Source organism: Pipistrellus hanaki (genome assembly GCF_964339955.1).
Source record: "Pipistrellus hanaki genome assembly, chromosome: 1".
Taxonomy (NCBI): Eukaryota; Metazoa; Chordata; class Mammalia; order Chiroptera; family Vespertilionidae; genus Pipistrellus; species Pipistrellus hanaki.
Genome location: NC_140503.1, coordinates 72,788,022 through 72,927,965, shown reverse-complemented (window position 1 = coordinate 72,927,965; position 139,944 = coordinate 72,788,022). Strand labels below are relative to the sequence as shown.

Below are 139,944 nucleotides of genomic sequence, written 5' to 3'. Positions count from 1 at the left end.
GACAATGGGGGATGGGGAAAGGACAGAGGGTGGGGTGAGAATCTGGTGGAGGGGAGCAATTGAGGGGGTGGGGAGAGGAACACATATGTAATAATCTGAACAATAAAGATTTATTTTAAAAAAAAGACTTAAATGTAAAAAATGCAATCATAAAAACTACAATAATTCTTTTTATTTCTACATGGGGAAAGAAAACTACCTAAGCAAAGTTTAAAGAAAAGTACAATATATATAAAGTTATAAAATAGATAAAACTAATATATAAAAAGTCAGCTACCGAACACAGTAATGACAGGAACAATCAGTCGCTATGATGCCTACCTCGACCAGCAAATGGGCTGGAACCAGGGGTGTCGCCCTCAATGGGCCCCCACCACCCTGATCGGCCTGAGGCCCCTCCCCCTAGCCAGCTCCACCCCCGATTGGCCCCCTACCCCAGTAAGGGGTAGGGTTGGGCGGGGGTCGGGGAGGGCTTTAGGAAGTTGGCCTGCCTGCTCCACCCCCAATGGGCCCCCACCACCCTGATTGGCCTACAACCCTCCCTCTAGCCAGCTCTGCCCCTGATCAGCCCCTCACTCCAATCAGGGGCAGGGCGAGCTGGCCCTCCGCCACAGTCCCTCCCCATAGCCGGCCCTATCCCCAACCAGCCCCCACCACTCCCATCAGCCTGCAGCTCCTCCCCCAGCCTGCTCCGCCCCTATCACCCCCCTCCCCACACCCACCAATTGGAGGTAAGGCTGGCCGGCCCACAGCTCACAGCTTTACCGCATCTCCTCCAATTCCCCCCCACACATACACATCCCATCAGGGGCAGGGCCCGCCTGCAGCCCCTCCCCGCAGCCACCAGGCCCTGATCAGGCCCTCCAGCCAACATCCCTCTGTCTCCTCCTGACAGGCGCAGCCCTGATTTGGGCCCAGCCGGACCCCACCCATGCACGATTGGTGCACTGGGCCCCAAGTATAGTGATAAAGATCAGCTCAATGGTTGTAGATACATACATTTGTCAAAATTCCAGGAACTGTACACTTAAATTGTATGCATTTGATTGTATCTACAGTGTACTTCAATAGAGTTTATTTTAAAAAGAAAAGGACAAACTGAGGGCAAATACCAGTAGGTCTGATAAGAAAATACATAAGATTTCTCCAGGAGAATGGATAGCCCTGGACCTGACCTAGACCCAACCCCTTTCCCCCAAGTTGTGAGCCTTCCCAACCTCTCCTGGGCACAGATGTTTCGAAGCTGACTTTTTGCAGAATGAAAGACCATCTTCTCAGAGTTGCGGTTCACAGGAAGCACAGCATCTCTTTGCTTTGGCCTCCATAGCAGGTTGAAGCCTCCTCCAATCTTTATTTCTGGGGTGGTACTATAAACTGAAAGTTTGTATTCACCTGAAATTCATGTAATAGAAACCTAATCCCCAAAGTGATGGTATTTGGAGGTGGGGCCTTGGGAGGGGATTAGGTCCTGAGAGTGGGTGGGACCCTCCCAGATGGGATTCGTGCTTTTATAAAAGAGACTCCAGAGAGGTGTCTTTGCCCTCTGCCCCTGTGAAAACATGGCAAGAAAACGGCAGCCTGAGAACCAGGAAGCTGGCCCTCACCTGACATCCAGTCTGCCGGCGCCTTGTACACACTTCACAGCCTCCAGAACTGTGAGAAACACACGTTTGTTGTTTAAGCCACCAAGGCTATGGCAGCGTGGTGCCACTGCCTGAGCAGACCGTGACAGGCGGTTGAGTCAGTTGCTGTAGTACTTTGGTTGATTGGTTTGGAAGGTTGGCTGGTTCACAGATTGGGGAAATGAAAAGAGCGAGAGAGATTTCTAGGGAAAAATCTGAAAGACAGAGGAAAAGAAGGGGAAACCCTAAAGATTTGTACATTTGAAGAAGATATTGGCCATAGTGAAACTTAAGACATAAAGTGGGGAAAAGAAGAAATGAGGAAGTGGTGTAGATACATTCCCCTGAGGGGGAAGAAAAGAGATGATGGGGAAGAAAGTTCTGGCAATGGCCTTTCACCTTCTCAAAGAAGGTCCTTAGCATCCATGGCCTTTGTCCCCTCAGGGTAATGTAGTAGAAAGGCAGAGACTGCCTAGAGTCAGAACTACAGGAAATGGTCCCAGCCACATGGTGGCTTACAGGAGAGTTGTGCAAGCCTAACTCCAAAGACTGCATTTTGTGGAAGCCTTATCTATGTGTTTTAAAACAAACACAGAAATCCCCCTTGCAACATTTTATAACCTCCCTCCAGTTCACTTCCTGCTTAGTCCTTTCACCACAACGTCTCACCACCTTGACAAGCTGCAGAGACGTCTATCAGGAGAAAAGCCAGCTTGCCAATATGACTTTGCCCCCAATATCTGTGTATCCTGAATTGTTTGTTTTTTATTTGCTAAGTTTGAATTTCAGATAAATGACAAACAATTTTTTTAGTATAAGTATGTCCCAAATATTGCATGGAACATACTTATACTAAAAAAAGTATTCCTGGTTTATTTGAAATTCAAACTTATCTGGGCATCATGTATTTTATCTAGCAGCCATATCCTTTTACCCTAGTGGTGATGATTCTCCATAGAACACTGACAACTGCAGCTTATTAATCATTCTGAAAAATATCAGAATTGTATAAATTTTGCACATCACCCAGGAGAAAGATGAAGACAAGCTATTTATTTTAATGACACCAGCAATTCATGTATACAACCTCCTTGTGATCATTTCAAATACAGATAAAGCAAACATTCTCCATTATTACATAAAACAACCAACTCCCCTTCCTAAAATTAACCACAATTCTTCTAGAATTCTCTATGTGTTTGCATGCATATAGGTAAGTATAAAATATGTAAATTTGTTTAGTGTGTTCATATTGTATTGCAAACACTATCCCATTGTTCTGCATCTTGTTATGTAGCAGTGTATATAGATCCACCTCATTGTTTTTAAAAGCTGCAGAATATTCCACAGAATACACATTACCCTAGTTTAGCAGTTCTCAAAGTGCAGTCTGGGAACCCTTAGCAGACAATTTCAATGGGTCTCTGAGGTCAAAATTATTGTACTTTCATAATAATAATTAAAACATTATTGCTTTACACCCTCACTCTCTCACAAATGTACAGTGGAGTTTTTCAGAGGCTCCATCTGTGATGATGTCATTGCTCTGACAGCTAATGAAATGTGTACCTATATTTCTTATGTTTTCCAAAATGTTCTAGAGGAGCACATTTAGAGTATAAATATGTGCATTTTCAAGAGATTAACTCTGTTCTTGGATTCCTACTGTGTTCTTTCTGTCTTACGTTATACTTACTATAATTTCAGTATTATCCTACCTAATAAAAGAGTAATATGCAAATTAACCATCACTGCTACACCCACCAGCCATGGCCACACCCACCAGCCAATCAGATCAAGTATGCAAATAAACCCAACCAAGATGGCTACCAGGAGGGAGGCTTGGGTTTCCCTGGCAATGGGGGAAGCCAAGCTTTCCACACACCCTGGGGAGCCCAAGCCTCCACTAAAGGATACAAAGTTTCAATTGTAGAAAGTAAATAAATTCCAGATACCAGGGCCTCTGCTTGGGTCACCAGGGGGCGTGGCTGGACTGCAAACCACCACAGGTCCCTCTCCCAGGCCACCCCACACCCCAAGGGAACCCCACCCTGATCCTGGACACCCTTCAGGGCAAACCAGCTGGCCCCCATCAGTGCACCAGGCCTCTATCCTATCTAATAAATGAGTGATATGCAGATTGACCATCACTCCAACACACAATATGGCTGTCCCCATATAGTCAAAGATCCTACCCCCATGTGGACACAAGATGGCCCCTACAAGATGACCAGCAGGGGAGGGCAGTTGGGAGGGACCAGGCCTACAAGGAAAGGCAGTTGGAGGCGATCAACCCTACAGGAGAGGGCAGTTAGGGGTGGCCAGGCCAGCAGAGGAGGAAAGTTGGGGGCAAATAGGCTGGCAGGGGAGCAGTTAAACATCAATCAGGCTGGCATGGGAGTGGTTAGGGTGATCAAGCTGGCAGGCAGAAGCGGTTAGATGAAATCAGGAAGGCAGGCAGGTGAGCAGTTGGGAGCCAGCAGTCCTGGATTGTGAGAGGGATGTTCGACTGCCTGGGATTGGACCTAAATAGATAGTCGGACATCCCTCGAGGGGTCCCAGATTGAAGAGTGTGCAGGCTGGGCTGAGGGACCCCCACCCCCTCACCCCTGTGCATGAATTTCATGCACTGGGCTTCTAGTCTATATATATAAAAGCCCAGCAATCAGAACAGTGGACTGACCAGAATGACCAGTGGCTATGATGTGTACTGCAGCAGCCAACCAGCCTGATCTGGACCCTAATGGCCCCCCCTCCACCCAGTCCCCAGTCACTCCTGAACACCCCGATCCGGAGCGGGGTTGGCCAGCCAACTGCCTGCAGCCCCTTCCCCTTGCTGGCCTAGCTCAATGGGGGCCCATCAGGGTGGGCCGACCAGACCCCACCCATGCACAAATTTGTGCACTGGGCCTCTAGTTGTTCAATAAGTTTTCTTGCATCTATGTGAGATATAATCGTGCTTTATCTTGTTTTGCAATGATATTTTACATTTTTTCAAAAATCTTTCTAAATGTTGTAATTGTATCTAAAATTGGTATTTTAAAATTTAACAATATTTTATTCTAACACGTTAAGATTATTTAACAATATTTTTCTTTGTATAGTCAAGGATTCACCACTAGCTTAAGAAAGATAGAAGAAGCCGAAACCGGTTTGGCTCAGTGATGGACTGAAAGGTCCCAGGTTTGATTCCGGTCAAGGGCATGTACCTTGGTTGCGGGCACATCCCTGGTGGGGGCTGTGCAAGAGGCAGCTGATTGATGATTCTCTCTCATCAATGTTTCTAACTCTCTGATCCTCTCTCTTCCTCTCTGTAAAAAATCAATAAAATATATTAAAAAAAAAAAAGAAAGATAGAAGAAGACTTGCTTCCTTCACCCTCAACTGCAGCATCTGTGTCTAAAAATAGTGAAAAAGAGGAAACCGGTATATGAGAGTTCTCTGACTAGCAGAAAGGAAGTGTATACTCCAGAGAAACTGTGCAAAACTAGATGAGAAACAAAAATGTGATGAAATCTATATTTCACTCAACTGAGTAGATATTAACAGTTTATCTTATGTTTGATGCAACAGAACATTTTGAATAGCATTGTAGCAGTAGGTAAGTTGCAGCATAATTTTGAGACCAATCATTCAGAATTCAGAGAAAAAGTAACTGCCTATTTTAAATGTACACGGGGTGAGCTCTTTAAGAGCTAAAATCTGATCCTTGCAGCTTTTCAAGGTAGAGATGAAAAGGTTACGGAAGCATCTTGCAGGGTAAGTTATTGCATGGCATCAGCCAGAGAAGTGCACACAGCAGCTGGGAGACACTGAAGCCTCACACACTGTCGAGGGCCTACTGGCTGGAAAGTCGGGGAGAGCCATCCTGGGCACTGCCACTTTGCAGCAGTACAGCACTCGTCCAATTAAAGGGTTAGCTGCAGACATGAAGATGGGGTAATCTCTTGTCTGAAAAACTGTCCTTCTGCCTCATAAATGAATGAAGCAAATGGGGGGGGGGGAGGGCGGAATATGCTATCATCTTCTATTTATCCTGTGTCAGCACCAACTAGATCTTCTCGTGTGAGCACGTAGTGGCAAATACAGGTGGCGGAGAGATTTTCAGTGTTGAGTAACTGTTTTGAATCTCATGGTTTCTTCTGAAACAATAGTTTTGGTGTTTCCACTGAAGACAAAGAAAGTAATAGTGGGTAAAGCAGCTGGCACTTAGTACAAGGAAGACAGCAGCACCAACACATCCAAGCAATCATATTTTTCACTGTCACAGACCTGCAACTTTTTTATTTAAAAAAAAAAAAAAAAAAAAAAAAAAAAGCCAGTTTCATTTAAGACTATTTTATGAAACCTTTGTGGGGGGCTGTTTCTCTGTTTTCCGCAACCCACAGGGAAAACAACAGGTTCCTGAGTGGAGGAGCTGGGGATTAAGAAATTAAGGGGAAAAAAGAGACCAAGACACAGAAATAGAGACAAGCGGGGACCTGGGTTGGGGGCTGCCACTCTGATGGAGAGACAGTCAACACCCACCACAGACAACACAGCGCATTTATTTCCAAAGCGGGGGAGGTTTAAGGTCAAAGAAGTTTTGGTTGTGCCAGGTCCTATTCATTCCTCATTCCTGGGATTTAGCATATCAAGACCTGGGTAAGTCAAGGTCCTATTCGTTCCTCATTCCAAGCACACGGATAAAGATAAGAAATCGGTACCGATAACAGTCTCTCACATTTTGGGGAAACGTGTTCCCAGGGAGTGGCTCTGCCTATGCCTTGAGTTCAGCTGATGATAATTAAAAGTCATCCATGTGCATTCCCAAGGGGCCCTGTACAAACCTTGATCCCTGAGAATACATATCCTTAACATTCTTGGTGATGAAATGGGAAGTAGACATAACATGTTTCTGCCACACACTGAATAATGAAGGGGCCTCAAGAAAAAGCACTGGTGCGATGGTTGGAGATGAGAGCTGAACTATCTGCTTTTCCATGTGACACTTTTAACTGGAAAGGATGACTGACAAACTATGATTTTACAAATTTGACATATATTTTCTCAAGAAGAACAAAGGAGACTGTCAGTTAAAGGAAAATAACTGACAATATTTGCTGCCATTGATAAAATTTGAACTTTCCAGCACAAATTAGAATTGTGGAAAGTCTGTATCTGCCATCTTGAGTCTGACAATTGCCTGACATTGTAAGATTTTCCCAATGAGATCAATGTTGATATTAATAAATGTTTTTTATTGTGCAACGAAATTTGTCAATATTTGAAGGATCTGTGTAGCTCAATGAACCAAAATGTTCCAGATGACCAATGCATGGTGTTACAAAATTATGCACGAATGAAAGATTCACTCAAAGTGGATAGACCAAGATAGAACAAAAGAATCTGTATGTATGTGTATGTGTGTGTGTGTGTGTGTGTTTTATATATATAAGGCTAAGTGACCAACCATCTGCCTGTGTCTGTCCAGCCTGCCAGACATATGATACACACTGGCAATTTAAAAATAAATGTTGACTCGCACATGCGTGATACATATAAAACTCTCCATTGTTCTGATTCCAAGAATTGATTTGTCCTCATCTGACACTGGCCTCCCAGTTAAATTAATTCGAAGACAGTTTCCCATGATGCCAGTATTTGGATGACTAACAATAAATCACAAGGACAAAGTCTAGTCAGAATAGGAATATTCCTGCCTGAACTCGTTTTCAGACATGGTCAGTTATCTGTTGCTTTCTCTTGAGTTCGAAGAGAGTGTGATGTTAAAGTTAAAGTTGTAAATACTTCATCACAAGGGACATCAGTCAAGCACTCGAGAAAGTGTTTTTGCTCTTAATGTGGTATACAGGGAGATATTAGAATAAGTTTAATCAATTTATCAGTCATTGTTTTTATCAATGTTGTTTTTATATCATGTCTTTGTTGTTATATCATGTTGTTATTGTTTAATTATTAATCAATGTATATATTATTTTAATTGACAAAATATTTAATATGCATTAAATATGAATAAATAAAATTCATATGCATTTTACTAATTTTCTTTCATCTCTGACACTCCTATTATAGAAAAATGGCAAATAGTGACATTAAAATACTTATTCTAATTCATTTCCTTTCAAAGTGCACAAATCCATGCATCAGGCCACTAGTTCTAATATAACAGAGTACAAGAATTCATTGATATGCTTTCAGAGTCCACATTGCAACTTACCTTTAAGAAAGTACCATTTTGCAGGAATGTAAAGTAGGGAATATAGTCAATAATTTTGTAATAACTATGGATGGTGCCAGGTGGGTACTAAACTTTTGAGGGTGGGGGGAATCACTGCTGTGCTGTACACCTGAAACTAATCTAATATTGTATGTCAAATATAAGTGAATTTAATTTTTTTAAAAGAAATTACACAATTTTGTTGTCAAAAAAAAATATTTACAATTATCTGAAAAAGCTAATATACCTCTCCTTTCAGCCACACATCTGTACTAGGCCAGATAGTCAGATAGTCTTCCTATACTTCCATTCAAAGAGCATATTGTGACAGATAAATGCAGAAGCAGGTATGAGAGTCCAGCTGACTTCCATTAAACCTGACATTAAAGAGAGTTTAAAAGTTATACAACAATGCCCCTCTTCTCACTAACTTTTTTATTTTAGAAAGTACGGTTTTAGAGAAAAAGGAAAGGAGAGGGGAAGAGAAAGAGAAACATCAATGTGAGAGGCATGCTTCCTGGTGCTTCCCAGGTATTTCCTGACTAAACCGCTGCAGCAGTGCTGGGAGGTATCACCTCCTGTTAGAGAGGAAACATGTGCGGCTGAAAGCCTGGATATTTTCATTCTGTCAACAGTGTGTCTGTTTGCCTGTGCCAACGCCACCCTGTCTGATTGTGCAGGCCTTGTCAGGGTGGGTCCGGCACACCCTTTCTCACCAGGCTTTCTACTAAAAATGACAAACTCAAGGACTTCCTAATTTACCTGCACGCAAAGTCAGGTGCTGTGACCCTGCCCTTTGCCCTTTGCCCTTTGCCCTTTACCCATGAATCAGAGCCACCTATGATAACCACTAACTCCTGTTAATTTAGAATATTTCCCTTGATGAAAAAGATGTTCTTATATTGTACACAAAGAGATATGTAAAGAGATGCTTATTATAAGATTGCTTATCAGGGGAAAGGAATCATCAAAATGCCCATCAACAGAGAAGCAGTTAAAAAGGGGCTGGCAGAGTTCTCAAACTTGTCTGTCTTGGGACCCTATATGTTCCTAAAAGTTACTGAGGACTCCAAAGAGCCTTTTCTTTAAATGTGAGTTATATCTGTCAATATTTTCAATAGAAATTAAAACTTTACTTTTTTGGGTGCATTCAAAGTTAGCAATCTGTAGAATGATCTGGAAATTATTGGGCATAAGTGGAGGCAGCCTCATCAAATGGACAAGGTATCCCAAGAAAGTGAATAAGGGGAAAGAGAGGAGAGTTAAAATAGTGATCCTTCTCTCTTGGATGGCTCCAGGTTGTGAGCGCCCTTATGGCGAGGCCCATGTGCCTGGCAACAACCACGTGAATGAGCTGGAGGCAAACCTGCCAGCCTAGCCCAAACCTGAGATGACTACAACCCCAACCTGCAGCTGAGCCACAGCGTCATGAGACAGCCTGAGCCAGAACCACCCAGCTACACTGCTCTCAATCCTTACCTCCAAAACTGTGAGATAATAAATTGTCAAACTGTTAAGTGTTAGGGTAACTTGTTATATGGTAATAGATAACTAATACTACAATAAACTCAGAAAATTAGCTCATTGAAGAGATAGAGCAGAAAATCCTAAAATACAAGATTTAAAAAAATAATGAACAGAGGATCCAAGATGGCTGCTCGGGTATACACCTAGCCGCAGCAGCTCACAACAATTTCAAGGGAATACAACTAAAATGTAGAGTGGACATTGCCCAGAGCTACAGGTAGTCGACTGACTGAAAACTCTACAATAGGAAGGAGGGAGAAAACCAGAAGGAAAATCAGAGGAGCTGAAAAAAAGCCTAAGGTACGGAGACATGCTGCGCGCTCGCACGCACGCACGCGGAGAGGTCGCAGCCAGAGAGGAGGAGAGGGCTGGGTGCTGCCTGGCGTTCCCTAGCAGGAAGGAAATAGAACCCCCAGCCTGGGCTGAACCCCCGAACCGGCAGCGCTGAGCCCCAAGTTATGTGCCAGACCCTGGGGACCCAGGCTCCGGCAGGGGGAGACAATCCCGGGGGACGGCGAAATGCGGGGCCCCCGGAGTCGCGCGCACATGGCGCGCAGAGGACTGAATGTTGACTCTGATGCTGGATTACCCTAGCCGGAAGAAACAAAGCCTCCGGCGGCAGCTCTGAGCCTCAGTCCAGACCGCCCCGAACTCCAGGTCTGGGCCAGTCCCTGGGGACCCAGGCTAGGGCAGGGGGAGACGGAGCTATGAGGTGGAGTCCTGGGAGCGCGGCAAAAGGCCGAGCCCCCGGAGTCGCGCACACTGTGCGCAGAGGACAGTCTGTTGACTCTGATCCTGGACTCCCCTAGTGGGAGGGAGAAAGAAAGCTCCAGACTGGAGGAACGCGACGAGGAGCAGGAGCCCCTGCCGGACACCGGCCAGCCGGGCGCCAGCAAGGAGCCGGGCGACGGGGCCCCCAGTGGGGGGGGTGCCCCTGAGCCTTCGACTGCTGAGCGCTGGCAACGGAGCCAAGGACGGGGGCTGCTTCCTGGGCGGCGCCGACCCCGGCAACAGGCTGGAGCAGCGCGGGAGCCCACGGAGAACAAAGGGGTGCCACAGGCCAACCTGCTGAGCTCCCAGGACAAGGACGAAGAAACCAAAGAAGTTCTCAATGTGAAGAAATCAAGTGAGAGCAAATGATAGTAAAATTACTTAAGAAAGAATACAAAGAAGATCTTGAAAAATCAAAGACTAAGTCAGAACTCAACTCACCAGCCAACATTGCAACATAAATGCGTTTTGTTTTTTTTTAAAAAAAGAAAAAAAAAAGGAGAAAAAAGGGACAGAATGTTGGAACAGCGGCGACCAGGCCTAGAGTGGCCAGGCACAAGGCAGTGGCAGCTGGGCCCGGAGCAGCAGTGGCCAGGCCCTAGAGCAGCAGCAGCCAGAACAAGAGCATCAACGGCCAGCACTGGAGCAGCCAGACCTGGGGCAGTGGCAGCCAGGCCTGAGGCAGAGGCGGCCAAGCCCAGGGTGGCCAGTCCAGGAACACCCAGACACGGAGTGGCTGGGCCCGGAGAAGCCCGGTCCAGAGCAGCCGGGTTGGGAGCAGCCAGGCCCAGAACAGCAGTAGCCAAGCACGGAGCATCCAGGCTGGGAGCGGCCAGGCTCGGAGCAGCCGGGTCGGGTGCGGCCAGGCCCGGAGCAGCAGCGGCCAGGCTGGGAGCAGCCAGGCCCGGAGCAGCTGGGTCTGGTGTGGCCAGGCCTGGAGCAGCGGCTGCCAGGCTAGGAGCGGCCAGGCCCGGAGCAGCAGCTGCCAGGCTGGGAGCAGCCAGGTCTGGAGCAGCCGGGTCTGGTGTGGCCAGGCCCGGAGCAGCGGCTGCCAGGCTGGGAGCTGCCAGGCCCCGAGCAGCCGGGTCTGGTGCGGCCAGCCCCGGAGCAGCAGCTGCCAGGCTGGGAGCGGCCAGGCCCGGAGCAGCCGGGTCTGGTGCGGCCAGGCCAGGAGCAGCGGCTGCCAGGCTGGGAGCAGCCAGGCCCGGAGCAGCAGCTGCCAGGCTGGGAGCGGCCAGGCCCGGAGCAGCCGGGTCTGGTGTGGCCAGGCCCGGAGCAGCGGCTGCCAGGCTGGGAGCGGCCAGGCCCGGAGCAGCAGCTGCCAGGCTGGGAGCGGCCAGGCCCGGAGCAGCCGGGTCTTGTGCGGCCAGGCCAGGAGCAGCGGCTGCCAGGCTGGGAGCGGCCAGGCCCGGAGCAGCAGCTGCCAGGCTGGGAGCGGCCAGGCCCGGAGCAGCAGCTGCCAGGCTGGGAGCGGCCAGGCCCGGAGCAGCCGGGTCTGGTGCGGCCAGGCCAGGAGCAGCGGCTGCCAGGCGGGGAGCGGCCAGGCCCGGAGCGGCCGGGACCGGAGCAACCGGTCCCAGAGCAGCCGGGTTGGGTGCGGCCAGGCCTGTAGCAGCAACAGCCAAGTCCAGAGCAACTAGGTCGGGAGCGGCAGTGACCAGACCCGGAGCAGCTGGTTGTGGAACGAACCAGAGCAACAGAGGCCAGGCCCGGAGCAGCCAGGCCCGAAACAGCTTGCTCCTCGCCTGTACCTGCCCACGGCTGCCTCTCAGACATGGCTGGAAACTTTTGCGGGAACTTGAGGGTCTGCTGAATCAAGTGATGAAGGCTTAGATCTGGATGTGTTGAGATAGTATAGCGCTGCAGTGTTGATCTGTGAGTGCCTTGGGTGGGGCCTGGATGAGGCTGGTTGACCTATTTGGAAATGTCTTTTGTGTGAAGTGTATCATTGGGCATGTGGAGGTATTATTGATATGAGAAAATGCTAAGTAACAGATCTACTATCTGAAAAGGGATTTACTATCGGGGAAAGGGAGGGAGGAAGAGACTGAACATAAACTGTGCACCTATGGATGAGGACAATGGGGGATGGGGAGGGGGCAGAGGGTAGGGTGGGAACCTGGTGGAGGGAGGAAGAAATGAGGAACCTTTGTAATAATATGAACAATAAAGATTGATTTAAAAGAAAAAATAATGAAGTCATAATTAAAACAGTTGTACTGATACATGAACAAACAAATCAAAGGAGCAGAAGGGAAGATTCAGAAATAGATACACACTGGAGAATTTAATATATGATAAAGGTGACATTTCTAATCAGTGACAAAAAAGATAGATTTATCAATAAATGATGTGGAGACAACTGGGCAGCTTTCTGAGGGAAAAGAAATTAAATTAGATGTTTCACATATCAAAATAAATGTCAAATGAATCAAAGATTTAAATGTAAAAAAACGAAACCATAAAAGCTACAATAATTCTTTTTATTTCTGTATGGGGAAGAAAAACTATTTAAGCAAAGTCTAAAGGAAAGTACAATTTATATAAAGTTATAGAATAGATCAAACTAATATATAGTGACAGAAATCAGATCAATGGTTGCCTGAAGTCTAACGATCCCTATCTATACCCAAGGCCTCCCAGTTGAGTACAGGTCAGACTCCTGGTAATGACAAGTTGTTAATGGAAAGACTGAGGCATGTCTTCCAAATACTGATGATCCTTTATGTCCACCCCTGCCCCCATTTTTTTCTGAAGACTATTCTTTTGATCCTAGGTATTGACTCAACAAACTGTTGCCAAGTCATGAATTATTTTTCTAGAATTGGGAAGGTGTCCATTTCACAATATATAGATATACAGACATTCCAAGATCTCTGCTCATCCTCTATGCTTATTTCCCCTGCCCCCCCACTACCTGCTGCTCCTTCCTGAGTTTTCAGGTCTAAGTGCAAGGATTAAGTCAGCTTGCCCCTGAAGTTTTTATATTTCTACTAGTGTTCCGGTGCATGGATTCGTGCACATTGAAAGGAAATTAATTAGAAGAAATATTTTAATATCACTTTTTGTGTCTTGCTAGTGAAAAATAAATAAATGGGGTTCCACCAAGTCTCCTATCTATCTACTCCAGGATTTCTGTGAGGATCAAATGAGATGAGGTATGGGAAAATGCTCCACAAACATTTGGTTAAACTGTAAAACATTTGCACCTGGTTATAAAGTAAGTTGGGTTTCTGGGCTGAAGAAACTCCAAGGAGGCTAGTTGCTAGGGAGAAGAAGCCAGGCATTGCTATGTGACATCATTACCCGGCGCCCACAGCAACCGTTTTCAGGCTGGGCTGTGGGCCACATTTTACAACATGGGGTCTTGGCAGCATTGGCTGCAATTTGGTAGGGTATTGTTCTCTCTGGGGTAGTGGCCGGGCCTCTGTCCCATTTGGGGGAAGCTGGGTGTTGGTTTGTTGGTGCCAGGTCTGTGGTACCGTTTATTCCTTTATTTTTTATTAAATAAAATAAAAATAATAATAAAAAAAAGTCAGTTTGTGATTCAGCCCCTAGGTGGCAGTGTTTCTGGATTGACTTCCCAGTCTCTTTGGCTGCTTTAGCCTTCTTTTTCTGTGGCACTCAATACTGGTTTGTGGAAATAGGCTGCCTCAGAGCTGGCTCTCCAATAGTCTCTCCCCGCTCCAATTCCAAGTTTCCAGAAAAGCAACTTCCCCCTGCAGTCTCCCAGGATATGTCAAACATACAGCCAGGGCCTTTTTCAGGCTGTTATCTCCGAAGAGGTGAAATTCAGCCCAAAGGATCAGAAGGCAGAGCAGACTGAGAAGTCCTGCATGGGGCTATGGATTTGGGTGTTGTCTACAGAGATGTGATTATCAAAGCCACAGATGTGGGTGGCATTGCTAAGGAGCAGGTACACAGACAGAAGAGAAGGCCAAGGTCAGATGCTTGGAAGTTGTGCTGTTATTTACCTGCTGTCTCTCAGAACCACGGGTACCCTATTCTCTGATGTTGGGGTTGAAAGTCTGAAAACAACCTTCCCCAGAGTCTCGACAGCTGGCTTCCTATTAAATTCTACTAATGAAAGGCACTGGTGTGATTGGAGGGACGTCAGGTGAAAGAAGAAACTGCCATCCTGTGTCTGGCTCCTGGTCAGTGGCCCTCCAGGGTGGCTCTAGCCCAGAAGCCAGCAAGCCCTTCCTGTGAAGACCGGATATTAAATAGTTTAGGCTGTGGACCACGTGGTCTCTGTTACAACCACTCAGCTCTGCATTGCAGCGTGAAAGCAGCCACAAACAATACACAGTGATCAAGTGTGACTGTGTTCCAGTAAAGCTTTATTTATGGACACTGAAGTCTGGATTTTTAAAGATAATTTTTATGTCATAAAATTTTTTATCAACCATTTAAAATGTAAAAAATAACATTGTGCTTGCCTGCATGGCTCAGTGGTTGAGCATTGACTATAAACCTGGAGGTCACGGTTTATGCCCGGGTGGTGGGCTTGATCCCCAGGGAGGGGTATGCAGGAGGCAGCCGATCAATGATTCTCTTTCATCATTGATGTTTCCAGCTCTCTCTCCCTCCCCCTTCCTCTCTGAAATCAATAAAATTTATTTATGTATTTATTTATTTATTTATTTATTTATTTATTTATTTTTAATAACATCGTTAGCTTATTGTTAATAGAGAAACAGGTGGCAGCTGGACTTGGCCTACAGACTGTAGCTGACCCTGCTCCACCTCCTGATCCTTTGGGCTGAAGTTCACCTCTTTGGAGATGCCAGCGCCAGTCATGCGGTGCCCATCCCAGAGGCCCTCATGTCAGCCATTCAGTGCGTCCCCACTCAGAGGACTGAGCAGGAGCCAGGGGGCTCCTCTGAGCCCGGAGGCTCTGGTGAAACTGTCCTCTGTTCCTCCAGCCCTGGGGGAGCAGTGCCTCCTGTAGATGCCATACCTGGCACCCCATTCCCTGCACACGCCCACGGTGTTCGGAATGCTTTCCATGGGCTCGCTCTCCTAGCTGGACTCTCCCGTTTTAGAGGTGAGAAAAGGAAGCAGTAAAGGGGTCACAGAGAGGTGGGAGGCAAACCAGGAGTGTCTTGAAACTGAAGGGAAAAGAGGGTCACGAAGGCGGGCGTGGTGAGCAGCAGTCACTGCTGAGGTAGGAGGCAGCCTGAGAAGAAGCTGAGGATCAGAGCAAGAAGAACCCTGTGACCTTCCAGAGGCAGCCCCCCGGGATGGAGGGGCCAGGAGTGAGCTGGAGTGCATGCAGCCTCCTCTTGTGAGAATGTAAAGGGCAGGCAGCCTGAGGGCAGGGTCTGGTGAAGTGCCTGGGCCCCTTACCCATTAGGAGAGAGATTAGACAATTGTGCCCATGTCAGGACGGTTGGTCACATCCTCTCTGGCAAATGCATGGAATAGCCACCTTCCCTACTCCAATAACCCACCCCAGCCCTGCCTCTGACCACAGAACCCATCTGGGCATCAGGCTGAGATTCCCTGCTCCTGCTGATCGCCTCCTGATGGACTCGGCCCTCACAGGTCGGCAAGCATGGGTGGATCACCACCAGCCACCTCCTCAGCCCATGAAAAGGACTGAACAGAGCACAACAGCCAAGGACACCCCTGCTGTCATTGCAGGTGCAGAGGGCTGTAGGTGTTTCCAAAGCCTTCCTGACTGTTAATTCAACAAATGTTTGTTCAGCACCTTTCATATGCCAGATACTGCTCTGGAGATACAGCAGTGAGTAAAAATATCTGTGCCTTCAAGGACCTTACATTTCTGTGGGGGGAGACAGGTTATCAGCAAGGACACATAAAAGGGCAGGAGCTGACAGGTGCTCCAAAGAAAATCGCAGCGAGGTGAAGGGTCCAGGGAGTATGCTATGGGTTGCTTGCTTCGAACAGGGCCAGGTTAGAGAGGCAGAGGCTAGAAGGAAGTGAGGGAATAAAGAATGCTCCCAGAGGTGGAAAAAAGCAAGGTCAGAGGCCATTTAGTGTAGCTCAGGGAACAGCCAGGAGACCGGTGTAGCCGAGTGGACAGACTTAGGGAAAGACTGGAATTGAGTCAGAGAAGGTCAAGATTCCAGACCACCACGAGGGTTTAGCTGTTGCTCTGCAGTCTGAGCAGAGAAGTGACACATTTGATTTTCACTATAAAAGGTTTACTGTGACTACTGTATAGAGAAGAAACTGTAGGGGGGCCCAAGTGAACCCTCCATTCTTAGAACAATGTTGCTATAAAAAGGGATAGAAAATAAAACCCTACAAATACAGGCTGATGTTCAACTGGCTGGGCACAAGAATTAAAGAAGAAAAGCTGTAGGTCAGAGTGGAACACACCCTAAGCATGAATTAGTGTGATGCCATATGACTAACCGAAAAGCCAGATAATCCTGGAATATGTTGGTAGCCATCTGACATGCAGAGACTGGAACCCTACTCTGTGCCATGTTTGGCATATACGGGACCTTCTGCCATGCAGCTGCCTTAGGTTTAAAATGCTTCTCCCGGCAAAAACCGGTTTGGCTCAGTGGATAGAGCATCAGTCTGCGGACTGGGGGGGGGGGGGGGCTGTGTCCCAGGTTCGATTCTGGTCAAGGGCATGTATGTTGGCTGCAGGCACATCTCCGGTATGGGGTGTGCAAGATGCAGTTGGTCGATGTTTCTTTCTCATCGATGTTTCTGGTTCTCTATCCCTCTCCCTTCCTCTCTGTAAAAATCAGTAAACTATATATTTTTAAAAGATAAAATGCTTCCCCCTACCCTGCAGCCCAGACTGCACATGGGCCTGTTCCCGCCACAGGTGCTTTCTCCCAGGGTTTTCCCTTCTCCTTTGGCAGTGCCTCTTACACTGTCATTAATTCAGCAACTACCATGTGTAAAACAATGAAGAGTGCCATGGGAGTGTCTCCGATAAGAACGTGATACTTGAATCTTTTGTTAATTGCGCCTGGAGAGCTACTTCTGCTATTGGCACAAATCTCTCTTGTGAGCCCCTTCTGTTTATCCTCCAACTGAGGGCTTTCTTCCACCCCTCACAGCTGCATTCTCAGTGGATTTCCTACGTATGAAGCTGTATAGGACACATATCCTGCCAGACAAAGGTCTTCTCTAGAACCAAGAATCACTGGACTCGCTTTGGGTCAAGACTGGCAATCTAGTCTCAGTCTGCACATGAGTGAAAGCAATCAGAGCCAGGACTGAGCAGAATCGTGTATGGAGTCGAGGGGTCTTCTTTAACTCCTCCCCGCCTCCCCTCCACACAGAGCCCATTCTTTCCTGGCAAGCTCAGGCCCTACCTGATCAGAGCAAGGACCGAGCTGGAGGGCCTCACAGCAATTCCCGTGCCCTTCCGCAGTGGGTAATGAAGAAGAGGGGCCCTGTGTGGCCTTGGGTCCAAAAAGAATGAACCCTGAAGTAGCTGAGTCTGGACAGGGTTCTGAGCCACCACCAGCCCTGCAGAGGCAAAAGCAGGTCCCTTCCTCCTCTTCCCGAGCTTGGAGATGCCAGCCTTGAGGATTCCCACGGGGCCTATGGCTCAGTGTCCAGCCTCCTGCTCCAGAGCCAGGCAGAGACCTGGGGACTAGACACAAACAGCAGAAGGCTCAGTGTGGAAAGCCACCCACTGTCTTCACTATCAGAGAAGTGTAAACAAGAACCCCAGAATGCTGGTGACCCTCGAGCCCACGGCAAGGGCCAGAGCTATGCACCGATTGATTAGCCCAGACAATGGGGGTTCAAACTATTTCCTGACCAAATCGTCTCAGAGTAAATCTTTCTAATATTTACTGACCCTTAGGATAGTCTGTCTGTTACCGCAATTGCCTGCCTGACTAAGGGCTAGATGTGTATCCAAAATTGAATAAAAGGTTGGCGAGGCCTGAGCACCAGTGGAAGTCCTTCCCTTTGAATTGGGCTTGCCCACCTGGCCCCCAATATTTCCAAATTATTATTTCATGTCTCATCTCTTTCATTTGTGTGCAGCTCCTTCTCCAGTGCCTGAACCCTATACCACGTGTGATGTGGGTATTCACAGCTCAGAGAGGTCACAGTGGCTGTGGACGAGGCCCCTGGCCCAGAAACTGTGACAGAGAGCCTCGAGGAGCTCCCTGACCTAGAGAAAGGGGAGGAGAAGGAGGCCAGACCCAAGAGCGACTGGGCCGGTCCTGGTGGCGCACACTCTGCCAGGCTCTCTCCCATGGTGCAACGTAATTCTAATAACCCGTGAGGCAAGACTACGCCCGATTCAACAGATAAGAAAACTGAGTCGGAGAGGTTATGCAACTTTCCCAGAGACACACAGACTCCAGACTCCAGAGCCTGCTCAGACGCCCATGCCACCAGGGAAGGGCCCCCTCAGCCTCTTCAATGCCCCGGCCACTTGTGTGGAGCCTGTGGACAAACCCAGGTCTAAGTCGCATCTGTGGTGAGAAGATGGTTACTGGAGAGCTGAATGTCAAGTGATTTCACCCCCCTCTTCAGGGGCCCCGGCCTTCTGCCCTTCCCATCCAAAGGCCTGTCAGATCCCAAACCCATCTGATAGTAGTATTAATGAACATGAATTTGTTTCAAAGGGAGAGTGGACTCAGCCCAGTGTGGACTACCAGAGGTCTCTTTCCCACAACTGCTGGAGGCCAGTCCCAGCCTCCAGGGCTTCGGGCATCTTTTTTCCCCTCCCACCATTTCCTCTCCGTCCCACGCCTCTGAAGCCTGGCATAAGGGACAGTCCTCAGCTCCCACCACAGTTCTGTAGTGCCCCCACACGCCATCTTCCTTCTCCCTGCCTGTCTCCTGTCCAGGCTAGTGATTTGGCTGGAGTAGATTTGAAATTTTAGAACAAATGTAGAAACCCAGTGCTCTGGTAGTCCAGTGGGGCCTGAAAAGAGGCCAGCAGCCCCGGGGTCGTGTGGCAGTCTTCAGTTTCTGACTGTTACTTGTCAGGCTTTGCCAGAACTGTCCCAGGCCCAGAGTCTATGTGCTGCTTAAAAAGTGATCCAGAACCCTGACCAGTGATGCTAAATGGTTAGAGTGTAGGCCTACGCATGGGAGGGTCTCAGTTTCAATTCCAGATCAAGGGCATGTACCTGGGTTGCAGGTTTGAGCCCCAGTCTGGGTTGGGTACATGCGGGAGGAAACCAATTGACGTGCCTCTCTCATATCAATGTTTCTCCCTCCCCCTCTCCCCCTCCCCTTCCCTCTCCCCCTCTCCCCCTCCCTCTCTCCCCCTCCCTCTCCCCCTCTCCCCCTCCTCCTCCCCCTCCCCTTTCCCCTCTCCCCCTCCCTCTCCCCCTCCCCCTCCCTCTCCCCCTCCCCCTCCCCCTCTCCCCTTCCCTCTCCCTTCCCTCTCCTCCCCTCCCTCTCTCCCTCCCTCCCTCCCTCCCTCCCTCCCTCCCTCTTTCCCTCCCTCCCTTCCTCTCTTTTCTCTAAAAGTCAGTGGGGAAAAATATCCTCGGGTGAGGATTAACAACAAAAAAAGTGATCCAGAAACCAGAGAGAATGTAAGGGGGTGAGGGGAAGTATGTTCAAGGGTAACCTGATGCAGACATGAGCCCAGAAACCACATCTGAACTGAGGGCAAGGACCAGAGGCCTGGTGTGTCGATGATAAAGGTGAAACTGTCCGTCTTTCCCAGGTTTTTCGGAGGTCTCCTGAACAGAGGCCCGTCCCATTGCCACCCGCCCTTAAAAGCACCCTTCCTGTCCACAGCCTGAGGCCACCCCTGGCACGGGTGTCTGAAGTCCAGCAAGAGAAACGAGCTACTTGGCCTTCAGATGTACTTTACCCAATGCTTGATTCATTACAGATGAAACAGCAGCTGCTGGATGTGGTATGTGTGTCCAACATTCATGTGGTCCCTACCTGGTGCTCTCTGCTCACAACAGGATCACGATACCCTTCATGCCTACCCAAGACATTATTCTGGTGGGGAGGAGGCACTAGCATCAGCACAAAATATTTGTGCCATACAAGTCAACTTTCCCCCTTTCCCTGTAGCTTATCAGCACAAGCATCTCAGTGGTAGCTGAGGTGAAAGGAAGCCCATCTCCAATGGTGGGATTCTGACATTAGATATACATGAGTGGCCAGATTATTATGATCTCTGAACGCATAATAATCTGGCCACTCAGTGTGTACCCTGGGAGATGAATGTCAGTCACTCAGAACATATCAGGGCAGCTCCTGCCTTAGCATAACAGGATGCTGCCCAAGCAGGCAGGAGCCCACCGAGTCCCAGTGATCGGGAGGTCAGCACGTGAGAGATCTCCCCATGGGGACCTCGGGGCAGGATCCTCAGTCACTGCTTGTTCTGGAGCATGAAGCCAGGGTTAGGCCTGGACGTGTGAAAGTGCACCTCTCCCCCGTCCCAGCAACAAGGACCACAGCAAAGCCAGCAGCCACCTTGCCTTGAAGTCAGACTAGCAAATGACAGCCACTGCTCCACCCGTCCTCTGCATAGGACCAGGTCAGCCCCAGAATGAAGGGCAGAGGAGAAGGTGGAGTGGTGTTGGTTGGCAGATAGTCCTGACAGGGTGAAAGAGCTATGAGGAAAAGGAGCTGGGAGGCTGGGACAAGTCTTTCCTCTTGGGGAGAAAGCTGTGGGTGTGATTTGGGTGAATAGAGAGAGGCTGGCTGCCCACCTCACGCAGTTCACCCCCTCCAAGTCAGGGTTCAGGGAATCTCCATGGAAAAGTCTGTACTGAGGCAATAGGTGCAGTGGATAAAGAAAATACAGGCTTTGGGGGCCAAATGAATTGCTCTAAAGGCATAACTCTTCACTTAGTAGCTGTGTGGCCTCGGGCGGTGGTTCTCAAAGTGTGGTCCTTGGTCCAGGAGCAGCAGCCTTGCCTGGGGATTTACAGAAATGCGAATTCCTGGGCCCCACCCCAGACATCAGAATCTCCCTCGGAGGTGAGGTCCTGCACGGTATGTGGGATCAGCTCTCCAGGTGACTCTCCAGCAAGCTAACATGTGAGAACCACTCATCTGGGACATAGTCACCAACCATCCCAATGCGCAGTGTTCCCATCTATAAAATGAGACAATAGTGCTTACCTCATAGGGCTATTGTGAGGATTAAAAGAGACACTGCAGAAGATGGCTGCTTGGGTAGACACCTAGCCGCAGCAGCTCACAACAATTTCAATGGAATACAACTAAAATGTAGAGTGGACATTGCCCAGAGCTGCAGGTGGTCGACTGACTGAAAACTCTACAATGGGAAGGAGGGAGAAAACCAGAAGGAAAATCAGAGGAGCTGAAAAAAAGCCTAAGGTACGGAGACATGCTGCGCGCTCGCACACACGCGCGCGAGGAGAGGTCGCAGCTGGAGAGGAGGAGAGGGCTGGGTGCTGCCTGGCGTTCCCTAGCAGGAAGGAAATAGAACCCCCAGCCTGGGCTGAACCCCCGAACCGGCAGCGCTGAGCCCCAAGTTATGGGCCAGACCCTGGGGACCCAGCTCCGGCAGGGGGAGACGGGGCTGTGAAGAGGAATCCCGGGGGACGGCGAAAGGCGGGGCCCCCGGAGTCGCGCGCACATGGCGCGCAGAGGAATGAATGTTGACTCTGATGATGGATTACCCTAGCCGGAAGAAACAAAGCCTCCGGCGGCAGCTCTGAGCCTCAGTCCAGACCGCCCCGAACTCCAGGTCTGGGCCAGTCCCTGGGGACCCAGGCTAGGGCAGGGGGAGACGGGGCTATGAGGTAGAGTCCTGGGAGCGCTGCGAAAGGCCGAGCCCCAGAGTCGCACACACTGCACGCAGAGGACAGTCTGTTGACTCTGATCCTGGACTCCCCTAGTGGGAGGGAGAAAGAAAGCTCCAGACTGGAGGAACGCGACGAGGAGCAGGAGCCCCTGCCGGACACCGGCCAGCCGGGCGCCAGCAAGGAGCCGGGCGACGGGGCCCCCAGGGGGCGGGTGCCCCTGAGCCTTCGACTGCTGTGCGCAGGCAACGGAGCCAAGGACGGGGGCTGCTTCCTGGGCGGCGCCGACCCCGGCAACAGGCTGGAGCAGCGCGGGAGCCCACGGAGAACAAAGGGGTGCCACAGGCCAACCTGCTGAGCTCCCAGGACAAGGACAAAGAAACCAAAGAAGTTCTCAATGTGAAGAAATCAAGTGAGAGCAAATGATAGTAAAATTACTTAAGAAAGAATACAAAGAAGATCTTGAAAAATCAAAGACTAAGTCAGAACTCAACTCACCAGCCAACATTGCAACATAAATGCGTGTTTGTTTTTTTAAAAAAAAGAAAAAAGGGACAGAATGTTGGAACAGTGGCGACCAGGCCTAGAGTGGCCAGGCACAAGGCAGTGGCAGCTGGGCCCGGAGCAGCAGTGGCCAGGCCCCAGAGCAGCAGCAGCCAGAACAAGAGCATCAACGGCCAGCACTGGAGCAGCCAGACCTGGGGCAGTGGCAGCCAGGCCTGAGGCAGAGGCGGCCAAGCCCAGGGTGGCCAGTCCAGGAACACCCAGACACCGAGTGGCGGGGCCCGGAGAAGCCGGGCCCAGAGCAGCCGGGTTGGGAGCAGCCAGGCCCAGAACAGCAGTAGCCAAGCACAGAGCATCCAGGCTGGGAGCGTCCAGGCTCGGAGCAGCCGGGTCGGGTGCGGCCAGGCCCGGAGCAGCGGCTGCCAGGCTGGGAGTGGCCAGGCCCGGAGCAGCCGGGTCTGGTGCGGCCAGGCCCGGAGCAGCGGCTGCCAGGCTGGGAGCGGCCAGGCCCAGAGCAACAGCTGCCAGGCTGGAAGCGGCCAGGCCCGGAGCAGCAGGGTCTGGTGCAGCCAGGCCAGAAGCAGCGGCTGCCAGGCTGGGAGCGGCCAGGCCCGGAGCAGCCGGGTCTGGTGTGGCCAGGCCCGGAGCAGCAGCTGCCAGGCTGGGAGCAGCCAGGCCCGGAGCAGCCGGGTCTGGTGTGGCCAGGCCCGGAGCAGCGGCTGCCAGGCTGGGAGCAGCCAGGCCCGGAGCAGCAGCTGCCAGGCTGGGAGCAGCCAGGCCAGGAGCAGCCGGGTCTGGTGTGGCCAGGCCCGGAGCAGCGGCTGCCAGGCTGGGAGCGGCCAGGCCCAGAGCAACAGCTGCCAGGCTGGGAGCGGCCAGGCCCGGAGCAGCCGGGTCTGGTGCGGCCAGGCCCGGAGCAGCCGGGTCTGGTGCGGCCAGGCCCGGAGCAGCCGGGTCTGGTGCGGCCAGGCCCGGAGCAGCCGGGTCTGGTGCGGCCAGGCCCGGAGCAGCCGGGTCTGGTGCGGCCAGGCCCGGAGCAGCCGGGTCTGGTGCGGCCAGGCCCAGAGCAGCAGCTGCCAGGCTGGGAGTGGCCAGGCCCGGAGCAGCCTGGTCTTGTGTGGCCAGGCCAGGAGCAGCGGCTGCCAGGCTGGGAGCGACCAAGCCCGGAGCAGCCGGGTCGGGTGCGGCCAGGCCAGGAGCAGCAGCTGCCAGGCTGGGAGCGGCCAGGCCCGGAGCGGCCGGGACCGGAGCAACCGGGCCCAGAGCAGCCGGGTCGGGTGCGGCCAGGCCTGTAGCAGCAACAGCCAAGTCCAGAGCAACTAGGTCTGGAGCGGCAGTGACCAGACCCGCAGCAGCTGGTTGTGGAACGAACCAGAGCAACAGAGGCCAGGCCCGGAGCAGCCAGGCCCGAAACAGCTCGCTCCTCGCCTGTCCCTGCCCACTGCTGCCTCTCAGACATGGCTGAAAACTTTTGCGGGAACTTGAGGGTCTGCTGAATCAAGTGATGAAGGCTTAGATCTGGATGTGTTGAGATAGTATAGCGCTGCAGTGTTGATCTGTGAGTGCCTTGGGTGGGGCCTGGATGAGGCTGGTTGACCTATTTGGAAATGTCTTTTGTGTGAAGTGTATCATTGGGCATGTGGAGGTATTATTGATATGAGAAAATGCTAAGTAACAGAATTACTATCTGAAAAGGGATTTACTATCGGGGAAAGGGAGGGAGGAAGAGACTGAACATAAACTGTGCACCTATGGATGAGGACAATGGGGGATGGGGAGGAGGCAGAGGGTGGGGTGGGAACCTGGTGGAGGGGGGAAGAAATGAGGAACCTTTGTAATAATATGAACAATAAAGATTGATTTAAAAGAAAAAAATAAAAATAAAAAAATAAAAATAAATAAAAGAGACACTGCAGCTAGCCAGTGTGACTCAGTGGTTGAGTGTCGACGCATGAGCCAGGAGGTCACTGTTCTATTCAGGATCAGGGCCCCTGCCCAAGTTTTGGGCTCAATCCCCAGTAGGGGGCATGCAGGAGGCAGCTGTTTGATGATTCTCTCTCATCAATGATGTTTCTATCTCTCTCTCTCCCTTTCCCTTCCTCTTTGAAATTAATAAATACATATTTTCTTTTTTTTTAAAGAGAGACACTGCAAATACAGAACTTAGCACAGGGCTTGGTACAGAGTATGCCTTCGTGAAGGTCAGTCATTATTACTGTTATATCCCATTTAATCTGTAAAACAAAAGAATCCGGGACCTAGTGTTGCCCTCTTCGGGGCCACCTAGTCAGTGTCATTTGTGAAGCAGCCCGGTGTTGACAGGCAGATACCAGGTGTACCCGCCCCTGTGGGGACAGGGGGTGCTCACTGTGTAGCCAGGGAGCGGGGGGTGCCAGGAGGTACCTCATTTCAGGCCTCAGTGGGAACTACCAGCTGTGTGAAGGTGCCCGGTTAAAGCTTCCCTGTGTATGTCCCACACCACGAGCAGGGACACGTTGGCTGCTCAGTCTTCACTGCAGAGAGAAATGGACCTCGACTTCTCTGTGTCTCACCCCCACTACCTGTCCCAGGGTTGTTGGAAAGCTACGATCCAGGAATAGATTGGACAGGCAAGTGCGCTTGTGCAGACAGAGACCTGTGCAAACACAGAGCCCATGGGGGGCTAATGTCTTGCTGTGAACGCTCTTCTTTCTCCACCTAACATTGTGCAGGGGCACGTTCTGGTCTCTATGGTTACCAAGAGCAGCCTTGCCCAGGAGGACTGGAGTGTAAACAGCAGTGAGGCTGTGTTGCTGTTTCTGAAGGGAGGCATAGCACAGGAGCAAGGGGGAGAGGGTGAAGCACCTGCCGGTCCCTGGGGCAGATGGAGAAGCCTCTTTCCCTGAAAATGAATTTTGTGAATACAAAAACCTCCCTGCATTTTTTCTTGGCACACAGAATTATTTTCATTTTTTTAATTTTCTTTATTGATTAAGGTATTATGTATGTATCCTTATCCCCCCACTGTCTTCCCACCCCTTCCCTGCTCATACCCTCACCCCACTGGTGTCTCTGGCCATTGGCTAGGCTTATATGCATGCACACAGTCCTTTGGTTGATCTCTCCCCCTTACTCCACCCTCCCCTACCTTCCCTCTGAGGTTTGATGGTCTGATCGATGCTTCTCTGTCTCTGGATCTGTTTCTGTTCATCAGTTTATGTTGTTCATTACATTCCATAAGTGAGTGAGATCATATGATATTTATCTTTCTCTGATGGACTTATTTCACTTAGCATAATGTATCCAGGTCCATCCATGCTGTTGCAAATGGTAAGAGTTCCTTCCTTTTTACAGCAGCATAGTATTCCATTGTGTATATGTACCACAGTTTTTTGTGTTTTTTTTTTTTTAATATATTTTATTGATTTTTACAGAGAGGAAGGGAGAGGGATAGAGAGTTAGAATCAGCTGCCTTCTACATGCCCTTGACTGGAATCGAACCTGGGACCCTTCAGTCCGCAAGCCAACGTTCTATCCACTGAGCCAAACCGGTTAGGGCTCTACCACAGTTTTTTAATCCACTCATTTGCTGATGGCCACTTAGGCTGTTTCTAAATTTTAGCTATCGTAAATTGTGCCTCTATGAACATAGGGGTGCATATATATTTTCTGATGGGTGTTTCTAGTTTTTTGGAATATAACCCTAGAAGTAGGATCATTGGGTCAAATGGGAGTTCCATTTTTAGTTTTTTGAGGAAATTCCACACTGTTCTCCACAGTGGCTGCACCAGTCTGCATCCCCACCAGCAGTGTACGAGAGTTCCCTTTTCTCTGAATCCTCTTCAGCACTTGTCCTTTGTTGATTTGTTGATGATAGCCTTCTGACAGTGTGAGATGGTACCTCATTGTTGTTTTGATTTGCATCTCTCAGATGATTAGTGACTTTGAGAATGTTTTCATATGTCTCTTGGCCTGCTGTATGTCCTCTTTAGAAAAGTATCTATAATTTAGGTTCGTTGCCCCCCTTTTTTTTTATTGGGTTGTTTATCTTCCTTTCAGAATTGTTTTTAAATATTTTTAATTGATTTCAGAGAGAAAGGGAGAGGGAGAGATAGAAACATCAATGATGAGAGAGAATCATTGATCAGCTGCCTCCTGCACGCTCCCTACTGGGGATCGAGCCTGCACCCTGGGCATGTGCCCTTGACAGGAATTGAACCCAGAACCCTTCAGTCCCCAGGCCGACACTCTATCCATTGAGCCAAACCAGCTAGGGTAGCACATAGAATTTTGAACTATCATTCCTGTTTTTCTTCAAAGATGTCACTTTTTAAATATTTTTTCAATTTTTCTGTTTTCATCAGGCACAGTCAACTTGATCTTAATCTGTCTTTAACACATGCTAATTTCCCCTTTAATAAGGAAGCTCTGTGATAATTAGCAATTACAGCTTCAGGAGGTGAAATTCCTCCCTGGAAAAGAAAATGGGTGAGCTACTACGACCAGAGTAAGCATGAGAAATGGAGAGGCGTAAAGCTTCATGTCCTGTATTCACATACATCATGTAGCTGTAGCTTAACCATTAGGTCTTGACCAGCAGCTTCAAAACAGGGGTGTGGGTAATGTTCGCAATTTGCTGTATCCTCCAGTTATCTTTTTGTACAAAAACAAACCATTACTTCGAGATGAGACAGAGTAGTCATGTGGAATTTAGACATGATCAGCTTTGTTTCTTCATATCTGATGTTCTGGACAACTCTGGCCTTGACTCTCAGCCACCCCAATCCCCAGCTCCACTTTCTGCTGTGGGGCCAGCCTGCACTGCTTGGAAAATCTTGGGGTCCTAATCCCACCTCCCACCCACATGTGCACAGGGGCTATGACTTAGAGCAAATTGTGATAAAATAGACTTGCAGCAGTGCCCTAGCCGAAAGTAACCTGGCTGGGTCTCTACCTCTTGAACATCTTACCCCTGCTGTCACCCATGGCTCAAAGGTATGGGCTCCTAGACACTGGCCTGGGATCAGCCTCTCTTCCCCTGATCCCCTGACCTTCTGCTCCCCTTACCAGTCCCTTAAAGTACACAAATAAGCTCATCTGTGTGAGGCAGAGTACCTCAGTGCATAAATCTGGTACAGCCCCATATCTGCCCCGGTGGTTAGAGTATTTCCCCACTCTATCCCACCCCAGGGAGCACCCAGGCTCTTTCCCTCACCTCCATTGGATGATGGAGAAGGCCCAACCCCTTAGCTTAACCCCCAAACCACCGGTTTCAATCACCAGCCACCATAGGAAGCAAACGAGCTTAGGAGGGAGTAGGGGGCATCAGAAGATGCGAACTTTGAGGGTCATGGATACCCACCCCTTTCAGAATCTCACAAAGCTATTGTCCTTCCCCCCGCCCCTCCCCCCGGCGGGGGAAGGGGGGGAGAGGGCAGAGGGTGAAGAATGGACATCTATGCCACATTTTCTGAGGATTCAGAGTCCCTAAGGCCCATCTTTGGGTCCCTCAGTCCATGAACCTCAGGTTAAAAATCCCTGTTCCTGCCCTAGTTTGGCTCATTGGTTGGAGCATTAGCCTGCAGAATGAAGGGTCTCAGGTTTGATTCTGGTCAAGGGCACATACCTCCGTTGCAGGCTCAATCCCCAGCCCGGGTCTGAAATGCAAGCAGGAGGCAACCAATCCATGTATCTCTTTCACATGGGTGGTTCTCTCTTTCTCTGTCTCTCCCCCGCCCTTCCACTCTCTCTAAAAATCAATGGAAAAGCCCTACCGGGTTTGGCTCAGTGGATAGAGCATGGGCCTGCAGAATGAAAGATCTTATGTTCAATTCTGATCAAGGGCACATGCCTGGGGGTTTGATCTCCAGTAGGGGGTGTGCAGGAGGCAGCCGATCAATGATTCTCTCTCATCATTGATATTTCTATCTCTCTCCTCCCTTCCTCTCTGAAATATTTTTTAAAAATATGCTTTAAAAATCAATGGAAAAAAATATCATCCTGTGAGGATTAACAATAATAACAAAACCCCTGCTCCGCAGTGGACCTGGTCCCACAGAAAGGGTAGTGAAAAAAGCGGAACCAAGTTCCCAAACACCCTTTCCTTTTCAGCAAGCCAAACCTGGGAGCAGTGAGGGGCCGGGGAGGGGCAGGGAAAGAGAGCCATCAGAACATCCTGGAGTCATGATCTGATTAGTGGAAGGGAGTTGTGTCCAGTCAGCAGAGGCCAGACAGAGGAAATGGAGTGTCTGGCTGCCAGCCATTCTTACCCTCTCTCCCACCATCTGGATCTCTGGCCCATCCTGACCCCTGGTGGCTGCCCACGGGATGAGGTGGGAGATCTTCCCAAGCCCCTCCCTGCTCCAGAGCTGAGGGGAAGCCAGGTGGTCCCAGCCCTTCCGGAAGATGACCTCCCACCCCCACAGGTCCCAGCAAGGGTCCCCAGGAGGGTTCACTCCACTGCAGTCACCAGATGCCTTTTCAGTGTAAGTGCAGCAATCAATCAAACGCGTGTACATAGAAAGCATTTTTTTAACCTGTCAAGTTGACAAAAAGTGTGTGTTTATGTGTGTGTGTGTGTGTGTGTGTGTTGTTACAACTGAAGATCAGGGTGATAAAAAGTCAGGATGTGAAGTGAAGCACAGGAAATATAGTCAATAACATTGTAGTAGCTGTGTATGCTGTCAGATGGATGGATACTAGACTTATCTGGGGCATCACTTTGGAAGTTCCATACTATGCTGTACACCTAAAACTTATGTTGTATGTCAACTATAATTTTTTAAATGTTTAATTTTTTCAAATAAAAATTAAGCCCAGCCAGTGTGACTCAGTGGTTGGGTGTCGAACCAGGTGGTCACGGTCAGGGCGCATGCCTAGGTTTTGTGCTCAGTCCCCAGTGTGGGGCCTGCAGGAGGCAGCCAATCAGTGATTCTCTCTCATCATTGATGTTTCTGTCACTCTCTCCCTATCCCTTCCTCTCTGAAATCAATAAAAATATTTTTAAAATAAAATAAATAATAAAAGGCAGGTCAGAACTCAATAAGACTAGCACTCTCATGCACATTGGTGAGAGCACAAATTTGCACATCCATTCTGAAAGTGGTTCTAGCAAAGTAAATCCAAAATCTTACCAAGTGTTTCTATCCTCTGACCCAGTAATTCTGCTGTTAAGAATCCAACTTCAAGACATCAATAGACTGAAAGAGGGTTGTACCTGGAATCTGAAGTAAATGGCAGAAGAGAAAACAAGGTTAGCCAAAAGTGATCATTGCTGAAGCTAGGGAATGGCTACATGAGAGTTCTTTGTTCTATTTTTTGTCTATTCTGGCATATGTTTGAAATTTCCATGATAAAACCCTTTTTTATGGACATATTAGTATTTTAAGCTCCTAAATGAGTCTCTTTTGTTGCTGGTGTAGAGTTACTCAGAGTCCTTGGATTTGCTGCACAAGACTTTGCAGAAGACTGGAAGCTAACAGATGCTAGCATGAGCAGGAACATGATTAAAGAAGTAGCTTCCATTTCAGTCTTTAATTTCTTCAGATGACTCCATGTTGGCACCTCAGTCCCTTGCGTAACCTTCAGTTCTCTTCTCCCACTTTGCTGTCATCAGGGCAACTCTCCTTTTTTTTAAAAAAAAAAAAGGAAAGCATCAGATATGCATAGATCTGTATAAAAGATATCAATTTTTAATATTAGCAAAAACTGTGCAAATGGTATAAACGTGCTATGCTAGAATGGTTAAACGAATTATGCTGCATTCAAATAGTGGAATATTATGCAGTTGTTACAATATTCAAGGATATTTTAATGACAGAAAAACATTTACAGTGTAATGCAAAGTGAATAAGTAGGATACAAATTGTATATGCAGCATTTAACTAATCGTATTAAATAAAAAGTACATAAAAGTGAAGATTACCAGGATATGAAAACACACTAAAGTGGTGGGTTTTTTGTTTTTTTTTTTAATGCAATGAGACTATGGGTGATTTTTATTCTTAATATCGTGCTTTATTTTCCTAATTCTACAATTAGCGTCTTACTTTTATAAATAGACTCAATAAGTTGCGTTTGTTAAAGTAATACTAACATAGAAATCTGATATATATTCAAAACCAAAGACTGCCACATATTAGCTGTGCAACACTGAGCAAATTAACTAACTTCTAGGTCTCAGATTCCTTAACTATAAAACTGGCATGATGCCGAAACTGGTTGGGCTCAGTGGATAGAGTGTCAGCCTGCAGACTGAAAGGCCCAGGTTCGATTCTGGTCAAGGGCATGTACCTTGGCTGCAGGCACATCCCCAGAAGGGGGTGTGCAAGAGGCAGCTGATTGATGTTTCTCTCTCATCAATGTTTCTAACTCTCTATCCCTCTCTCTTCCTCTCTGTAAAAAATCAATAAAATATATTTTTTAAAACAAATAAATAAATAAAACTAGCATGATGCCATCATATTTTTCATGCCACCGTTTACTGGACAGTTACTAGGCACTAGGCAGGCACCATGCCAAGTGGTTAATCGCCCTCCGCCCCCAATCTATTATCACACATACTACTCTCACATGAGCATCTCAATCCTCACAATAAGCTCTGGAGGAACTTCAGTATTCCTGCCTTAAAAGTATACAAACCAGCTTTAACTGGTTTGGCTTAGTGGATAAAGCATCGGTCTGCGGACTGAGGGGTTCCAGGTTCGATTCCGGCCAAGGGCATGTGCATTGGTTGCGGGCACATCCCCAGTGGGGGGAGTGCAAGAGGCAGCTGATCGATGTTTCTCTCTCATCAATGTTTCTAGCTCTCTATCCCTCTCCCTTCCTCTCTGTAAAAAAATCAATAAAATACATTAAAAAAAAAAAGTATACAAACCACAACTCAAACAGTGCTCAGGCATAGGTCTGGCCATCTTTGAAAGCCCAGCTATGGGTACAGCTTTGTTGTGAGGACTGAGCGAAGGCATGTAGGCGGAGTGCCACACACAGTGCCTGGCTCCAAGCACAGAGCTGTTCCGCTTAGTGTTGCCTACCTTTTCCATGACCCCTGTGCATTGGTAAATAGTGCCAAAACAAACCAATATACTCTCAGGAAAAAAGGGGATTCTGCCCAAAAAGGAAAAATTATAGCCCTGGCTGGGTGGCTCGGTTGGTTGGAGTGTCATCCTGTACCCCAATAGGTTGCGAGTTTGATTCCCAGTCCTGGCATATTCCTAGGTTGTGAGTTTGATCCCTGGTCAGGGCGCATACAGCAATCAACCAATCCATGTCTCTCTCTCTCTCTCTCTTTCTCTCTCTCTCTCTCTCTCTCTCTCTCTCCCTCTCTGTCTCTCTCTCTCTCTCAAAATTAATAAAAATGTCTCCTCAGGTGAGGATAGAAGAAGAAGAAGAAGAAGAAGAAGAAGAAGAAGAAGAAGAAGAAGAAGAAGAAGAAGAAGAAGGAGCCTTAGCCAGTTCAGCTCAGTGGATAGAGTGTCAGTTTGTGGGCCAAAGTGTCACGGGTTTGATTCCAGTCAAGGGCATGTACCTCTGTTGCAGGCTCAATCCCCAGCCCGATCAGGTTGTATGTGGGAGGCAACCAATCAATGTTTCTCACATCGATGTTTCTTTCTGTCTCTCCTTCTTCCTTCCACTGTCTTTAAAAATAATCCTCTGGTGAGAATTAACAAAATTAAAATGAAGGAGGAGGAGGAGGAGGAGGAGGAGGAGGAGGAGGAGGAGGAGGAGGAGGAGAAGGAGAAGAAGAAGAAGAAGAAGGAGAAGAAGAAGAAGAAGAAGAAGAAGAAGAAGAAGAAGAAGAAGAAGAAGAAGAAGAAGAAGAAGAAGAAGAAGAAGAAGAGGAGATTACAGGACCTGTAGGAACAGATGAAAGAGGAGCTGAAAAGCTACCTTACTCAGGGAACCATGGGGGCTGGGACTGTGTGCTCCACAAGTTCCAACACAGTTCTGACAGTTACTTACTCAGGGAGTCATCAGACCCCACACCTTGATTTGCAGCTGGTGATTCACTACAGTTACTCTACCAGCAAGGCATCACTCCACCTTCCACTTACCCAGCCACCCTTCCTCGCTAAAGAACAGGGAACACCTAACTGGCTTTTGGCTTAGTGGATAGAGTATAGGCCCCATGAACTGAAGGGTCCCGGGTTCGATTCTGGTCAAGGGCATGTACCTTGGTTGCGGGCACATCTCCAATAGGGGGTGTGCAGGAGGCAGCTGCTCGATGTTTCTCTCTCATCAATGTTTCTATCTCTCTATCCCTTTCCCTTCCTCTCTGTAAAAAATCAATAAAATATATTTATTTATTTATTTATATATATATTATTGATTTTTTACAGAGAGTAAGAGAGAGGGATAGAGAGCTAGAAATGTCGATGAGAGAGAAACATCAACCAGCTGCCTCTTGCACACCCCCTACTGGGGATGTGCCCGCAACCAATGTACATGCCCCTGACCAGAATCGAACCTGGGACCCCCCAGTCCGCAGACCGATGCTCTACCACTGAGCCAAACCGGCTTCGGCTAAAATATATTTATTTAAAATTTTTTTTTTTTTCTAAAGGCACAGGTTTCACCAGGCTGATAAACTGGTCTTTTTTTTTTTTTTCTCCTTGTTTTTCCCTTTTCTTGGAGAAAGGCAGAATATTGAGGACTGAACAAGACAAGGCACTGTGTGAAGAAGGAGGGCTTGAACACAGAGGGGTAAGGGATGTGATGCAGTGGGACCTGCCCCAGAGTGCCCTCTGGATTCATCTTAAACACCTCTTGCCCTGAGGAGCCCGCCTAAGTTAGATTGCATCCCTGGGCCCTATTTCCAGCCCTTGAACCCATCACAGCACTAACTGCATTAGAATTGCTTGTTAGTTGTCTGCCTTCTCTGCTAGATAGTAAACTGCTAGAGAGCAAGCACCAGTGTTCACCACGGTATTGCTCTATTCCCTGGCAATGTGCCTAGTACACAGTAAACAACGTAAATGTTTGAGGAAGGAAGGAAGGAAGGAAGGAAGGAAGGAAGGAAGGAAGGAAGGAAGGAAGGAAGGAAAGGGGAAGGAGGGAGGGAGGAAGGAAGGAAGGAAAGAAGGGCACCCCTTCACCTCCAGTCTTGTCCCAAATGGACCCACAGTTGCCTTGTTTCACACTAAGCACTAAGATGTAGTCCCTGCCCTAGAGGCTTAAAATGTACATTTCTCCAACCTCATATCCACCTTCAGGAAAACAAATGTAAGGAAAGTCCTGTTGATTCCCAACCTCATACTCTGTATTTTACCAAAGTATTAAATATGGAGCTCCTGCCCTAGCTGGTTTGGCTCAATGGATAGAGCGTCAGCCTGCGGACTGAGGGGTCCCAAGTTCAATTCCGGCCAAGGGCACATGCTGAGTTGCGGGCTCCATCTCCAGTAGGGGGCGTGCAGGAGGCAGTCAATCACTGATTCTCTCTCATCATTGATGTCTCTCTCTCTCTCTCTCTCTCTCTCTCTCTCTCTCTCTCTCTCTCTCTCTCTTTCCCTCTCCCTTCCTCTCTAAAATCAATAAAATATATTTTAAAAAATGGAGCTCCTGAATCTAAAGAAGGTTCTTGAGCACACAGAATTCTGGAAGGGATTACGGGACTGAAAAGGTCTGAAGTCTCATGTTCTAATCCTAGCTCTGCCACCTCTGCTGTGTGACCTCTAGTGAGTGACTTCCCCCTCTGGGCCTCAGTTCTCTTCTTTGTAAAATGATGGGGTGACCTTGTACGAAAATGAAGACTATTGAGCGCGCCTCACTATGCATGCGGGTGGGTGTAACTAGACCATGTCCTCTTCCTAGATGCTCAGGGGCAGCACAGACACAGTGTCTAAGTGAGCCGAGGGGGCAGGGAAAACAGCATGTGCCTATTCCAGCTGTGAACAGTGAGGCCCACGATGCACCACCCACCCCTCTGGAAAGTGGTCAGGGAGGGGTCGTAGGCTGCGGGGGGGGCGGGGGGACACACCCCGCTTCAGTAAGGGCCCACCCAACCATGCCTAGGTGCCTTTGCCTCTAGGTTTGCAAAAAGGAGACTGAAGCCCCAGCACCTGGTCCCCATTCAAAAGCAATGCACTCTCATGCCAGCCCTTGCCTTCAGAGGGACTACCCGAGAGGAATAGTTGGTGGGGGTGAAGGATGTCGAGGTCTGGAAAAGCCCTGGTGGCGCCAGGCTTCCTGGCAGGGCCCCATAGCAAGTTTCCTCAGCAGGTGCTGTGGGGAGCCTCCGGGTCCCCCTGCAGTGGTGCCTCAGGGAGGACAGCGGACTCGGGGGACACCGACATCACAGGCTTCCTGGCTTCAGTCCAAGCAGCTGGCAGGTTCATCCTTCTCCCCAGACCCCACAGCACCCCTCCAGCCCTCCAGCCTGGGCTCAGGCTCTTCCTCCTGGATTCCATGCTTCCCGTCTCTGCCCTTCCCTGCAGAGCTTTCCCTCTCCATCACAACCCTTCTCTCTCTCTCCCTCTCTCTCTCTCTCTCTCTCTCTCTCTCTCTCTCTCTCTATATATATATATATATATATATATATATATATATATATATATATATATATATGTAAATTTTTCTTTTTCTCCCTCCTTCTCCTCCCCCGCTTCTCTCCTCTCCTCCTCCCCATCCTTCACCAGCCCCAGAATGGGTCTCCCTCCCTTCCTCTTCTCTCAGCCAGCATCCTCTTCAGCTCTCACCCCTGCACCTCTCCCTTTGTATTCCTCTTGCCCCCTCAGCGCCTTGCCCTCCCTGCCAGCATCTCTGCTCCCCTGCCAGGCTTTGGCCTCCCCCCAGCCTCCCCATCTTCAGCTAATCTCCTCCCCCTTACTCCTCTCCCCTCCCCTCGGCCTCGCCCCACTGCCGGCCAGAATCTCAGGGGGTGGGGGTGGGGGGTGCCACCGTGGGGGTCTCCGTGCCTCTCATTCTAGGGTCTCCCTGCCGCCTCCTCACGGCAGGTTTATCGGGCATCCATCTTTTTCTGCAGGTGCTTCTCCTACCACCGCTACCGTCGCCGCCGCTATCTCTTCTTCCATCTCCTCTCCCCACCCTCCCCTCCCCTCTCTTCTCCCTGCCCCTTTAAATCTGCCTGGCCCAGCCTCCCCCGTGATGCTGGGATGGAGCAAACATTGATTTGTGCTGGGATGGAATCGGTATTTTGATATTTTTCCCCCTCTCCCAACCATAAGAAGAAAAAAAAAAAACATAATAAAAACACCCCTTCTCGGTAGCCCCCTCTCCCTTCCCACCCAGCTCGAAGCTTCTCTTCCCTATCTCCATCCGAGGCAGAATTTCTCCCCTACACTATTCTCCCCACTTCCCTCGCCACCCCCCCCCCCCCCACACACACACACACACCCCGCCTGGTCTTCCCGCTGAGCTCCCCCACCTTTGCTCTCCGGGTTGGAGCAGTCTCTCCGGAAGGGGAGGGGGCTTGGTGTGTCCCGGCGAGGTCGGCGTGGAGGTACCCAGCCATGGACGCCGCGCCCGGGAGGCAGCCTGAGCCCCAGCCCACACGGTGAGTAACCTACCCGCTCCCTCCTACCGATCTGCCCACCCCACCCTCGCGTTTGCCCTGCAGAGCCTCCCCATCCCTACCCTTTTCCCCACCAAACCCTCCGCCCACCCTGCTCAGACCTCCTCCGCCACATCGCCCCTTTGCCTGGGAGCCAGAGAACCAGACAGATAGGTCCTGGCAGCAGCCCAGTCAGCGCGGGGCCTGAGACTCTGCCCAGCCCCCCTCTCAGGACCCTGCTCCCCAAAACTGCCCTCCACCCTGGACACGTTGGGGTTCTAGATTGGAGAAGGGGGACTCCCGCTCGGGGTTGGGACCCAAAGTCATGGGAGGGGTCGGTCCCCTCCAGGAACAGGGAGGTGAGGGAACCCCCGCGCCTCCAAAGCTTAGGAGCTGCTGTGAGATGCTCCCGAGGGTGGGGGGTGGGGGCGGCGCTAATGCCCCCGAGCCACTGGGCCAGAGACCCGCGGGCAAAGAGGAGGGGCCTCGCTCACCACTCCCCCCTCCCCTTTCTCCGCAGCCACTCAGGATGAGGGTCCGGCCCTGCCAGCCCGCGCCGGGGCCCCCCCGCCCGGCCCCAGTCTAGCTGCCCCCGCCCCCAGGCCTCGCCCGGCTCCCAGGCCCCCAGCCGGCTCTCCGGCCCCGGGATGCGCTGAGCCGCCGCCGCCGGGGGGCTGAGGCCGCGCCAACTACATGCATGTCCCCCGGGGGCAAGTTCGACTTTGACGACGGGGGCTGCTACGTGGGGGGCTGGGAGGCGGGGCGGGCACATGGCTACGGCGTGTGCACCGGGCCCGGCGCCCAGGGCGAGTACAGCGGCTGCTGGGCGCACGGCTTCGAGTCGCTGGGCGTCTTCACGGGGCCCGGCGGGCACAGCTACCAGGGCCACTGGCAGCAGGGCAAGCGCGAAGGGCTGGGCGTGGAGCGCAAGAGCCGCTGGACCTACCGCGGAGAGTGGCAGGGCGGGCTGAAGGGGCGCAGCGGCGTGTGGGAGAGCGCGTCCGGCCTGCGCTACGCCGGGCTCTGGAAGGACGGCTTCCAGGACGGCTACGGCACCGAGACCTACTCCGACGGAGGTGCGGGCCCGGCCCCTGCGTCTGTCTGTCTGCTCGTCCGTCCGCGCCCCCCAGGCGGTCTGGCCCGCGTATGCCTCCCCCTGCCATAGCTCCCCACCCCCACGCCCGGCTTCCTTCCCATCCCCATCCCCATACACATCCCCATCCCAACCCTCATCCAGTCCCCATCCCCATCCACATCCTCATCCCCATCCCCATCCCTATCCACAGGCACCCCTGCGCCCATCGCTCCGTCCTCTCCTCCCCCCATCGCACACGCCCCACTCGTTTGTCAACCCCTTGCCTGCTCTTCCCTCTCCCCAACCTACCTGTTCATCCCTCTCCCCGCCCCTCTCCGTCTACCTGACCCTCATTTCCCCACCTGCCAGCCCTCACACTCCTCCCTGCCGGTGCCACACACTCCCCTCTCCACCTGCCTGTCCCTAGCACCCTGCTCTGCCTGGCCCCGCACATTGCCTTGCTCGGCTTGCCCTTCTTCGTCCTGTTTGCTTGTCACCTGGCTGCTTCATGCACTCCGTCAGCCTGTCCCCTACACCCTCCGACTGTCTGTCCTCCAGTACACACCACGGCCTGCCTGCGCCTCGCCCTTTCCCTTGCCTGCCCACACTGCCAAGATTCACACCTCTGCTGCTGTGCGGCCTCCACTGCGCTTCCCCACGCCTTCCGTCCCAGCCCGGCCTGTCCCCAGCCCGAGTGCCCTTCCCTCGCCTCCACGCTAAGGCTTCCGGGGGTGCTTGGGGCCCGGGGTCCGGGGAGCAGCAGGTCCTGATTCGCTCTCCCGCTCCCACCCCGCCCGCAGGCACCTACCAGGGCCAGTGGCAGGCCGGGAAGCGCCACGGCTACGGGGTGCGCCAGAGTGTGCCCTACCACCAGGCGGCGCTGCTGCGCTCGCCCCGCCGCACCTCCCTGGATTCAGGCCACAGCGACCCCCCGACGCCTCCCCCGCCCCTGCCCCTGCCCGGCGACGAGGGCGGCAGCCCGGCCTCCGGCTCCCGGGGCGGCTTCGTGCTGGCCGGGCCCGGGGACGCCGACCGCGCGTCCTCCCGCAAGCGCACCCCCGTGGCCGGCGGCTTCTTCCGCCGCTCGCTGCTGCTCGGCGGGCTCCGCGCGGGCGGGCGCCGGGGCTCCCTGGGCAGCAAGCGGGGCTCCCTGCGCAGCGAGGTGAGCAGCGAGGTGGGCAGCACGGGGCCCCCGGGCTCTGAGGCCAGCGGGTCCCTGGCCCCGGCACCGCCCGCCCTCATCGAGGGCTCCGCCACCGAGGTGTACGCGGGCGAATGGCGCGCGGACCGGCGCAGCGGCTACGGCGTGAGCCAGCGATCCAACGGGCTGCGCTACGAGGGCGAGTGGCTGGGCAACAGGCGGCACGGCTACGGGCGCACCACCCGCCCCGACGGCTCCCGTGAGGAGGGCAAGTACAAGCGCAACCGGCTGGTGCACGGGGGGCGCGTGCGCAGCCTCCTGCCGCTGGCCCTGCGGCGGGGCAAGATCAAGGAGAAGGTGGACAGGGCCGTCGAGGGCGCCCGTCGAGCAGTGAGTGCTGCCCGCCAGCGCCAGGAGATTGCCGCTGCCAGGTGGGCACAGGGTGCAGAGGCCAAAGCTGGGCTAAGGGGAGAAGGTACCCTGGGGACTGGGAAGGGGGTTGGCGCCTAAAGGAGGACCCAGACGCGTGGCCTGGGGCCTAGTTGGGGAAGAGCAGGCCTAGGGCCAGGCCGTTGTAGCGCTGGGTGTTGGGAGTGTTTCTTTCTGAGGCTACAGGTGGATGTGGGTGTGACTGTGGGTGGCTGGGAATTTGAGGGAAGCCGTGTTAGAATGTGAATGTGTCTCAGTGTCTTTTGTGAGGACACGTGTCACCGTGTGTGGGATTAGCAATGAGCACTGCCTTGGGCAGGCCCAGAAACCTCATGGAACTCAGAAATGTTCCTAGTCTTCCTCTTCTTGCAGCTAATCTAGCCTTCAGGCCTCAGATGGGGAGCAGCAGCCCTGGGCAAGGAGACAGAGCCGGCATTCCTCACCACACTTCAGCCTGCCCGCAGTCCCATAGCATCCCCCTGGGGCCTTGGGAAGGTCTAGTTGGTACGCTGACCCACCCACCTACAAGGACCACATGTTCCAAGTCCCTCTGAGCCTTGCCTCCTCTGCCTCCCGTTCTTTTCCCACTGATAAAGATTTGAAGGGAGGAGGCTTGCTGCTAAATGAATTTCTTTCCTGCAAATCAGACTACATTTTCATCCCTCGGGAACCTTGTTCTTTAAAGCAGAGCTGTCTGGCTCTACAACGTAAAGCAAATACATGATTTTTAGTCTTCTAAAACCATATGAAAAAGAAACAGATTAGGTGAGCTTAAATAATATGTTTTTATTTAAACCAATATATCCAAAATATTACCTCTTCAACCCATGGTCAATATATAATTATAAATGAGATATTTTACATCCCCTCCCCTTTTTTACTAAATCTTTGCCATCTAGTATGTATTTTACACCTATAGCACATCATTTCAATTCAGGTTAGCCATGTTTTAAGTGTTTAATAGCTACATATGACTTGTGATGACTGGAGTAGGTAGCCCAAATCTAAAGAGAGCCAAAAATCCATTTGTAATGAAATCCACAGGCCCCTGATATATGCAGCTCACACATATGAGTTTTTATATATTGGATTTTATTTAAAGGGGAGGGCACAGTTGAAGAATTTTGTTTAATTTTGAGACTGTTCCAGAGGATCAGAGATCAAGATATGTCTAAATATACTTCAGTGGATTTGTATAATGAGTGACAAGGGATGTGTGTGTACATGTCATATCCAGAGTAGGTGCCTGAGCCAAAGAATGTCTCTCTGTATACGTGTGTGAGCCAGGGGAGGGGGAAGGCAGAGCACCAAAGAGCACTTCAGGCTAGATGGGGAGTGGGCATGTGCAGGGAAAATCAACGGATCTCAGTAGCTGGAAGATCAAGCAGTGGGAGGAGGCTGGTTGGTCTCCCCAGCAACAGGCCTGGCAAACCTGATTGGCTGTGAGCTGCCATGGAAACAGCAGAGCCTTAGCACCAAATGCCTTTGCCAGGTAGCCTGAGCCTGGCCTGATGCCAAAGCACAGACTGGGTCTGCTGCCTGGACTTGATCATCCACACCCTCCCCAGTCAAAAACATAGTCAGCTTTGCTGCGGGGGGTAGGGGGGTGTTTTTGTTCTTGTTTTTTTTACCACCAACAGAACTCAATGTAACCCAAGACTGGTATCCTCATCCCCTGCCCTTAACCCTGAGACCAGCTCAGTTTTAGGACAGGACTGGCTATATAGAGTCTGAAAGCCCCGAGATGGACGAGATGGACAAATAGCATTGTCTGAGGTCCCTCCAAGCAGGCTCTTAAGGTCCTTGACCCACCAGGTTTGCTGACCATATTTTCCAAGGGACAGACAGAGCAGGTGGACCTGAGTCTGCAGTGGACACCACCATCCTTCTCCCTACTCCCAGACTTAGACTGCCTTCCTAGGCCAGATTCAAGGGGCCTGGGGCAAGAGGGAATCATGGGTCTTGACCTATTCAAACCCATGGCAAGTATATCAGTCAGAATTACAGAACTGATTTAATGATTACAAGGCATCTACCCTTAACAACAGAGGGTGAACGGGAATGGAAAGTTTTTAAAAAGTGTCTGATATCAATCAGAGAGAGAACTGGGAAACAACAGCAGGGAACGGATTGATAATGCTTCCAGGTACCCAGTACCTAAGGAGCAGGGCGGGATGGGAGGGGGTCTGTAGAAGGGAGACCAGGAGCTAACCCAGAAGGTAGAATTACCCAGTGGTGAGAAAGCATGCCTGTTGGCAGGAAGAGAGAAAAGATAATAGCAAAAGGGGGGACCCACCCTTACTCCACTTCCAGATGCAGAAAGGATGAGATGGGGGGGGGGGGGGGAGAGCAGTGGCAGTGAGGAAGCAGAGAACAATGTAATCAATGAAGAGGCTGCGGAAAAGCAAGATGTGAGATTCTCATGTCAGGAAATCTGCAAGGAGAGGCAGGCCTCAATAAGGACTAGCAGTGGTGGGGGAGGGGGGCAAAGGCCCCTAACACAGGGAGAGGGTGGCTGAGAGCAGCGGCCGCCAACTGGTAGTGGTCCATGGACCACTGGTGGTCCGTGCGGCCCAAAAGGTTGGCGACCCCTGGCTTAGAGTAAAGGCTAGGTGCGGGGAAGGCAACGCTGTTAGAAGGGCAGAGGTGAGGTACAGAAAAACGTCCTGGACCCCACAAAAAGCTGTGTGATCCCAGGGAGTGTGAGGGGAGTTTATAACAACAGGAGGGAGCAACAGTAAAGAGGGCAGGCAGGCAGAGCTTGTAAGCACCAAGCAGGTGGGACTGCAGAGGGATGTGCTGAAAGAGTAAGGTCTCAGTTCTCGGTAGGAAGGGAGCAGGACAGAAATGGAATAATAGGGTTGAGGGCAACAGGGGAGGGCCTGGCCCGGCCTGTAGCTTGAGGAGGGAAGTGTTACTACAGAATGTCATGGTGGGAGGGTGAGAGGACCAGGAGGGTATGAGGACAGCAGGCACAGCCCAGGTCTAGGAGAGGAAACCAAAAGACAGGGGATGTGCTGTGGCGGGGACATGGGCCAGGGGGCTGGAACATCTGAGCAGATCTGCTAAATCCCTGTCCCCGGAACCTGACAGGGCAGCAGACGCCCTTCTGAAGGCAGTAGCAGCCAGCAGCGTGGCCGAGAAGGCTGTGGAGGCTGCTCGAATGGCCAAACTGATAGCCCAGGACCTGCAACCCATGTTAGAGGCCCCAGGTGAGGCATGGGGGGCTGGCGGTGGGGGTGGGCCCCCTGGGGAGCTGGAAGGGAAAAAGGAAGGGAATCCCTACAGGAGACTGGGGATGGGAAAGCCCAGATATGAGGGTTTGAGAGGACAGAGGGCGGCAGGGCTGGGAACGGAACTGAGAATTGGTGAAATAGGGTAATAAGGACAAGGAGTCGAGTCTTGCAATGATTGGCTGTAAGTTTGGGGATCCCAAAGTCCTGGGAGGTGCCCACTGGAGGGATAAAGCTTTTGCAGCCCAAGGCACATTGGCCCCTCTGATTCTCAGCTCTCCCCGCCCCAGGCCGCAGACCCAGGCAGGACTCAGAAGGTTCGGACACAGAGCCCCTGGATGAGGACAGCCCTGGAGTGTACGAGAATGGACTGACCCCCTCCGAGGGCTCCCCTGAACTGCCCAGCAGCCCTGCCTCCTGCCGCCAGCCCTGGCGACCCCCAGCCTGCCGGAACCCACTGCCTCCTGGAAGGGACCGGGGTCCCTTCTCCAGCCCTAAAACTTGGCCCGAGGAGTGGGGGGGCCCGGGTGGGCAGGCAGAGGAACTGGCTGGCTATGAGGCCGAGGATGAGGCTGGGATCCAGGGCCCAGGGCCCAGAGACGGTTCCTCCCTCCGCGGAGGCTGCAGTGACAGTTCCGGAAGTCTTCGCGAGGAGGAGGGGGAAGACGAAGAGCCCTTGCCCCTCCTAAGGACCCTCGGGGCCTCGGAGCCTGAGCCTCTGGCCACGCCAGCCCCGCGGGGCCCCTCCTCCAGGAGTCCTGAAGCTGGGTGCCTGATGGAAGAGCTAGAGGAGCCAGCTGCCACCGAGAGGCCAGCCCAGCCGGTGAGACAGACACCCTTCCCCCCGCTCTGTGCCCTGAGTCTCACTCCTTTCTGACCCTCTTCTCCTCACAGCCTTGGCTCCAGCTTTCCCTGTGCCTGCCCAGTCTTACACTATATCCCGCTTCAGACATATTTAAAAACTTGAGAGCTGGCAGAAACCTTAGAGACAGACCATCATGCCTAACTCCCTCTTTTGACAGAAGGGGAAACTGAGTCACAGAGCACTTAAAGTAACCAGCCCAAGGTTACAAACGAATAATTAACGGTAGAGCCAGAACGTCTTTCCCTGTTCTCCTTCCATCTCATTTCCAGCTCCCAGTTTCCCACTCCACCCCCACCCCACCTCCACACTTTCTCTCTTTGGTGCTGCCCAGAAATAAAAAAGGAAAAGTTTGTTCCCTCCCTGCCCCAACTCTCCCTCCCTCTTCTGGGAAGAAGGGAAATAGGAAAAAAGGCAGAAAATGAGGAGGGGTGGAGTTTCCCCAGAACCCTCTACTCTGATTGGGCTCCAGGCCTTCTGTTTCCTAGCAACCACATCCTCATCCCTTTCTGCTTTACTGCAGTACCAGCTGCTGCTGCCAATGTATGCTACCAAGGCCAGACACCTTCTGCCTGGGCCATGTGACATGCTGGTGGGAGTAGAGTGGAAGGAGGAGGGAGGGAGGGTTATTCCTGACTTAAAGGAGCCAGAAGGAAGGCAGGGCCCTGGCTGGGAGCAGAGGAGTGTTCTGTAATCCAAGACAAAAGTTGATGATCTCTGTGCTCTGGCCTCTAAGGAGAGGGGTCTGGGGCCCTTCTGCTTTGCCACCTTGGCCAGGGCAGGAAGGTGAGACGGGTCACTGGACCTGGTGCCCAGGGCCTGAGCTGCATTTTCCCTGTCTCTCTAGGGAGCTGCCAACCCCCTGGTGGTGGGAGCCGTGGCCCTCCTGGACCTCAGCCTGGCGTTCCTGTTCTCCCAGCTCCTCACCTAAGGCTCCTGCCTGGCCTAATTCTGGCTTCAGTTGCTGCCTCTTCACTCCTTTGATCTGCCTTTTTTTTTTTTTTTTTTTTTTTCCCTTTTCCTCCTCCTGCTTGTGTTTTCTCCTATATTTTTTTCCCCTCTTCTCCCTTCCCTTTTCTGTTTTCCTTTGTTTTTATCTCTTGCTTTTTTTTCTTTCCTGCTCTTTCAGATTCTCTCATTTATTCTGGATCTGTCTCTATCTTCCTCAATCCCGGTCCCACCCCAACTCTTTCTTTCTCTAGATTGTTTACATATGAAGGGCTTTTCTTGCTCAGAGTTTCTCTCTTCTCTGAGACACACAAATCTAAGTCAGACCATTGCCCCACACCCTGCCCATCTTTTCTTTAGACCTGAGCTTGGATGGGGGTGGGGTTTTGGTGTCCTGAGGAGTCTCCTGGAAGGTGAGTGAAAAGGAGGAAGAAAATGGAGGAGTGACTATACTGGTTAAGGCACTGATCGAGTTCTGTGGCTCCCTAACCCAGGGCCCTGATGCCCCTCTGAGGCCTCGTGAAAAAGCTGGAGGAGGTACAGTCACCACCTCTGACTTTGGAGGATCCTATCTCCCCTCCAAGCACTCAGATAGGTTCTTCCCTAGTTCCATCCTTCCCTGAAAAAGAGATGTGAAGGGAAATGAAGAGGCATGACTCCCTAGCATCTCCCACTTTCTTTCCTCAACCCCCTGGGTGGCATGCCGTGTCAAGAGCAACGTGTGAGGGAAGGGAAGAGCCCAATGCAGCCAAGTCCACCACTGACCTCTCCCACCCTCTCTCTCCCCTAAGAGTTTATTTGGTTGGTCTGGACTCACTTGTGGCCTTTGATTAAATGTCTAAGGGGCCTGAAGAAGACATGTAGAGGGTTAGAGGCACTTGAGCAAGGACACCACTCCCCAACTCTGGCAGTTGTGTTGGGGGAGGCAGTTTTGGGGAATGGAGCACGTCCAGTTGACAGGAACTCACAGGGCAGCAAAAGTTGTGACAAGCTTTATCTCTAAGTAGGTTATATATCTTCCTGCATCATATCAGAATCTTGTGAAATGGGTAAACAGAAAAGGGGATCACAGGAAGCCGATGTATCATACGCTTTTCCAGGCAGGGCAGAGGTGGGCGGAGAGCCCTGTTTGAGGATGTGGCTGATCCCTGGTACTAACTTCTCCCCTGGGGGCAGGAAGCCCTAGGCAGAGGGGACTGTGCGGTCCCCAGGGGATCTTTCCTCCCTCCCCTGCATGAGGCAGAGGCAAGCTGCCTGCCAAACCCCTCCCTCAAGGAATGGCCTTGCCTGGGAATGCCCACCACACACACACACACACACACACACACACACACACCACACACACACTTCTCTTCTGTTTTTTCTAGTCAAACTCTGTTGACTCCTTGGCCTGCCACCTTCCTTCCTTCCCCCTCAACCTTGACTTCTGGTTTCTACTTCATGGAATTTGGGATTGACGTTAAACTACAAACAGTGCCGCCAACACCAAGTCTTGCAGGAAAAAAAAAAAATACAAAGAAATTTAACAAAAAAAAAATATATTAATAAAAAAGTTCAAAAAAGGGGGGGACTGACGTCTCCTTTGGGGTGCGATGTGTTCAAACCTAAGCTCCCTGAGGGTCCCCGCGTGGGGCCCCCTGGGGGAGCCTCAGGCCTGTGGGCAGCCTCAAGGAGCCTGTGCAGCTGAGAGTTCTTCCCCTAACCTCCAAGCCCGAGGTCAGAGTCCCCAAGACGGCTCGGCGAGGGGGGCGGTCCCGCGGTGGGGGCGGGGAGAGGGGAGGACCAGGCGGAGCACCCAGCCCCGCCCGGCGCTGCACCAGGAAACGCCGGGGGGAGCGGAGCGAGCGAGCGGAGCCCGCAGCCAGGTGAGGCTGGCGTCCGTGCGGGGAGCCGGGGCCCTGGGATGGAGCGCCGGGAGGAACCCCGCGGGGGCAGCAGCGCGGAGCCCCGGAAGGGAAGGCCCGGCTGAGCCGGGGATGGGGCGTCCGGCGGGGCGGAGGGGGGCGAAAAGGCGGGGCTTCCCCGCATGCTCAGTCGGGGCGCGTGCGGGGCGGGGCGGGGCGGGGACGCATGCGTAGTGGGGGTCGCCTCCGCGGGGAGAAGGGGGCGGAGCTTGGAGGCTTCCGCGGGGAAAGGTGCAGGGAGGCTCAGTTTTAGGGGAGTTGGGGGACCCCCCGGCCTTCGGGGTCTTGGCACCCGGCAAGCCTGGGCAGGAAGGCCGGAGGCGGTGACAGCCCTCTCCTTCCCCGGGCTATGCTCCCCCCACGCCGCCCCCAGGATGGTGATGTCTTCGCTGAAGCTTCAGGATCTGATCGAGGAGATCCGAGGGGCCAAGACGCAGGCGCAGGAGCGGGAAGTGATCCAGAAGGAGTGCGCCCACATCCGGGCCTCCTTCCGCGATGGGGACCCCCTGCACCGGCACCGCCAGCTGGCCAAACTGCTCTATGTCCACATGCTGGGCTACCCCGCCCACTTTGGACAGGTACCGCCCCGGGGTGCCTGCCCCCTGCGTTTGAGGAGGGCGGCTGGTGGGATAGGGCCTTGGGCCTGCTCGCCTATTTGTGCTGCCCCTGTTTTTTTGTTGTTGTTGTTTTAATTCTGCAACGTGCCAAGCCCTCACAGCATGCAGCACCGACCCCCTTCCCCAGTGCAGCCTCTGTTTGTCATCAGGTGGACCGAACCCTGCAGTCTCTGGCCAGCCCCATTCGGGGCACCTCCTCTCCTCTCCCATTCTCCTCAACTTCCTTTTCTTGAAGCTACCCACCAACTCGGAATGTTCTGAGACTCTCCTTTTGCTGAAGGGAGGGTGATGGAACCTGGTGCCCTGAGAACTTAACCTGGTGTTGAGGAGGAAGCTAGAAAAGGGATGTTGGTGCCTCCAGTTTCACTCCTGTCCCTTCCGGGTCTGCCTCTTTCCCTATAGATGGAGTGCCTGAAACTGATCGCCTCCCCCAGGTTCATAGACAAGAGGGTGGGCTACCTGGGAGCCATGCTGCTACTGGATGAGAGGCAGGATGCCCACCTGCTCATTACCAACAGCATCAAGAAGTGAGAGCCTCTGGGAAGCATTTGGGACCAGGGAGATGGGAGAGAGGGGAACTGGGGGCTCCCCGGGCGCTGCCTGCTGTAGGTAGGGAAGGACTGACGGTCCTCCCAAAACTCTGCAGTGACCTGAGCCAGGGTATTCAGGCCGTACAAGGCCTGGCCCTGTGCACTCTGAGCACCATGGGCTCTGCCGAGATGTGCCGGGACCTGGCCACCGAGGTGGAGAAACTGCTCCTAGAGCGAAGCCCCTACTTGCGTAAGAAGGTGAGATGGCGGGACTCTAGAGACTTGTCCCTCCGGAAACTGTCCTGTTTGCAGAGGTGGGGGCCCCTCCTGGCAGACCCCTGTCCTCTCTGAGCCCCCTGACCTCTGCAGGCTGTGCTGACTGCAGTGCACATGATCCGAAAAGTCCCTGAGCTCTCCGACACCTTCCTCCCAGTTTGTGCCAAACTGCTCCACGAACGTCACCACGGTAAGACCCTCGGGCTTCCCATCCCCTCCTCAGCTCTGGCTTGTGGCCAGAGGCGGAAAGTGGGACAGGAACCGTAGCTCCCTGGAGAAGGGTAGTATGTGCGCACACACACAGCAGACTCTCCTGTGCCCCTGGCCCACCATTCACTTCCCCTGCCCCGACACCAGGCGTCCTGCTGGGCACCATCACGCTGATCACAGAGCTCTGCGAACGAAGCCCTGCAGCCCTCAAGCACTTTCGAAAGGTGGGCTGGTGAAGGGACAGGCCCTGGGCCAGGAAAGGAGGGGCAGTGGGGCTGGGATGGGGCTGATGGCTGAGAAGACGAGGAAGACTGCCCAGATAAGGCTGTGCCTCTCTCCAGGTGGTGCCCCAGCTGGTGCAGATCCTCCGGACTCTGGTGTCAACGACGGGATACTCCTCCGAACACAGCATATCTGGAGTCAGTGACCCCTTCCTACAGGTGGGCTGAGCTTCTCAGCGGGGTCCCTGGAACAGAGAGCGTGGCAGTAAGCCCGTGGCCAGTGGTCACCTCCCGGAGAACACTTTGGCTCAGTTAGTGTCTTGGGCAGGGTAGGGTGGCAGGCACAGGACTGCCCAGGTCACCCGAGGACCAGTGCAGGGAAGGGATGCCTAAAGGTCAGAAAATCCAGTTTACTAACAAGTAAAAAAACAGCCTGTTCCCAAATCCCCTGGCCTCACATATCTCTGGGTCCCTCCCAGGGCCTACGGAACCCGTGGCGCCGAGGCAGAGGGACAGAGAGGCTATAGGAAACCCGCCAGACCCTCCCAGTGCTCTCCTCGATGTCAAATTTTTCTCCTCAGCCCCTTGGCTCCTTACCCTAAGAACCTCTCCACCTTTGACCCAAACGCAGGTCCAGATACTTCGTCTGCTTCGGATTCTGGGCCGGAACCACGAGGAGAGCAGTGAGAGCATGAATGACTTGCTGGCCCAGGTGGGGGACGGGGAGGGGCGCTGGTTAAGTATGCTGCTCTGTGATCCCAGCTGGGCAGCTCCCACATGGGAACTCACCATGAGGTGGCCATATAATCACCGTTTCCCTCCAGACTGCGATATCCATGAGGGACACAGCCTGCCTCAGTATGGTAGCCTCTGGCACGTAGTGTGTGGGGGCGTAGGGAACTTTGTTAGCTGGTTGAGGACTGAGTGGCATTGTGGGGACCTTCCAGCGGCTTCAGGAGAGGACAGGGCCCATTTTACATGCACCTTCTGTCCCACCCATTCAGGTGGCCACTAACACAGACACCAGCCGAAATGCAGGCAGCGCGGTCCTGTTTGAGACGGTGCTCACCATCGTGGACATCCGCTCTGCAGCTGGCCTGCGGGTACCCTCTCCTCTACCTCCCCCTGTGGCCCCACCCACCCACCCACCCACCCCAGCCAGGAAGACAGGTTCCTGTGGCAGCCGGTTCCCACTCCTGAAGGAGCAGGTTGCTCCTTCCCTAATTGTCCCTGACCTCTGCCTCCATAGGTTCTAGCTGTCAACATCCTTGGCCGCTTCTTGCTCAACAGTGACAAGAATATTAGGTAAAAATGCCATGTGCTTGGCTGGGTTGTGCCGCTGAACCCTGGCCCTCTGCCCTGCTCCTCCCAGACTCTCCCATTCATTCTCCCATCCAAGTACTAACCAGGCCCGACCCTGCTTAGCTTCCGAGATCAGACGAGATCGGGCGCGTTCAGGGTGGTATGGCCGTAGACTCCCAATTCATCCTGATGCCTGCACCCAGGGCAGGATGGTGCGGGGAGGGCTGCTGGCCATGCGCGATGGGGCCTCTCTCATTCTGTTCAGATACGTGGCCCTGACATCGTTGCTGCGGCTGGTGCAGTCCGATCACAGCGCGGTGCAGCGCCACCGGCCCACTGTGGTGGAATGTCTTCGGGAACCTGACGCCTCTCTCAGCCGGTGAGCAAGACAGAAGGCCCAGCTCTGGTGGCCAATATGTGGACCGGCTCAGAGCAGCTGGAGGAAGGGGACTAAGACAGGTGCTTGGGGAAGAGGAGGGCCTAAGTGACTCATAGAGACGCATCTTTGTCCCGGCAGGCGGGCCCTGGAACTGAGCCTGGCTCTGGTGAACAGCTCCAACGTGCGAGCCATGACACAAGAGCTTCAGGGCTTCCTGGAGACCTGCCCCCTTGACCTGCGGGCAGACTGTGCCTCAGGGATCCTGCTGGCCGCAGAGAGGTGAGGTGACCGGTGCCCAGGAGGCAGAGAGGGTGGGTCAGTGCTGGGACTGAAATGCCCTCTGTCCCCTAGGTTTGCCCCGACCAAGCGATGGCACATAGACACCATCCTGCGAGTGCTGACAATGGTGAGGCAGGGTCGGGTCTGAGAGAGCTGGGCAGGAGCAGGCAGGGCTCGCACACTGACTGGGCCGCGTATGCTGCTCTAGGCGGGCACCCATGTTCGGGATGATGCGGTGGCCAACCTGACCCAGCTGATTGGCGGGGCCCAGGAGCTCCACGCCTACTCTGTGCGCCGCCTCTACAGTGCCCTGGCACAGGACATCTCCCAGGTAATGTCCCCCCACCCAGACCCCAGGCTGCCCAACCCTCCCAGGCCCTCCTGAGCCAACTACGCCTTACACCCGGTTCCCAATGGTGTTCCCCTCAAAGTCATAACTTTTTAAAAAATGTTTCTTTTTTTTTTTTAATATATATTTTATTGATTTTGTATAGAGAGGAAGGGAGAGAGATAGAGAGTTAGAAACATCGATGAGAGAGAGTCATCGATCAGCTGCCTCTTGCACACCCCCTACTGGGGATCTGCCCGCAACCAAGGTACATGCCCTTGACCGGAATCGAACCCGGGACCCTTCAGTCCCCAAGCCGACGCTCTATCCATTGAGCCAAACCGGTCTCGGCAAAATATATATTTCTTTATTGATTTCAAAAAGGAAGGGAGGAGAGAGAGACAGAAGCATCAATGATGAGAGAGAATCATGGGTCAGCTGCCTCCTGCATGGCCGCTACTGAGGATCGAGCCTGCAGCTCAGGCATGTGCCCCTGGCCGGAATCAAACCTGGGACCCTCAGTCTGCAGGCTGATGCTCTATCTATCCACTGAGCCACGCCGGCTAGGGCAAAGTCCTAACTTTCTACTTAGTGGAGGACATCCTCAAGGGCAGGGCCCTGCTTTTAGTCAGAACACCTGGACTTCTGTCCTGGTTCTGGTCCTACTGGCTGTAACCAGATGACTAATGTAACCTTCTTTACGCTTGGCACACTCAGCTTTCTACCCTGCCCCCCTCCCGGAACTGTCTTGGGGATCAAATGAGATCAATAAAAGCTCTTTCTGCATGTATTTGGGGGTTTTTTATTACTTAAACGCTGAGTGAATTAATGGATGCCAGTCAGTATCCATAGCCCTCTTTCCATACATTAAGTAGGCACCCTCACTTCATCCTTGCTGCGCCCTTTGTGGTCAGACCATGTAGTTCTGACTCCTGGCCACCAGAGGGCAGAGGAAGCCCAGGAACCAGAGCAGTGGGAGAACAAACTAACATAACTTCCTTGTGCCAAGGCCCTTTCCTTTACCCACCCCTCCCAACCTAAAGGGAAGTCACAGGGTTGGAAGTGAGGGGGGGACCCAGACACTGACCCAGCATGTTTCTTATTCTACACAGCAACCGCTGGTGCAAGTGGCAGCCTGGTGCATTGGGGAATACGGGGACCTGCTGCTGGAGGGGAGCTGTGAGGAGACGGAGCCGCTTCAGGTGAGACCTGCACTGAGGGTACACTGAGGAGGGGACTTGTCGGGGAAGGCAGGGCTGGCCCAGGGTCACTACCTGTGCCCCCTCCCCTCCCCGCCGCAAAGGTGGAAGAAGAAGAAGTGCTGGCGTTACTGGAGAGGGTGCTGCAGTCCCATATGTCCCTGCCAGCCACCCGAGGATACGCCCTCACGGCCCTCATGAAGCTTAGCACCCGGCTTCGTGGGGACAACAAGTAAGCAGGGGTCCCAGCCCCTCCCAGAGACCTCTTCTTGGTGCCTCCAGTGACTGTCCCTTCACTGTGCCCACCAGTTTCTGGGTTCCTCTCCAGGCACCCCCCTCCCCATTACCCCCAATTCTTAGGTTCTTCCTTTTGAGCCAAGTATCATGGGCCTCGCCCCGCTCTGTGGGGCCTTCTCCCTTCCCTGCCACGTCCTGGAGTTGCAGGGCAAGGCAGACGGCCATGCCCACTCACACGCCACCTCTGGCCCAGCCGCATCCGCCAGGTGGTGTCCATCTACGGGAGCTGCCTGGACGTGGAGCTGCAGCAGCGGGCCGTGGAGTACAACGCCCTCTTCCGGAAGTACGACCACATGAGGTGCGACTGGCGGTCCGCCCCAGCGTAGAGCCCACGGCCCTGCCCTCTCCCCAAATGCCCTCTTCCCAGAGTCCCTTTCTGGGTACCAGGGTCACAATCCTCATCCGGTCAGAGCCTCCATTCCCAGTTCATTGGAGCTGAGCTGGCTGCCACCCCTCCTTGCTCATCTGGAAACCTTCAATAGCGTGCCACCTCAGGAAGTCAGAGGGGCACTTCCAACCCACCATGTGTCCAGGGCTCCATGTTCTTACTCCTCCTGCCACACGCCTCTTGTAAAAAGTGCAGGGCCCACCCAGAGGGACAACCTGCATTCCATCCTCACAGGGCGGCCATCCTGGAAAAGATGCCTCTTGTGGAACGAGGTGGCCCTCAGGCTGATGAGGAGGTGAAGGAAAGCCAAGAAGCAACCCGCCTTTTGGAACCAGCCCCTGTCCCCACAGAGCCCCAGGTAAGGAGGTGGAGCCCAGGGGGGAGAGGACTTAGTGGGGCTTCCATACCTAGCCCTGATCCTTCTGCCCTTTCCCCACAGGCCTCAAAGCTCTTGGATCTGTTAGATCTCCTGGATGGACCCTCTGAGGATTCCCAGCAGCCTCCCCCTGTGGACCCCTCCCCAGAAGGCACTTTAATACACCTGCTCGACCTTCCCTGTGCTCCCCTAGCCCCAGGTAAGCCTCAGTAAAAGGGAGATGTCGGGGCGGTGGGCTGGGGGGAGAGATGTTTCTTCTCTTTAGCCAAGCCCTGAGGTTCAAGTACCCTCTTCCCTGCTGTGAGCCCCCATCTTAGTAGGTAATAGGGTTCTGGCATGTACTCCCTTCCTAGACACCCTTCAACGTCTCCCCTTTGTTCCAGATGTCTTATCCTGGCCTGAAGACTCTGTTTCCTCCCTGGCCCATCTCATATACTTCCCTCCTGCCCACTCCACTGACCCCTCTTAGCTCCTCAGACCCTCTCACCTCAAGCCCTTGGCAATTCATGTTCTTTTTCCATGGACTATTCTTTCCCTAGCACATCAAATGACTAGCTTATTCTTACTCTTCAAGCCTCAGCTAAAATGTCAGGTGCTTCCCCTACCACTCCTTTTTTAGTTGGTTCCTCCCAGTTACTCTGGCCTAGTTTATTTCCTTCTAGCACCAATTATAGTTTGTGAATATCTTGCTTTTCTTGTTTATTATCTTCCCCCAACTAGACCGTCAGCTCCAACTTCTTGTGATTATCTTGCTTTTCTTGTTTATTCTCTCCCCAAACTAGACTGTCAGCTCCAACTCCTTGCCCACTTTGTCGCTAGCATCTCAAGCAGTGCCCCACACCAGTGGGAGCTCACTTAAACTTTGTTGAATGGGAGAATGAATGAACTCATCGTTGGTCCATACAGTAAGCTGCTTCTCTCTTCCTCCTCTAGCTCCCATCCCAAATCTTAAAGTGTTTGAGCGGGAAGGACTACAGCTGAACCTGTCTTTTGTTAGACCCCCTGGAACCCCTACTTTGCTCGTAATCACTGTCACTGCCACCAACGCCTCAGAGGGTGACGTCACCCACTTCATCTGCCAGGCCGCTGTGCCCAAGGTTTGTAGAAGACCAGGATTCAGAGGTGGCCTGGGCACTCCAGGAGAAAAGGCCAATGAGTGGAGGAGGTGGATGGGAAAGAGAATGAGACGAGAAGGGAGTGCCACGCAGAGACGATCGCTTGGGGAGTTATGGGAAGAGGGTTTGAAACTATTGGGTGTGCAGGGCTTGCCTGAACCTGCCCGATCTCCCATGTTCAGAGTTTCCAGCTGCAGCTACAGGCTCCCAGTGGGGACACAGTTCCAGCACAGGGTGGCCTTCCAGTGACCCAGGTCCTCCGAGTCCTCAATCCTAACAAGGTGAGCTCAGGAGCCTCCTGTGAATAAGACCCAGGGAAGGGAGCAGTCACCTGTGCTAACCCTGGTTTCCACTCCCCTATTCCTAGGCCCCCTTGCGGTTAAAGCTGCGCCTCACCTACAGCCACTATGGCCAGTCAGTGCAGGAGGTGTTCGAGGTGAACAACTTGCCTGTGGAGACATGGCAGTAGCTCAGCCTTCGCTCAGCCTGAAATCCTCCTGCGTCCCAGACCCCTGGGTTCCCAGGTTCTTGGAGCCTACATCTGAGGACTACCAGCAGGTGGCGCTCTGGTCCTGTGCTTGCATTGCCAGAACTGGAGGGGCCCGCCCTTCTCCCGGACAAATAATGAAAGTCCAATAAAGCCTGAGGGAGTGAGTTATATTTGTATATATTTGAAGTAGAAAATATATGAATAACAGCAAAGGAAAAGTCTTAACCGGAAGTATGTACCCTTGGAATCTGTTTCAACAAAGAAGCGTATTCTTTCTGGCTGGGGAACACATTTGACCCCACAGAGGCACTTTACCCTTTGGGCCAGAGCAGGGCACAGTGGCAAAATCAAACCAGAATTTCTAGATTTCCAATAGGGATTCCCACCCTTTTCCCCAACCTGCCGCTACTCCCCACGCCCCCAAGCAGGGAAATCCCTGCTGCCTCCCCTCATCTCTAACTCAGCTGTAAGGTGGTTTAGGAGCCGCTGGCAGAATCAATGGCATCGACCAAGGGAAGGGGGGTGGCAAGGGATTTTCCTGTGCTTAACTACTGATCACGGCTAAGTGGAAATCCTATAAACACGAGCGGAAATCAATGGAGGCTGCTTAGCGGCCAGGGGAGAGGGGCGGCCCACAGATTGCATCTGACGGATGAGGGAGAGGAGGCAGCCTGGGAGGGCTCCACAGGATAACTGAGGGTAGCGTGAAGGAACAGGCAGAGCTGGTGAGAGGAGTCACGGTGGAAAGGGAAGCCAAGAGAACAGGCAAGTGAGGAAAGGAATGAACCCCATTAGGCTCAGAGTTCTCTTCTCGGTTGTTGAGGAAGTGACACCTTAGCCCAGGCTACTGTCAGCATCATTAGTCCGCTCCGGCTTCTCTCTGGAGCCATATACTTCTAGCAGGCGCTGGTAGTCCTGAGGCCGGAAACGCTGTAGGTACACGATCAGCTTGGAGGGTGCACTCTCCTGTGCCAACACACCTATAGGCAAAAGGAGAACAAGAGAAGCAGAAAGAGCTACAAATGCTTTGAGTCTATTCCCTGCCCACGCAGCCGGACCCCCAAGTTGTCTCCAAGGCAGCCCTGGGATGAAGAATGCCAGCCATCCAACCAGCTTGCGTAACCCACAGCCCACTCCCTGATTTTGGAAGTGGGGCCCAAAAGGGCCACTTCTGGCAGGAGTGGGGCTGGGAAACCAAGCATGAGCTCCTCTTCCAGCAAGGAGAAATGGTAAAGAGGCACTTATGCACCATGAAGACAGAGGGGGCCTGAGTATCAACTTATTTCAGTATGTGGCTCCTGTCCCCCAATTAAGATTAAAGTCCATCTAGACAGGCAAAAAAAGCTCGTTAATTTGGTAATGGGGCACATGTAGAGAGGGAAACAGAGGGATGTAGAAAGAAAAGGAGAGCCCTAGCCAGGGTGGCTGGAGCACTGTCTAGTGCACAGAAGGGTCACAGGTTCAATTCTGATCAGGGCACATATCCAGGTTGGGGTGCATATGGGAGGCAAGTGGTCAGTGTTTCTCCTTCACCCTCTCCCTTCCTCTCTCTAAAATTAAAAAGAGAGCCGAAACCGGTTTGGCTCAGTGGTAGAGCATTGGTCTGCAGACTGAAAGGTCCTGGGTTCGATTCCGGTCAAGGGCATGTACCTTGGTTGCAGGCATCCCGGTAGGGGGTGTGCAAGAGGCAGCTGGTCGATGTTTCTCATTGACATTTCTAGCTCTCTATCTCTCTCCCTCTCTGTAAAAAATCAATAAAATATATTTTTTTTAAAAGAGAGAGAGAGAGAGAGAGAGAGAGAGAGAAGCAGCTATAGCCATGGGATGGGACTCACATAGACTTTTAGCCTTTTTGTGGTGGAGCCATGATAAGCCAGTGTCTTTTTTTTTTTTTTTTTAAATATATTTTATTGATTTTTCACAGAGAGGAAGGGAGAGGGACCTCAGGACTACCAGCCTCAGGACTACCAGCGCCTGCTAGAAGTATAAACCGGTTTCGGCATAAGCCAGTATCTTATTGGAAGTACCTGACGGCATACTGGGCACATAACTAGGGACTCGGTGTATGTTTGCCAAGATGGTGAGAACAGCTTTCAAGGGCTGTAAGGCCCCATGGGATGCACAACCCCATACTTGCGTGGACAAGCTGTCTAAAAGGTCACTAAGCTTAGGAACAGGAAAAACAAGTCTGCCAGTGCCTGCCCCAGTCTCTCAGAAATACATTATTGCTTTGTACTGAAAGCCAACAGGGCACATTCAGTGAAGATCTAGCAGTTGTAAAAATGAGGGGGTAGGAATTGGGAGATGAGAGCATGGACTGAAGACTGAAGCAGGAACTGACAAATGGAACTGAAGACTAGAGGTCTGAGAACTAAATCAGAATGACTGAGATAGATCAGAGACACTTGGCAGAATTAAATCAAGATTAGGGCACTACTGCAAAAGAGGAAAGGGGATGTGATAGAAACCTAAGGGAACTCAGTCTCCTAGAAAGTTGCTAAAACAATTACCATTAGAGAAAAAAACTCCAAAACCCTCCCTGCGAACTGTCCTAATGGGTACACCCAGGAGAGAAACGGAAAGCACAGAAGGTTCCGCCTCCCTCACCAAGCATGCTGCTGAGCTTGTTGATCTTCTCTAGGGCCGCTGGGACTTCGGCCTCCTTGTGCACCAGGGCCTCTACTTCACCCACCGCATAGCCGAAGTCGGCTGTGTCCAGGTCCACCCTGAGCGGAAGCTCCTCTTGATCAGCTCTGGAAAGCACCAGTTTCCAAGCACTACGATTAGTCACATAACTAGCTACTTCCTGCAGACCTAGTGGCCCCAGCACAGCAGCCACACCCTCAGCCCCCAGGACTTCAGCACCCAGCACCTTATAGAGCTGGGCCACAATTTCAGGCTCAGCTGTGAGTTCCAAGTACACATCGTGGGGTCCAGAGACACCTGCCATTCCAGGAATTTTGAGCTCCCAACCACTGTTTTCTCGCTGTCGCAGCCAGTAGTCGGTCCGCATGAGGTTCAGCTCAGGGGTGTCATAGTAGATGTCTCGGAAGGTGACCCGGTGCTCCAGGGTGCCCCCCAACTCCTGCAGCCGTTCTTCTGTTTCAGGCCCAGTAACAAACTTTCGCTCCACCTCAATCAATCCCTGGGCCATTACTACCTGCAATCAGTCAATAAAAAAAAAAAAAAAAAAAAAAATTTAAATCATTTGCTGACTTCCCAAGGGGGTTCTGCCTTGCAGCATGACAGCTCAGAAAAGACACCCCACCCCCCACCCAACCCCACTTCCCACACACCACCACCACCCTGGAAAGAACTTGTGAGAAACCAACACTGTCACAGAATCTCTGCTGGTGCTGCAGCCCTTCCTCCCCGTCCTGTGCTGGAAGCCCCGCCTTACCCCCACCCCCCCCCCACCCCCGCCCTCTGTCTGTCTGATGTTTTAAGACTGACAGTGACAGGTCTCCAGTAAGATCCCTTGCATGGCTGAAGATGTCCTCAAGCCAAAGGGCTCCCTCAAAAGCAGGCGCATGGCCGGTGTCCCTTCAGCGCTCCCCACACACCTCCTTACCCTGCAGGCCGGTGGCTCACTGCCCGGGTGACCCCGCCGACCAGCCCTCCCCAACCACAGAGCCTCGGGTGTCACTTCGGAGCCCGAAAGCCTCCCTCTCGCGGGACCTGGAGGTGGGGACGAGAGCCCACGCCACGCCGCGAGGGATGCCGGGAACAGTCCCCGGCCCTGGACCTCGGCCCGGCTCTGCTCTCCGGACCAGTCCCCGCGCGAGCGGCCATATTAGGCCGAAGTAGTGGTGCCACGGGCAGGCCGGCCCGAGAGGCCTGCTAGGGCTTAAAGGGCCGGGACCTCCGCAGTGAGAAGGGAACGGGGGCCGTCCCCCTGCGCTTGCTCTTCACCCCCGACCTTTCCTGGATCCCGGGTACGGCCCGGTCCGCGCTTCAGGCCAAGCCTGGCATCCTGGGGCCTGGATGCATGATGGGAGATGTAGTTCCAAAAGGAGACTTGGTCCCCATCACTGTGGCTATGGTGGCTGCGAATAGTGCCAAGGAGACTAAATAAAGTTGATGAGGGCTATGGGGAGAGTAGGGTGGGAGGAGCTGAGGCTCCAGTCTGGTGTCCAAACCCCTACCTCCATAAGCAGATGGACCTGAAATACACGCCACTCATTCAGACACTGCCCAGCAGACATACTAGTAATATTGACTATTGCGGGAGGTTGGGGGGAAGGGGAGGGGACACTAAATGCAGGCCACTGGCAATGGGCTGATAAAAGCATAACTAAGAAAAAAAAAAAAAAAAAAGCATAACTAAGAATCCTAGCTAGTTTGGCTCAGTGGCTAGAGCATTGGCCTGTGGACGGAAGGGTGCTGGGTTTGAGTCTTGTCAAGGGCACATGCCTGGGTGTTGGGCTCAGGATGTATGGGAGGCAGCCAATCAAGGATTCTCTCTAATCATTGATGTTTCTATCTCTCCCCCTCTCTGAAATTATTTATTTGTTTGTTCGTTTATTTATAAAGCATAACTAAGAAGCTTAGTTATTCTGGAGTTTTTCATACCACAGCATGAATGTCCAGGGTAAGGGTGGGTGGGAAACTTTCTGTCTGAGGAGGAAGTGATATTTTGGATGGGAATTAAAGACGGAATGGGATTTCAACAGTTGGAGACTCAGATGGAGACAGGAACAGCCTGAGCAAAGACCCAAAAGCTGGAAAGCACCTGGCCAGTGTGGAAGGAGATGAAGCTAGAAATAAGTTGTGGAGCAGGTTGGAAAAGGTCTTGAGTGCCAGACGGAGTGAGGAGTATGTCACTGAGTTTCCAATGGACACTGAACAGGTTTTGTCAGAAACAGGAGAGCACTCATGGTCATTTAAAATACAGGAAGAGCCGAAACCGGTTTGGCTCAGTGGATAGAGCATCGGCCTGTGGACTGAAGGGTCCCAGGTTCGATTCCATGTATCTTGGTTGTGCGCACATTCCCAGTAGGGGGTGTGCAGGAAGCAGCTGATGGGTGTTTCTAGCTCTATCTCTATCCCTCTCCCTTCCTCTCTGTAAAAAATCAATAAAATATATTTTTAAAAATAAAATAAAATAAAATAAAATACAGGAAGACATGGAGGTGGCCCTTTGACTGCTTTGGGAAATGAACCCTCCTGCTCCCTAGTCCCTGTGAGGACTGTGGTTACCTGGAGGAGTCAACTGCATGCTGGACCCCCTGGATGTGGTGGCTTGCTGAGGAACAGTGGCTCTTACCAACTCCTGGATTCCTTCTGTGATTGGTGAGAAGTGCTAGGTTCTCAACACCTGTCCTCTCCCAGCATGCTTCTGAAAACACATGAACCCTGGTAAGGACACTGGTTTACAAACACGGTATTTTGATCTGGGATGTCTTGTATGCATCCACCTCCCAGACTGCCCCCCCCCACCCACCCACCCCCCCGCTCCTGCCATGACAAGCACCAATGGGCATGGAGGGGAGGACCCGCAGCCACTAACTCCTCTCACTGGCCTGCTTTTCATCTGTCCTTTGCTTTTCAGGTTTTTTTGTTTTGTTTTGTTTGTTTGTTTTTAATATATTTTATTGATTTTTTTTACAGAGAGGAAGAGAGAGGGATAGCTAGAAACATCGATGAGAAAGAAACATCGACCAGCTGCCTCTGGCACACCCCTTACCGGGGATGTGCCCGCAACCAATGTACATGCCCTTGACCGGAATCGAACCCGGGACCTTTCAGTCTGCAGACCGACGCTCTACCACTGAGCCAAACCGGTTTCGGCTGCTTTTCAGTTTTGTTGTCAAGGGGAAGAAGCTCTAATTTCTTCCCTGAATTATAAAACCCAATCCCAGTGGGCAGAGGAGTTTAACGGAAAAGAACGATCATATTTGGGAGCCAGATAGATCTGGGGTAAACTCCCAGCTTCACTTTTTGTTATTGTTGTTAATTCTCACTCAATGATACTCTTTCCATTGATTTTTAGGGAGATGGAAGGGAGGGAAGGGGGAGAGGAAAGAGAGAAAGAGGGAGGGAGAGAGAGAGCGAGAGAGAGAGCAAGAGAGAGAGAGCGAGAGCGAGAGCGAGAGCGAGAGAGAGAGAGAGAGAGAGAGAGAGAGAGAGAGAGAGGGAGACATGGATATGAGAGAGACAAATCAAATTGATTGATTGCCTTCTGCACTGACCCCAACTGCCCCTGACCATCAGAGGACCGGGCCGAGGATGGAAACTGCAACCCAGGTACATTCCATTGACCAGTAATCAAACCCACAACACTTTGGTGGTCAGGCAGACCATTTGGCAACACCAGCCAGGGTGTCAGATTCACTTTCTAGGCGTTTGGCTTTGGGCAAGCTACTCTGTCTCACGAAACCTCTGCTTCACATTGGCAAAATGTGGGCTGCCTCACAGTTATGTGTGAGGATTCATTGACACACTGTCACATGTTTGAGGTTCCGAATGTTAAGTTTCTCCTTGTTTTCTCCTGTAAACTCCAGGGTTTTTATTTGCTCTTTAAAGAGTAGACTGTAGCAGCTAAGGCAGGCCCTGGAGCCAGACCGCTTGTCTTTAGTAACCCACCATGTGACCTGGGGCCAGCTAATTAACTTGTTTGTGCCGTTGTTTCCTCAACTGTAAAATGGGGACTAGTTGTGAGGATTAAATAAGTTAATATATGGAAAGGTGCTTGGAACTGTCCCTGGCACTCCATAAATCTTAGCAATTATTGTTATTATAATAACTCTGGGGACTCTGAGATGAGAGAGGGGGGGGGGGAAGAGAGAGAGAGAGGGCTCTCAGAGACTTCAGAGTAATTGCTGCGGAAGAGGATGTTCTGGTATCCAGTTGGAAGGGAGGAGCTAATAAGGCAGGAGAAGGAATGGAAAAAGAGGCCTCAGGCGGTTCTGGGAAGCTGGTAGAAGCCAGGGCTTGCTCTAGAGATGATTTAAAACAAAACAAAACAAAACAAAACACACATATGGTTTCGTAACCGGAAAGAAGAAGAGAAGGTGAAAAGAGTTTAAAGGAGCCTGTCCTCTTTGCAGGCACTGGCTTGGACCTGGCCCCAGAGTCCAACAGGTGGCCAGGCTCACTGGCGGGCCTTGCCTTGGGGCCTGGGCCCCCTCCCAAGATTCAGCGAGGCGGACGGATTCCGCCCTGGCTAGCGGGCGGGCGGACTACAACTCCCAGCATCCACCGCGGCGGGCGGGCCGCTGCACCTGCTCAGTGGGGTCGCCCTGGGAGCCTGGGTATTGATTATTCCATTGTGTGGGACGCCTCGGCTCCAGCCAGTGAATGAGGCGGAGGAGTGAGGGCGAAGAGGAGGAGGAGGTGGGCGAGGAGGAGGAGGAGGCGGAGGCGGAGGAGGCAGGGAACGAGCGAGTGCCCTGGGTGAATCAATGGAAACCCCCTCACGAAGCCGGGAAAACACTTCAGCCGCAGCCAAATAGCATTGATTATTTTCCTTCACTTCCCTCACCGCCGTGAATATATTTATTTATTTTTTCCATCTCCATCCCCGACGCCCCGGAGTGAGCGCTGGAGGGAGGGAGGAGGAGGGGGAAAAAGGAATCAACACATCGGAGAAGTCCCTTCCAAGAGCCGCCCCCTCCCCTCCCCGCCTCGCGCTGCTCGGCGGCCGCGGTTCGACTCCCGTCCCTGCTTCCAGCTGAGGTGTAAGTGCATCGATTTCCGATGCTGCTGGGTTGGTTGTTTTTCTTTTTTTTTTTTTTTTCCCCCGTTGGTTTTTTTTTTTTTTTTTTTTTTTTTTTTTTTTTTTTTTTTTCCTCCTCCCTCTCTTCTCCCCTTCCTTGCTCTTTGGAAGCTTGAGACGGAGGAGAGAGGAGGCGCTCGGACCCTGCCGCTGGAGGGCACGGAGAGGGACTGGAAGGGGCTGGGGGAGGGGACACGGACGGACAGACAGACCTAGAGCCTGAGGGGGAAAAGGAGCTGGGTTGTGGGCGGGAGAGGCTTGCGAGCGGGGATGGGGGAAGAGAGAGGTGCAGGGGTAGAGGAGAGACGGGGAAGGGGAAGACATAGAGGTGGAGGCTGGACTGGGAGCCGGCCGGACAGACGGAGGGTAGCCGAGCCTAGACGGACCGCGCCGGGCAGTGTGGGGAGCAGGGATCCCTGAGGGCAGGGGAGGCCGGGTGAGTGGAGGGCGCGGAGCTGTCAGCCCGGCGGGGCCGGGGCCTCGGCGGCCCCCCGCCGGCGGCAGGATGGGGGAGAAAGCGTGGCCGGCGGGTGGGCTGATGGATGGGCTAGCGCGCTGTGGGTGGGGGCGGGTGGGAGGGGACGTAGATACCCTTAATCTTTGATCTTCCTTTTTGCCTGAAGTTGAGTTGGGTTTTTTTGTTTTGTTTTGGTTTGTTTTGTTTTTTTTGGAAAGGTGCGAGGTGAGGGGAGGCCACTGCTACATTCAAGGTGAAGCGTGCCTCTCCTGCCCCCTGAGTCTCCATCGCTCTGGCTGCCCCTCTCTCTGAGTAGCCCTATCATTTCTGAGCACTTGACCACGCGTTGTCTCGCTGTGCCTGAGGCACAGCTGATCCCTGTCCATGTGTCCCTACCTCTTGATTTTGCCATTCTTCACCTCATTCATTCTCCACACCCATCCATCTCTGGGTCTGTATGTCACTGTCTCCGCATGTGCTTTTCCCATCCAAGTGATCCTCTCTCCCTGTGCGTCCCTGCCACCATGTGCCATGCCTTGGCTGCCTGGCTGTTCTGCCCATTTAGGACTCCATGCCCTCTCCTTCAGGGTCCTTGTGGATTTCTCTGGCCTTTTCAGGCTACTTGAGAGTTTGCTTATCAGTCATGATTGTGGTAGTCTCCGGCCAGGAGCCTAGAAGAGCCAGGGATGGAGCAGACATATCTCCCCTAAGGACTCCTTCCAGCAGGGCCAGAACAGCCTCCATGTCCGCCTTCCCTGGGAAGCTTTGGGACTTGCTTTTGCCTTGTTGACTGTCCCTTTGCCATGTGTCTGTCTCCCCGTCAGGACCTCACCTCTGGCCTGTCAGCTGCCTCTCCAGGCGCTCCCCACCACAAACCTCTTCTTGCTGACTTGATTTTCCTCCATACCCTCACTTTACCATTGTATGTTTTTTCATTTCCCCATTTTGTTTCATCCCTTTTTTTTTTTTTTTTTTTTTTTTTCCTTCTCCATCTCCCATGATCTCTCTTGCCTATTCTCCACCTTTGTTCCCATAATCTGTGGTCTTTCTATCATTTCTCCTTGGTTACTCTTAAGTTCCTTTTATCCCTTATCATCTCACCCAGCATTTAAAAACCCCAGCCGCAAAAGGTACCAGAGAGCAAGGGTCTGGATGTTGGGAGTATGGCTTGTGAAGGCACATAAACAGGCCAAGAAATCAATTTAATGGGTTTCCAGGGGCATATAACCCCTTCACCAGTCAGGGCCATTATGTCCGTTAACTGTCAACTACGATTTTGGCAGGGGACATTCTCTGAGACTCTGAGCTCCCCCCTGCTTGGTTGCCCCTTAGCCTTCAGTTTATTCTAGTGGCTTCTTCACTTTCCAGTTCGTCTTCATCCTGCAGCCCTGCTATGGTCATGTTTGGATTCAGCATGATTTCTTTTGGAGGCAATTTTCATTAGTGTGACAAAAGCCCTTATGCAGAGGGCCAGGTTCATTCAGCCTAAAGAATGGGAAAGGTGGATAAAGAATCTGGAAAGTTTACCTTGTGTTAAGCCTATCATTGTTTTCCAGACATCAGGATCTTAGACGGAAAAAAGGAAAAGGTAGATATGGACAGAAAATGGAAGCTTTCAGAGATGAATAGAGTTTCAGAAAGGAAGGAGAGGCCGGCTGCAATAAATGCGTGGGGTAGAAAAATGCATGCCATGAGGAATGTGCAAAGGAAGAGAAGAAAATCCATGTGGAATGAGAGGCAGGGGAGGAACCAGTGGATGATTAATGAAAAACCAGGAGAATGAAATGAAAAATGATTTAATAGCAATACAGAAGGAAAGTGGGAGAGAAATGATAGAATATTCCTAAAGAGGAGGTCACCAGAAAAAAAAAAAAGCAATAAGAAATGAATACAGTGGTAAAGTGGGGGAAGGGAGAAATTGGAGAATAAGATGAGTGTAGTACAAAGAAGGTAAATGAAAGGCAAAGGAGGATTGCTGGAGCAGAACAGAGCTTGGTAGGAGGAAAGAGGAAAAGGTGAGGTATCAAAGGAAACATGCTTCTGGTGAGAGAAGGACACAGCATGACGGATGCAAGGGGAGCACTGCAGGAGGGGTAATTTGGGAAAAAAGGGCTGAGTAGAAATACCACTGGGCCAAGCCCCAGAAGAGAGAGATGCCAAAGGAGAGGGAGAGAGAGGACACAGAGCTGTGCGGTGAAGAGAAAGGGAAACAGAGCCTCACAAGCATTATTCCTTCGGCCAAATCATTCAGACCCCACCAAAGGCCTTTGCATTTCCTTCCCAAGCCAGGGGAGCACAAGCAAAGAGATGAAAAGTAGAATTCCTATTTACTTTAGCAGACAGGAACTTGAATCTTTCTAACCCCCTGAGAACCAAAGACCTCAGGCCTCTGATGTCATAAATTGCTGGCGTTGCCTTGACAACCTGACAGGGTTCCTCCCTCCATGATGTCAGAGCGGCTGGTGTTATCTGAAGGCACTAGGAACAACTTGCTGCTTTGCTGGGGAGCTGTACATGGACAGGGCTGGGGCCTGAGTCAGATCTGTAGGATTTCTGAGTCTGGTAGCATGACCTTGCCTTCCTGGAGGCTGTTCCTAGCTCAGAATGAGGTCTTGTTTGTGAGTGCTTGAGGTTTGCTGGGGGGACAGGGCCTTGGAGAATGGGATAGTAGGATTGAAAGGCAGGCAGGGAAGAAAACTGGAAATGGCAGTTACAGAAGTGAAAGCAGGGCTTTGTGAGCAGGAGGAGGCTTATCAAAAATATAAAATGCACCTCTTTGGTATTAGGAATGAAGACTGACGCTGGGAATGCAGAGGAGCAGGGATCAGAGCTGTGTGAGAGTGTAAACTGATGCAGAAGTAGAGAAAAGGGAAGGATTCTGGTGGAATTTAACTGTGGAGGAAGAAGGAAAAAAAATGGGACTCTGAGTCAGACAGAGAAAGCTGTCTGGTAAGAGACCCGGGGTTAGTCCTGATGGCTGTATGAGCAGGGCTGCATCTGTCTAGTTTCTTTCGGTTTTCACCTAGCATGGTGTCACCTGGAAGATGCTTAAATGTCTGTTGATCAAATATAGAGTTAAAGGAAGAGGCTAAAGGAAAAAGTTGCTTGCTTTCCTCTCAACCCACCCTTCAGGCCTAAGTCTGCATAAATAGGCAAGTTGGGAAATCAGAAAGTTGAGGAAAGGGCTGGAGGAGAGCTAACTGAGCAGCAGTGAGATCTGAGGGCAGACTGGGTTAGGAATACAGTTGGAGGCAGCCAGAGTGTTCTCTAGGGGCTTCTCTGGGAGTCTCTATAAAAATAATGGGAGGAAACATGAATGAACAGTCTTAAGAGCCCAAGAGAAAGAATGCAGAGGAGGGCAGAAAAAGAAGGTGGTTTCCAGAAAAGGATGAGAGTTATTTCCAAAGACAGAGTTGGCAAATTTGAATTCAGAGCAGCATCCCCACCCCGCCCATCCCCAATCATGGAACCACAGTTGAATGAGCCCTACCCATATTTATACACTGGTCACAAATAAAGAGTTCATAAATTAATACTAAGCCCCCCTAAAACACTCTGTCCTAATCCAGGCAATTACAAGGAAGTCAGCATTGGCCAAGTGTGCCAAAAGGCAGAAAGAGGCACAGGCCTGGGTGTAAGGAACCCTGTGAGGGATGGCCTTGACACTGACTGCCTGTTGTTGAATGAGTGCAGAAGCATCTAGAAGAGGGGGAGACAAGAAATGTAGAACTCTCCACAACTCGGTGAAATCTGAAGACAGAGGGGAAGTCTAAATAAACAGAAGCTACAGAGGAGAGAGCTGCACTGGGTGGGGGATTATAACCCGTCCTGTTCCTCTGGTGTTGAGTCAGAAAGACCCTGAATGGGTTGAGGACTCTAGGAAAAGCAGGAAGAGAGAGATCGAGCTGGGGCAGCTAGCGAAGGGGCTGGGAGCTGGGGGCTGGGGGCCTGAAGGGAGGAGAGTGGCGGCTGGATGCACTGTCAGCGGCCACCATGGACTCAGGCAACTCATATTTTGCAGCAGGCGACAGGCTGTCGACACTGCAGTCCTTTACCTCACCGTTAGAAACTCATTTCATTGATTTTTCCATCTTTCTTCTCTGGCTTCTCAGTCATCCCACCACTCACTTTCCCAGAGGCTCTTTCTTCTCTGGGGAAAGCTCCAGGGGACCACCTGCCCCCCCTTCCTCCACCCCAGGCTGGTCAGACAGGAGTAAAAGATTTAGAGGTGCCTTCTGGCACTCTGAGATAATGCCATTGGCTCTCAGTGTCCCCCTCATGCAGGAACTAGTCCAGAGCCAGGGCTTCCGTGTATGGCTGTTTAGGGTGACAGGGCAGAGGTCCACTTGCTCTCCTGTCACCAAGGTGTACCACTGGCATGTGAGCTGCATACACCTGGAGGAAGACATCTTTTTCTAATTCCTTCAGCACCACTAAAAATATTTTTTTCAAAGTCAAATGAGGGAGCAGGAGCTCGCCTGCGATTTGGGCAGGGATATGGGATCATGCTTCAAGCCTCAAAATTACAGCAGGGCCACCCCTGGAATGGTCCTTATTAGCAGGGCTTAAGCAGCAAGAGCTCTCTTCAGAGAGGAGAGGCTATAGGATGCAGCTTCTGTCCTGGGTGGCATGTGCAGTCAGCGGGGCAAGATAGGCGTGGGGCAGAGGTTTTTCCTTCCTGTGTGGACATTTCCCTAGTGCCTCCTCCAGTCACAGCCAACAGCCCTCAGCTGCTCCCACTGGGGCTGGGATTGGGCCGAAGGTCAAGAGTCAATTGCCAGTCATTTGGCTTCTCAGTGAAGTAGGGTAGAGGGTGGGACCGGAGTGTTGGATTGTGTTTCCCTGAGGAACTGATGTCTTGTTGGTGACTGCCCCCCACCTCAGCCTCAGGCCCAAGGCCCTCTGGTTCCGTCATTTCCCTCTGGCTGTGGGGAAGCTGTTTGATCTGGAGCCCAGAGGCTTGGGTCTCAGTTGTCTGAGTCTGGATTCCATTGCTTCCCCTGACATCACAGTTCTTTTCCTTTCTCTCCAGCCACTTCCATGTTCTGCGTGCCCCTGGCCTGCTTGTGTTATAAATGCCTCCAATGTCTAGCTTTTTTATCAGGCTATGAGGTTTCTGAAATCTAGAGTTAAATCCTGGTGCTTCTAGCCTTGAAATTACAGCAGGGTCACCCACTGGAATGATCCTGTGCATTTGAGGTTAAGCAGAGAAGAAAAAAGGAAGGCCAGGAAAGAGGTTCAGGATGGATGGGGCAGAGAGGAGTGGGAGAAGCCAGACCCGCAGCGGATGACAGAGAGAGGGAGTTTAAGGTAAAAGCCACGTGACTTCCAGCGGGAGAGAGACTGAGAGAAGGCCACGATTTAAATGAAAAAGGAGAAGGAAGGGAGGCTGTGAGGATTGCGAACCCCTGGAAGAGAGGGTCCCAGAGCCTGAGCCCCTGCAGGGAAATGAAGACCAGGAGGAGGAGGACCTGTGTTTGGGGGGAGGCCTAACGGGGCAAAGCCAGGCGGTGGTCTCAGCCTCCTTGTCAGTCCTGAGTTCAAGCGGTGCTGGCTTTGACCTTTGTGGGAGGAACCGAAGTGGCAAATTAACGACAATAATGAAGTCACTGCTCCTTGTTTGTCTTTGCTGGTTTCCCCCTTGAGATTTGTCCTTTGGCTTGGCGGGGCAACGTGGGGATGGGGAGGGACCGCCGCAGAGAGGGGCGGGGGAGGGGCAGGAGATGGGGGCGGGGGTGAAGACGGGGAGGACAGATAGATCTGCCTAGGAAGAGGGAGGTGCTGAGTGAAGGGAAGAGGGAAGAGGGATGGAGGAGAAGAGACAAGGGAGACGCAGAAAGAGGAGGGAGGAGGAAAGAACAATGGGGAGCAGGAGAGGGGAGCCTGGAAGGGGCAGAAGAACGGGGGGAAGGAGAAGAGGGGGACTGGGGAAGCGGGAGGGAAAGGACGTGGCCGGGGCTGAAAGCTGCAGCTGGCGGGGCCAGGGGGCGGGGCCTCATCTCCATCTCTAATGGCTGTGAAATGAGGTTAGCTCCATTAGAGGCAGTGAGAGTGTAACGAGATCAGACTCATTAGGGCTGGGCCATCCCGGTAATTACCACCACCCCAAACACGCCCCCGCCAGCCGGGCCTCCGAGCACAAACAGGCGCTAGGCCGCACACTCACAAAGGACACCCCAGGGCCCCCCCACCGCTGAACGGAAGCCCAGCGCCCACACGGGTATAACAGGCCTTCGGAGGGAGGCCCAGCCCCGTGTCTGAGAGACAGCACCTTCCTAACCTGGTAGAGGTACAGACAGGGCTACACACCCAGGCCCTCAGCCACAGGCACCCTCAAAAAGCAATAAACATACACGGACACCCTAACTCAGGAAATAAGGCATGTGGTTGGATAATTATTGTTTTTATTAATCACATACAACGTGCCAGTCTCAATAATGATCATCTTAGTGGACACAGCTCCATGAGGAACTATTTCCCATTCTATAAATGAAGAAACAGGTTTTAAGTAACCTACTCGAGGTCATTTACATAATAAAGAATAGAACTAAATTTTATTCCAGATCTATCTGGCCCTTAAGAGCTGTAGTTTTTTTAAATTTTGTTTTGTTTTTGTTAATTCTCACCCGAGGATATTTTTCCCTTTGATTTCTAGAGAGTGGAAGAGAAGAGCAAAGACAAAGAGAAACATCCATGTGAGAAGGACATATCCAATGGTTGCCTTCCACATGTGCACTGACCAGGGCCAGGGATTGACCCTGCAACCGCCGTATATGCCCTTGACCGGAATCAAACCCACTACCGTTCAGTCTGTGTGCTCTGAGCAAACCGGCTAGGGCCTAAAGGCTGTGTGTTTTTTTACCACACCACTTCGATGACGTTCATATTCTGTTATGGATACACACCTGTAGACTTTCAGCTTTAAGAGACATCACAAATGAATATATGCATCATCAGTCAAATAACGCAATCTTTTGTATCTATCTCTATTCACTTCAACCCTAACACACACGCACGCACGCATGCAGGCACGCACACGATGGCTCCGGCATGAATTGTAATGTGGATAGTGCCCACTGGAGTTGCACAAAGTGGTGGGCCTGTTCTGGCCAAACTTACACTAAGAAACTAACAGGGAGACTGCCAGCTAACACCTTCAAGCTCAAAGAGTAGCATGACAGTACATATGCATAAAAGCAGAGTAACAAACTCAAAGTCTTCATTCAAAATGCATGCCAGCCAGAGTTTAAAAGCTTACAAATTAACCCAAGAGCAGAGCCCTGGGGTCAGGATACCTGAGTCCAATATTTTTATTTTATTTATTTTTGTTCTAGTCCAATCTTTTTAAAAAATTTATCTTATTTTTATTGATTTCAGAGAGGAAGGGAGAGGGAGAGATGGATACATCAACGATGAGAGAGAATCATTGATAGGCTGCCTCCTGCACATCCCCCAACTGGGGATCAAGCCCATAACCCAGGCATGTGCCCTTGACCGGAAATGAACTTGAGTCCACTCTTAACTCTGTTTTTTTCCAAGTGTGAGACTTCAACATTACTTAACCCATCTAAGTATATTTCCATGTTTTTAAATGGGAATGAATAACTTTTATCAGATTGTGTTGGAGGATTAGGTGTATGATGCTTGCAGGGGGCTCAATATAGTGCTTGGCATATGATAAACAATTAAAGATATTATTTTATTACTAATATTAGTTATTGTTGTAAAATATTTAAGTGGAGTCATTACCATCACAAGAGGTCATGTAGAATGACCAAGAACCAGAAGGATTTATTTATGTACACGGTCAGTTACAACGGTATCCTTCCAAATAATTCTAGAATTGCATGTGATGCCTTTGAAACTCAGGGAGATCAAGGTCTTCTACAGAGGTCCCTGTGCCAGGATCAGATAAGATCCTGAATTTGAATTCAAGAGTACAACTTCCTGTCCCTCACACCCAAATGCTTATGAAGAAGGGTTCAGAGTTGGCTTTGTGGTGGTGTCTAAGCCTGAGTCTCTCTAGTGCTCTACACTGCTGTCTTAATACTGCCGACCTCTTCCAGAGAGATGCGTGGGCAAGATTCTCCACTCCTCCCTGGAGCATACCTCAACAAAGCCATGCAAATGTGGACGGACGTTCAGACCTCAGGTTGTGGTTTTAGTCCATACTTCCCTTTTACCCTTGTCTGCTTCCCTGTCTACTTCCTACCCATCACCTATCGTCTTCCTCTCAGCCTCTTCTCCTCACACCTCATCCAGTTCCCTCATGCCTTAAGCATCTTGCAAGGTGTAAGACACAGCCTCCTTGCTCCATCCCTCTCGCTGGGGACAGATAACTTGTCTAGGCTTGTGCCAAAGCAGGGAGGCTTCAATGAGATTCAATAGTTACATATGCAGATCAGGATCCAGCAAACCTCCATATACACACACACTTACATACCTCTCTCTCTTCCTCCCGCTTCTCTGCCTTGTCTTTCTTTACTCTCCATGACACTCCTTTCCTGCCATTTTCATTTTCTTTCTTTTGGACAAAATTCATCTTACACAAAGTAAGCACTTCCCAAATATTTTGTGGGGAGAGGAAGAGGTCTAGGAAAGATATAGATAGATTAAAATGGAGGAATAGGAGTACTATCTTATGTTTTCTTTTAAATATAGAAGGTAAGATTTAGTCAGAGAAAATGATAGTCTTAAATGCAAGGAGAGGTCATACTATATTTTAAAAATATTGATTGATTGATTTTAGAGGAGGGGAGAAAGAAACATCAATTTGTTGTTCCACTTATTTATGCATTCATTGGTTGTTTCTTTTTAATATTTTATCTATATAAAAAGCCTAAGCAACCATTGCAACCAAACGGACGACTGAACAGGCTGTGTGGGGCAACCAGGCTGGCAGGGGGGGTTAGTGAGGGACAACCAAATGACTGAGCAGCAGGCTGCGTGGGGAGACCAGGCTGGCGGGGGGTTAGTGAGGGGTGACCAAATGATGGAGCAGCAGGTTGTGTGAGGCAATCAGGCCTGCAGGTGGGCCAATTGGGGGCAACCAGGCCGACAGGGTGGGGCAGTTGGGGGCGATCAGGCTGGCAGGCAGAGGCAGTTAGGGGTGATCAGGCCTGCGGGGGGGGAGGGGGCAGTTAGGGGTGATCTGGCCAGCAGGCAGAGGTGGTTAGAGGTGATTAGGCTGATGGGGGGGGGGGTGCAGTTAGGGACATTCAGGCAGGCAGGCAGGTGAGAGGTTAGGAGCCAGAGGTTCAGGATTCTGAGGGAGATGTCCGACCGCCAGTTTCAGCCCAATCTCTGGGATTGGGCCTAAACTGGCAATTGGACATCCCCCGAGGGGTCCTGGATTGGAGAGGTTGCAGGCTGGGCTGAGGGGGCCCCACCCCTCCTATGCACGAATTTTATGCACTGTGCCTCTAATATATACCGTTTCCCCGAAAATAAGACATCCTCCGAAAATAGGACCTATTTACAGGTTTCCTTCTGAGTGAAATATAAGGCATCTCCCGAAAATTAGGGCCCCCTGGGCTCTGTCTTAGAATGCTATTGCTAAACATGAGAGATTTGGTCCACTGATTCTGAAAGAAATGGAGTCACAAGAAATTCACCAGGAAATTCAGGAATTGGATTGTTATGATGATGTTCCAGAAGATGATGACATGATTGTCATTGAATAAATGAGTAAATTCTTGATACTGTAGGATTCACAGTTTGTCTGGTTTGTGTTGACAACTACTGTACTACCGTACTGATTACAGGTAATAAATTTCCTTTATTTTCATTTAACAATAAATGTGTACCGTATTCTTCTTCATGGAAAAATAAGACATCTCCTGAAAATAAGACCTAGAGCATCTTTGGGAGCAAAAATTAATATAAGACACTGTCTTATTTTCAGGGAAACAGGGTATATTAATGATTTATCTATATATATGTTATATATATATATATATATATATATATATATATATATATTAATATATATATATAATGATTGCAGAGAGGAAGGAAGAAGGAGAGTGAAACATCAATGATGAGAGAGAATCATTGATTGGCTGCCTCCTCACGATCGCATATGCTCTGACCTGCAGTCGAACTATGACCTCCTGATTTATAAGTCAACGCTCAACCACTGGGCCACCATGGCCTGGATTCTGGTTGTTTCTTGTATGTGCCCTGACTGGAGATTGAACCCACAGCCGTGATGTATCTGGGTTACCCTTCAACCAACTGAACTACCCGGCCAGGGCCCAGGTCATACTAGTTTTGATGCAAGTGTTAGCTGCTTCTGCACCCAGGCAAAGTGCGAGCTTGGTCAAAGCTTTCAATCTGCTCTAGGATAATGGGGGTGTCTATAAGTCCAGCAATCAGGAGGACCAAGTGAGAACTGAACTATGCTGCTCAGCAGACTAGATTTCAATCCTGCCCACCCAAGAATCTGCCTCAATTGAAAAAGGCAGCAATTAGAGGATGAATCCTGATCAAAAAGGGCAAGGCCGAAGGAAAGCTGTCAGCCTGCCTGCAAACACCTTGCTCCATTATGTGGGAGGAGATAGTCAAGAGAGAAGGAAGCTGAAACCGGTTTGGCTCAGTGGTAGAGCGTCGGTCTGCGGACTGAAAGGTCTCGGGTTCGATTCCGGTCAAGGGCATGTACCTGGGTTGCGGTCGATGGTCGATGTTTCTCTCTCATCAACGTTTCTAGCTCTTTATCTCTCTCCCTTCCTCTCTGTAAAAAAATCAATAAAATATATTTTTAAAAAAAGAGAGAGAGAGAGAGAGAGAGAAGGAAGAAAACTAACCTGATTGACACTCAGTATGTGCAGGTTCACAGGTTGCCTAGTCTAGTCTTCACCACAGCTGGTTAAGGAAGTCATCCTTATTCCCATTTTCCCACATAAGGAAACTGAGACTCAGAACTAAACAACTTACTGAGGTTGCACAGCTGGTGAGTGGGGGAGCCAGGATTGAGTTTGCATGAATCCAAAGCCCACGTTCATCCACTACCTCAAAAAATATAGCTCATTTAGCCCAGCCAGTGTGGCTCAGTGGCTGAGTGTTGACCTATGAACTAGGAGGTCATGGGTCTAGGTTGTGGGTTTGGTCCCCAGTGTGGGCCGTGCAGGAGGCAGCCAATCAATGTTTTTATCTTTCTCTCTGCTCCCTCTCCCTTCCTTTTTGAAATATATATATATATATATATATATATATATATATATATATATATATATATATCAAATATATATATTTCAAATATATATATTTCAAATATATATATATTTCAAATATATATACAAATATTTTTTTAAAATAGCTAATTTAGCTAGTTTGTTTGCTCTTTACACCAAGCAATCCCCCCTACGCAGTGTGCACATTCTCTTCTGTTTCTCTCCCCTTCCTCTCCACAGTGGCCTCCTCTTGAAAGCAATAGGTTGGGTCAGAAAGGGGAGAGCAGTCCTCAGGCAAGAATTTCAGCGAGGATAGAGAAAGGTCCTAAAATTTGGCTCTGCGTTAGGGAAAGAGGATAGATTGAACAGTTGGAAAAGTGAAAGGCAGAAAAATGTTTGGAAGGCTCTGGTGTGGAAATCATTGTGTGCAAATTTCAAGCTAATGTGCTGGTGCCCTCAGGCAGACTTTGCTGGGAAAGCCTTTGCCTTGTCAGGTTTGGAAGGGGTTTTGTTTTTTGTTTGAAGAGGAGAAAGCCCATCTGCCCCCAATGGGCCTGTCCTCTCCTGTTCTTTCCTCTCCCTGCGGCCAGAGGAGAGGGGGCTGTACCCATAGTCCTGAGCTTACTGGGGCTCCAGTTTTGCCTCCTGTTCTACCAGCCAACCTGAACCCACGCCCTGGCTCCTCTTACGTGAGGGGCAGGCTCCTTCCTTTGCCCTTTCCCTTTGGCTTCTGTAATTCTCTGGTTCTGGTCTCACAGTGATCTGGTTCTGAAGTCACACAAGGCTTGTGTGGTCTCAGGGCCTGCCTTTCAGCTGTCCACACATTGAGCCTTTCTCTCCACCTCATAACAGCTCTATTTTGGTATCTTTCTGGTCCTGCTGTGCATCTTGGAGCCTTGTGACTCCCTGGTTTCCCCCTGTTTTAAGTAATGTGTATCTGCCTTCTGAACAGGGCGTGCATATCAAGAAATAGGCATGCTCAGCCCGGCCGGTGTTGAGTATCAACCTATGAACCAGGAGGTCAGTTCGATTCTGGTCAGGGCACATGCTTGGGTTGTGGGCTTGATCCCAGGGGTGGGGTGGGGGTGGGAGGTGGGGCGGGGGAGGCAGGAGGCAGCCGAGTATTTTCTTTCATCATTGATGTTTCTCTCTCTCTTTCCCTCTTCCTCCCTCTCTTAAATCAATAAAAATAATTTTTTAAAAATTTTTAAAAGAAATAGGGATTCTCGACCAGCTTTTTACAGGGTACCTTTCTGTCCACCTCCAAAGAAGAATATTTGCAGTTCAGTGAAAGTAGCCCTTCCATACTTCCCATCTGGAAGGTGGGAATATACCAAAGCAAAATAAAAGTATCTTCTGTTTCTCCATAGCTTTCTCCTCTCCTCCCCCATGAGGGGAGAGCGCATTGGGGAGGGAGACGGAATGGAGGGACAGCAAGGGTGCTCTGGAGACGAGGGCCTTTTAGGTTAGGATTGGAAGATTCATCTTGGGGGATGACTACACCCTCAGAACTCTCCACCCTCCCTTGGCTCCAGGCCTGCCTCCTCCCATCCCCCTCGGTGGCAGCAGCCTTGTAATTTAAAGCTCTCTCTGTCGCCTCTAATGTGATCCTCTCGTTTTATTGACTCTCTCTGCCGTCTGTGGCGCCCCTTCACATCAATCTCCGTTCTAATCACACCGCCGCCACTGCCTGCTCCGTCTCCCCTCACCCTCTCCTCCTGCCCCCTCCCCATCCCTTGCCTCTACCCAGCTTTCCTTTTGACTGCCCCACCACCACCCTACACCTGATCCACCCTCTTCCTCCTTCCCTCCCAGAGGCAGGAATGTCAGGGCCTTGAGGGGTTGCCTTTTCCCTTTTCCCTGCTAAGATGTGCCCCGAGGGAGAAGAGGCCCTAAGGAAAGCCCAGAAGTAAGAGAGGAATGCAGAGGTCTGAAGAACAGGGTTCTGTGTCTTGTTATCTGGGTCTGCATCATCTCCAGAAAGAGATGAAAACTGAGTGCAAGGTTCGAAGGGCAAAGAAAGGGACTTGGAGATTCAGAGAGGGAAGGAAAGAAAGACTGAGAAGGAGGGAAATGGAGGGGAAAAAGTGAAAAAATAATTGCTGCAGTTAAAGGTTTGTAATAAACAGTGGGTGATGGGAGAAGCACAGAGAAGGAAGAGGGAGGAGGAGTGGGTGTGTGTGTGTGTGTGTGTGTGTGTGTGAACTGAGGCAGAGATAAATTTGCAATTGAAATTCTTTCCCGAAGAGGAGGAGGGGCAGGGTGGGAGGTGGGGAAGAGATTTGCAAGTTTAAACAGCTGCCGACCTACCCTAGGCAATCTGAGTCTCACATAGGCTAACCCAAAGCTCAGCTCCTTTGCTTTCTAGCTATGAATCAGCTAGGAACCCACCCTCACCACAACCACCACCCACCCAGTATTGGGAAGTAGCATCTTTGGTGAGAGGATTTGGGGCTTGGGTCTTCCTAGCTCTCCTCTGAAGTTGGATCTAGAGTTCAAGTCGGGGGCCAGGGAGAAGGAGCGGAGCTGGTCGATGTGATACAGGCAGGTGGGCCAGGGGAAGACGGTGCATTTGGTTCTGGCCTTGGTGACAGGGCCCCGGGGAGACCCCTGTTGCCTGGCCTCGTCCTTCCCATTAGGTGGGGCAGTGAGTGAATGGCACTGGGCCCCCGCTGTGGGAGTGGGACATGCAGTATCAGATCCTCACACACTTACCCCCCACCCCCACCCCCAGGTTCTGTAGGAAGAATACCTTCCTCCTACAGTGTCAGGGCTTCTTTCTGGTCATTTCTGGAGGATAGACTCCCCTCCATCTAATTCCTTTACTTCCTTTTTGGTTCTCCACACTCCGCCCCCATTTCTCCACCCCTGCCCAGGTGCTTATTTGCATTTTCATTAGCATGCGGGTCCAGCCCCACTTGGAGCTCCTTGATGGCTTTGACTTCACGCCTGGCTAGCCCCCCAGGAGGGGGACAGAATTGGGCCTGCAGGCTGATGACCAAGGACCCATTCCAAACTCAGGAATCTGGAGGTGACGGTTGGAGGTGGCCCTAAGACGGAGAAGGCCATACACCTCATCCCTTCCTTGAAGCACTCTGGCCTGAGCGCTAAAGATTTAATCATTAGAGATCTGCTGATATTAAGAACCAGAGAGGTTGTAGGCCACTTGGGACAGGAGAGAAGTATAGGATGGTGAGGCGTGGGGAACTGGTGAGTTTGGGAGGGGGGTGTAGTATCAAAATAAAAAGGTTGGGAGCAGCATGCTGAGGCTTGGTACTTCTAGACCGCTAGAGGGAGCCCAGGAATCCTGATTTCTAGACCTTTGGGGGCCCATTTTGCCTGTACCGTGTCTGAGGGACAGTCTGACTGGATGGAGGAGCCCAGGCCACAGCTTTGGGCTCTAGCTCTGCCCTCCAGTCCTTTTCTAGTTTTACCACTTGGAGCTGCGTGACCATCAACAGCTCATTCAGTCTCTCTGTTTCTTGGCTGATGCATGTGTAAAATAAGGTTATGAGATTAAATGAGATGATGTAAAGCATTTAACACAGTGCTAGGACCATCACTTACTAGCTATTAGTAAGATTACTACTATTTTTTATTATCTTTTTATCTCTTTGGGGAGGAGGAGGCTAATCAGATAAAAGCTGCTGTCTTCCAGCGGGCCAGAGATGGGTCTGGAAGGTATCTTCGAGCAGCACGATGCCTACGGGCCAACGGAAACTTCACCGCAGCCTCTCTGGCAAGAGGACCTTAACTCAGGGACGTAACCTCTTCAGGGGGGGGTTGTTTAGCTTCTAGAGAGAAACCTGTTGGCAGAGGCTGTATTTAAGCAGAGACCCGAGTGACAAGGAGCCACCAGGAGAGCATTCCAGGCAGAGCACCAGCTTAGGCAGGCTCTAGGGCAGGAATGAACCCGGTGTGTTTGAGAAGCAAGGCCACTGGGCTGGAGCTGGCCAGCCAGGCAGTGGAGGGAGGACAGGCAAGCAGGTGTCAGATCAGATAGGCCCTTTTGTAAATCAGGGAAAGGAGTTTGGATTTTATTCACAAAGCAGTGAGAAATCATTGATGGATTTTAAGTAGAATATAGTATGATGTAAATCTTAAAAGATGATTCTTTATGATGCCTGAAATTTGCTTTAAAATCATACAGAAAAAGGGGGAAGTGGGTAAGGATAGAAATGAAACAAGATTGGCCATGAGGGCCATGAGTTGGTGACTGTTGACACTACGTGATGAGTACAAAGATGTTTCTTATCCTGTTTGGTCTACTTGACATTTTCATAACTGAGAAATAAATGAAAGCTCGCCTGGATGCTGGGTGGGAGGAAATCGGACTGGAGGGGCAGTGGTAGAATCATTGCATTAGCTCAGGAGAGAGGTGAGGGTGGCTGGGCCGGGGAGTGCTGGTGTAGATGAAGACAAATGGAGGGATGGGACACATGTTTGAGAGGTTGCTGTCAATTGCATATTGTGGAGCAAGAGAAATTTTTAGGTTTTTAGCTTAAGCAACCAGATAAATAGTTGTACCAAATTCTGAGATAGGAAAGATGGGGAAGAATACATTCAGGGAAGGAATAAGGAGTTCTGATTTTAGACATGTTAAATTTGAAGTGCCTGTTGGACACTAAGTGGCACATGGTACCTGAGTCTGGTGCTCAGGGAAGAGGGTGGGGCTGGAGGAGCAGGAGAGTGAGCTGCGCTCTTCCCGGCTCCCTGACAACACCGCTCTCTCTGTTTCCCCTGCAGGGTCCTGGCTGTCACGCTGAGATGAACCCCCAGCACTCCTCCGTCTGCCATGGCCACCCTTAGCTCATCCTCTACTGCTGGCACCACCCAACCCCCTGGGCACAATGCCCCGCCCCCGCCTCTGGACACCTCCTCCCCCAGCATCCCCCCTGACCTTGTCACCAAAGATCCCCCTGCTGCCCCCTGCACCTCTGAGAGCATGAGGCCCTCAGAGCCAGGGGGACAGCCTCTGGATTCGGGCTGTGGCCTCATCCCACCAAAGGAGATCGGGCAGCCCCAGGAGGGGCCTGGCTGTGGCGGCTTCCCACCAAAGGACTTGGGGGTGGAGGAGGACAAGGAGCAGGAGGAGGACGGAGGTGGGCTCCCTCCTGTGGACCTCAGTAACCATTTATTCTTCACAGCTGGCGGAGAGGCCTGCCTAGTGGCCAAGCTGTCCCTGCCAGGCGGCGGTGAACTGCTGTTACCAAAGGGCTTCCCCTGGGGTGAGGCGGGCACCAAGGAAGAGCCCCACCTACCCCTCCCGCCCCCTGCACCCCTCACTGCCCTTCACATCCAACATGGCTTTGACCCAATCCAAGGCTTTAGCTCTTCTGACCAAATTCTGTCCCATGATACCTCAGCGCCATCTCCGGCCACCTGTGAGGGAAGGGATGGAGCCTTCTGGAGCTACCAGCTAGCACCAAACCCACCCGGAGATCCCAAAGATGGCCCCATCGGGAGCAGGGGGGGAGACCACCGGGCACTGTTCTGGCTCTGCCTCCTATGCCGCCTGGGTTTCAGCCAGTCCCAGGCCTTCACGGGCCATACACAGTCTCATGGGGTGAAGCTGACCTCTACTCAACACCAGGGCCTAAGAGGCAACCCCGCTGTGCTCCAGGAGGGGGATGAGGGCTGCACGGCCCTCCTAAGCTTCCTGGAGCCAAAACCTCCTACTTGCCCCACTTCAGAAATGCCTCCTGACAACAGCAGCACAGTGAGCCTGGAGGCGAATGTAGCCCGGACTGAGGGCGGCTGCCCGGAGGCAGAAACCCAGGCCCCGGTTCTGCCTGCAGAAGACGTCCTACCCCTCAGTCCGCCTTCCCCACCCACTACCCCCGCCACTTGGGATCCCAGCCCAGCCCAAGCCAAAGAATCACCGACGGCAGCAGGGGAGGCAGGCCCAGACTGGCTCCCCGAGGGGCAAGAAGAGGATGGAGGGCTCTGCCCCCCACTTAACCAAAGCTCACCCACCTGCAAGGAGGGGGGCGCTCTCCCCGTCCCAGCGGGCTCCCCCGGAGACCCCAGTGAGCCACCCCAGCCCTACCGCCTAGCCGAGGACTACACCCCGGCCCCTGCAGCCTTCCAGGGCCTCAGCCTGTCCAGCCACATGTCTCTGCTTCACTCGCGCAATTCCTGCAAGACGCTCAAGTGTCCCAAGTGCAACTGGCACTACAAGTACCAGCAGACCCTGGATGTGCACATGCGGGAGAAGCACCCCGAGAGCAACAGCCACTGCAGCTACTGCAGCGCCGGGGGCGCCCACCCCCGCCTGGCGCGTGGCGAGAGCTACAACTGTGGCTACAAGCCCTACCGCTGCGACATCTGCAACTACTCCACCACCACCAAGGGCAACCTCAGCATCCACATGCAGTCCGACAAGCACCTGGCCAACCTGCAGGGCTTCCAGGCAGGGCCCGGGGGGCAGGGGAGCCCCCCGGAGGCACCGCTCCCGCCCTGCTCTGGGGACAAGGAACCCAAGACCAAGTCGTCCTGGCAGTGCAAGGTGTGCAGCTACGAGACCAACATCTCTCGCAACCTGCGCATCCACATGACCTCCGAGAAGCACATGCAGAATGTCCTCATGCTGCACCAGGGGCTGCCGCTGGGCCTGCCGCCTGGGCTGGTGGGGCCAAGCCCTCCGCCCCCCACAGGCGCCCCTGCCACTGCGCCTGATCTCTTCCAGTACTTCGGGCAGCAGGCCTTAGGGCAGCCGCAGGCTCCCTTGCCTGGCCCTGGGCTGAGGCCAGACAAGCCCCTGGAAACCCAGCTGCTTCTCAACGGCTTCCACCACCTCGGAGTGCCTGCCCGGAAGTTCCCCGCACCTGGTAAGTTCCCTGGCTCTGCTCCTCTTCCCCTGCACTCCCCTTCGGAGGTCAAACTCAATTCCCTGCTCTCTCCCAAGGGCCACCCCCACCCCCCACCCCCCTTTGGTAACACCAGCGCCCTCAGCATTATCCTCCTTTACCCACATTCCCATAGACAAAACTGATCCTGCTCCCTTCCTTCCTTGGGCCACTAACCTGTCTCTGTCCCCCAGCCCCTGGCGGCTTTTCCCCGGACGCCCACCTGCCTCAGAGTCAGCTCCTGGGCTCCTTGTCCGAGGGCCTGCCCACCTCGCCGCCCCCCGAGGACAGCCCGGCTCTGAAGGTGTTCCGCTGCCTGGTGTGCCAGGCCTTCAGCACCGACAGCCTGGAGCTGCTGCTCTACCACTGCAGCGTGGGCCGCAGCCTCCCGGAGGCCGAATGGAAGGAGGTGGCCGGGGACACCCACCGCTGCAAGCTCTGCTGCTACGGCACCCAGCTCAAGGCCAACTTCCAGCTCCACCTCAAGACCGACAAGCATGCTCAGAAGTACCAGCTGGCAGCCCACCTGAGGGAGGGCAGCGGGGCTACGGGCACTCCCTTGCCCATGCCCCTGGGAGATGGGACTCCTTATGGGTCTGTGCCCCCCCTGCACCTGCGCTGCAACATCTGTGACTTTGAGTCCAACAGCAAGGAGAAGATGCAGCTGCACGCCCGGGGGGCAGCCCACGAGGAGAACAGCCAGGTCTACAAGGTGAGGGGCAGAGCAGCTGCCTCGGGGAGAGGGAAGTGGAGAGGGAGGGCAAAGCCCAAGGTGGCAGAACTGGAGAAAAGGGCATGTAGGGCCCAGCCGGCGTGGCTCAGTGGTTGAGCATCAAGCTATGAACCAGGAGGTCATGGTTCGATTCTCCATCAGGGCACATGCCCAGATTGCGGGCTCGATCTCCAGTGGGTTGTGTAGGAGGCAACAGATCAATGATTCTATCTCATCATTGATATTTCTATCTCTCCCTCTCCCGTCCTCTCTGAAATCAATAAAATTTAAAAAAATTAAAAATAATTTTTAAAAGCATGTATCATGCACAGGATAATAATACATTGTTTAGGAAAAAAAGATGCGGAGAAAGAGGCCAAGGATGGTGGACTCAGTCGAACAAAGTGAATCCAATATTTTACTCCGCTTTTTCTGGTGTTTGGGGCTGGAGAGAGGACTCTGCCCATCTTATCGCCAGAAGTCTGAGAACAGAACCAGATTCCGTTCACACACCAGGAGAGCCCAGGGTGGGAGGGAGGAAGAGGAGACTGGGGAGAAAAAGCAGTAATACTCAGATGGCCTTAGGAAGGAATAGGGCGGCTCAAGAGGGTGGAAGGGCTGGGTGGGGGTGCTCCGGAGAGGCTCCCTTGGGGAAGGTAAAGGAGATCTGAAGGTACCTGTTCCTTCTGGGCCTGAGCCGCCTTTTTCCGCTTTTCCAGTTTCTTCTGGAGATGGAGGGGGCCGCGGCAGGGGCAGAGCTGGGACTGTTCCGCTGCCTGCTGTGTGCCTGGGAGACGCCCTCCCGCCTGGCGCTGCTGCAGCACCTGCGGGCACCGGCCCACCGCGACGCCCAGGCCCAGCGGCGCCTGCAGCTGCTGCAGAGCGGCCCGGCAGCCGAGGAAGGGCTCTCGGCTCTTCAGAGCATCCTTAGCTTCAGCCATGGGCAGCTCCGGACTCCAGGTGAGGCGGAGGGGATGGGAGCGGTAGGGCTGGGCAGAGAGGGCAGCTGGCATGGAGCTGAGGGCTGATGAGAAAGTGATACAAGGGGGAACAGGTCTGCTCCAGATTTCAGGAACAGTGGGGCTGCCGAGTGAAGCGGGGAACAAGAGGCTGTTGGAGGGAGGAGGCAGAGAAGGGCAGGGACTTTGCTGAGTGGAAAACAGAGAGCAATCCTAGCTGGTTTGCTCAGTGGATGGAGTGTCAGACTATGGACCAAAGGGTCCTGGGTTTGATTCTGGTCAAAGGGGCACATACCTTGGTTGCAGGCTCCTCCCCAGCCCGGGCTCTAGTCGGGGTGTGTATAGGAGGCAACCAATCTATAAGTTTCTCTCACATCGATATTTCTGTCTTTACTTCTTCCCTCTCTCTAAAAATCAATGGAAAAATGTCCTTGGGTGAGGATTTAAAAAACTACAGGAAGGGAGGTGAGGAGGAGTCACCCAGTGGTTCCAAGTACTGACCAGTGTCCTAGCACCGCTGGGTAGAGGGTGAGGGCAGGAGCTGGTCAGGAAGGGCAGAGGCAGAAAGAACAGAATGGGCCAGGACATAGGGAAACTGATGGGAGCTGTGGGCATGTCTGAAGGCAGCCTAAGTGGGAAGCTCTTGACAAGCTCCCCAGCCTTTTCCTGTCTCCCAGAAGGCCTTCAGCCTGAAGGCTGGGCTGAGGGTCCCCCAAGGCAGCTGTTGGCAGGGTGTAACTGCAGAAACTGGGAGGGGCCCACCCAGTGCCAATGATCCAGAGGGTGCAGGAGAGGGGCCTGGAAGGGGCTGTCAGAGGTGAGCACAGCGTCCGGGATTCAGAGATCAGTGGTGGGCGAGGGTGGGGCTCAGGCAGCAGGAACCGGGAACAGGCAGCATTGACTGTGCTAATTGAATTGCCAATATGCTGGCTGGAGTTAAGTGCCGGAGGGGCCCAGATCAATAGCTAACGATCCTGGCGCTAGGCTGAATGGAGTTAAGGAACTTTAACACTTTAATTAGGCCGCCACCGAAAATAAATTCCTACACATCTGTCAATTCTGACTTGAGTGGTAATCTCCTCTCCCAGTTAGACCTGCCGCCTCCTGCTCACTGCAGCTGCTTCCGTGCAACCTCACCTTCCTTCTTCAGCTCCCCTCCCTCTACATTTCTGGGCTCCTTGCTTCTAGGATCAGTCAAGACAAGGAGCTGAGTTTGGTCCTGTTTCTATCACCTACCGCTGGACTTGCTTATCTTCAAGTGACAGGGGCTGGACTCCCAGGGATGATTTCCTAGGCTCTCCTCCTCTGTATTTCTTTTTTGTCCTCCCCTGCCTGTTGATTTCATCCATCCATTTTCTCCCTCACTGCCTGGCTGCTTGTCCTGATGCTTCGTCTTTATAAGCTGACTCTCCCCTCTACACAGGGAAGGCTCCTGTTGCCCCCTTAACTGAGCCACCCACTCCCGGGGAAGATGCCCAGAACAAGACAGAACAATTAGGTGAGTGCTCATCTGGTTAATTTCCCTCCATCCCTTGCCCTCCCCATCCCTAATCCTAATACATTTTGAGATGCTCTTGGGAGTTTGCAGTATCCACACACCCTGCGAGGCCTGGGATAAAGGAGCCAAAGTGACCAAAGGAAGGACACATCAGAGGGGAGGGAGGCAGAGCCTCAGAGGGCTGGGTGCTTCTGTTCTCTTCGAGGACCCAAACCTGGCCATCCCACTGACCTTGAGCCAGCCTCCCCTCGCTGTGCTCAGTATAGCTCTGTACGGTCCTGCCCTTTCTACCTTTCCCCAGAGCCCAGCCCCATACCCTGGAAGCTCTGTCTACAAATCAGGTCACCTAAGAGCTGAGGGTCTGTGAAAGGCAGAGGGAGGTCTGGGGAGTCTCTTAATCTCCTCTCCTTTCATCTTCAGCTTCTGAAGAGGCAGAGAGCAAGACTGAGCCTCCTGGAGACAGTGCCAACCAGACCACGGTCAGAACTGGGGTAACTGGGAAGAGCTGAGGGGAGGGAGGTCTAGTTTTACTGAGATCTGCTCATGTTCTAAACGCTGACATTCTAATCAGCAGAGCTTGACAGAGATTTCAGACCAAGGGTAGACCTAATTTTGTCATGCTTGTGACTTATTTAACTCAAAATACATGATTTAAGAAATCCTACTTGGGCCCAGTTATGGATGTTCTGGACCAACAGGGGGCACAGCTGGTGCCCAGGATGGAGCACAGAGGGAGATGACAGGAAGGGTGGCAGGAATTTGAGGGAAAGGTGAAGAGAGAAGCTGTACTGAGGGCAGGAAAGATTGGAGGTAGGTGGAGGGAGGAGGGGAGGAAAGAAGTGAAGAAACGAAGCAAGGCAAAGACAGAAAACTAGCTGCCGCCCGGCTCTTTATTTCCGTATGAACAGAAAGGCAACTAGACATGGCTGTTCATCTCCAACGGGAAGCCCTGAGCCTGGAGGGGTGTCCTGGCACCCTCTCCCCGAGGGGAGAGGCACCAGCCCAGATGATTCATCCCGACAGCAAGCTCTGCAAATCTCTGTCTCTGGACCCAGGCCTGACCTAGGCAGGCCCCAGTAGTCTAGCTCTGTGGCCTGAAAGTATTGATTGTGAATGCCTCACAGCTCTCCACACTGGACTGCAATATGCAGTATTTATCACGACTGCCTTGCTCCAAACTGCTGCAGCAGTGGCTTATGTCCTCAGCTTCCCCTCCTCCTAACCCTACTCCCTCGACAGACCCACTCCAGATGTCTGCTCCTAGGCCTCGGGGCATTCGATGAGCACCCCTTCCTGCTGTGCAGGCCTGGACTGATGCACAGGGGGCAGGAGAGGGCGTGCGCCAGGCAGACAAATGCAGGCTGGAGATCAGGCACACGGTGACTCGGGGAAATAGAGAGGCCCCCGGGCTCCCCAGTCCCATCCTCCAGAGGCGTGGGCAAGAAGGCACTAACTGAGTCAAGCCAGAATGTCCTGAGCCACGGAGGAAGCTATGGTTCTTGTTTGCATTAAGAAGGGAAGAAAAAGAAAAAAAGAAAGTGGGAACTGCTCAGCCTCTGAGGGAGAATGAGCTGGCTTCTGAACAGACAGGTGGGGAAACACTTAGTTTAGGGAACTTGGGGAGCACAGTGGGCCAGGACAAGGGGGACTCTGGGTGCAGGAAGTGCCAGAGGGGAGGGGAACCATTTCCGGGAGAAGACACAGGCAGTGTGAGGCTGGATAAGGAAACTGAATCCCAGGGAGGGAGCTACAGGGCCACACTGTCAGCTGGAGAACGGAGTCAGGCAGCAGAGACAAGGAAAGACAGAGACCAGGATGGAGTACGAGGGCAAGACAAAGAAAGAAGGCTTAGGCCTTCGTCCCAGTCCGTGGGAAACCAGGGAGGAGCCAGCTTTCAGGACTGTGGCTGGGGCCACAGTGATGCCTTCCCCTCGGGCTCGCTTCTTTGCTGGGGGTGGAGACTGCGCTGTGTGCAGGAGCGTAAAGGCTTAGTGATGGCAGGTCCCTCCTGTGCCTGACGCCCGCTCCGCCCATGTGCCCCCAGGTGTACTGCTGTCCATACTGCAGCTTCCTGAGCCCAGAGTCCGAGCAGGTGAGGGCTCATGCACTCTCCCAGCATGCAGTGCAGCCTAAGTACAGGTGCCCGCTGTGCCAGGAGCAGCTGGTGGGCCGGCCTGCCCTGCACTTCCACCTTAGCCACCTTCACAACGTGGTGCCCGAGTGTGTTGAGAAGCTGCTGCTTGTGGTGAGTACAGGTTGGGTGAGGGCCCGTCTGAGAGCCCTGTCAGGCGGGGCAGAGGGCAGGCAGAGGCAGGGGTGCCGGGCAAGTGTGTGTTGGGAGGTGGGTGTTGGTGAAGGAAACAGCATTTCACAGATTTGAAGGTGGATTTTGGAGTTGGAGGGAACCTAGTGGGGCTTATCTAGCTGCCTTACTCGCCTGAGAGGAGGCTAAGCATTTCCTTCACTCACATTAGGTCCTGAGAAGAGCTGTTTAGCAGCAGGCCCGGCTGCCAGCCCTCTCCTCTGAGGGAAAAGCAGACTTTAGGTGGGAGGTCTCTCCAGAGACAAGACTGGAGCCGCGCAGGGGGCTGGGCATAGGCACGGCAGTACCAGAGGGCGCGAAGGAAGTCACTGGGGTCTCTTCCATTACAGGCCACTACTGTAGAGATGACCTTTGCGACCAAAGTGCTGTCCGGGCCCTCTCTAAGCCCTCTGGGGGATGGGCCCGGGTCCCTGGCTCCCGGGCCAGAGCCTGCACCCGGCAGAGACCAGGCAGCAGGTAAGGAAGGGGATGGCAAACCTCCCAAGGTGGCAGGAAAGGGGACCTGGGCTTCACAGACCAGGAAGGTCTGAAGGAACGGAGGGATCAGTTGCCCTTGATATTGAGTGGGTGGGGTCTGACTTAAAGTTTCCTTCTCATTGCTACCCCTTCTCTCCCCTAGAAGGCCCTCACCCGCCTCCAGAAGCCAGTCCCGGGCCTCTTCCTGAGCCTCCTCTGCCCTCGGCCGAGGCCCCAGACAGGCCCACAGGAAGCCCTGACCAACCCCCCTCTCCAGCCCCATCTCCTGCCCCTCAACCTGACGCCCAGGCTGAAGAAATGGCTCCTCTACCCGCCATGGCTGAGGAGGAAGAGGGGGCTGCTGGGGAGCCCCGCCCTGCAGAGCCAGCTCCAGCGGACTCGCGCCCCGCTCTGACCTACCGGAAGACCACCAACTTCGCTCTGGACAAGTTCCTTGACCCCGCCCGGCCCTATAAGTGCACTGTGTGTAAAGAGTCCTTCACACAGAAGAATATCCTCCTGGTCCATTATAACTCCGTCTCCCACCTGCACAAGATGAAGAAAGCTGCCGTTGACCCCTCTGGCCCTGCCCGGGGAGAGGCTGGCTCCGCGCCCGCCACCACTGCGGCCACAGACAAGCCCTTTAAGTGCACAGTCTGCAGGGTCTCCTACAACCAGAGCTCCACCCTGGAGATCCACATGCGCTCCGTGCTGCACCAGACTCGCTCGCGCGGGGCCAAGGCTGATGCCAAGGCCGAGGGGCCAGAGCGTGGCCAGGAAGAGCCCAAAGACGGCGAGACTGAGGGGGAGGCGGGCGCTGAGAAGAAGGGCCCCGACCCCAGCGGCTTCATATCTGGGTTGCCCTTCCTGTCCCCTCCCCCGCCTCCCTTGGACCTGCACCGATTCCCAGCCCCTCTCTTCACCCCACCGGTCCTGCCCCCCTTCCCTTTGGTGCCCGAGTCACTGCTTAAGCTCCAGCAGCAACAGCTGCTCCTGCCCTTCTACCTCCATGACCTCAAGGTGGGGCCCAAGCTGGCACTGGCTGGGCCTGCGCCCCTGCTGTCCCTGCCAGCTACCACCCCTCCGCCCCAACCCCCACCCCCGAAGGCGGAGCTGGCTGAGCGGGAATGGGAGCGGCCCCCCACAGCTGAAGAGGGAACCGAGGCAGGGACAGCCTCGCCCCCCGAACCAGCACCCAACGAGGCAGCCCACACTGCAGCCAAAGCCCTTCTGGAAAACTTCGGTTTTGAGCTGGTGATTCAGTACAACGAAGGGAAGCAGGCTGTGCCCCCTCCTCCCACCCCGCCCCCACCAGAGGCTCTGGGGGGTGGGGACAAGCTGGCCTGCAGGACCTGTGGGAAGCTCTTCTCTAATATGCTCATCCTCAAGACACACGAGGAGCACGTGCACCGCCGCTTTCTGCCCTTCGAGGCCCTGAGCCGTTACGCTGCCCAGTTTCGAAAGAGCTATGATAGCCTGTACCCGCCCTCTGCAGAGCCCCCCAAACCTCCTGATGGGTCTCTGGACTCACCTGCTCCCCAGCTGGGGCCACCCTTCCTGGTGCCAGACCCGGAGACAGAGGTGGGCCCTCCCCCCGAGGAACGAAGCCGGACAGGACACTGGCCCCCAGAGGAGGAGGAAAGCGCCAGAGGGCCGCTCCCTCCCCTGCCGCCCGCGGGCCGCCGATTCTCCAGAACCAAGTTCACCGAGTTCCAGACCCAAGCCCTGCAGTCTTTCTTTGAGACCAGTGCCTACCCCAAGGATGGAGAGGTGGAGCGGCTCGCGAGTCTCTTGGGCCTGGCCAGCCGTGTGGTGGTCGTGTGGTTCCAGAATGCCCGCCAGAAAGCACGCAAAAACGCCAGCGAGGGCGGGCCCGCACCCACCACGGGAGGCACTGGGGGAGTCTCCGGCTGCAGGCGCTGCCACACCGCCTTCTCCTGTGTGTTTGAGTTGGTGCGACACCTTAAGAAATGCTATGATGACCAGCCCCTGGAAGAGGAAGAGGCAGAGAGAGGGGAAGAGGAGGAGGAAGTAGAGGAGGAAGATGCAGAGGAGGAACAGGGCCCGGAACCCCCCAAATGTCCCAAGGGCCCATCACCAGAACCTCCAGACAGGGAAGAGCTGAGCCAAGCAGAAGCCATGAAGCCGGAGGGCAGAGAGCCCGGAGGGAGGGCTTCCCCCTCCCCTTCCCCAGCCCACGCCTGTGACCAGTGCGCCACATCTTTCCCCAGCCAGGACCTCCTGACCAGCCACCGCCGCCTGCACTTCCTGCCATCCGTGCAGCCCAGTGCTGCCCCCCACCTCCTAGATCTACCCTTGCTGGTGTTTGGGGAGCGGAACCCCCTGGGCCTGGGGGCAGGCACTCCACCAGTGCCAGGGCCTCCCCTCAAACGGAAGCACGAGGACGGCAGCCTGTCTCCCACGGGCAGTGAAGCGGGGGGCGGAGGGGAAGGCGAGCCCCCCAGGGACAAGCGCCTGCGCACCACCATCCTGCCCGAGCAGCTGGAGATCCTGTACCGCTGGTACATGCAGGACTCCAACCCCACGCGCAAGATGCTGGACTGCATCTCCGAGGAGGTGGGGCTCAAAAAGCGGGTGGTGCAGGTCTGGTTCCAGAATACCAGGGCCCGGGAGAGGAAGGGCCAGTTTCGAGGCACCCCTGGGGGAGTGCCCAATCCGGCGGCCAAGCCCCCCCTCCCACCCACCCCTGCGCCCTTCCCCAAGTTCAACCTCTTGTTGGGCAAGGTGGATGATGGGACTGGGAGGGAGGCCCCCAAGAGAGAAGCACCTGCTTTTCCCTTCCCCACGGTCACCCCTGCTGCAGGGCCCCTGCCTTTCCTGCCTCCTGGGAAAGAGGCCACCGTCCCACCACCTGAGCCACCTCTGCCTCCCCCTCCTCCCCTTCCCCCCAGTGAGGATGAGGGCCCAGAGGAACCCACAAAAGCTTCTCCAGAGAGTGAGGCTTGCAGTCCCTCTGCAGGTGATCTGAGCGATTCGTCTGCTTCCAGCCTGGCCGAACCAGAATCCCCTGGGGCTGGAGGGGCCGGTGGGGGGCCAGGTGGGGCTGGGGTTCCAGATGGAATGGGGCAGCGGCGCTATCGGACCCAGATGAGCAGCCTGCAGCTGAAGATCATGAAAGCCTGTTATGAAGCCTACCGCACCCCCACGATGCAGGAGTGTGAGGTGCTGGGGGAGGAGATTGGGCTCCCCAAGAGAGTCATCCAGGTGTGGTTCCAGAACGCTCGGGCCAAGGAGAAGAAGGCCAAACTGCAGGGGGCAGCCGTCGGCGGGGCCGGGGGCAGCAGTGAGGGCCCCTCGGGAGCCCAGCGCACTGACTGCCCCTACTGCGATGTCAAGTACGATTTCTATGTCTCCTGCCGAGGCCATCTCTTCTCCCGCCAGCACCTGGCCAAACTCAAGGAGGCGGTCCAAGCCCAGCTGAAGAGTGAAAGCAAGTGCTACGACTTGGTCCCAGCACCTGAGGCAGCTCCGGCTCCCAAGGCCCCACCTGCCACACCTGCCTCTGTGCCCCTGGGGGCTGCCCCAGCCCTGCCTCGCATGGCCCCAGTCCTCTTGCCCGGCCCGGCTCTGGCCCAGCCCCCACTGGGCAGCTTAGCTCCTTTCAGTTCAGGTGAGTGGAAGGTTGGGAGGAGCTGGAATTCAGAGAGCACTTCCCTCTAATGACATGCCCTTTTCCTTCTTGACTTCCCATCTCCAATCACCTGTGGTCTTCCTTTGCTTCCGGTTCTTGGGGGGAAGAAGGGAGGAAAGGGGTCCTGGAGGCTAGCTGTGGGAATGGGTGGGTGAGGCTGGAGGTGGCCTAGAGCAGGAAGGAGGAGCGGCCGGGAGGTGGCTAATCCTTCATCATTCCTTTCATCTTCCTAGGCCCTGCAGCCTCCTCGGGCCTCCTGGGCCTCGCCACTTCGGTTCTGCCTGCTACCACAATGGTCCAGACCGCTGGCCCAGGCTGCCCCTTACCTCAGAGATCTGTGCCCGACCAAATCAACGCCTCCACAGCAGGCACCACTGACCCTGCCCCAGGCCCGCCTCCTGAGCCCTCTGGGGACAAGGTCTCTGGTGAGCGAAAACCAATTGCAGCCCCCACCAACTCCTCCACCGATGCCCTCAAGAACCTCAAAGCATTGAAGGCCACTGTCCCAGCCCTGTTGGGGGGCCAGTTCCTGCCCTTCCCACTGCCCCCTGCAGGAGGGGCCACACCGCCGGCTGTCTTTGGCCCCCAGTTACAAGGAGCCTACTTCCAACAGCTTTATGGCATGAAGAAGGGGCTGTTTCCAATGAACCCCGTGATACCTCAGACCCTCATCGGACTGCTCCCCAATGCCCTCCTCCAGCCACCGCCCCAGCCCCCTGAGCCCACAGCCACGGCCCCTCCGAAGCCGCCGGACCTGCCCGCTCCGGGGAAGGGGGAGAGCGGTGAGGCGGATGAGCTGCTGGCAGGCAGCCCTGGCATCTCCACCGTGGACGTGACCCACCGCTACCTGTGCCGCCAGTGCAAGATGGCGTTTGACGGGGAGGCTCCAGCCACTGCTCATCAGAGATCCTTCTGCTTCTTCGGGCGGGGCTCTGGGGGTTCCATGCCCCCCCCACTTCGGGTGCCCATCTGCACTTACCACTGCCTGGCGTGTGAGGTGCTGCTGAGTGGGCGCGAAGCCCTGGCCTCCCACCTGCGCTCCTCGGCCCACAGGCGGAAGGCAGCCCCACCCCCAGGGGGCCCACCCATCATCGTCACCAACGCCACCACCGCTGCCACCGCTGCCGTGGCTTTTGCCAAAGAGGAAGCAAGATTACCTCACACGGACTCCAACCCAAAAACTACTACTACCTCTACACTTCTAGCTTTATAAACAAGATAAAAGATAAACCAAGATCTGGGGAGCGGGAGGGCCTCAGGGCTCCCTCTCTTACCCCAGGGGGTGTTTTGTGGGATCTCAAACCCCTCACCCCAACCTTTAGCGCGCCCACCTCCTGGGGATTCAATTCCCACCCTCAGTGGGCTTCACACACCCACTTCCAGCAGAGTCCTGCCTCCTCCCCTGCCCACACACACTCCACTCCTCCTTGCCCTGTGACTTCCCAGACATCCTCATGTTATCATCCTTGTCATTCACTCATGCCTGCCCTGCTCAGCATTCCCAGAATCTGTCCTTGATCTACCTTCCCACAACTTTTCCCCCACCGAATTCCCAGTCACACCCCAACTCCTGTAAACACACACGAGTACATGTTCTCCCGTGTTGTTCCACTGACTGAGAAAACACCAAAAAAAGAAAAGAAAAAAAAAGGTGAAAGAAAAAGGAAACCCCAAGACAGAGAAGGGGGAAGGAAAATAAACTGTCGCTCCCCCTTCTCCTTCCTGCCCCCTGTCTAGAGCGCCGTGCCGCTCACAAACTTTCCAAAAGCCCAGCTGGCTCCCGATGTTGGAGCCTGGGATGGGCAGGGAGCCCACAAAGCTAACCAAACTTTACGTTGGCGGGGAGATGTGCTCCCGGCTCACTCCTCACATCCGCCTCACCACCTTCCTGGCAGGGAGCCCCGTGGCCTGGACTCTAGGGAAAGCTGCCACCAGGGGTCCCTCTGCCAACCCCCACCCTGCACCCTGAGAACTGCAGTCACTTATTCTCAAAGGCTTTAAACACAGAGATCCTCTCAGCAGCCGTGGGCCTGCCCCTGTCCCAGCCCTGCCACGTGGGGTCCAGCCTCTGGGACCGGCGCTGCCCACCAACGGCAAATCCAAAGTTCTTTAAAAAACAAAACAAAAACTGAAACACACACACAACCAAAAAAGAGAGAGCGCACACATGTGCACAGGAGTGAGAGATGGAGAGACCAGAGGAATGAACTAAGAAGAAACAAACTTGGAAAATACAGAAAAAAAGAAAAAAAAAATCCTGAAAACTCTCCCACCAAATAAGTGGTTTTTTTCCTGTTTGTGTCACCTCCCCCCATTTTAAGGGTTTCTTTAAAGCACCTCATCTTTGGAAGGTCAAATGGCTTTAAGTCCTTGCTTGGTACGGTGAGTGGCCCTGGGGACAAAGCAGTGCAGAGTGGGGGCGCGGTAATGGGGAGAAGCCTGGAGATGGGGAGACACATCCTTGCCCCTGAGTTGCGTATTTGTCAGGAGAGGTAACATCCCCATCCCTGGTGCTGCCAGCAATGCCTTGGTGGTGTCAGGAAGAAAGGGGTGGACGGGCAGTTTGATTTCTGAGTCTTGGGCATGCTTCCTTTTCATGTAGCTAGTCACCATTTCTTATTCACAACCTTCATAAACCCCTACTCCTTTTCCCTCCCTACTGGCCCCTTCATGTTGTTGTCACTTCTTAAACCTCCTTGTCTTTGGGGAGCCTTGTTCCCCACCTGTATTCTTCCCCCTTGTTGTATGCCCTGGCGCCTGTTCCCTTCAGCCCAGCCCCTTCAGTAAGCAGCATCTGCTGGGAGCACCCCAAAAGGAGTCAGGGTCTGGTGAGCCCCATGGGGACCAGAGCATGATCGCAGGGTGATGGGTGGACAATGACTAAAGCACAGGTGAATCTATGATAGGGTGATGTCACCTAGAGGAATGAACTGGGACAGGTTCCCACTCTATGCTAATTGTCTCTGTAATAATCAGGTGGTAAGTGCAGCAACCCCAAAGCCCAGCTAAAGCGAAATGGGGCGGAGAAGCAGGTATTTTATTTTAGCACAGAAAGCCCCCAGAACCTTCTCCTACTACCCTTGTCCCCAAGAACTCCCCTTTGGAGAGAGTCTGCTTCCGGCTTCCTCCACTCCCATTCTCTGTTTCAGATGCACACACACATTCAGCCAGCCCTGGATCTGAATTTTCCAGTCTGTCACTCCGCTCTGTGGACATGTTAATACCGAAGCAGTGGCTTATATGCAGAAAAGATGGAAGGGGAGAGAAGGAAGGAAAGTGGCTGTCCCTAGTCCCTGTCCCCTTCACTTCTCAAATTAAAAGCTCCAATTCTAACAAACCAGGGTGGGGTGGAATTAGTTATTCTGACGATGCCAAAAATGCCAGTTATAAACGCAGGCAGGAGGATAGAAACTGGCCTACTGTGGTCTTGCTGCCACCTTCTCTCACCTGTCAACACCTCTCTCACATCCTTCCCTTCCTCCCTATCCCTTTTCTCTCTCCTGTTGAAATTCTATGTATAAAACTATTTTCTTAGCAGCATGTGTATGAAGAAAGAAACTTTTTTTCACTCTTTGCTTTCTGGGAATGTGACTTGTGTATAAAAATTGAAAACAAACCAAACATCTTTTTTGAAGAATAGGGAAAAAAGGAAACATTTTAAAGAAAACCTTGGCAAACACCGGGTATGGGATGATCAGAGTTGTGCTGCCATGCATTTTGGGGATTTGCAGCCAGTGTAGCTTGGCTTTAGTTAGAACCAGGAATGCTTTCACCAGGAGTTAATATAGCCAGAAATCCCTCCTCCTCTGGCTATATTACATCATCTTTTACACCCAGATACCCTGGCTGGCCATACCAGCGATGTTCACAACTGTAGTCAGGAGCAGCTGTCCTTCCCAGGAACCTGTGACTTGGGGGACAAGAGCCTGGCTGCATCTGCTGACTTGGGTGGATCAACATGCTTCTGGAGGGTACACCACTCCATGTTCCCAGCAGCCGGAAGCATTCCCCAACCCCTTCCTCAGCCCAGGAGGCCTCAGCGCTCCCACACTCCAGAGCGGCTCAGTGAGCAATTCTGATGGACAGAATGCTAGAGGTGAACACCTGGGCCAAACCATGTTGCTTCTGTGCAGTAGTAAACCCAGCTCAAGTGCCTGACACAGCAACACCTATTTTGTAGATAATGCCACAGCCCTAAAGTGAGCCTGAATTGGTGGTTCCTAAGATTGGTCTTCCATGGCTTGGGCATAGGCCTAGGGTTTCTGATATAGTGGGTCCTAAAACATCAAACTTCTGGTCCACTCTACTTACTGCCAGAGTCAGTACCAGAAGACGGGGTGGATCTTGGCTGTCTTTGCTCTAAATCAGTCTGGGTAGGGATGACTTAAGGTGCCCAACTCTTAAGTGGGAACAAAATCAAAGTCTGTCTACAGAAGACCATGAGAAAATCTGAAGCCTCAGTGGCCAAATGGGGCACAGTCTGCAATAAGAACACTAAAAGACACCTGTTCTTCCCCGACCCTCTAGCCCCTGACTAGATGAAGCATGCACAAGAACAGAAAAAAACGATTATTTGGGGCACAACAGCACCTACCTCCTTATTTCCTTGTATTTGTTCCTTAACCACTTCCAGGGCTTATAGACCAGATCACTGATTCCCAAAATCGTCACCACCCTGATCTGCTTTGAGAGACATTCACTCAGGCAATCATTCAGTCACCTCTGTATAATATTCCCACCTGAAGTACAGAGCTCTATATATAACTGCACCCACAAAACAAGCAAGCACACCCTCAGAAATAGCAGAACCGTGCAGAGAGAGCTGTAGGGATACCCACAAATGTAGCAAGTATAGGGCACAAGGGACACGTCCCAGACCCATCACCAACACTCCCCTAAGTAGAAACACCCCCAGTACATATTTTCTTCACACAACAGTAGGTAGGAAAAAGGTTATACACAAGGAGTGTAACATGCCAGGAAAAGTAACCGAATGTTGAACATGGGGAAAGGACCTTGCATTCCTTTGGAGTGTGACACTGGGGAGGAGAGGGATGTAGAAATCAGGAAACTTTGGGGAAAACTTATATGCGACACTGACATAAACTGGGCCAGGTAGTGGGGAGCATTTCTCCCCAGGTTGTGGTGAGGAGCTCAAACCACCAGTGAGAAGCAATAGTGAGACACTTGTAAGCCAGGAGGATGACGTTTCTAGAGCTCTGAGTAAGGAAGAAACGCCCCCAATACCAAGAAAGCTCTTGCTACAACAAAGGTATAGACTCAGCCCTAGCCAGTTTGGCTCGGTGGACAGAGTCTGCCTGCAAACTGAAGGTTCCCAGGTTTGATTCCAGCCAAAGGCACATGCCTGGGCACATGCCTGGGTTGCAGGCTCAATCCCCAGTAGTGGTGGCGTGCAGGAGGCAACCGATCAATGTTCTCTCTCCATCACTGATGTTTCCATCTCTCCCTCTCCCTTCCTCTCTGAAATTAATAATAAAAAATATTTTTTTTTAAAAAGAAAGAAAGGCATAGACCCAGCCTTTACATTACAGCTTGGATACATTGTGAGAAGATTCAGATGAAAGAAAAGCAAGGGAGAGGATGTGGGTAAAAGACCTAGATTACCCTCATAAAGTTTTCAGAAAGGTGGGAAGTGATCCTCAGGGAACGCCCAGGGAGAGACTAACTTTATGGGAAGAACATATATGTGGTGTGTATGCTCCATAAAGACGACCCAGAAAGCCTTCCACATAAATGACTGACGGGTAAATGGCAATATTCTGTCAGTGAGCCCGGTGTTTCTTGCAGCTCCCCAGCCAGGGAGAGGTTACCTGGCTTGAAGCTAGTGGGAAGCAGATGATTATCAGTGGAGCAGAAAGAAGGTGAGGGGGAGAGGTGACCCGAGATTGACTCATAATCCTTCCCAACCATACACACATTCCTACACAAACCATGGCTACAACACCAGGACAAGCACCCAGCGGGCGCTGCGCACCCGCACCACGTCTTCTCCACTGGAAGGAGCCACTCCTGGACAGCCCACCAAGTGCTCAAACGACAGCATCATCTGCAACTTGCTGAGTATTGGCAAGGCCCGGCACTATGCTCACCTACTTCCGGGACCCGGACCTGCCGCGAGAGAAGTGTAACCAGGACCCAGCCCGTACTGAGACACAGAATCCACACCAATCTGACCAGATCCCGGAGAGCGGCTTCCTGGTAACTCCTAGCTCGTGGTCCTTATGGTGAGGTTTTAGAAACGCACAGTAGCCAACCACCAGAATCTGGGGTGAGGGGAAGAGGGCATTTTGAAAGAGTTCCATAGGGAGTCTTCTGTGATAATTACTCTAATGGGGTTCCATTGAGAAATTCCTAATCACAAAATCTCCTTGAACAGTTTTTCTGGAAGGAGAATTCCGAGGTGCCTTTGTCATTCTAACGCCTGCCTATCTCTTTAGACCCAGAGCACCTCTCCATCTTCCTAGGACTGTTATGGAATATGGGCCTTTGAAAAAGGGAGAAAGAGCTGGTCCATCTCAACCACAGCTCAACCAATCATAAAGCACAGGGCAGAACAAAATCCATGCAGGAACAAGCCACCTCACACCCAACAGAAGGCCTGCGGGTCTCTCCTTCCTGCGTCCTCCCTTCCACTCACAGAGAAGTGACAACAGCGGGCTGGCCTCTCCAGGACATCACTTCGCCCTCCTAGGATTGTCTCCTAACCTTGCTGACCAAAAATGGATAGCCCACTGGCCTGCAGCCTGGGGTACGGCTTCCACCAGTGCCCTTGTCCCTCTGTGCTCCAGCTTCCATTGGAATAGCTGCTTAAACCAAGTGTGGCACCACCTAAACCCCTTTCTTGGGGCTGTGAGGGTAGGCAGGACGTGGCTGCCTAGTTGGAGGAAGGCGGAGTTGGGATGGGCTGGAGAGTGGTGATTCAGCCCCCGGATGGGGCATCGCCCTCCGATGCCAGGCCCCAGCAGAGCTCCACCCAACGCCTGGCATTGCTGCCCCCTCTTTCATGGCCACCAAGTGGCGGTTGTGAGCATGTTTGGTGGCTTTGGGTTTGCCGCAGTGCCAGGATCTGAGACTGTTCACGTGCCAGTGCAGCACTGCCAAGCGTGGCAGCATCTAGTTGGTTGGGTGCCAAGCAATAAAACTCAAGCGGTGACAGGGTGATGAAAGAGGGGTCAGGTAAAGGGAGTAGGAGGAGAGAAAGGCCCCAGAGAGAAAATCAGACACTTCACTTGTTAGAGTGGAGAGTCCCAATGGGACCCGCAGAAAGGTGCCCGTCCCATTCTAGACCCCAGTTCAGCAAGCAAGCCCTTCCCTCCCCCACCCGCCCGCACAGTAACAGATACAGACCGGGCAACAGGGTCTGGCCATCTTCAGCGGGAACTGGCTGGGGGCCAGGCAGGACTGCCAGCTTCTCCATCCTTCTTCCTTGGGGTCTTGGCAATGGCGCACTTCCTCCTTTGTGTCCTCACGTCTCTCTCCTTCTGTCGCCCCACTCCCCATGCCTAAGAGGGAATGGGAAGGAGGTCCTGGCAGAAAAAAGTCACACACACACACACACACACACACACGCGCGCACACACACACCTCGCCTCCTCCCGTCTCACTTCTGGCACAACCCTCTCAACCAGATTGGCAAGAGGCACTGCCACCGCCCCCCATTCCTAACAATGCCAGAGCCATGCCAGGCTCCTTGGGCAGTGCCAGCACCCACCCACCTTATACCCAGGTCCCCTGGCCTCTCCTTAGTGCTCTCACAAAGTGCCAGACTGCCAGCCCCATGGGCTCTCCCTGGGGAGCCATGGCAGTCCCTTCTCCTGGCTCTTAGGTGCTTTCTTGGCACTTCCCTGGCTTCCCTCCACCACTTTACCTTCCCAGCCTAGAAGAGGACTAACTACCCCACCGTCCAACCGCTTCTCAGAGCTAAGCTGTAGAGGACACCAGCCAATGTCCCTGCCCCTCTTCCCCACCTCCTGGGGCCCGTTTCCACGGCCCAGCTCGAGGCACCAACCTGATGGATGTGATGCCAATGGCTCCCGGGCACCAGCCTTCCTCCCAGAGCACCAGGACTCCCGCCGCTGCTCCCCTCCCCACTCGCCTCCTTCCAGCTCCTCGGGCACAAGGGTGGCAGCTGTAATGCCAATGCCTGTAAGCAGGCAGCATGAAGCAGCTCATGTTTCCTCTTCCGCCCTCCCAGGCCCACACCTCTCCCCTCCTTCCCCTCCGTCCCTCTGTCCTTCTGGTTGGACACTAGGTTGGCAACCGCAGTGTCAACCCCCACCCATGCCCAGGAGGCTCACATACAGCACGCACTTATGCATACATGTACATGCGCGCACACACACGCGCACACACACACACACACACACACACAGCCCCATGAGTGCCAGGCAGCGGTGGCAGACACACAGCAATGCATAGTGACTGGTATACCCGAGGAGTCACCCAGATTCAGCACCTGATCCAACACCCATTTGAGATCGGGTGGGTAGGCGGCGGGCAGGCGGGCGGGCGGAGGGGAGATGGAGGCAGCCGATGGCCCTAGGTTGGCAGCCGATGGAGCCGGGAGAATGGAGGGAACAGATGCTCTTTGCCCAGCCTCCCTCCCGCTCTCTCTGAGATCAGTGCCAAGCTGGGGGGATGGGGAGAGGGAGGATGGGGGAAGGGTGGCATTTGGAAAGCTGGCAGGCGGGGGTAGGTGGGTCCGCCCAGGGTGGGCAGTGCCGGCACTGGCTGCCGCCTCTCCACTCTGCCATCTGTCTCGCTTCTCTCCCCACCCCTTTTCTCTCTTTCTCTCTCTCCTTCATCCACAGCAAAACGAAAGAGGAAAGCAGGGTCCTCATTCAGCACACCCCCAACCTCTACCAGACCCCCTCTCCTCCTTCCCACAACTCACCACACCATACCACCACCAAGCCATCTGTGCTCTCTCCTCCTGGCTCATCACCTTCTTTCATTCGCCTTTGCCCTCACACCAAAACAGGTGCAATATTAAAAAATATATATACATATGTATTCTAAAAAGCAACTTAAAAGAAAAACTCTTTTCTTTGGGGATGTCCTGTCCTTCTGCGTCTGGGTCCTCGGTGCCAATGCTTGTGGCAGGCAGTGAGGGGACCCTGTCCTCAGCTGGTGCCCATGAATCCCATGCCAGGGAGGAGGGGAGGCTGGGGTGGGGTGGGGGTGGGGTGGGGTATCGGGAGAGCGCTCTTCTCTCTGCGCCTGTGGTGGCTTCTTTTTTTTTTTTCTCCTCTTCCACTTCCGGAGCAGATTCAAATAGACCTAGAGCCTTCCCCACCCCCAGTTCCCAGGGCCCTTGTGCCCTTCTCTCTCTGCTTTTGATTTTATTCCTCGATCACCCTTTCCTTTTTGTGTGTGTGTGTGCGCGCGCGTGTGCGTGCCTGTGTTTGCATCCATGGCGGTGGGCACCGTGCCAGCCACCGCACAGCCATCTGCGATGCCTTCTGCAGTCTCCGCTATTTCTCCCTGCCACCTCCAGCCCCCAACTCCCTGCACCCCAGCTCCCCACCCCCAGTCCCCAATCATTAATTAGCTACTGAATTAATTAAATCGAGAATGCTAATTAACATTCCTAAAGGGCAGGCTGCCAGCCTGGGGGGGTGCACATAGAGGGGACGTAAGGAGGAGATTGGGGTGGGGGAGGAGGGAGAGCCTGTCTGCTGAGGAGAAGAGGAAGAGATGGAAAGAACCCAAAAGAATGAAAGAAAAGGAGGTAATTGTCAAGGCAGGGAGAGAAGGGGCATGGAAAAGGGTAAAAACTGCCCGAGTCCAAATGAGTGCAGCTCAGCCTTTCCCGCCCAAAGAACACACAGCCGGCTCCTCCTCCCCAAGCTCACCTTCCCTCCTGGCCCACCTGGAAAAGGGTATATTCGCAGGGTGGGGAGCTCCGGCAGCTTTTTCTCTCTCTCAGAGAAAACAACCCCAAGCCAGAGAGACAACAGCGAATCCCCATCAATCCGGCCAAGTGACTCTCAGCCCAGGTCACAAGAGGAGGGTCCAGGCTCAGAGAAGCCCATTGCCTGGCCTGTTGCTACCCCTTTGCCAAGGTGAAGAGGGCATACTGTGAGCATCCACTGCAGAGAGACTCAGGGGATCGATATGGGGAACCATGACAGGTATCAATTCAATAAGGATCAATAACAATTAGTAGAAAAATCACTGACGATGCCTGCAGCTGCCCAGGAAGACAGTGAGTAAAGAAGTCTGCCTCTGAGACTGCAGAGTAGGAAAAGTGGACGTTCCTACCCCAGCTGGAAGGCCAAGGACTTCAGGGAAAGTGAGTTCTTGTTTTTCAAGAAAGTGAGGTGCCAGTAGAGTAGAACGTATTTTGGGGCGGTGTCCTATGAAACACTAATCTGATGAGATGCTCCTCAAAGAATGGATCCCACGATCAAATTACTTTGGGAAGGCCCTAACCAGTTTGGCTCAGTGGATAGTATTGGCCTGCGGACTGAAGGGTCCCAGGTTTGATTCCAGTCAAGGGCATGTACCTTGGTTTCGGGCACATCCCCAGTAGGGGGTGTGCAGGAGGCAGCTGATCGATGTTTCTCACTCTCTCTCCCTCTCCCTCTCTGTAAAAAAAAATTCATAAAATATATTTTTAAAAATTAATTTGAGAAATACTGTGTACAGTATTCCATCTCTTAATTAAGAGATTCAAAATGTGTATTGGTGTGTTAAAGGCTCTGAGAAATGTTATAAAAAAAAAAAAAAAGAAAGAAAGGAAGGAAAACCTTAATTTGTTTAACCCACTGATTCTCAAAGTCATTGGGCCATGGAACCCTCATTTTTTACATTTCTAATTTAATTAATTCTATTCCCACAGAAGCAGTGTTCTGCTATGAGGAAAGCTCTCCTAAGTGATCAGGGTGGCTCTGGCCTGGAAGCTGGCAGATGGAGGAGCTGGCTCCAGGTCAGCTGAAGTTTAATGCTTCCTGAGCACCAGGCCCTGGTCTTCCGACCATAATGCAGGAAGGCACCAACCCAGCTCCTGGAGGAGAAACCAAACCCACACTTAGAAACACAGACCTACACTGTCAGGGCTGGGAAGAGACCTTGGCAACCATCAGTTTTACGGTAGAAGCAACTGAGACTCAGAGAGGTGAAGGCGTTTGTCCAAGGTCACAGAGCCACTAGATGACAGCACTGACATTAGGACCAAGACTTCCTGACCTCCAGCCTCGCTCTGTTTCTCTATTTTCCGTTATTAAAACTCCAGGACAAAGCCAGCATGGAATTTATCAGTTACGTTGGATTTTTTTTCTCTAGATTTCTTTTTTTAAAATATATTTTTATTGATTTTTTTTTACAGAGAGGGATAGAGAGTCAGAAACATTGATGAGAGAGAAACATCGATAAGCTGCCTCTTACACGCCCCCCACTGGGGATGTGCCCACACCAAGGTACATGCCCTTGACCGGAATCGAACCCGGGACCTTTCAGTCCGCAGGCCGATGCTCTATCCACTGAGCCAAACCGGTTTCGGCACGTTGGCTTTTAAGGAGCTTTATGGAGACCTCCTTTCCCTCTGCTAACGAAGGCTGGGCCTGGCCTTTCCCACCCCTGCCCTTTACCTCCACCACCTCTGGAAGCCTGAAGCATCGACCTGCCTCTGGAGAGTCTACTCTGTACTCCCTGTGGGCGCACGTGGGGAAGGGGGCCAGAGTCACACAAAATCTCCCCAAGTGTTCCTGATACTTGGATTCAGAACTTCCGTTCTCAGAGCTCTGCCCTCTCTTTTTAGGATGACCCTGCCCCAGTATCTACTAGTGTCATTGTTATCAACCCAAACATGCCCTCCCATTATAACCTCACCCCCTTCTGTTCAGGGAACCCCAAATGCCGCATGGCCAACTCCGCAGTATTCCTAGACTTTCCCTTTCCGATCCTCTTTTTGGCATCTGCAGCCTGAGGCCGCTTAACTGCTCCATCAGAATCCTCAGGAGGATAGGCTTGTAGGCACAGGTGACTCACAAGAGGGAGGAGACTGGGGAGCCAGCCTCGGAGACCTGCCAGGGCCACAGCCGCCCAAAGCTGTAAACATCCATTTTCCTGCCACAGCCGGAGGCCATCTTCTCCCTCCGTGCCATTCGGCAGCTGGAGAACAATGAAGATGGGTGGAGTCTAGCTCATTTCAAAGGTTAAAGAACATTATTCAATTGCTTTTGCTTCTGGATCCCACTGTGTGAGCCTACACCACTTCACACCCACCATCCCAGTCCGCAAACCCCCCACAACTTCACAAGAATGATGACTCTCTTCACAAGGTAAATGGCCACACCATTTAAAAGAGAATAGTTTTGTTTTGTTTTTTTTAATATAGATACATATATATATTTATTGGTTTTTTACAGAGAAGAAGGGAGAGAGATAGAAAGCCAGAAACATCAATGAGAGAGAAACATCGACCAGCTGCCTCTTGCACACCCCGTACCGGGGATGTGCCCGCAACCAATGTACATGCCCTTGCCCGGAATCGAACCTGGGACCCCTCATACGCAGACCGACGCTCCACCACTGAGCCAAACCGGCTTTGGCAAAAGAGAATAGTTTTTTGCCCTCACAGGTTTGGCTCAGTGGATAGAGCATCAGCCTGCAGACTGAAGGGTCCCAGGTTCTATTCCAGTCAAGGGCACATGCCTGGTCGGCAAACTCATTAGTCAACAGAGCCAAATATCAACAGTACAACTATTGAAATTTCTTTTGAGAGCCGAAAACCGACTTCTGTGCATGAGCCACGAAGTTTCAATCGCACTGTATGTGTGCACCAGTACACACTCAAGGGGCCAAAGAGCCGCATGTGGCTTGCGAGCTGCGGTTTGCCGACCACTGGCTTAAGTGACCATTACGACCAGTCAACCGGTTGCTATGACACACACTGAGACTCAATGCAGGAGCAGCACCCTGGTGGTCAGTGCACTTCCATAGCCAACTTCCCCTGGCCAGCTGGCCCCGATTGCTCTGATTGCCAGCCAGGCAGAGGGATCCCACCTGTGCACGGATTCATACACCAGCCTCTAGTTTGTATGTATATATAATTTTGAAATACAATATTGATTTGCCAAAGAGCTCATCATCCAACTTTCTGGGATGCTGAGGTCCCCCAGCACTCTACATGTCTATAAATGCCTCAGGACCCCATCTCCCCTTCCTTCCATGTTCCTGATGGGACAGCCCCATGGCATTGGGATGGCAGAGCCACTTGAGAGTGGAACCCTGCTGACCACTCCTCTGATAGAGAGGGCCAAAGTGGAGTCAGCTGTCCAACCATAGAGTAAGAGGTAACACCTAGATGTTCTCACAGGACTCAGAAATAAAGCATTTTAGGGCTGCTTTTATCCTTGTTAAATTATCCCCTGTCAATGGTCAGTAAGAGAGGCCAAAGTCCAGATTAACAGGGTCATGGATTCCAACCCAGCTAACTTTCCCTTGTAGAGCCCCTTTCTCTCTCCAACACCCAGGCCCTGAGCTACTGTCAGTAGCAGAGGCCCTCCAGAGGGGCATTATAAATGATGATGATTCTATTATCAAATAACATTGGCAAGCCTGGCCGGCTCCCCACAATGGTGGCAGCAGAGGCAAGCTACAAAATCCAATATTGATAAACTGTATATTGTCTTCTAGAACCATCACTCTGCCTGACAGCCACTCTCTAAGGCTCCCATCATTAGCAGCAAAAAAGAGGGAGAGGCTGGTTGGTAATGGCCCCGGGGAGTGGGACTAGGCAGAGAGAAAGCCAAAGGCAGCCAGGAACCCTGGGGGAAGATGGAAAGTCCTCCATGCCCACCACTTCCACCCCCTTTTGTCCCCCCAACCCCGCCGGTCCCAACATGATTCAGGCTGTGCCTTCGGAGGGTTAGTCTCAAACAAAACTGACACTATTGAGCAGGAAGGGACTTGCAGTCTGGTCCCATCTCTGCCATATCTTTCAGCGTGGAATTCATTTCCGTGAATTTCTGATAAAAAAGAGGAGAATGTGCCTAAGGTTCCTTCCAGTACCAACCCTCTCTGATTCTATACCTCAGCCTGTTTTCTAAGGCTACTGTCAGATTTCTTTAAGGCCCTGAACACCAAAAGAAGTAGGGTCATGGCAGTAAGCTTTCTAGGAAAATGGTTTAAGGCCTTGAACCTGACTAAGGTCACATCCTGCTCCCCTCGCCAGGGCCTTTGTGCTCTGTGTTCTCTGGGCAGGTGCACATTTCCCCAGAGACCTGCCAGCCCCCTGGCCTCCTCCTGCTCTGTTCTCAGGAGGCCGACCCAACCTCCCTGTTTAATACTGACACTGCCGCCACCCAGCCCCTTTACATTGCTCTACTCTCTCTCTCTTTTTTTTTTATTTAAATATACTTTTATTTCAGAGAGAAAGGGAGAGGAAGAAAGAGATAGAAACATCAATGATGAGAGAGAATCGATTGGCTGCCTTCTGCATTGTGATTGAGCCCATTACACGGGCATGTGACCTGACCGGGAATTGAACCGTGATGTCCTGGTTCATGGGTCGATGCTCACACACTGAGCCACGCTGGCTGGGCATACCCTGCTCTACTCTTTCCTGAACATGCCAATCAGGAAAACCAGATGTTTATGTGGGACATTTTCTTCCGTTGCATGAATTACCTACTAACATACAGGGTGAGGTGGATTATCACCTTCTGGAAAGATGGCTGGTGAACGCCCACGTCCTCTTCCGTCTCCATCACAGCCTCGAGAACATGCCATTCAAGAACCAGATGTCTATGTGGGATATTGTCTGCTGAACCCAAGCAGCTGCCTGACTTCCCTTTAGTGAGGTTGCTTAGTCTTCCTCGGCCAACTTTGGTCCCCTACTGCAGGCTAGCTGAGACTAAAAAAAACAACTAAAGCCATGATTCTCCAACTTACGTAAGCAGGAGAATAGCCTGATAAGCTTTTACAATGCTTATATTCCAAGGCCGCATTCCAGAGACGGATTCAATAGGACAGGGAAAGGAACAGAAATATGTATCTGAGCCGAAACTGGTTTGGCTCAGTGGTAGAGCGTCGGCCTGCGGACTGAAAGGTCCCAGGTTCGATTCCAGTCAAGGGCATATACATTGGTTGCGGGCACATCCCCAGTAGGGGGTGTGCAAGAGGCAGCTGGTCAATGATTCTCTCATCGATGTTTCTAGCTCTCTATCCCTCTCTCTTCCTCTCTGTAAAAAATCAATAAAATATATTCTAAAAAAAAAAAAAATTAAAACAGCATTGGAGAAACATGAAAAGAAAGCAAGGAAAGGAAGAGCAATGGTGTAGAGCTAAGGTGAAGCCCAGCTCATAGATAAGGCTATATCCTAGTTCTTGATGCTATACCTTATATTTTTGACAGTCTCTTTAGAAATTAAGTTTAAATATGTCGTCTTGAAATGTAAACAGTTATGAATGAGCATGTCTAGAATGATGAAAGCATCTCCTTCTATCCATTTATCTGGAGAAATTCAGCATGTATCAGGGGAGTAGCCTGGGACAGCTCAGCTGGAGTGCTTTCAAGTGCCAGGCCCAATGCAGACTCTGCCCTGACAGGCTCTAATTAACAGAATGAAAGGGAATCAATATCCCAACCTCTAAGGACATCACCCCTTGGGGCAATTCTGTCTGTCCAGGAAGGGCAACTACTAAGCAGATGTTCCCAAAGGGATGACACAATGACTATCAGTTGGACCCCAGCACAGAAACTCCTGGAATCTATTCTAATAAAATGGTAATATGCAAATTGATCACAATGCCCTCAGGCTGTGTGGGGCGACCAGGTCTGTAGGGGGGTTAGTGAGGGACAACCAAATGACTGACCAGTAGGCTGCGTGAGGTGAGGTAACCAGGCTGGCAGGGGGGACACTAAGCAGCGACCAGGCCAATGGGTGGGGCAATTAGGGGCAATCAGGCTGGCAGGCTAAGGCACTTAGGGGTGATCAGGCTGGCAGCGGGGACAGAAAGGGGCAATTAGGCAGGCAGGCAGATGAGCAGTTAGGAGCCAGTGGTTCCAGATTGTGAGAGGGACCCCATATTAGAGAAGGTCCAGGCTGGGCTGAGGGGATCCCCTCATCCCCATGCAAAAATTTTGTGCACCAGGCCTCTAGTCTCTGAGATAAAGGCCTAGGAGAATGGAAACAAGTAATGAGCAAGAAGGGATATCCTGTCTGTCCCAGGGTCAGAAGAGCAGCTTGCTAGAGGCAAGCATTATTCCTACCCCATTCTGCAGATAGGAAAGAGTGAGTTACTCTTTTAATTTTCTAAGTCAAATCCCAGGACTAGGGGTTAAAAAGGAGCCCTGGGTTCTCTCTACTTCTACTAGATTAACCTCATAATAACCAGTTATCTGGAAGTCTCCCAAAGCCAACTATATTTCCTATAACAACAACAATAGTAATAGTGACCAACATTTACTCAGCACTTCCTCTATATCAGGCACTATATTAACTCATCTGATTTAACATCTCTTTCAGATAGGGACTATTATTAAACCCATTTTATAGATGGAGAAACTGAGGCAAGGAGTGGTTAACCATTGAGAGGAGCAACTGGAGTTACAAGCAAGCTAACTGGGTTCCAGAGCCCATTCTATTGAATGCCTTGCAGTGATTCTGGGCCTAGAGATCAGATGGGAGTTAACCTCAGGTGACAGATTTAAAACTAGGTATGAGTGTCCTGAATCCCAAAGGGATTCGAGTCCCTTACCACAAAACCAAGAGCAGAAAAAAAAATTCTATCAAGTCAGTAGGGCTCATACTAACTCTCGGTCAGGGGAACTTTTAGGCTCACTATCTAAGTTGTTCCCTATTCTAAAAGCTCTGAACGTGGAATACTTCTAGTTGAGTGGCTCTCAACACTTATATATCCCACTATCATTCAATTCACAGGCACCTATTCTATGCCAGGAACTGGGCTATGCCTGCAAAAGAGCAGCGGTGAGCACAGGAACGCTGAACAGACTGTTGCTGCCCAGCATAAAGTATAAGGCAAAGATATGCAGGTGACAGATCTGGAAGGGCCTCTGTGTAAACCACTTTAGGAAATGTGAACATTACTCTGAAGGCCATCATGAGCAACTAAAGGATTTCAAGCAGGGGAATGATGGTAAGATTTGTGTTTCAGGGAGATTACTTTAGTGGCTCATTGGAGGCTAGATTTGAATGGGGATGAAACCTGAGGCATAGATAACAGGAGGTTGTGGCTGGTTGAGGTTAGAAACTGAACAAAAACAGTGGTAATAAATAGGAAAGGGAAGTAATATCAGCTTTCCTTAGTTGATGGTATGTAGGGGTGAATGGAGAAAAAAATCCAGAATAATGTTCAGCTTTGGCACTTGGAAGATCAGGAAGATAATGAAACCACCTACTAGGAAAGTGAATAAAAGAAGTAGATGTGATGAGAAAATAATGGAATTGGCTTTGGAAATGTTATGCTAAAATTTGTGAGATCATCCAGGTGAAGTACAACCCATCAAGCAGATGAATATAAGAGTTGGAAGCTCAAGGAAGAAATCTGAGTGGAAGGTAGAGATTTAGGAATTACTAGGAAACTGGTGGAGATGAAGCCTTGGGAATGAATGGTATCCCCCAGGGGAAAAAAGCTGAGTGAGAAATGAACATTAAAGGGTTGGGAAGGTGTTTGAGCCAAAAGGAACGAGAAATACAGACAAATGGGAGAGTGTGGGTCATAGAAGCCAAGGGAGAAGAGGTTCCAGGGGAGAGATCAATAGGTCAAATGCTGGGCCCACTGGGTTTGTGCAAAGCCTGAGATTTTGGGAACACTCTATTCTATTTTATCCAGGTTGCTGACACAGAGCACTGCTGTGCTTCCTTACCCCCTTTTAATGCCGCTGAAAAACAAAAACAATTTATTCATTCACCTGGAAGCTCAGCAGAGACTCGTGCCAGGACAAGCAGTAGTGCTCCGAGGGACACCCAGGGCAAGGTCGCCCGGCAGACTCTTGAGGGCCAAAGACCCTGAGGAAGGAGCTCATGCTGTAGACCCAAGACCCTGAAAAAGTTACTGACTCTGAGGACAAATCCCCCTGAGCTTCAGTTCCCCCATCTTTAACACGGCAGTGAAATGGTCCAAGTCGTTGTGAAGGTTTCATGAAGTAATTTTCCTGATGAAACTACTGTGGCTGGCACTTAGGAGTCACTCAATAAATGCTATTAAATTTTCATTTCCTTCTTTCCTTTACTGACTTTTAAATCTATGATTTCACAGGATTCGTATAAACTAGAGAGACAAGGAAAGCCAGCTTTAAGAGAAGTGCCTTATCAATGGTTACCCAGAAAATTAGCTGCAAAGCCAAGGTTGGGACCCAGGGCTGCTAAGTCTTAGTCCAGGGTTTTGTCATCCTCAGCACATAAATGCCCAGAATCTTTGTATAAGTGAATAATCTCTCTCACCAATCATTACATCTTGCATAAACCCAGAGTTTTATTTATTTATTTATTTATTTATTTATTTATTTATTTATTTTTTAAACTTTTTTTAAAAAAATATATTTTATTGATTTTGTACAGAGAGGAAGGGAGAGAGATAGAGAGTTAGAAACATCGATGAGAGAGAGTCATCGATCAGCTGCCTCTTGCACACCCCCTACTGGGGATATGCCCGCAACCAAGGTACATGCCCTTAACCGGAATCGAACCCGGGACCTTTCAGTCCCCAAGCCGACGCTCTATCCATTGAGCCAAACCGGTTTTGGCAAACCCAGAGTTTTAAACAGTAGCCTTAGTCACAACTGGGTAAACCTATAGAATTTTCTCTAGGGCAGCGGTGACCAACCTTCCGGACCTCACCTACCACCAGTGGTCCGTGGTTGGCAGCCGCTGCTCTAGGGAACCCGAGCACTCAGAAGCCTCTTGGCCTCCCCAGCATGACAGAGCCCAGGACCAATCGTAAGAGCAAAGGAACCCAGAGTTCTATTTCCCAAATCTCTCCTCCCAAACATTATCTACTGTTAGCTTTATCCTTGATCTAGAAGCCAAACCCAGCTAAGCAGACTTCTAAGATTCTTCTACTTGGCAGAACCCCTTCTCAGCCAGAAGACAAGGCCCAAGACCCATATTGTCCAGGGCTCACTCTAATCACTATACCGCTTCTGAAATGCCAGCATAAAATGTACCGTAAGGCAATCTCCTGTAGGTAAGCCATCTCTAAATATATATATGTTAAATGATGATAATGCTACAGAGCAAAATAAAGCAGGGGAGATCAGGGTGTGTAAAGGAGGGGCAAAGGGCAGTTTTAAATGGGGTGGCTACAGAGGTGACATTTAAGTAAAGATCTGTCTTTGAAACAAAGATAAGATCAGCTAAAACATTAGCTGCAAGTCACTTAGCCTTTCTAGACCCCAGTTACTTCACCTTGTCCCGCTATGAGATGCATGCCACCTATGGCTTTAGTCCAGGCCACATGGGGTTGAGAAAAGCACCCTGGACCATGACCTGGACTCCAGTCCCACTTCTGCACTTACCAGCGGAGTGAGTTTGAGAGAGTCAGCCTGTCTTCCAGTTGCTTCATCACATCTATAAAGAGGGAATAATATCTACCCTACATTAATGTATAAATATATTATAAAATGGGACAAGAGTTTCCCAATGGCATGGACCAGACTAATGATGGCATTTTGCATTTAGTTCACCACCTCCCTCCAAGGATCCTAAAGCACTATTTACTGGTATTTATACATTTAAAAGCTGAGATGGAGGAAAAAGGGGAACATATGTAATACTTAGAGCAACAAAGAATTATTTTTTAAAAAGTTGAGGGAGTTTTATTTCTTCAAGTGATGCAATACCACTTCAAGAGCCTCAGACATGTCTTTTCTTTCACTGACAAATCTTAGTAAAGTTCTTATCAAGGGCTTTGCTAAGTAGCTAGCTCTAAGAAGAAGCTATGAAAGTACCTATTTAAAAATAAATAAAGAAAGATGTAATTATTCATAGCTCAATTCTGCGACTAAGTTGTTTTAAGAGTAATTTCTGAATCACCTGTTCTCCCCCGTTTTTGGCCCTACAAGCTTTGTTTTGAACCTTGATCATGGGCTTTTGGAGAAAGGAATCTATATGCTGATTCCCATACCTTCCCTGTACTTGGTTGGTGCTCAAAAAAATTATTAACTAATCCAGCTCTAGTTCTAGGTAAGAGAACTGGATAAAAGCACGTGATGATTATCCCTACTCCCCGGTGGGACTGAACAGTGCTATTAAAGCTTTTGCTCCATCAAGAAAATTACTTAGATATGAGTATGTGTTTATTCCAATAACAAACTCTCAAGAGGTCTGACTCCACCACAGTATCAGGTTTCCATGAGATCCTGCGTCCACAGACAACTAAAGTGTGCAGGCCCCCACAGCCACTTCCCAGGCTGGGACTAAGGCCCTGAAATCTCCACATGTCCAATGGATTCACTCAGTTGATGTTACCAAAACTTTATACAAATGGTCTGCCCCACAGCACAACCTCTATTATAATGTCTGTTTGAATATGCCTGACTCCCTTCCAAACTGTGAACTCCTACACAAGAGGCTCGTGTCTTATCCCAACACTCCACACAGTGCCTACTATCAAAAGCAGTGCTCAGAGGTAGTGCACGCCAGCAAATGCTACCTGTAGCGATACCATGCTGCCCAAATTACCCCTGCCCAGAAGTGCTTCTCTTACCTAGGTGAAGGCATTATCTGGGAAGGATACCATGAGAGATCAAATAAGGGAATGGGAGTATAAAAAGATAAAATATGGCCAAGAAAGGAAGGGAAAGGTCCAGAGCACAGGGTACCACAGCGACGAGATTTGGCAGCCATGCTATTTAGCCAGGATCCAAGAATCCCTGACAAAGCTCAAGGAGAATGGGTGTTGCCAAATTCATCCATCCAGGGCAATATCTGCACAGAAGTTAACAAGAAGAGAGCCAAAGATTCTCTTTTCTTTTTAATATTTTGTGTGTGTGGGTTTTTTTTGTGTGTGTGTGGTTTTTTTTTTTTTAAATATATTTTTTATTGATTTTTACAGAGAGGAAAGGAGAAGGATACAGTTAGAAAGAAACATTGATCAGCTGCCTCCTGCACACTCCCCACCGGAGATGTGCCCGCAACCAAGGTACATGCCCCTGAGCGGATTCAACCCGGACCCTTGAGTCCGCAGGCCGACGCTCTATCCACTGAGCCAAACGGGTTTCGGCTGTTTTGTGTGTTTTTTAAGAGCGAGAGAAAGGGAGAGGGAGAGAGAAACATTGATCAGCGGCCTCCCGCATGCGCCCACCACTGCAATCCAGGCATGCACCCTGACTGGGAATCGAGCTGCAACCTTTCAGCACCCCGAACCAAGTTCAACCAACTGAGCCACACCAGCCAGGATGACTTTTGCATCTCTTTGCTGAGGCTAGACTCTTAGCCTTGGACCTTCCAGTTTCACCTCCTCTTCCCTTCTTCCCTCTGCAAATTGCAGAAAAATCCCAAAGGCCAACCAGACATTTTCCTCTCAGGAGCTCCTGTTAGGAGAAAACAGTTGGCTAATAGGATACTGGCTCAAATCAGCCTCATCCATTTGGAAGTCCTGCCTAACCAGAGCCTGTGAGCACAGTAGAAAATAAGGGGGAAGTACAGGAAAGTGGCTGCAGCATGATTTTCCTTTTACTTACTTACTTACTTACTTACTTATTTATTTATTCATTCATTTATTTATTTATTTTTTATGTGTTAATCCTCACCCAGGGATATTTTTCCATTGATTTTTAGAGAGTGGAAGGGAAGGGGGGAGGGGGGGAGAAGGAAGGAAGAGAGGGGAGAGGGAGAGAGAGAGAGAGAGGGACAGACAGACATTGATGTGAGAGAGACACATTAATTGGTTGCCTCCTGCACACACAACAACTGGGCCAGGGATCAAGCCTGCAACCAAGGTTCAGGCCCTGGACAACCCGGGACCTTCAGTCCACAGGCTGATGTTCTATCCACTGAGCCAAACCAGCTAGGGCTCTTTTCTTTTTTAAATACAGAATGAATGAAAAACAACTGTATTTTGAGTTGTAGAAAGAAAACTGGGCTAAAAGTCAAGAAATCTAAACCCAGCCCAAAATCCATTAAGGCATATGCCATTGTTAAACAACTACCAAACTCCCTTTCAGCTCGAATGCTCTGGAATTTCTTGAATGATCCCTTCTATCCATTTTTTCTCCCTTCATCAGTTCGTGGCATCAAGATATGGATGCTAAATCACCCAACTTGTAATTTGTATGGCCCCAGAGTTAAACTCTCCAAATTATTCAAGGATCCTAGGTCCCTGGCACTGGAGGTCTCTTCCATGTTCACTCTTTCATCACTCACACAGGAGAAAAATCAAGGAAGGCCTGAAGGAATAGAAGGCTTCCCAAATTCATCTATCTCCTTTCTTTTTTCTCAAATAACTATTAAGGCAACTGAACCTGTTAATGTAGCAAACAATGTTTACTTCTTCTGATACTTTAATTTTAATACTGTTTATTTATTTATCCTTCTTTACTTATTCCTATGGATGTGATCCAAAAGTCAGCAGGGCTTGAAGCTGCCTGTGCCAGTACCATCAGGGCAGGCCCATTTTCACTCTGGTTGCTGGCCAGCACTGCCCTGTCACCAGGCCTCTTGATGATCTCACCCCTTAGTGCACAAGTGTCAAACACAAGGCCCGCGGGCCAAATCCAGCCGCCAGGCCTTGCAATGTGGCCCGCACCGCGCTGTCATCACTGCACTCCGCTGTCAGTTTATGACATTGTCAGTTTATGACTGTTCAGTAAACCATTCGGCCCGCGATTTAGGCTGGATTTTAGATTTTGGCCCCTTCTCTGATTGAGTTCGACACCCCTACCTTAGTGGCTTTCACTCATTGTAGCCTGACACACATTCTGAACAGATGGCAAAGAAGGGAAAATAATAGCTACCAAACAAAGTATGAAAACAGAAAATAAGCACTATGTTGTAAAACAAAGTATTATATAATTCTTCAAGTTGCCTCTCCCTGTGCCAATAATTAAGAAAAGTCATTCTGGCTGTAAACAGGGTTATACTTAAGTCATTCTAGGCATAGTAGCGACTGCAAATGGAGATGTGCCCGAGAGACAAGATTTAGACAATTAGACTCTGAAAAAAAAGTCTATGTATCTCAGAGAACAAGTTCAGGACAGAGGTCAGAAATAATAGGGGAAAAGTTACCTTAGAGTTTAATCAAAAGAGATCTGTCAATATTTGGCTTGTTCTGCAAGAGACCATCCAGAAGAAGCAATTAACATAAAGCAAATTCCGGGGAAGAGCTGCAGTGTGCCTGTGCTGGCGAGGGAAATGGCACTCACACACACGGCCGGGGAAGCATAAAGGGCGTTAGACTTTGGGGAAGGCACCCTTCGTCTCCATTAACACTTCAAACTTCTATCCAGGCATTTATGAGGAAAATCATTCACTGTTCTTCACAATTGCAGTGTTTGTAATAATTCACATCATTAGGGAATATACACATTATGTAGCACTTAAAAAAACTGAAGACAATCTTTAGGTAGAGACATGGCAAGATTTTTAAATTATGATAAATGAGCAAGTTACAGCCCTAGCCGGTTTGGCTTAGTGGATAATGTCGGCACAAGGATTGAAGAGTCCCAGGTTCAATTTCAGTCAAGGGCATGTACCTCAGTTGCAGGCTTGATCCTTGGCCCAGTTGGGACATGTGTGGGAAGCAACCAATCAACGTGTCTCTCTCACATCAATGTTTCTCTCTCTCTGTCTCTCCCCCTCCCTTCCACTCTCTCTAAGAATCAATTGGGGAGGAGGGGGAGAGCAAGTTACAAATCCCTATGCATAGTATGTTCCCATTATTGTAAAAATAAAACAACTACAAACACTCACAAAATCATATATTTCTATACATACATAAATGTATGAAAGAAGGTCCAGAAGGTACACATGAATTTGATAACTGGTTATAAGAACTGAAGGATGAGGATCAAGGGGGCTTCTCTCTTTTTTTAAAAAAATATATTTTTTATTGATTTTTTATAGAGAGGAAGAAAGAGGGATAGAGTTAGAAACACCAATCAGCTGCCCCTTGCACACCACACACTGGGGATATGCCTGCAACCAAGGTACATGCCCTTGACCAGAATCGAACCTGGGACCTTTCAGTCCGCAGGCTGACGCTCTATCCACTGAGCCAAACTGGTTTTGGCGTATTTTATTATTTTTTATACAGAGAGGGAGAGGGATAGAGAGTTAGAAATATTGACGAGAGAATCATTAATCAGCTGCCTCCTGCACACCCCCCTCTGGGGATGTGCCTGCAAAACAAGGGACATGCCCTTGACTGGAATCGAACCTGGGACCCTTCAGTCCACAGGCCGACGCTCTATCCACTGAGCCAAACTAGTCAGGGCAAGGGGGTTTCTCTTATCTGTACTGTTTGAAATTTGTTTTAGTGATGAATTCATGTGCAGTGAATAATGACAAAAATACCTCCAAAACCCTAAAAATAAACTAAAATATAAAGGCTACTTTTATATGTGAAATGAAGTTCAAGATAGGTGAAAAAACCACACATAGTATACTCTCATGATGGGTTTGGGAGGAGGAAGGCAATGAACACCAGTCTGGAAAAGAGGCTAGAGCTATAATGTTTTTGTTGTTGTTTTGAGAGAGAGAGGGAGAGGGAGAAAGAAACATTGATATGAAAGCACAACACTGATCGGCTGCCTCCTGTATATCCCTTACTGTGGCTCCAGCCCACACCCCGGGCATGTGCCCTGACAACGAATCAAACTAGCAACCCTCAGTGCACAGAATGATGCCCAAGCAACTGAACCACATCAGTCAGGGCCTGAGTTATTATCTTCATTCTGCCATGGTCCATTGATCGTGGGTTAGCAGCTTAATCTTTCCAAAGCCTTGGTTTAAGAATTACCTAGCACATAGGGTGCTATTGGGTTTAAATGAAAATGTATAAAGTACTCTCCACAGAACCTGGCACAGATAAATACTCAATAAATGGTAGTATTAATAATAATAAATTCAGTATCAAAAATTAGATCCCTGAGATCATTTTAAAGAGAATCTTTATGATACCTGATTCTGATTTAGTCTTAACACTAATCATTATTATTTTTTAAATTACTAATTCTGTGGGTTTCAGTCATTAAATTTTAGAGCTGGAAAGGATCCCAAGAGTTCATCTAACTTGGTGGTTCCTAAATCTGGCTGCACAGAATTAGCTAGAAAGCTTTAGAGGTTAAAAAGGGCTTTTAAGGTTCCACTTAGACTGGATTAGAATTTCTGGGAGGTGAGATTGAATGAACTCTTTTTTTATAACCTTGTATCTCCACAGGCATAGAACACCTATGGGGAGGGAAAATGAGGGACAAAGGTAGAAGGAAATTTCATTGTATTCCCTTTGCAGTGTATAAATCTTTCACCTATTCAAAAAATAAATCCATTTATGAAATTAAATAATAAACCCCCCTAGGTGAGTCTAATGCAGTCAATCCATAGGGAGAATGTTGGGCCCTCATCCTTTGCTCCAGAAATGCTGCTTGAGAAAATTACAAAGACTTATGTATAAAGATGTGGGTACCCGTCACAGAAGGAAGAAACAACAACAACAACAAAAAACTGGCTGAAACCGGTTTGGCTCAGTGGTAGAGCGTCGGTCTGCGGACTAAAAGGTCCCAGGTTCGATTCCGGTCAGGGGCATGTATGTTGGTTGCGGGCACATCCCCGGTAGGGAGTGTGCAAGAGGCAGCTGGTCAGTGTTCCTCTCTCATCAACGATTCTAGCTCTCTATCTCTCTTCTTTCCTCTCTGTAAAAAATCAATAAAAATATATTAAAATAACAACAACAACAACAAAAAAAACGGAAACATCTTAAATGTCTAACCAAAAAATGTTTTTATAAATTATGGTATATCCATATGAAATATCACAGTTATTATTTTTTAATCTGATATTTTAAAAGCATCCTAATATAAGCGTAATATGCAAATTAACCATCATTCCGTGACAAAGATGTCAGCACCCATAGTGCTGGTGGGGAGAAATTGGGGGGAGAGTGGATGCATCCCATCCGGCTGCACAGAGGGAGGGTCCTCTGGCCATAGGTCGGGCGTAGGATGCTGGTCTTGCGATTGTGAGGAGGGAGTGGCGACACAAGCCTAGTGTCCCGAGCCGGGTTTGCGGAAGGAGGGGCATTTGCCCTAGTGACATGAGCCCAGTGTCCCGTACTCAACCACACAGAGGGAGGGGCCTCTGGCCAGAGGCCAGGCGCGGGACGCTGGGTTCGCAGTCACCCCCAGTGACGTGAGCCCAGTGATGCAAACCCAGCATCCTGCGCCCAGCTGCATGGAGGGAGGGGCCAGGGGCCCAGCATCCAGTGCCCGGGCTGTACTGAGGGAGGGGGCCTCTGGCCAGAGACCGGGGCACAGGATGCTGGGCTCACAGTCACCCCCAGCGACGAGCCCAGCGTACCAGGCCCCTGTGGCCCGGCCGTGTGGAGGGAGGGCCTTTGGCCAGAGGCTGGGGCGTGGGACTCTGGCATTGTTGCAGGCTGGGCTGAGGGACTCCCCCCATGCACAAATTCGTGCACTGGGCCTCTACTCCTATATAATAAAGATGTAATATGCAAATGGTCGTTACACCGTGAAGCATAACAACTGATTGCATAACGAGGATCACGGACCAGCAGGAGGGTGGGGCAGCAAACTACAAGCAGGCAGCGGAGAACTACTGGAGGGGGCAGGGCAGCAAGCTACGGGGGAGGTGAGGGTGGAGGGAGCTACTGGCGTGCAGAGCTACTAGTAAGAAAATATGACACTATGTTAAGTAAACAAAACAGGACATAGCCCAGCCAGTTAGGCTCAGTTGAACATCCACCCATGAACCAAGAGATTACTAGTTTGATCCCCAGTAAGGGCACAGGCCCAGGTTGCCAGGTTGTAGACTCAGTCCCCACTAAGGAGGTGTGCAGGACGCAGCTGATCGATGTGTTTCTCTCTATCCCTCTCCCTCTAAAATCAGTAAAAAATAATATTTTTTAAAAACAGGACATAAATGTCTATGAATAACCTAATCATAATTTTGGAGTGGGAAGATGGTGGGAAATGGCTATAAAAAGTGAAAGGATGGGAACACACCTCCCGGGATGCTGAGAGGGAGATTCTTTGCAAGGCTCTTTGGTATGGGGGAGTGAAATGCCTTGGATGTGAGACACAGGCCAAGATCATTTCTACTCTCTGTTCAGATGTGCGTGTATTTATTCTAAATTGATTAAAGTTGTTTTAGAACTATCAAGTACCTCAAAGAACAGCTATGGATTTATGTCTAGACTGCTGTCACTTTTGCCAGGATCCTCATGACTTATTATTTTGTTGGAGCTGTTAGGACACACTAAGGAAATTAGCAGCCCTCTGTTTTTGGTGCAGTGGAGAAAACTTTCGTTTTTCATATGTAGATGGTGTGTCAGTTAAGTTCGGTATTTGGTTAAGCTGTAAAGTTGACATGTTTGGATTCTTGATGCTTTTGCTCATTGCAATATTAATTATAATATTCATTTGGTTTTGCTGCCTCTTTCACTATTACCTGCAGGAGTATGTTCATTTCATCCTTAGTAAGAATGCACTTGGGGATAATATCATTGAAGAAAATACTAAGCTAGTTATCAGAAATGTTTTACCTTTTTAATGTAATAAAAGTAATATATCCAGATAAGAAAAAAAGTATAGAATCTTATAAAATGAAGTAAGTTTCTCACCCTCTCCTCTACCTCTGATATCTCCTCCCCAGAAGTAATTTTTTAATATGATTTTATTTGCAGTTCTTTTCTCAGCTTTATATATTTGAACAATATAGTTACATCTCCTCTTCATGATTTATTAACTTTAGATGTTTTCTATTGACTCCTCATCATGAAAGCTGAGAAACTTATCTTGCATTATATATATATATATATATATATATATATATATATATGCTAGTGGATATTATAATTTTATTTTTGAATTTTTTAATTAAAAATTTTTTTAAAAAATATATTTTATTGATTTTTTTTTTTTTACAGAAAGGAAGGGAGAGGGATAGAGAGCTAGAAACAACGATGAGAGAGAAACATGGACCAGCTGCCTCCTGCACACCCCCTACCGGAAATGTGCCCACAACCAATGTACATGCCCTTGACCAGAATCGAACCTGGGAACTTTCAGTCCGCAGACCGACGCTCTATCCACTGAGCCAAACCACTTTTGGCTATTTTTGAATTTTAATTATTAGCTCTTAAGATTACTAATCTTTCTTCTGTTGGTTATCTTTTTAACTTTGAGTAATATAATCTCTGTTTTTATACTTCTCCCATTACTTAAGATAAGGAAATTTGGAACCCTATATGTCCTACTTATCCTCTCCTCCTCTATCATCTAAACTCTGTAAACTGTCTCACTCATTTGATCTTTTCAAGTGTACATTTACATTTTATTCTGTAATTATGTTTATATCTTAAAATGTTTATAGTTTGAATCCAAAATTTTTAAATGAATAAAGATAATGGAACATATTAAAAAAAAAAAAAGTGAAAGGGCCAAAACTGGTTTGGTTCAGTGGATAGAACGTCGGTCTAAGGACTGAAAGGTCTCATGTTTGATTCTGGTCAAGGGCATGTACATTGGTTGCGGGCACATACCCAGTAGGGGGTGTGCAGGAGGCAGCTGGTCAATGTTTCTTTCTCATTGATGTTTCTAGCTCTCTATCCCTCTCCCTTCTTCTCTGTAAAAAATCAATAAAATATATATTTTTTAAAAAGTGAAAGGAAATACAGTACCTCTAAAAACAAGCCTGTGACCTTTTTTTCTACACTCCACTCCATCTCCTAAGCTCTGGTCCCTCTTTAGGACCTGGCTTCAAATCCCACTGAGGAGTCTAAGCACCATTATCCTGTTCAGTGACCTATTTTACTCATCAAATAATTTATCTTACTCTCCATCATGCTTTTTGTAACTTTAAAATATAAGAGCTCTCTTCAGAGGACAAATATTTGCCATTACTAGTCTGTTACCGATTCTGAAGCAACATTTATCCCCTGATATATGGCTGTATGTTAATCAGCACAGTTGAATAGTTGTAAGCCATAAAGCTTTGGGCTAGTGAAATGTATAAACCATTCTAAGACATGAGTTTTTGCCTTCAAAGAGCTACCATCTCTGTGGACAGGTAGGACACTTATATAAGAAAGAATAAGTAATAATATAAGAGGGCACAAAAGCAACACAGGCAATAAGTATCACAGAAGTTCAGGCACATTTGCAGATATACACAGCGTTACTTCACCTTATTGAATACATCTTTTTATTCCTGAATCAAAATATAAACCCCTCAGATATAGTTCTATCTATTTCTTATTTTTTTTTTTTTATCTAAACCTAATGAATGCCTAGTGTGTCTGGCAGACAGTAGGTACTTCATAAATGTTCTTTAATTAATGATATTCTGCTCTGCAGTTAAGTGCAATTATTTTTTGAGTAAATTAATATTTCAGTATGAATAATGGCAGAGAATGCTATCTGAATGAATGGTGGTTAGGGATAGAGACAAGATAGCTCTCGCTCCTAGTGTACTTCAAACTAAAAAGGGTTGGGAAACACTGGGGTAGCTGCCATCAAGAGGCTCTGCTAACCTAATGCGCTCCTCCCGGACTTCAGTCTTAGTGAGGGGCTAGTCAGGGAGAGTTTAGATCCATACTGAATACAGTCTTCCTTTTCTTTTCAGAAGAGAAAAGCCATGACAAGCAGGCTGTCCCTCTTTTCTCAGTGACCTTAAAGGAATCTTTGGTGACAGCTAAACACTTGTCAACCCACACCCCAATCTCCTTCTTTTGCTCCATATATAACTCCAGCATTCTCTGATCTCCCCATCCCAGCCAAGGACAAAAGCTTTGCCAGCCATCAGACACGGTCATCTTTCTGAAGTCCTGGCTAGGAAACCGTGCTCTAAGCCTCCCAGGAAGCAATTAACTGATTTGAGGAGAAGATTCATCCCTAAGAAGCTGACAGGACCACAAAGAGCAAACCCAGAGCTTACCCTGAAAACAATAAGAAAAAAGAACTGAAAATGAATCCTGAATTTTCCCATCCTGGATTTTCTTGGTCCTCCAGGACACAGCACACACTTAAGGATTAATATTTGTCTATGTAGAAAAAAAAACCCCACCACAACTTCAAAGTTTAGCACTTCCCCTGACTTTGGGCAAACTTTAACCATTCCAGACAGATAAGAATTTATCTCCCAAGTGGCCTTGCAAGGAGGAAGTTCTCCTTCATTTCTAACCTAAAGCACTCCTACTAAAATTGAGATTTATTTTTACAGAAGACAATCAAGGCAGCAAATTACCATCCCATGTCATTATTTCTCAGGTTATTCATGCATACTAATGTTGGAGACCCACAGCTCTACCTCTAATCTTCAGAGGCTTCAAGACACTTTCATTTCTCCAATGTTAATAAGTCTAATTATTTTCCTTTTAATAGATTCCCTCTCCAGGATTTCCATTCTCTGTCTCTTCATATCTCTCTCTGGTGTCTTTCACTCTTAGATCCCTCTTTCCTCGTCAATCTTTTATTCCCTTTCCCGTACCTTCCCACCCTAAATCTCCTATTCTAAATGGACAGAAGCCTTGCTTTACCACCCCCTACTTTTCTGACCTGGTATTCTTCCCCGTAGGAATGTTAATTAGCATGTGGGATTTAATTAATTCAGCAGCTAATTAAAAATGGGAGAGGAAGGGTAGAGGATAGTGGGAGAGAGAGCCCGCCTCAGTGCAGAAGGCACCACAGATGGTTCTGGGTTGGCTGGCACCATGCCACCATCCTCCAACCCCATCCCCCCAACAGCACGCACTGCGAGGGGGGAGGGGCAAAAGTGAGGGGCATAGATTGGCAGAGCCTCTAGACAGACTTATTTAGTCCTGCCGCTGCTGTGTACTGAGGAGAGACAGAAAGAGGGAGCAAACGAGAGACAGAAGGGAGAAACACGGCTGGCGCACACTCAGGAAGAACGAAAGAAGCGGGTATGAGAACCGAATGACGCCTCTCTCCTTCAACACTGGAAGAAGAGGAGAGCTTTTTCATCCTCAAAGCAAGCCAGCATTTTGGGGTTCCCTAACTCCTGAGGACCACTGAAAACAAGATGGGAAAAGATAGCTACTGATCCTGTGGGAAAAGGAATAGCTTACTCTGAAAACCAGAGACTCACTCTGCAGCCATTCTTTCCACCCATACTGCTTCCTCAGCATGAGCAGGCGAGGAGGAAGACGGCCACTGAAATGAAAGATGCGGGGATGGCAGGAGTGGGCAGAGATGGGCGTCGGTGAGCAAGTGGACAAGAGGAGATTGGAAGGAAGAGGATGAAGGGTGTACGTAAGGGAAGGGAGCACTGGGAGAAGGTGAAGGAGAAGAAATAAATAATGGAGAGGGAAGAGAAGTCAGGGGGGGAGCCATGCTTTGTTTGCCAAGATGGATAAAGAGGGCTGGAGTGTCTGTGCAGAGGACTTCCCCCAAGGATCCCGCCCAGCCTAGGCCAGGCAGAGCGGGGAATGTCAGCACCGCAGGGAGAGGGGGTAGGAGCAGATCCTTCTGAGGGTCAACTAAAGTGCCGGACACAGGGAACTCAACCTGCAAGATCTTCCTAAATACTGGATATTCCTACCAAAACCAGGAATTTATCAAAAGCAATGGAGAAAGCCTTTCAAATGAACAGAAAAGGAGGCTAGAATGGCAGGAGGCTGCAGAATCCGCTTCCAGGAGCTCCGACAGGGAGATGGGTGAGGAATGGGATTTTTAGGAGGACCCAGCTGACTCTCAAAGGGTGTCTCTGAGGGAAATACATCAATAAGGGGATTGATTTAAGCCTTTGAAAGATGAGAAAGAGAGAAGACTGGGTTTCAGAAAGCACCCCTTTGGTGAGAGGCATCTAGGAAGCGTTGGAGCTGAAAGCCTTGGGAGGGAATAAAGGAGGGCAAGAAGAAACTGTCCGCCATTGGCAGATAGATTCCTGAAAGGAACGGAGAGGAGGGTGTGAAGCCAGAGGAAGCTTTTTGGTGTTAACTGCCATAGAGCTGAATGCAATGGCAGACAAGGGTCATTGTAGCTAAGAGACAGGGTTTTCCTGGCTAGGAATTTTGATTTGATCTCTTTACCACCTAGGGCCTCATGCAAGAGCTAGCAGTAAGTGAATCAAAACTGGGAGAGGAAGTAGAAACTCGGGGCTTTTTATTCTGCAGAGCTCGCCTGTGGGGCTACACCCAAGGCTGGCAGATGAGACAAAGCAGTTCGCAGAGTTAAGTTGCTACAGATTCAGTCAGAGTGGAAATAAATGAATGCTTTTGGAGTTTATTTTCTAGTGTAGGTTTTAATGAATAAAAACTATAAGAACGTTTATTCATAGAGCCACACTGATGGCTTTACACTAGAGAGAAATTCTGTAAGATTTAGGATTATCAGCACTAGTAGGAGGAGGAAATATGTGTTCCATATAGCAATTGTTAATTTTTGTGGTCCTAGGTCTGAAGAATTCATTGCAAATGAGCAGAGTCCAGAATTTTCAGCATCCACTACCATGTCCATGTGCTTATCCAGCCCATGATACTTTTGAGGGGAAAAAGGCTTAAAGGAAGTGGTTTATTAGTAGCATTACAAACTAAATCTGAAATAGAAAATAGAAGCCAGGGCTTTAGAAATTCTCCACCTTGGACTCGTCTCAGCAGGACTATGTGACATGGGAGGGGAATGCTGGCCCCTTTTCAGTGAGCCAGGTACCTTGCCCGCCCGCATCCCTCCCCTGCCTTTCCCACTGCCAATGCTCACCGTCAGCAGGCCTACAAGGTGGCTTAGACACAGAGCCTGGCCTGCTGCTGGCTGTAAGCTTCAGTGACCCTAGGGATGAAAAGGGAACACTGGTTTCCCAGGGGTAGCCAACAAAAAGTCTAGATGTCCAAGAGGATAAAGGTTCTAATGCCTGCTTTGCTAATGATGTATTTGTACAGTTTTAGATAAATCACTCCCCGCATAGGGCCTGAGAAGAAGAAAACAAAAATCAACCAATTTTAACTACAGCTCTACAGAATGTGGCAAAGAAAGAGTTAAAACTTTATAAGCTTCTTCTGGAGAAGAACACTAAAGCTGGAAAGCCCTACTGTTCACTGCAACAATTGTTTATTGTGCCTTTCTTTTAAGAGAGGCACCTTAGCAGGGACCATTGTCTTTATTACATGGGTCCATGACCCTAACCAGTGCCCCCTGAATAGGACAAGAGAGGTCTCTAAAAAGGGCAGTAGGAAAATCGGCTGAGGAAACAAAGAGACACAGGCCCACGTGCCTCCACAATATACACACCTTAGGAAGGCAGGAGCGGCAGACAAAAGAGGTTTCACAGGCATCGTAAAGGCCCAGATAATAAAATGAAGGGAAGGGTCTGGTGTTCTCGCCCATTTTTCACTGTGGCTCTTTCCAGGGCCCTGCTGGGCAGGCCAACTTCACCTCTCTTCACAATCCAGAAGTCAACCCTGACACATATGCTAGGGAGGTGGAAGCCAGTCCTTCTGAGGCTGCCACTTAAGCTAAGGAAAACACACCAGGGAATAAAGGAAAGAGGCCACACTGTCCGTCTTGCAACAATTCTAAAGCAAAGACTCAGCACTATGAACTCAGGAGTTACTAGGATGCTACTAATCCATAAAAATAATTCAATAAGAGAAAATTAGCCATCCTAGAAGTTGATAATTTTACAATCAACAACAAGGGAGGGGGGTGGGGAGTAGCAGCAGAGGGGTTGTGTTGGTCACACAATGAGCAGTCTCCAGATAAAATTAGGAAGCAAAGCGGGCCAAGAGGTGGGGTAATGCTCTGATGAGTTCGGGCTACATTCTGGAAAGACTGAACAATAAAGGGAGCGGTGGTTGAGTGGGATAACCATGTAAGCGTGGCTGAGATAAAGGACAGACGGAGTAACAGGGGAGGCAGGCTACAAGAGCCAACCAAGGCTCTGCAGCCAGAACTGGGCTCAAAGTGTCCAGAGAGCCAGGGTGCCCATCAAGCGTCACAACCGCCCCAGCAAGAACCTTCTGAGTACTCAAAAGATCAGTAACAGGACATTTCAAGAGAAACCACAGAACAGGTTTTAGAGCATGGTTTTCCTCCCGTCTTCAAAATATAGGACAATAAAAGCAGAACTATCCTTAGCAATCGAAACCAAAAGTTTTAGGATGAAGCCCTTGTTTTCTGAATTCTTGTGGCTCCCTACCTCCCGTTTTCCCAGCGTATGGAATGAAATGATCCAGGAGCTGAATAGATTTGGACAGCAAAGGATTCCTTTATTTCCCCATCTCCACTCATTTACCTCACAGAGCCTATCTTTCCCTAACCTAGCCCTCAACACTGACCCTGAGTTCCCCTCACCCTGTGAAGAGTCTAACACACTCTCACCTATAGCCCCTTTTCATTAGGAGTCATCTGTACAATGCCAAAGGTGGGAGAGCTAAAGAAAAAGAAAGGTAATAAGGGAGAGTATAGATTTTAGAGGGAGGTGTGAAATGGGAATCTTGCAGAGAGAAACAGAGACAGAAAGCAAAGGAGCTGGAGCGGGGGGGGAGGGGAAGAAGATGGCACTGCGGGAAAAAGAGCGCCACAAAATTAATTTGAGGAAGGGAATAGTAGAGGAGACGCTGGTGGAATAACAATCAGGCAGAAGAGGGCAGGGGATAGGGGGAGGGTGCCAGGGGGTGGGGAGGAACGGTGCTGGAGAGGAGGACCCTGCAGGAAGAGCGACAGCAGCACCACCTATGGGTGTGGTGAAGGGGTTACAAGCAGCAACAAAAGAGGCCCCCACCTGGGCACAAGGGTCTGGGGTGCAGGCGGGGAGGGAGAAGCCATGGCTTCTGCCCTTCAAACCTCTCAGTAACACAACATACAAGCTAGAAGAATAAATTATATATGGCTCTCCTGGGAGGAGAGGGACTTAACAAGGTAAGGGAGGGAGGACAGAAAATGCCTGGCTTTTTCCATTGCAAGAGGGTTTCCCCCTCAGAATTCAGGCAGTAGAAAGGAAAAGGGTTTGAAAAGGGAGCGATGCTAGGTTCAGAGAGGAATGTGTGCACCTGCTTCTTTCATTAGCTGAGAAAAGACTTCATCTTTATTTCCCAAGGATCTCCTTTCCCCGTTGGATGCTGGAGCACAGCTCCCTTCCTGGAGCAATGGATGCCCCTCATTCAGCCGCTTCCTCCCAGCACTGCCTTGCAACTCTCAACCATCATTAGAAACCCCCAGGGAGCCACCAAGCTCGGGGAAGGAAAGGGAAGGGTCCCCCCACCAGTCAAGCAGACTTGAGGGTGGGAGGGGTAGCGTGGAAAGAATGAAAGAATGAAAAAGCTCTGCAGAGGGAGGGGAGAGAGAAATGTGATCAGTGATATTTGTTGTGCTTCCAGGAAGGAAGGATCCTTCACATTTTTAATAATAAGAAATACATAAAGACAGATTTGCCAGCATTGCTCTGGCTCCTCGGAAAGTGTGGGGGAGGGGAACCAATGCAGCTGCAGCACAGACCAGTATCTCCTCCTCCCCTCCCCCCATCAGACAGGCTCCGTATTGCAGCAGTCTCCCCCTCCCCCTCTAACTGCAGTCCTCCCCACCACAGCCCACCCTTTCCAGGGTCCCTTCACACAGCTCTGCCTCTCCCTCCTCCACTTCCCTCCATCTCTCTATGCCCCCAACCTAAGACTATTCTTTTAGCACTGGTCCTCATTTAACAGTCCTACTCTAGCTCTCAGAAGCCCTTCTACCCACTTGGCACTCCCCCAATCCTGAGGCCCTGCTCTTTCCTGCCATGCCCTTCACCGCTGACAGCAATCTCCCCCCTCCAACACTCTCACAAGTAATCCAGCACATTTCAGTATTCTGGATTCCTACAAAAAGGATTGCTTTTCCCTCATTTTCATTGCAATGTGACCTCCTTTCCCACAACCTTAAATATAATGGCCATCAAATGTGCTTGTGTTCAGGGGGTGTCAGGGCCTCGGGACTAGGTGACTACTGCCACCTATTGACCCAAATTTGTTCAAGATAGACCTTTAATACACTTCTTACACGGTGACGCTCTGTTATTTCAAAAGCATCAATAGCTTAAACATGCAAAGGCATGGCTCTTGGGGTTTCTCTGAGACCCTCTGAACAATGAGATCAAAGAAATACAAAAGCAAGACTGGGCAGAGAGCCAGCGCAATGATGCCTTTCTCCATGCAGAGGCAGAAAAAGAGGCTCAGCCCAAGGAATGAAAAAGCAACTCTAAGTCTTCTCAAGGGTCTATAAGCAAAATAGTACAGGAGACAAACAGTTTTTCTCAAGGACTGTTAAAAAACCTTGTGCATCATTCTATGATATTATCAACAGAGCAGAAGGCAGGATTTCATTCATAAGCCTCTGTTAAGTTGACCAATCCTTGGATAACTCTAAACATGAATGTGAAGTTTACACATCTCACAGATCCCAGGGAGGATGCGGACACTCAGGACTGCTGCTGACTCTCACTCAATCTGTACCAATCAGAACTGGAGCCTGAGAAGATAAACTGAGCTCTGCAAAAGGGCAGGTCTACACACCAAGCTCTATGGATTGCACATTCCACCAACCCATAACAAGGAATGGTTTTTGAACTCTCCGTGGTGCTGAAAACGGACTTAAATCACGTCACCCTTTCCTTACAGACAAAAAGTATTTTTCTAGTGAGGTATCCATGAAGACTACATGAACTCCTGACAGACAAGCCTTCATAAAGTCATAACAAAAGCTTCAAAGGCAAAAACAGGTCTTGGTCAAACCCTCTTCCCCACCCCCTCAAGATATAAATACTAAAGCAGAGGTGCTCAATTACTAGTCCAGAACAAAGCCAACACTCTTTGCCATCACATGATAAAACTGAACAGATGCTCATGTGCATTAACGATGGACATTACTTAGTAAAGCATTAGGAATGAATCATCTGCTGTTAGTACTGAGGAAACCTGACATTTATGTGGTCTCAATGATCAGAGAACTGAATTTATGGGTAGGAATGAGAAGGAAAACAATGGCCATAAAGAAAACCTCAAATCCTAAGTCTTAGTTCCCTTGCTCTACTACATTAGTTTTCAAACTATATTCTGTGGAGTTCTAAAGAAACACGGGAGCTCCTCAGAAATCTTGGGAAAAGAGGGCCATGGCAACATGGAGCTCCAGGACCCCTCATCCTCACTTTACCGAAAGTAACCTCCCTCATGCCTGTTGTACACATGGAAAATCTATGTAAAACTTTGTGAACAATGTACGCTAAACATTGTTGGATGATACCGGAGCAAATATTCTCAGAAATTATTCAACTCTTTGTTGAAAACCTCTTTCAAATAATGCCTGTCATCTTATTAGGTGAGGGATAACAAGATGTTCCGAGTTAGAAGACTGGGTTAAATTAATGTAAGGTCCACGAAGACAGGGACTTTTGTCTCTTCAGTTCACTGCTATACCAGCAAGAGGCCAGAACAATGCCTGGAACTTGTGGTTTTCTTGAAAGTAAGGCCTGGAATGGAAATGAGCAGCAGAAAGGGGGAAGCTTGAGGTTATAAACTACCTACCAATATTACTTTTTAAAAAGGTAAAAAAACAAAAATTCTGAAGACTTTCATAAATCATTGGACACTTGAAGTACTCCATCCTCCAAGTTCCACAAGCACTGTTTCTCTAACTTATTAGCTTGGTAACCTTGGGCAAATAACTTAAATGTCTCCGTTTCCTCACTAGTAATATAGACATGACATATTTTGTAAGGATTAAGTGTAAAGCTCTTAGCTCAGGATGTAACACAAAGAAAGATATATTTTTAAATATATATATTTTATTAGATTTTTTACAGAGAGAAGAAAGGGAGAGTTAGAAACATCGATGAGAGAGAAACATCAATCAGCTGCCTCCTGCACACCCCCTACTGGGGATGTGCCCGAAACCAAGGTACATGACCTTGACTGGAATCGAACCTGGGACCCTTGAGTCCCCAGGCTGACGCTCTATCCATTGAGTCAAACCAGTTAGAGCAATAAAGATCTTTAAAAAGAAAAAAAAGAAAAAAAAAAAAGAGAGAAAGCACCTCCTTTCCCTTGGCAGTTCCCATAATTCAAAAATTTTAATAAAAAATGCAATAGTCCTAAAGCATTTTTTAACTGAACCTCTTGTCAAGTTAGTTCAACCAGAAAGGAAAAAGAATCTCTAAATCTGTTCTGTGCCTCTTTGCTTAGATTTACTTGAAGAAATAGAAGTATGAGGGCCCTGGTTATGTCAGGTTTTCTCAGATCTTCCAGGGACTAAAAGTTAGAGGCCCCAGAAGTAAAAGCATCTTGGTGTCATTCATGAGAAACAGCTCTAGGCTCCCTGGTTGGGAGGGAACCTCAGAGATTGTCTAACACATTCTTTAAAAAAAAAAAAATTTTATTGATTTTTTTACAGAGTGGAAGAGAGAGGGATAGAGTTAGAAACATCAATGAGAGAGAAATATTGATCAGCTGCCTCTCGCACACCCCCTACTGGGGATGTACCCGCAACCAAGGTACATGCCCTTGACCGGAATCGAACCCGGGACCCTTCAGTCCACAGGCCAACGCTCTATCCACTGAACCAAACCGGTCAAGGCCTAACACATTCTTCAGCTGAAGAAAATTAAAGACCAGAGATGTTAAGTGATTCACCTAAAATCAGAGTCAACAGAAAACATTATGAGGCTGTCTCCTAACTACTTTCTTCCAGGGTGCTGCTGACTAAAAACAGGCCCCCACCCCAATCAAACCAGTAGAGATCCCAATTCATAGGAATCAATGACCCAAATTATATCCTTCTTCATGACACTGCCCAGAAATGCCAGACTTGAAAATTAGATGTTCATGAGATCCCATGCCCTTAAACTACAATGAATTAACTCTACAGACTCCTCAACTTCTCTCTTTCCATTCCTCTTTTCACTTTATTATCCAAGGCCTGAGGGATCTCTTACTAACAGGTCATTCCCTGAAAAGAATGTAAGATCTCAAATATGTAATTCCCATCCATCATCTGACTTGGCAGATAATTCTGTGAGATTTTCATTTCTTTAGTCTTTAAGCTAGAAACTTTCTTTCTGCCTGCTTGCTGGCATTCTTTTGCAAGCTCTTTGTGAAAGGGCTGGCCTTTACTGACTAGTAAACTAAGGCCTTAGTTGAAAGAGGGTCAAAGAGGCTGAAAAACACAAAGCCATACAGATTCATCATACCCTAGTCTTCTCATTTACTGTTCTCTCAAGATAAACCCAATAACTGAGCTAAGATCAGCCCCGTGTTCATGCTATTTTAGAAAGAAAAGAAATACATCCAGAGAAATGGAGACAAGAATAACTGACTGATGGGGAAAAGTTCTATCTTACTTTTGATTAGTCAAGCATCAAAAGGTTTTCTTAACCTCTGATGCCACCTGGTGGCCAGAAATATACAGTTAAAAAACTTAAAATTAATGTAGTACAGGAACTTGGGACATCATGAGTTGAAAAGTTGACTATGATACGCTAATCTCTCAATTTTTCAAAATTCTTAACCCTCACTGGAGGATATTTTTTCCACTGCCTTTTTTTTTTTTTAAAGATATTTTTCTACTGAACTTTCAGAGAATGGGAGAGGGAAAGAAACATCGATATGAGAGAAACAAATCAAACAAATCGATTGTTTGCCTCCTGTAGGGCCCAGGCTGGGGAGAAGCCTGTAACCAAGGTGTGTGCTCTAGACCAGAATTGATCCTGGGACCCTTTGGTCCGCAGGCTGATACTCTATCCACTGAGCCAAACCAGCTAGGGCTCCATTGCTTTTTAAAGAAAGTAAAAGGAAGGAAGGAAGGGAGGGAGGGAGGAAGAGAGAAAAATAGTATGTAAGAGAGATACATCAATTGGTTGCCTCCCGCACAAGCCCCAACAGGGGCCAAGGATCGAACCTGCAACCCAGGTACTTGACTGAATCAAACCCAAGACTCTGTGGTGCATGGGCCAACATTCTAAGCACTGAGCAACACTGGCCAGAGCTCATTTATTTATTTTGTTAAATAACCAATTTCCAGTTACTATTATAAAACAAAAAACACCTATACAGCCGAAACCGGTTTGGCTCAGTGGTAGAGCGTCGGTCTGCGGACTGAAAGGTCCCAGGTTCGATTCCGGTCAGGGGCATGTACTTTGGTTGCGGGCACATCCCCAGTAGGGGGTGTGCAAGAGCAGCTGGTCGATGTTTCTCTCTCATCGACGTTTCTAGCTCTCTATCTCTCTCCCTTCCTCTCTGTAAAAAATCAATAAAATATATTAAAAAACAAACAAACAAACAAACAAAAAACACCTATACAGAGCCAAACTTCTCCCACTCCCCCCAAAACCTCATCTTTCCCTTTTATTGCCTTCTCACCTAAAATACCCACGCCCAGCAAATGAGTCATACATGTGCAATAGGGGCTTCAATTCATAAGTAAAATCAGTTTTATTAATAGATTTCCACATGTCCAGAGCAAACAATACATTCTGAGGAAAAAAACCTACATACAGTGCGATTGGAAGTATCCCAGGATGACAAAAAATATATATAAATATATACACCCACAATCACCGCCGCCTCCGAAAACCTGAAAGGAAGGGAAATCAAGAATGAGGAAAAGGACAGTTGGAAACGCTGAAGGAACAGCACAAAAAGACATCTAAAGAGAAGGCCACTAGACACTACTCTATATCCTCCCAGGACAAAAGACTACAGGTAGGAAGAAACTGAAGTGGGATAATGGTTTCTTCAAGTGACATTTTAATGGTTTTATTTACGGAAGTCTGAAAAGGTGTGGGAGTTTAGAGAAACAATCCAGAAACTCTTCTGTGAATTATGCTAATTTTCAGCTTGGAAAGAAGAAAAATAAAATCCCACCTCTAAAGAGATTAATGCCCAGCATGGAAGAGATATCATAGGGCTTAGTAAGACCTAGGATGGCAAATTCAAAGCTGGCATCCCAATTCATACTCTCCTCCCTGCACTTGATCACCTACCTCCCAGCTATTTACTGACCTTTTTTCTTCCGACCTTTCTTGGGTATCTTCTTCCGCTTCTTAATAGGATTCTGATCCTGAAGACAAATGGAGAAATAAAGGAATGGCAGTGAGAGTACAAGTGTTGGTCTCTCTTCCCCAGTTACCCATAGCAACAAGCCCCACATACATTTGGCTGAAAGCATGAAGGCCACCTCCCACCATGTATTACAACCTCACCTCATCAAGATGAGGGGTTCCTCCTGTCAAGGCACTGATGTCACTGAAGTGCGTGAGAGAATGAAGTTGTGAGCTCATGACATTTGCACGTTTCCGTCGTCCTTTCTCTCGCTTACTGACACTTAAACGCACCATCATGCTCTCCTCATAGTTAATCCTGTCAGAGAAACAAAGACAATGTTTTTAACATGCTCAGTCCACAAGACACAAGCTTCAGCCCAGAACCTGGGCTCAGACATTTACTCACCCCTTATTATGACAGTTCTCCACAGATTTCATAGCAGGGCAATATAGTAATTAGTAAGGACATACCAAATGCTCAACACTGAACTTTCTCAAGGAAACTTTGTGCTACAATTTCCCTCCTCCCTACTGATAAACTCACAGCTCAGCCAATGGGATATTTAAACTATTATTATATCAGAAAACTCTTATGTTTCAGATCTATTGACAGGATTGGCTACATGGGCCCCTTCACTCAAACCTATCAACTGGGCAAAGTCAATGAGTCCGTATTTAAGTGACAATCACTTTTCTACTCTTGATGCCATTACAAAAACCTGCTTTAAAGTGAGAGCTGATAGTGAAATCCAGAATGCTAAAGCCCTACTAGGTGGAACTGCATATATTCTCCTTCATACAGCATTTGCTCAGTTGGGAAAGGGGGGATATCTTTTTCCTAGTTCTTAGTCTGTACTTCAAACCCCTATGTCCTCCCAAATTTTCCACTCCATTTTCTACATAATGTGGGTTCGCTTGGCACTAGACTTAACCATATTCAGCCAAAGCACAAGGACAAGTCTCTACAGCGCAGGAAACAATGTCTAATGACAAGGAGTCAGACCTGTGCTGATCCTCCTGACTCTGGCGAGTGACATGAGGATGCCGGGCATCACGGATCTCCTCTGGAGCATCTGAGTACTGCTCCTTAAGTTCACGAATGACAGAGCTACTCAATGCTCGCTTCTTGGCTCGTTCTAGACGCTTCTTTTCCCGCTCAGCCTCTGTTTCATCTGTGATAAAAATTAGCAAAGGTTATCCCAGAACAGAGAAAAGAAGAGAAACACAATTCACACCGAGGAGCTGCTAGCCACGGTTCATACCATAATGTACTGGCACCAAGCGTGGTGGAACATATTTCTTAACTGCTCCATTTGCAGATTTCTTCCCTGAAGCCCCAGCCTGTCCTTCCTCTGCTTCATCTTCCTCATCCTCAGAACTCAACTATAAAAAGATTAGAATGTCCACAAACTTAGAAAGTGTTAGACAGGTGATAAGAAAAACCAAAGCTGGGGTACCCTGGGGAGATGGGAAAATAAAAGGCAGAGGGGGAATCTCATACTCAACATTCTAAGGCACAAGCTGGGAATCAAGAGTAATAAGAGAATCCCAGGAGATCCAGTTTACCATAAGGCTCATTCAGAAAAATCAGGATAACGCAACCCTTACCTTGCTCATCATATTGCTGGGATGAGGCTTAAAACGGAGGGGGTCATTCTCACCTGAAACAAAAAACCCCCAAGAGATTTTATAAGATTTTGGACTTTATGATGGAATCCACATAACCTTGCAGCTTCTCCCACTTACTGAGGCTGCCTGTCACTGCAGTCTTGACCAGTTTGTCAATTTGATACTTCAGTTTTTGGTCCAAGGGACGAAGTTTTTCCAAAACCTGTAACATGGTTAGAAAGGATCACATTCCCTTCCCAAAGCACGCACCAGAGTCCCTATATTAAATTGCCAGGTAAAGCACTTAATTAGCATATGCACAAAGTTAGAACCAAAGAAGAGAAAAATACTATCTTTCATTTGGTTTTCTCACTTAAATATGAGAACATTTACTTAAATGAGAGCTATTGTGTGACCGTCCTGGAGTTTAGGATTTGGAAACCTAGGACTCTAAGATGCCAAATACTTTATACCGTGCGAATCTCCACCAGTCTCAGAACTGCAGCATGTCCCTGAAGAGACCCTCCTGAGGCTTTGTCCAGGATGAGATGGCTCAAATCCATAAGGTACATGAGCAGCAACTGGTCCTTCACTTCCAAGAGGCTGAGACCCTGAGTTAAACAAAACAATAAGAGATGCACACTCTGTTTTAGCCAGAGAATCAGGAGGAGAGCCTAGGACAAACAGGACAGTCTTTTCCCAATCAATTCATGTAAGATATCTGGAGTAATCTAAAGGGGGGTGGCTGTACCTGAAATGGCCACAGAGAAAATTATGCTAGCAAGAGAGAAGCTAAGCTCAGAGCCTTTTTAAAACACAGTAAGAGCAAGAAAATCAATCAAATATCCCCAAAATAATTACAGCGGGATTTCTCAACCTCAGAACTATTAACATTTAGAGACAGATCATTTGTGGACCGCTGTCTAGGCGCTGGAGAATGCTCAGCAACATCACTGGCCTCTACTCACTGATAACCCCTCAAGTTGTGACAATAAAAAATGCCTCCAGCCCAGCCAGTGTTGCTCAGTGGTTAAGCATTGACTAATGAATTAGGAGGTCATGGTTCCATTCCTGGTGAGGGCACATACCCAGGTTTCCGGTTCAACCCCCAATGGGGGTGTGCAGGAAACAGCCAATCAATGATTCTCTCTCATAATTAAAGTTTCTATCTCTTTCTACCCCCTTCCTCTCTGAATAAAAACACATTAAAAAAAAATGCCTCCATAATGCTGAATTTTAAACTAATTTAATAAAAAACAATTACTGATTTTATCTCCATGCAATGGAATTATACAATATAGGTAAAAACAATGATCTATACATACCGACAAAATTCGTCATACTTAGTTTCATATCACACTTTCCACACTCTGAAGAAAATGTGTGTAATATGGTTCCAACTAAAATGGGGGGAGTAGCAGAAACTGGTTTGGCTTAGTGCAGTGTTTTTCAACCTTTTTTGGGCAAAGGCACACTTGTTTCATGAAAAAAATCACGAGGCACATCACCATTAGAAAATGTTAAAAAATTTAACTCTGTGCCTATATTGACTATATATAAAGTAATTCTCTTGAATAGGAATCAAATAAACACAAAGAAAGTATTTTATAATTACTTTATTATGAAATATTAAGTAAACAAAATAGTGAAAAATTATAAAATTCTTGTCTTGTCTGCACCTACGGCACACCAGGCAACATCTCGCGGCACAGAACAGCGGTTGAAAAACGCTGGCTTAGTGGATAGAGTGTCGGCCTCCAGACCGAAAGGTCCCGGGTTCGATTCCGGTCAAGGGCATGTACCTTGGTTGCGGGCACATCCCCAGTAGGGGGTGTGCAAGAGGCAGCTGATCGATGATTCTCTCTCATCGAGGTTTCTAGCTTTCTATCCCTCTCTCATCCTCTCTGTAAAAACTCAATAAAATATATTTAAAAAAAAAAAATGGGGGGAGTATGATGCACACATTTTATATGTATAAAAAGATGTCTGGAAAATAACACATAATTAACAACAACTATCCCTGGAGAGCAAAATGAGAAAAAAGAAGAAATGGAGTGCTGTGAAACTGTTTTTTCATTAAGCAGGTATTGCTTTTGTAATAAAAGAAATTTCCAAAAAAATGTACCCTATGCCAAAACCGGTTTGGCTCAGTGGTAGAGTGTCGGTCTGCGGACTAAAGGGTCCCGGGTTCAATTCTGGTCAGGGGCATGTACCTTGGTTGTGGGCACATCCCCGGTAGGGGGTGTGCAAGAGGCAGCTGGTCGATGTTTCTCTCTCGACGTTTCTAGCTCTCTATCTCTCTCCCTTCCTCTCTGTGAAAAATCAATAAAATATATTAAAAAAAAATGTACTCTAGTGTTTATCATAGAACAGTAATTATATATCATCTTTTGTATTTCTGTGGGGGTCTTGTTATTTCGCCTCTTTAATTTCTGATTTTATTTGGTTCCCCTCTCTTTGCTTCTTGGTGAGTCTGGCTACAGGTTCATCAATTTGTTAACCTTTCAAAGAACCAGCTCTTGGTTTCATTGTTCTTTTATATGTATGTGTGTGTGTGTGTGTATATATAAAATTATTATTATTATTTTGGTCTCTATTTCATTTATTTCTGCTCTGACCTTTATTTTTTAAAAACATATTTTTATTGGTTTCAGAGAGGAAGGGAGAGGGAGAGATAGAAACATCAGTGATAATAATTGATGGGCTGCCTCCTACATGCCCCCTACTGGGGATTGCAACCTGGGCAGGTGCCCTTGACTGGAATTGAACCTGGGACCCCTCAGTCGCAGGCCAACTCTCTATCCACTGAGCCAAACCAGATAAGGGCTCTGATCTTTATTATCTCCTTCCTTCTCCTTCCTGGGCTTTCCTTGTTAGTCTCTTTCTAATTCTTGAAGTTGTAGAGTTAGATAATTTATAAATAGTTTTTCTTGTTTTTTGAGGTAGGCTCTGTGTCCAATAGGCTTTGGATTGTTGTGTTTTCATTTTCATTTGTTCTAGGAAGACCTATACCAAACAGGTTAAATACTCTGCCTAAGATTACACAGAAATAGGAATAGAACTGGGATTCAAACTCAGTTTGGTCTAACAAGATAAGCTCTTAAGACCAGCATTAGTGTAGTACAGGAGAATAAGCAAAGGATTTAAAGGCAGACAAATTGAGTTTAACTTGTGAATTAGGTATTCAGTAATTTAATATTGAGTAAGTCACTTAACCTTCTAACATCAGTCTCCTCATCTGTAATATGAACACTATTTCCTTCCTGTGTCAAAGAGCAATTATGAGGTGCAAATAAGATAACATGAAAACACTTTGTAACCTATAAAACACCTAGTAAAAGTCTTTGGTGACAAACTAGTAAATATCTGCTCAATGAATAAATAAACATATAGTGATCTGATACATGCCGGCAGCCCATTTCAAAAAGGCATTGAATTGAAGCAAAGCATGGTACCCAGAATAAAGACAGCCAAGAGTTTGAGAAGTAGGCTCTACTGACATGCGTAGACACTGCCAAGTGCAAACTGAGTTACAAGCACAAGAGAAACACAAAAAAGAAAGAAAAGGCAAAGATTAAAAAAAATAATAATCAGCAAGTATAACAATAGACAAGAACAAAATTTAATGATGAGAAAGAAAGACAAAAAGACTATATTAAAAATGCTCTTATGCTCAGCTGGTGTGTCAGGGGTTGAGCCTTGACAGGTGAATCAGGAGATCATGGTTTGATTCCTGCTCAGGGAATATGCCCAGGTTGTGGGCTCGGTCCCCAATAGGGGGCATGCAGGAGGCAGCAAATCAATGATTCTCATCATTGATGTTTCTCTTTCTCCCTCTCCCTTTCTCTCTGAAATCAATAAAAAAATTAAATTAAATTAAATTAAAATGCTGTTAGCTATCTTTCTAAAGAACAAAACTGCTTTCCAAAGAATAAATCCCATGATTAAAAATCCTTCAATGCTTCTTATTATCCTACTGCAATAATTTTCATACTTTTGTTAACTTGTGGTATGTTTTGCTTAAATAAATATCTCAGCAAAAAAGTTCAATATATAAAACAGATGACACCAGATTTTCCAGTTCAAGTAAGTAGAAGAATCGAGAACTCTCTGTTTATACTGGCCATTCTCAATGATTTCTGAGAAGGTTCTATAAGACATTAACTTATAAACCACCATCTTTTAATTTTAAGATGCACATTGTTTTCATATTTTGACATCTCTGAAGCCAAGATGCATCTTTTAATAAACAGTACTTTAATATATGTCACAGATTAACAGGTAACATTTTTTCTTGACAAGACTTCTCACAATCACTACTGTTCCAGTCAGTCTTTTTTTCTACCCCTACCACACACACACACAAACACACACACACACTAAAGGACTTAGCTCCTTTCCTAGAATATCACTGTGCTTTCAGGACTTCTTTCTGTATTTCTGACTCCTACCGTGTTTTCCTGAAAATAAAACATCCTCCGAAAATAAGACCTACTTACAGGTTTCCTTCTGAGTGAAATATAAGGCATCCCCCTGAAAATAAGGCCCGCTTAGGCTCTGTCTCAGAATGAAAATTAATTTACTGTAAACTGGTCGCTAGGGCCGCCCCGATTGGCGTCTAGCAACCAGTGACGTTATGTGGAGTCCTGATGTCACTGTTATGTGGAGGCGGAGCAGAGGTCGGAGTGAGCGGTAAGCGTGGGGCGGGAGAGAGGAGGAGACTTTCGCAGATGCATGTAGAAGAACCGGAGGATTAGAGCTGACGGGATGCGGTGAAGGTGGTGAGTACTGGTCTGTCTCTGGTGACACTACCTGATGCTTGGGGCTGCCCTCATGATGACTGAAGGTTCTCAGTCAGTGGCAGACCCTGCTCGTGCCCAGATCCAGGCCTCAGCAAGCCCAGTGACAGTCCCCAGGCAGGCCGCAGGGGGTAAATGTCTGATAAAGGGGTAGGGGGGATGTCTGGTGAAGGTGTTCAGTGGTACAGGGGTGGGGGGAGGGGAATCACTTAAAATGTCACAGGAGGATCAGAGGGGGCAATCAAAATGACACAGGAGGATCAAAAGGGGTTACTAAAATGGTAATCCGCCCTCTGATTCTCCTGTGCCATTTTGGTTCCCTCCTCTGATCCCCTGTGCCATTTTAAGTGATCCCCCTCCCCCCACCTTGATACCCCAATTCCTTTTTCTTACCCCTAGAAATGAGCGCAAAAAGAAAAAGCTACTCCGTGGAGTACAAGAAAGGAATCATGGAAGAGACTCTTGGGGCCAAAATCTGCTTTATGCAAAGAGAAGATGTTGAGTATCTGATTGGTCCGAAAATGGCGAGCAGAGTATGGTAACTTCATTGAACAAGTGGACAAGGGAAATGCTAAAAAGCACAAGTGTGGATCAGGTCAGCAACCATTATTTTCCGAGCTGGAAGACCTGATCTGTGAATGGGTTGTTGACAGGAGAGCAAAGGCTTTGGTTGTGAATAGGGCTCAGATTCAAGAATTTGCCCTTGCAATGGCACCACAGTTTGACATAGCCCCCGAAGACTTCAAAGCATCACAACACTGGCTGGATAATTTCCTTCAGCGAGTGAACTGTCTTTAAGATCTACAACATTGTTTAGGTTGGAAGATACTCAAGTTATTAAGCGAGCACTTGCATTCAAGTCCTTTATTGATGATGCTGACTTCTCTAAATACAATCTTTCCAACATGATTGCTATGGATGAAACTGCAGTGTTTATGGGCCAATCATCTCAAACAACAATTGAACAGTGGGGTGCCTCCTTAGTGTCCATTCCCTCCACTGCTTACGAAAGTGCACGTGTTTCCTGTATTTTGGCAATTCATCTGGATGGCACTAAAATCCCACCTTTAATCATTTCTAAGGGCAAGAAGGTAAAGATTGAATGTGTTTGGGGCGTTTTTATTCTTGAAACTGAAAAAGCCTGGGCCACACAAGCAGTTATAAGGAAGTGGGTCGATTTAATGCAGCCGCTTGTTATGCGAGGGAGCCAAAGAGGTCTGCTAGTCTGGGATGCAGCCAGCACTCACCGCGCTAAAGATATGAAGACGTTTCTTCACGAAAGAAAAATAGATCAGATAGTGATTCCCGCAGGGATGACGGCCTATCTCCAGACTCTTGATATTGCAATAAACAAGCCATTCAAAGACAATGCGCAAATTAATGACTACATTGAAAATAGAATGGAGAGAAATCAGTGTGGAAACTTTGTGAAACCTAAACTACAAGAAGTTGTGACTTGGGTGAAGAATTCATGGGAGAAAATCACTGCCATTTGCATTGCAAATGCACTGCGAGCAGGCTACCTTGACAAGAAGTACTCATTTAAAGACAGTGCTATTGCTAAACATGAGAGATTTGGTCCACTGATTCTGAAAGAAATGGAGTCACAAGAAATTCACCAGGAAATTCAGGAATTGGATTGTTATGATGATGTTCCAGAAGATGATGACATGATTGTCACTGAATAAATGAGTAAATTCTTGATACTGTAGGATTCACAGTTTGTCTGGTTTGTGTTGACAACTACCGTATTACCATATTGTATACAGGTAATAAATTTCCTTTATTTTCATTTAACAATAAATGTGTACTGTATTCTTCTTCATGGAAAAATAAAACATCCCCTGAAAACAAGACCTAGCGCATCTTTGGGAGCAAAAATTAATATAAGACACTGTCTTATTTTTGGGGAAACAGGGTATTTATTCCTCACAATCCTGTTACCTTCTGTGATAAGCCTTCCCTGACTTCCTCTGCTTCCTCTTCCTCCTCGGCTTGCACAGAACTCATCATGACTCTTGCAACATGGCTGCTACTGCTTATACCTATTACTTTGATCTGTCTTACTCGCTAGACTTCAGCACAGAAACTGGGTTTTATTCATCTTTAAAGGTCCAGCACTTAGTATACAAGACATTCAATAAACCTATCGTGAAAGAACATCAACTCAGGGGATGCTTACTCTTCAAGTATGTCTTACCTTCTCTGTAGGATAGGCTCCATCTTGAACTTTTTTTGTCAGAGCTTGAATTTGTGCAGTTACAGCCATTACCTGAAATTAGTTCAAATAAAACAGCTGACTAGAATACATCAAGTGATCTCTGTAAGCTGTAAAGGACAAAAGCTAACAATGCCACTTAAAGGTTATTTTAAACACTGTTCACCATACAGTATTTTCTTTTCAGTTCTGTAAAAGAATAAAGAGGGATGGTTTCTGATACAGTACTTCTTCAAAAGGTAGAAAAAACTTTTTACCTTTTCTTAAAGCTAAAAAAATCACCTTACCAAAGCATGGGGAAGCCATGGGGACTATACCTTTATCTGTATCGGCTGAACTTACAATGCAAAGAACTACATAAATGTGTATTAGCTGGGCATCCAAAAGGCAAATCGCATCACCTTTCCCAGCATCAGTTTCCTTAACTATAAGAATAAAGGAAACGGACTCCGATAATTTTTTCTTAAGTTTTCTGTATTCCTTTGGATGCAGAAGTCAATTACTTTTCATTGTGGCCTGAAAAGGGCTTCATCAAATCATTTTGCTTCTATGGCATTTGATAGCATTCAAATATATCCTCCCAAATCAACAAAGTTTGGAGGTGAAGTGCACGAAGTCAAAGTCAATCGCTGATTAATCTATTCCAAAAGGGTGATGTTACTCACCTGCTCCTGGAGGTTTTTCAAAAGTGCCACCGCTCTCGGCAGGTCTGCCTCCAGCACCTCCTATAGAAGGGAGAATAAAGAAAAGCCATTCTTCCCTCAGGATTATGAGATGGTAAAGCCCCCAATTTCCTTCGGACACCCCAGACTTCCGACCTTCCCACTCCTGTTCACAACCTGCCTGCTAGCGGGCCAGCCCCTCAAAGGTTACCGCTGAGGAGCGGTAATTCCAGCCCCGTTT

General features: G+C 50.0%; 5 protein-coding genes across 11 annotated transcripts in view; 3 read left to right on the top strand and 2 right to left on the bottom strand.

Annotated features, from left to right (window-relative positions):
- The first annotated feature begins 35,244 nt into the window (after positions 1 to 35,244).
- On the top strand, positions 35,245 to 45,262 carry JPH4 (junctophilin 4). The gene is made up of 6 exons (XM_084883438.1): positions 35,245 to 35,841; positions 36,359 to 36,914; positions 37,714 to 38,485; positions 41,577 to 41,695; positions 42,007 to 42,539; positions 43,426 to 45,262. Exons 2-6 carry the CDS (start codon positions 36,536 to 36,538, stop codon positions 43,507 to 43,509), a joined length of 1,887 nt encoding a protein of 628 aa, XP_084739564.1. The 5' UTR covers positions 35,245 to 35,841; positions 36,359 to 36,535; the 3' UTR covers positions 43,510 to 45,262.
- A 39-nt stretch (positions 45,263 to 45,301) lies between these two features.
- AP1G2 (adaptor related protein complex 1 subunit gamma 2) lies at positions 45,302 to 54,987 on the top strand. 3 transcript variants are annotated; one of them, XM_084883403.1, is made up of 22 exons: positions 45,302 to 45,391; positions 45,804 to 46,008; positions 46,450 to 46,574; positions 46,694 to 46,835; positions 46,947 to 47,043; positions 47,211 to 47,287; positions 47,405 to 47,503; positions 47,916 to 47,996; positions 48,289 to 48,387; positions 48,534 to 48,589; positions 48,852 to 48,965; positions 49,104 to 49,244; positions 49,317 to 49,371; positions 49,453 to 49,575; positions 50,685 to 50,774; positions 50,876 to 51,003; positions 51,262 to 51,366; positions 51,691 to 51,814; positions 51,896 to 52,031; positions 52,766 to 52,929; positions 53,130 to 53,228; positions 53,315 to 54,987. In XM_084883403.1, exons 2-22 carry the CDS (start codon positions 45,805 to 45,807, stop codon positions 53,414 to 53,416), a joined length of 2,361 nt encoding a protein of 786 aa, XP_084739529.1. In that variant the 5' UTR covers positions 45,302 to 45,391; position 45,804; the 3' UTR covers positions 53,417 to 54,987. The 3 variants fall into 3 exon arrangements, with proteins under 3 accessions (XP_084739529.1, XP_084739531.1, XP_084739530.1); XM_084883405.1 differs by lacking the exons at positions 45,302 to 45,391; positions 47,211 to 47,287 and having other exon boundaries at positions 45,624 to 46,008; XM_084883404.1 differs by lacking the exons at positions 45,302 to 45,391; positions 52,766 to 52,929; positions 53,130 to 53,228; positions 53,315 to 54,987 and adding an exon at positions 52,615 to 52,717 and having other exon boundaries at positions 45,660 to 46,008.
- Positions 53,599 to 57,702, bottom strand: THTPA (thiamine triphosphatase). Of its 3 annotated transcripts, none has more exons than XM_084883463.1 (3): positions 57,001 to 57,702; positions 56,045 to 56,597; positions 53,599 to 54,417 (listed from the first exon to the last, which is right to left on the bottom strand). In XM_084883463.1, the coding sequence occupies exons 2-3, from the start codon at positions 56,589 to 56,591 to the stop codon at positions 54,272 to 54,274; spliced, it is 693 nt and encodes a 230-aa protein (XP_084739589.1). In that variant the 5' UTR covers positions 56,592 to 56,597; positions 57,001 to 57,702; the 3' UTR covers positions 53,599 to 54,271. The 3 variants fall into 3 exon arrangements, with proteins under 3 accessions (XP_084739589.1, XP_084739588.1, XP_084739590.1); XM_084883462.1 differs by having other exon boundaries at positions 57,009 to 57,696; XM_084883464.1 differs by lacking the exon at positions 57,001 to 57,702 and adding an exon at positions 56,770 to 56,793.
- Positions 57,703 to 59,597: 1,895 nt separating this feature from the next.
- Positions 59,598 to 94,705, top strand: ZFHX2 (zinc finger homeobox 2). The gene is made up of 10 exons (XM_084883393.1): positions 59,598 to 61,116; positions 77,529 to 79,612; positions 79,825 to 80,342; positions 81,062 to 81,302; positions 82,725 to 82,799; positions 83,220 to 83,278; positions 84,844 to 85,044; positions 85,452 to 85,578; positions 85,742 to 89,209; positions 89,464 to 94,705. The coding sequence occupies exons 2-10, from the start codon at positions 77,578 to 77,580 to the stop codon at positions 90,441 to 90,443; spliced, it is 7,704 nt and encodes a 2,567-aa protein (XP_084739519.1). The 5' UTR covers positions 59,598 to 61,116; positions 77,529 to 77,577; the 3' UTR covers positions 90,444 to 94,705.
- A 35,087-nt stretch (positions 94,706 to 129,792) lies between these two features.
- Positions 129,793 to 139,944, bottom strand: part of NGDN (neuroguidin) — a 10,510-nt gene continuing 358 nt past the window's right edge. For all 3 annotated transcript variants that reach the window (XM_084863170.1, XM_084863171.1, XM_084863169.1), the window contains exons 2-11: positions 139,707 to 139,766; positions 139,024 to 139,095; positions 132,498 to 132,635; positions 132,163 to 132,247; positions 132,025 to 132,077; positions 131,679 to 131,799; positions 131,420 to 131,588; positions 130,576 to 130,732; positions 130,376 to 130,433; positions 129,793 to 129,947 (exon numbers count right to left, since the gene is read on the bottom strand). In XM_084863170.1, the coding sequence (XP_084719296.1) occupies positions 129,928 to 129,947; positions 130,376 to 130,433; positions 130,576 to 130,732; positions 131,420 to 131,588; positions 131,679 to 131,799; positions 132,025 to 132,077; positions 132,163 to 132,247; positions 132,498 to 132,635; positions 139,024 to 139,095; positions 139,707 to 139,766 (933 nt within the window). In that variant the 3' untranslated portion in view covers positions 129,793 to 129,927. The remainder of the gene's footprint in view (positions 129,948 to 130,375; positions 130,434 to 130,575; positions 130,733 to 131,419; positions 131,589 to 131,678; positions 131,800 to 132,024; positions 132,078 to 132,162; positions 132,248 to 132,497; positions 132,636 to 139,023; positions 139,096 to 139,706; positions 139,767 to 139,944) is intronic.

What these genes read in the sequence shown, in the direction of transcription:
- AP1G2 (XM_084883403.1), top strand. Translation starts at nt 45,805, where the DNA reads ATGGTGATGTCTTCGCTGAAGCTTCAGGATCTGATCGAGGAGATCCGA. An exon ending in GCTCCACGAACGTCACCACG is followed by an intron (nt 47,044 to 47,210) that starts GTAAGACCCTCG and finishes CCCCGACACCAG; the next exon opens with GCGTCCTGCTGGGCACCATC. An exon ending in ATCCTGCTGGCCGCAGAGAG is followed by an intron (nt 49,245 to 49,316) that starts GTGAGGTGACCG and finishes TCTGTCCCCTAG; the next exon opens with GTTTGCCCCGACCAAGCGAT.
- THTPA (XM_084883463.1), bottom strand. Translation starts at nt 56,591, where the DNA reads ATGGCCCAGGGATTGATTGAGGTGGAGCGAAAGTTTGTTACTGGGCCT. An exon ending in CAAGCTCAGCAGCATGCTTG is followed by an intron (nt 54,418 to 56,044) that starts GTGAGGGAGGCG and finishes TTTTGCCTATAG; the next exon opens with GTGTGTTGGCACAGGAGAGT.
- ZFHX2 (XM_084883393.1), top strand. Translation starts at nt 77,578, where the DNA reads ATGGCCACCCTTAGCTCATCCTCTACTGCTGGCACCACCCAACCCCCT. An exon ending in AGAACAGCCAGGTCTACAAG is followed by an intron (nt 80,343 to 81,061) that starts GTGAGGGGCAGA and finishes CCGCTTTTCCAG; the next exon opens with TTTCTTCTGGAGATGGAGGG. An exon ending in TTGAGAAGCTGCTGCTTGTG is followed by an intron (nt 85,045 to 85,451) that starts GTGAGTACAGGT and finishes CTTCCATTACAG; the next exon opens with GCCACTACTGTAGAGATGAC.
- JPH4 (XM_084883438.1), top strand. Translation starts at nt 36,536, where the DNA reads ATGTCCCCCGGGGGCAAGTTCGACTTTGACGACGGGGGCTGCTACGTG. An exon ending in CGAGACCTACTCCGACGGAG is followed by an intron (nt 36,915 to 37,713) that starts GTGCGGGCCCGG and finishes CCCCGCCCGCAG; the next exon opens with GCACCTACCAGGGCCAGTGG. An exon ending in CAGGAGATTGCCGCTGCCAG is followed by an intron (nt 38,486 to 41,576) that starts GTGGGCACAGGG and finishes GGAACCTGACAG; the next exon opens with GGCAGCAGACGCCCTTCTGA.